Raw genomic sequence first — 144179 nt, 5'->3', positions numbered from 1 at the left:
TGCGGCCTATCATCAGATTCCACTTTCTGCCAGGTCAAAGAAGCTTACGGCCTTCATTACATCTTTTGGATGTTTCCAGTATAAGAGAATGCCATTTGGACTGGCGTCAGCTGCTGCTGTTTTTCAACGTTTGATGTATAAGTTATTTGGAAAGTTCAAGGGGGTGATGTGTTTTCAGGATGATATTTTGGTGTTTGGGGAGGATAGGAATGTGCATGATGGAAGGTTGCGGCATGTGTTGGAGGTGTTGGAAAGCAAGGGTTTAACAGTGAAATTGAGTAAGTGCAAGTTTGCTGAGAAGAGTGTGGAGTATTTAGGACATGAGATCAGTGAAGAGGGGGTGAAACCTAAATCATCGTTGGTTGATGCTATTGTTAATGCACCAACTCCTACAACCAAGGATGATGTAAAATCGTTCTTGGGGATGGTGGAGTTTTGCGCGAAATTTGTCTCTAATTTTGCAGAGAAGGTTAAGAACATGAGGCTTCTGCTTAAGAGAAATACACGGTTTGTGTGGAATGAACTTTGTGAACAAGAGTTTGTCAAGGTTAAGATGAGTTAAGCAAAGTAGCTGATTTAGGGAACTTTGACCCGGAATAAAATACTTTTGTGACTACGGATGCTAGTAACAAAGGACTTGGTGCAGTTTTATCTCAAAGAGACAGGAATGGGAAGGAAAGGATTATTATGTTTGATTCCAGATCTTTGTCACCATCTGAGGAGAAGTATTCAGTCATTGAAAAAGAGCCTTTGGCCTGTGCTTGTGCATTGGAACATTTCCGTGCGTTTGTGTGGGGTAAGAATGTGACAATCCAATGTGATCATAAACCCTTAATCAAGTTACTCACATGTGAAGGTAGTGTGTTGGCTTCGGCGAGAATGGTGAGGTTGTCCATGCGCATGAAGGATTTTACGTACCGCATGGTGTATGTAACTGGTAAGATTAATCTGGTGGCTGATTGTTTGTCTAGGTTGCCTAGTCCATTAGAAAAGTGTGTGGATGATCCATGGAATGAATTCAGTATTGCTCTAGTACATGACTCTGGTAAACCTGCCCTAAATAAAGAATTTTGGGGAAAAGAAATGGAAGTGGCTGCTGTGTTGCGGTCTGTTTTGAAGTATGTTTTGGAAGGGTGGCCTAGGAAGGAACAGCTGACAGAACCTTGTAAGTACTTTTGGGAAATTAGATCCGAGCTTTTGGTGGATAAGGATGTTATTTTGAGGGGAGATAAAATTGTTCCTCCATGTGGTGTGAGGGAGGCGATTATGGAACTGTGTCATGAAGGTCATTTTGGTATTGTCAGGACTAAATCTATTGTTAAGGATTTATTTTGGTGGCCGGGCGTGGACAAGGCTGTGGAAAGATTTGTCAGATCTTGTAGAGTGTGTTCTACAGCTGAGAAGAGTTTGCGTACTTTGAGACAATCTATGGAGCAAATGCTTTTACCCAAACAACCATGGGAGTGTGTTGTTGTGCATTTGTTTGGTCCGGTTGGCAAAGCACAGGAGTATGTGATTGTGCTAATGGATTTATATTCTAAATGGCCAGATGTTGGAATAGTGGGAAAGGCTAACAGTACTACAGTTTTGGAATTCCTTGATAAAAAGTTTTTGTCAGAAGATATTCCGGCAAGTTTGTTGGGCGACAATGGTGACCAATTTGATTCTGATGCAGCAAGGGAGTGTTTTGAGAGAGTAGGTATCACGCATAAAACTACATCTCTGTATAATCCCAGGGGTAATGGCACTGTGGAAAGGTTTAATAGAGTTATTAAGGGTGTTATTCAGAGAGCTGTGGAAAAATGTGTGTATTGGCATACTGCTGTTTTTAAGGCGGTTTGAGCATATAGATTACTGAGAATGGTGCAACAGGATTGAGTCCCTTTATGATTATGAGAGGAAAGAATCCAAGAAGTAAACATAATCCTGCTCGGGTGTCAGATACTGGAATTAGACATTGGTCCATGGATTTGGTGAAGGATTGTTTGGACAGATCACAAGCAAAAACAAAATCTTATTATGATAAGCTTCATAATGTAATGCCTTTCAAGATAAATGTGGGTGATTGGGTTTACGTGAAAAAACCTTATAAGATCAGGAAGGGTGAGAGTCAATATTTTGGGCCAGAGCAGGTGATGGAGGTGCTGCATAATGCTCTTAGGTTGAATGACGGTAGAGTTTGGAATCTCAAACGTGTTGCACTGCTTAATAATGGGCAGAACCTTATAGGTAGTGACAGAGGTATGGATGGAACGGTGGATGTGAGGGAAAATTTTGATTGGTTAGAGGATGAGGTGGGTGGACGTTGTGTGTCAGGTGAAGATTGTTCTTCTAATCTTGATCGGGCAAATGTTGTAGATGATTGTGAGGATGGTGTTAATGAGTGTGATGGCTGTACAGGACGTGAGGGGCAAGTATTGCATTCTGAGATGGGACCTTCAAATAGCGAGTTGCGTGAGGGAAAGAGGAAGGAGATACCTCCTTGTTGGTTGAAGGATTTTGTGTTGGGATATATAGCAAGTACCCGGGGTACTTAGAAGGTGGTTGGTTTGCACACGTGCTGTGTGTTGTTCTTATTAACATACTTTGGTTTTTTTTATAAGATAAAGGCGGGGATATGTTGTGTGTGCTTGTGCTTTTGTAGAGTGTTGAGGCATTATGACACTGGTGGGTTCTATTATGTCTGCGACGTGTGGAACCTACCCGAGTCAGTTGGGCCTCAGTGTGATTTCAGATGGACCTGTTTCCTGTTACTACATATCTAAAATAAAGAAGAACTTAACTTACCGCCTGAATTCCGTGTAGTGCATCACATTGTGGCCACTTCACCTCCTCCAGAAGCAGTGGGCAAGTTCCCCACTTTAATGACTGTGGCCTTGTACTCCCCAGCAAAGACAAATGGGCATGGAGCCCCCTCCAGAACCAGTGGGCAAGTCACCTACCTGAGAGACTGGCCTTGCACTCCCCAGCACAGAGTAATGGGCATGGAGCCCCATCCAGAATTAGTGAGCAAGTCACCCACCTGAGAGGCTATGAGCTTGCACTCCCCGGCACAGAGTAATGGGCATGGAGCCCCTCCAGAACTAGTAGGCAAGTCACCCACCTGAGAGACTGTGACCTTGCACTTCCCAGCAAAGAGTAATGGGAATGGAGCCCCCTCCAGAACCAGTGGGCAAGTTCTCCACTTCAGTGACTAAGGCCTTGCACTCCTCAGCACAGAGTAATGGGCCTGAAGGCCCCTTCAGAACCAGTTGGCAAGTTCCCCCACCCCCCATGCCCCTGAGGTGCCTGCCCACTTGCAAAATGATGCCCCTGCAGAGTGCTGTGCGGATGATGTCAGGAAACAAGTTGGGCCTTGGACTGTGCCCTGTGGCCATGTGGGCCCTTTGAACGTTGGACTGGGCATTGGCCCTTTTCTGGACATTTGTACATATCTCTTTTTTATCCAATTGGTTCATTTGGTGGCTCTTCCTATTCAATACATTCTCATTACTGCCTTCTTGTTGTCCTTGCATTATTATGACATGGGTCCTGTGCCATTAGTTTTCCTCTGCAGCTGGTTGTGCGTATGGTGTGTGTGCCTGGTGCGTTGTGCATATGTGTGTGTCACTCTCCTTTTCCTCCCTCCCTCCCTCCCTTGTTTGCTATGAGGCTGTACTCACCGTCGGCAGCGGCGTTGATGTTCCAGGTGGAGCATGGTGTAGAAGAGCATTGGGAAGACTTGCATTTCTGGTTCCATGGCTGTGTTGGTCTTTTTTGTGTCTCTGTAGGTGAGTCTTTTGTCTTCTGTGATGTGTTTCCACTAGGCTTTTGATGGCGTTGGTTCTTCCCCGGAAATCGTGGCGGTGCACTGTGTCGTGATATGGTGGGCTGTACTTTGTCTCCCACCTGGCTGTTTATGGCGACCGCCGGTGTGCATGGTATTAACGCCCTTGCAGATGGTGTGGTACATTGGCTGTCTATGGGAGTTCTCACCGCCATGGTCATAATTTGGCGGTAATTACTGCTGGCCTGCTGGCAGTATTTCTGCCACTTTATCACTCAATGCCTAGGTCATGATGGGGGCCTTAGTTGCTTAACCATTCTGTGCCTCTACCTGGCTGTGGAATAGACGTCTGCGTCAGGATGACGGTTGGGCTGTTTGTGAATTCACTCTAGACAGTCACACAAAGGAAGCAGAGGTGTGCCCTGAATATCCTGATGGGTTTTCCTGAGCTAGAGTGATGTGAGAAACTGACACTTGAACCCGAATAGGGCTGTGCACAAAACAGTCTTCAACCCCTGGAGTGTGAATAGGGCCAGGGCAGGAAAGGTGGGGTCTTGTGCACTACAAAGACTTTCCTTTGAAGCTTGTCTACTTCAAATTTAGAAATAGGTATAAGTATTGGACCTCCAACCTCACAAAGTTAGAAACCTCCTAGACTGACGACATTTTGACAGGAAGAAGAGTTGGATGCTATAAGAGGGACTGCCTGTTGAATTGCTATTCTGGCCTGGTTCTTGCTATTTCTATCTTGGGAGTGAAAGGACTGGACTTTACTTTCTACATCCTGTTTTTTGGCTACATCCTGTTTTCAAAGTGTCTCTGAGGGCTTGGACTGAGCTGGTCTCTATTAAGAAGTCTCAGGGACATCAAAGACTTCATCTGCCAGTACCTGGGTTATATTTCTGAAAGTCCTGACTTGCCAAGTTGTGCTAAATCCAGTTCCTGGGCCCTTGGGAGTGAGTTATGATGTAATCAGGAAGAAACAAGCACATTGACTCCAGAATGACTTTGGAACCGATGCAGCTGTCTGATTCCATGCCATTGCCTGTACCGGAGCTGTGGTCCCTGCTGAGTGCAATGACAGTGACTGATGCCGCAGGCCTGATGCCACCACACTGCCTCTACAGTCCCACCACAGCATAAATCCACCACAGCACTTGTGTCCCTGTGGTGTGATTGTGACACCAAAAAGTCTTCACCTCTCGTCTTGACCTGCTGGCTATATCAACCATGTCTTGTCATAAGGAACCAACGAATCACCACTGATGCCCAGTCACCTCCCCTGCAGCCTTAAGGAACCAATACCTCACCTCCCCTGCCTTGCAGTAAGGAACTAATGCCTCACCTACCTGGTTGCAATTAGGAAACGATTCTGCACCGACTCCAGCAATGCCTCACCTCCCCTACTCCGAGCAACCTCTTTGTTTCCTCGTTTTCCAAAGTGCTGTACCTGGGGTCCGTGCGACCCCATGACTGGCCGAGGTTCCCTCATGAGTAGCGTCCAACTGTTGGGAATGACTTTTTCAAAAGGTACTGAAAGCCCCAGTTGGAGCTATCATGTTTCTAACCGCTTTACTAAGATTTATTATTTTAAAATGTGTATCTTTGCTTGTGTATGCTGGATTTTTTTTGTTTTGGTCTTGTGTCACTCACATAAATATTGGCTATTTTACTAAACTGGTGTAGAGTTCTTTTGTGGTATTTTCACTGACAAGCCTGACTTCCCATGCCTAGCTACTAAGGGGATATGCAGGGGTTATCTTGCACTAGACTGAGAGTCCCTACTTGGATAGTGTGCAAACTATCAACAACTGAAGATCCCATTTCTAACAAGAATTCAGATGAATGAAAATGTGTTCTCTGTCACATCCACCCTTCCTGTGTTTGTGGCTGTCTAGAGGGAATGCACAAAGTGCGGCTGTCAGCCATCACAGATGTGTATTTGAGACAGGCTGCAAGGCACACAGAGCAGTATGAGCAGAGAAATGCTCACTTTGCATTTGGAATCACCTGCTCTGGGGCCAGCAGCTGACTCCTTACCACAATCATGAGCAGAGAAATGCCTGTAGGAGGCTGGCCTGGCTTATAGTGGGTGACTGATGGTACTTACAACTTGTGCCAGGTCCAGTTATCCCTTATTAGTAGTACTCTAGCAGCGTAGGCTTATAGAGGTAGCTATAGCAGAGCAGCTTAAGGTGAACTAGGAGACATGCAAACTCCTACTATACCACTTATATCATATAGGTACTATATGATAAGAAAGACAATACTCAGAGTTACTAAAAATAAGGGTACTTTATTTTAGTGACAATGTGCCAAATATATCTCAGAGGATATATTCCCTTAGGAGGTAAGTAAAATACACAAAATATACACACAAACCAAAATCAGGTAAGTAAAACAGTCAGAAAGTAGTGCAAACACTGTAGAATACGATAGGATGCAATAGGCCTAGGGGCAACAAAAACCATGTACTAAGAAAATGGAATGCGAACCCCACCCCAAGTCCCTGGAAAGTTGGAGTAAAGTACTACTACTTTCCCAGAAAAAAACACAAAAGTCGTGATAGAGGATTTTGCAAAGACCACAACAGACTACAAAGCACTGAAGATGGATTCCTGGACCTCAAGACCTGCAAAGGAAGGGGACAAAGTCCAAGAGTCACGAAAGTGTCCGGGGGGAAGGAGCCCACTAAACCCCGGATGAAGGTGCAAAATGGCTGCCTCTGGATGGAAGAGGCTGAAGAGTCTGCAACAATTAAAGGAGCTAGGAACTTCTCCTCTGTGCAGATGATGTCCCACAGAATGCTGGAGGATGCCGAGATGTTTCCTTGGCAAAAGACCACAAACAAGCCTTGCTAGCTGCAAGAGTCATGGTTGAAGAAAAAGAGCGCTGCCCAGGCTCAGGAAGGACCAGGAGGTCACCACTTGGGAGAGAAGACAGAGGGGTCCCTCAGCAATGTAGAGAGCCCACGCACAGGAAGGTAGCACCCACAGAAATCCTTGAACATGGGTTCAAGAAGTTTGAACTTGGCAGTCATCTCAACACTGCAAAAGAGGGTCCTACGAACCCGGAGATCAACTCAGGGAGTTGGGCAATGCAGGACAGAGTTCCGGGGACCCAGGCTTGGCTCTACATGAAGGATTTGTGGAAATGTGCACAGAAGCCCTAGCAGCTGCAGTTCGCATGGTGCACAGGATTACTGTCTGGAGAGGGGAGGCAAGATCTTACCTCCTCCAAATTTGAACAGTTGGACCACTGGACAGACTGGGTAACTTTGGTCCACCACCTGTGTTCCAGGGGCCACACTCATCAGGATGAGAGGGGTCCCAGAGTACCGGTGACACTGAAGTTTGGTGCCTGCTGAAGCAGTGGGAAGATTCTGTCGAACCACAGGAGAGTTCTTCGTGGCTTCCAGTGCAGGATGAAAGCAGGAAGCCCCCAAAGCATGCACCACCAGAAAAAAGTTGAGAGAGCTGGCATGATTAGGTGCTACAATGTTGCTGGTAGTCTTCTTGCTACTTTGTTGCAGTTTTGCAGGCGTCCTGGAGCAGTCAGCAGTCGATCCTTGGCAGAAGTCGAAAAGAGAGGTGCCGAGGAACTGTGGTGAATTCTTGCAAGTTGTTATCTGAGGAAAAGCCCACTGGAGAGACCCTAAATAGCCTTCAGAGGAGGATTGGCCACTTAGTCAGGTAAGCACCTATCAGGAGGGGTTTCTGACGTCACCTGCTGGCACTGGTGACTCAGAGGCCTCCAGAGTGCCCTCACACCTCTAGATCAAAGATGGCAGAGGTCTGGGACACACTGGAGGAGCTCTGGGCACCACCCCTGGGGTGGTGATGGACAGAGGAATGGTCACTCCCCTTTCCTTTGTCCAGTTTCGCACCAGAGCAGGGACTGGGGGTTACCTGAACCGGTGTAGATTGGCTTATGCAAGGAGGGCACCATCTGTGCCCTTCAAAGCATTTCCAGAGGCTGGGAGAGGCTACCTCTCCCCTGCCCTTAACACCTATTTCTAAAGGGAGAGGGTGTAACACCCGCTCTCAGAGGAAATTATTTGTTCTACCTTCCTGGGACTGGGCTGCCCAGACCCCAGGAGGGCAGAAGCCTGTCTGTGGGGTGGCAGAAGCGGTAGATGCAGAGAAAACCCCAGAGAGCTGGTTTGGCAGTACCAGCGGTCCATAGTGGAGCCCCGAGGATGCATGGGATTGGCACCCCAATACCAGATTTGGCATCAGGGGACAATTCCATGATCTTGGAAATGTTACATGGCCATATTCTGAGTTACCATTGTGAAGCTATATATAGGTATTGACCTATATGTAGTGCACGCGTGAAATGGCGTCTCCGCACTCACAAAGTCCAGGGAAATGGCCCTGAACTATGTGAGGGCACCTTTGCTAGTGCGAGGATGCCCTCACACTTAGTAACTTTGCACCTAACCTTCAGCAAGTGAAGGTTTAGATCTATAGGTAACTTATAAGTTACTTAAGTGCAGTGAAAATGGCTGTGAAATAATGTGTGCGTTATTTCACTCAGGCTGCAGTGGCAGTCCTGTGCAAAGGTTTGTCTGAGCTCCCTACGGGAGGCAAAAGAAATGCTTCAGCCTATAGGGATCTCCCGGAACCCCAATACCCTGGGTACCTAAGTACCATATACTAGAGAATTATAAGGGCGTTCCAGTGTGCCAATTAAAATTTGTAAAAGTGGTCACTAGCCTATAGTGACAAACTTAAAGGTGGAGAGAGCATAATCACTGAGGTTCTGATTAGCAAAGCCTCAGTTACACAGTTAGTCACTACACAGGTACACACATTCAGGCCACAAACTATGAGCACTGGGGTCCTGGCTAGCCGGATCCCACTGAGACAGGCAAAAACAAAGTAACATGTAAAAATGGGGGTAACATGCCAGGCAAGATGGTACTTTCCTACAATGCCCACTTCCTAAAAGTGGAATTTCTAAAATAGTAATGTTAAATCGAACTTTATCAGTAATGAGGATTTATCATTGCCATTCCTATGATATGAAACATGATGCAGTAGCTCCTTTCTGATCAGGAACTACAGCTTAAAAGTATATAAAGAATTCCCAATGCTGGGAAAAGTACATGCCTTACCATTTAGTTACATAGCCCCCTGGGCTACCTAGGACCTACTTTAGGGTTGACTTATATGTAATAAAATGGGAGTTTAGGGCTTATTGTTAGAAATGGGGTATCTGGTTGGCAGTCAGATTGCACTCCAAAAGCAGGGGCCTTTTTTCTAACATTGGTCATCAGTGATGAGGATAGAATTTGTACTTGATATACAGTGATTAAGTGTACACTACTATTTTCAGTGCAGCCCATTACCTGACCACATACTACTTGTTTTTGTTTTTTCTCTTTTTGGACTTTTCTACTTCAATTTTTTGTGATTTTTGAACATCTCTTGGGAACTCTCTGAACTACTTAGGAACTTTACATTTTTGAATGAATCTTACCAACATGTCTCAATCTGTGAATGCATCTTCTGTGATTACAAAGGCTTTTTTTGAGTTAGAGAAACTGGAAGTGTACACAGAGGCTTACCTGAAGCAGTTTTGTAGGGATCTTGCCTGCCCAATCAAGAGCTCCACCAGGAAGGAGGAACTGTAAAAGGCACAGAGGGCATGGGTGGCAGCCAAGGGAGCCTGGGGCACACAGAGGAGAAAGATGATGGTGAGGAGGTGCAGAGTAATCCAGGTACTGTAGTAGATGTGCCCATTCTGCCTGGGAGAGAGTCTCCAGGGTATGTAGCAGTATGTCATCCAAGGGTCTGACTCCTGACAGGCAGAGAGAGTGCACCTACTTGAATTGAGAAGATTAAAATGGAAGAAAGGAGGCTGGCCATTGAGGAGAGAAAGATGATCTTGGCTCATGAGTTCAGCGTAAGAGAGCTGGATCAGAGGAGCCAGTCTAGTAGAGATGGTGACAGCAGTACCTAAGTGCAGCCTGAGAGGAGAGTACACATTACAAAAGATCCGGTGAAGGATTACAAGAGGGAGGATGACATCTATATGTGGTTCAAGGGGTATGGGTCTGCTCTCCAAATGAACATGGGCCCTGAAGCACATTGAGGGGCTGGTCTGTGGAAGCAGTCTGAGGTAGAGGGGAGGGACACTCTGACAGCCTTAGGGGATCCTCAGGGATTCAGATACACTATCATGAATGACACCCTACTCACAAGATATGGTCTCACCCCTGAGCAGTACAAGGACAAGTTTAGGTCCTACAAAAAGAAAGAATCCCAAACAATGGTGGAATTTTGTTGACTCTTTTTGCAGGTCACTGGATGGTTGGGTGAAGGGCAGTAAGGAAAAACCTTTAGAGGGGCTGTACAAATTGATTGCTTCGGAACATTTGTATAGTCTTTGTAAGAGTAACCTGCACAGAGGCATGACATCTCTACTAGACAGGCCTCACTATTAAGGCACGCAAGTGCCAAAAAGGACACATTTCTGTGGTGTACTTGGGACACCACATCGGGAGTGGCCTGGTGGCATCCTTACAGCCAAAGATTGATACCATTCTGGCTTTGGAGCCTCCCAAGTCTCAGTCTGAGGTGAGAGCCTTCTTAGGTCTCACCGGCAACTATAGGAGGTTTGTTAAGGGGTACAGAACCACTGTTGCTCCCTTAACAGATCTAACTTCCAAGAAACAACCAAGGAAAGTGATCTGGACTGAGTCTTGCCAGATAGCTTTTGATGCCGTGAAAGCAGCAATGTGTACAGCTCCCGTGCTGAAGGCACCTGACGTCTCTCAAGAATTTGTAGTACAGATTGATGCTTCAGATCATGGTATAGGAGCAGAGTTGTCACAGCTAAATGAAGAGGGCCTGAACCAGCCTGTACCCTTCATAAGTCAGAGGTTACTTCCTTGGGAACATAGGTGGAATTCAATTGAGCGTGAAGATTTTACTGTGGTCTGGGCGCTGAAGAAGCGAAGACCCTACTTGTTTGGGACTCACTTCCAGGTTCAGACAGAGGCCCTCAGATGGTTAATGCAGATGAAGGGTGAGAACCCAAAACTGTTGAGGTGGTGTATCTCCCTACAGGGAATGGACTTTACCGTGGAACACTGCTCTGGAAGAGAACAAACCAATGCTGATGGTCTGCCCAGAATCTTCTGCCTTACGGATAAAAACTCCCATGAGGTTGGGTAGTTCTCCCCACTTTCAGCTGGGGGAAGACATGTGTTAGACTTAGCATCCTTGGCATAGTCTCCCCTGTCTTTTTTGCCTCTGCTTCCCATGTTTTGACTGAGTGCTGCACTCTGTTTTTTCTGTTTTTGATACTCTGAATACTTTACCCCCGCTGACCAGTGCTAAAGTGCAAGTGCTCCCTGTGGTAATTATGGGGGTCATTACGACTCTGGCGGTCATGGACCGCCAGGGCCGGGGACCGCGGATGCACCGCCAACAGGCTGGCGGTGCATCCAGGCCAATTCTGACCGCGGCGGTAAAGCCGCGGTCAGAAAAGGGAAACCGGCGGTTTCCCGCCGGTTTTCCCCTGGCCTGAGGAATCCTCCATGGCGGCGTTGCAGGCAGCGCCGCCATGGGGATTCCGACCCCCTTACCGCCAGCCTGGTTCTGGCGGCTTTGACCGCCAGAACCTGGTTGGCGGTAACGGGTGCATAGCAGACACTGAAAATCACGACGGGTGCAACTGCACCCGTCGCACCCTTTCCACTCCGCTGGCTCAATTCGGAGCCGGCATCCTCGTGGAAGGGGGTTTCCCGCTGGGCTGGCAGGCGGCCTTCTGGCGGTCGCCCGCCAGCCCAGCGGGAAACTCAGAATTACCGCGGCGGTCTTTTGACCGCACATCGGTATTCTGATGGCGGTACTTTGGCGGGCGGCAGATATGTGTAATTGACTTTTCCATGATTGCAATATCTGATTTACCAGTAAGTCCCTAGTAAAGTGTACCCAGGGCATGTAAATCAAATGCTGCTGTTAGGCCTGCAGCACTGGTTGCGCCACCTACATTAGTAGCCCTGTGAACATGACTCAGACCTGCCACTGCAGTTTCTGTGTGTCCAGTTTTAACATGCCAATTCTACCTGAAAGTGCACTCACTTCCTAGGCCCAAACCTCCCTTTTTATACATGTAAGGTACCCCTAAGCTAGGCCCCAGGTAGCCCCATGGGCAGGGAGCAGTGTATGTTAAAAGTGGGACATGTACTGATGTGTTTTACATTTCTGAATAGTGAAATACTGCCTGTTATAAATGGAATCTCTAGTTTGCAGAGGTATACACCTCTGTCCAAGTAGGGACCACAATCCTAGTAAGGGTAAGTCACACACAATACAAAGTATCTTGTGTCGACCATCTGGTAGCTTGCCACTGAGCAGTCAGGCTTTAATTAGAAGGCAATGTGTAAAGTAGTTGTGCAATAAATCATTCAATAGGACAGTGAAGGCACCACAAAATAGACCACATAGGTTTAGAAAATTATAAGATATTTATCAGATTAAATTAAGGTAAAAAACGATCAAGATTTGATAAGCACAAGTTGAAATATCACTCTTGCAAGGATAAGAAGAGTCTTAAGTTCCTAAAATCAGCAGTTGTCTCTTGTGTGCACAAAGAACCTGGTTTGCATCAAAAATTACATGCACGAAGACCGCAGAGTAGGAGAATCGTGGAAAAAGGAATGTGTATGTAGGATTTCATGATGCGACAGAGACAATGATTAAATTCTTCCCACGCTGCAATGTCTTTGCAGCGATTTCTGTCATGCAGTCTTGGATCCTCATCGCGAGGCAGCGTCGTTTGACACTCAGGGATGATGAGTGGAAATCATGGGCATGCGGAGCGAAGTCACTGGTGCTGCGTCAATCCAGTATGGCAATGCATTAGAGTTTCTGTCACACGGCAGGCGCTGCATCGATTCCTCACCCACGAAGTCGGGCTGCGTCATTCCAACTCGGCGATGCAGCGATCCGGTATGGCTGTGTGTCGAAGTTCCAGTCGCAACGCAGGCGCTGCTTCGATCTCCACTCGGGGATCCCGGCTGTGTCATTCCGGTTCGGCGATGCGCCGATCCTTTCACCGCTGGGCAGGCTCTGCATCATTTCCAGCAGGCTGTGCATCGATTTTTCCCACACAAGGAGTTTACTTGAAGAAGAGAAGCAGGATTTTCTATTCCCATTCTGGCCATACTAAACATGATCTGTTTATCCCTTTCAGAATCTACCACTCAAACAGTATATGAGGTTAGCCCTAATGTTAGCCTATGAAAGGAGCAGGCCTCACAGTTGCGGAAAATAAATTTAGGAGTTTTCCACTACAAGGACATCACAACTTACAGGTATATGTCCTGGCTTTTACCTACACAGCACCCTGCCCTATGGGTTACCTAGGGCCTACCTTAAGGGTGACTTATATATAGAAAAAGGGGAGTTTAAGGCTTGGCAAGTCGAAGCGGAAGTGAAACTGCACACACAAGCCTTGCAATGGCATGCCTGAGCCATGGTTAAGGGGCTACTTATGTGGGTGGCACACACAGTGCTGCAGGCCCACTAGTAGCATTCAATCTACAGGCCCTGGGCATAAGTAGTACAGTTTACTAGAGACTTACAAATATGTCAATTGTGTATGAACCAATGTTTCCATGTTTAAGGGAGAGAGCATATGCACTTTAGCACTGATTAGCAGTGGTAAACTGTGCAGAGTCTTAAAACCAGCAAAAACAGTGTCAGAAACGTGGAGGGAGGCAGGCAAAAAGTTGGGGGATGACCACCCAATGGCTGTCAGATCTAATGCTGCTTTGAAAACACTACTTTTAGAAAGTGGGCATTTTCTTGATTAAACCAATCTGCGACTCTGCCTGCTTGTGTATTCCCTGCCTGGGTCTGACTGACAGTTGGGCTATTTTTGAATCCCCTCTATACAGTGACACAAAGGAAGCTGGGGTGTAGCATGCATATCCTGATGAGCCCTCTAGGCTAGAGTGCAGGGAGGAGTGGTCACTTACACCTGAATGGGCCCTTGCCTGCCCTCACACAATGCAGTCTCCAACCCCCTAGGCAGGATCTTTTAAACATACAACAAAGTTTGCCTACTTCAAAGGCAGAAAGGGGTATAAGTAGTGGACCCCAAACCCCAGATTGTTTGATTTTCTTCTAGAACCAAGAGGAACCTCTGATAAGGAGAAGAGCTGAAGAACTGGGGAGAAGTGCCACCCCTGACTGGTACTGTGCTTTGTTGGGGTATCATGTGGTTGCTGCTTCTGCCTGAGGAACCGAACAAAGACTGAACTTTGTGGTATATTCCTGATTGTGAAGATGCTCCAAGGGTTGGACTGAGCTTGCCTCCTATTTTGAAGTCTCAGGGCCATCAAAGACTTTCTCTGCCAGCACCTGGATTCTCTGCTGAGACTCCTGTCCAGCCAAGTGGTGCTCTATCCAGTCCCTGAGCCCTTAAAAGGTGAAGCTGGTAGAACAGGGACGGGAGCTGTGCAGAGAAAAAGTTTAGGCACCACCTGCAACATGGCTGAACTAAATGACACGTCACCTGCCTCACAGCTGATTTCAAGGCATTATTTACATCTTGGTTGGTTGAAAATGACGCAAACCCCACACAGTGCGGTTTTCCATCACTGTGTGGCCGGATTTCTCACACGTCATCGCTGGACAGTGAACATTCGAGGATCCGGGGTGCCATGTCTGGAAATCGACACATTGCCTACCTGACCGCAGACGCATGCCTCACTTCCGAATAAGTAATAGACGCATTACTTGCTTTTTTGATGCGCGCTCGCCCGTGCAGCTTCATTTTTGATGCAAACCAGGTACTTTGTGTAACAACAATGTTTCCATTGTTTTCTATGGAATAAGAATCTATTTTCTATTAAATTTATAACTTTACTTGTGTATGTTGGATTTTTGTTGTTTTGATCTTGCTTGATTTAGATAGACATTGCCTATCTTTTTAAACTGGTGAGGTGTCCATTTTGTAGTGTTTTCACTGTAGTACTGTGTGTGTTGGTACAAATACTTTACACATTGCCTATGAGATAAGCCTAACTAACTCTGCCAATCTACCATGGGGGTAAGCAGGGGTTGTCTTAGGAGTGTAAGACCCTTACCCTGACTCAAGTGAGGGTCCCTGCTTGGACAGAGTGCATACTGACCCCATTTCTAACACTTGGCAAAGGGTTTTCAGTCAGTCAGTCAGTCAAAATAACTTTATTCGGCATATTGCCATAAAAGTACACATACGTACATATAAATCATCATAATATACAGTACTTATTGTATAATTCAAAAACAAGTCTCTTTGATCTGCAAATCTATCAAATCTAAGTTTGCCACTTAAGCCTACTAATCAATATAAAATAATAAATACTTATAAAATCATATACAACTGTAAAACAATATCTAAATTCCCTTAATAAGTAGTCACGTTACTGATTCATATCGGTTCCTAATGGTGATAGCGGATTTGACAAAACTTAAAATAGAGCTGCACATTTGTTTGGATGAAAGGCTTTGAATGCCAATCAATCCTTCTTTATAAGAAAGGGTGTGCAAATTACGCAAAATAGGTAATAAAAAAGTTTCCCTGGGAGCTGAGTAGAGTGTACAGAATAAAATAAAGTGACAAGTACTTTGTTTTGAAAAATTAGCACAAGGGCATGGCGGTAATGTTTTTTCCCACACGCATTTTGTCGGAAACGCCACTCTAAAATGGATCAAGTTAAATCTAAAAAGTGCAAGTAAAGAATATAAAGAAGGGATTGGGAACCAAACAAAATAAGGTTCTAACGAATCTGAAGATGAAATTTGCACATATGAATTAAAAGAACTCAATTTCTCTGCCACTTGATGTCTAAGGTTCATAACCTGCTCTTTATATCGGAGTTTAACAATTTATTTCGCATTGGCGGGCAAAAGCTCTGGTTTGAAATACATAAACTCCAAATCCAAGTTTCGAAAACCATTGTGAACAGAATTTAACCATGGGATTTTGTTAAAGTTTGCTAACAAGATACAGTCTTTTATACAATCATGTGTTAGAATGGGCGCCGGATTTAACCATACGTTTATCCATAACAGAAGTGGGTCAATATCTCTTAAGTCTGTAATGTAACGGATTCCCAACTCCTCATGGTATATAATATTTGCTACGTTCTTGGGCACCATAAGTACCTGATGGAGAAATTTATTCTCTGCCAGTTGTAATATACTTGAACTAGTATATCCCCAGAGGCCACTCCCATAAGTCGCCGCCGAAACACATTTGGATTTATAGAGCGTGATGATCTGGTGAACCGGTCTATGCCCTAACCTACGGGCAAAGCGGAAGATTGCTTCAACATTTCTTTCCAGTTGATGGAGCTTAAAATTCAAATGAAATTTCCATGACAGAGTGGTACTTAGGTACAGACCTGGATAACAAAAGTCTTTTACCTTTGTTAGAGCGTTTCCCCCCATTATAAAATGTTTGGTACGTGTGTTTTTAGGGCCGCAAATCATAACATGTGACTTTTTAAAATTAACTTTCAAATCAAGCTCTTGTGTATGCGTAAAAAAAGATCCAAAAGGATCTGTAGGCCATTGGCCGTGAGAGCAATTAAAATGGCGTTGTCAGCATATAATAAAATCGGCAATTGTCTAAAACTCATCCTTGGGAAATCCTTACCATTTTGGCCTAAATAACTATACAAGCCATTTATGTACAACAGAAATAAAAGAGGTGCCAAAGGGCAGCCCTGTCTCACCCCCCCGATTGGATGCAAGGGGATGGGATCTTTCGCCATGTTGTCCAAACTGAATTATAATAGTAAGGTCAGAATATAGGCGTTTAATCAAATCCAACAGATCTTGCTCGATCCCCATTGTGTCCATTATTTCTCACAATTTTGCTCTGTTCACCATATCAAATGCACTGGACAGATCTATAAAGGCTAAGTGGATAGATTCCCTTTTTGCAATAACATATTTGCTAAGAATAAGATGTAAGTTTAGGGCCTGATCCACTGTGCCTAATCGAGGCCTATACCCATATTGAATTGGTGATAGAATGTTTGTCCTTGCAACCCACTCCTCAAGCCGGGTCAAAATGATGCTCCCCAGAATCTTTGCCGTGGAGTCAATGAGAGAGATGGGTCTATAGCAAAAGGGGTCAAGCCTATTACCCTTTTTAAATATCGGGACAAGTATTGCCGTTAACCAAGAGGAAGGAATAGCACTTTGAATAGCACTATTCAAAACATTTGTGATTAGTGGAACCCACAAATCAGGTAAAGATTTAAATAAGTCCACTGGAACCCCATCAGGGCCGGGGGCTTTCCTTATTTTCATTTTATTTATTGCTGCACTGATCTCATATGCCTCAAGTAAGATACCACTCTTGATTGGAATGGGAGTGGCCGAACGTGGGAGGGCACATGCCTCCACACCATAAATAGAATTATTTACAGACTGAAATACAGTTGAGAAATGTTCTACCCAGACCCCCTCTGGTATCAGAAAGTCATCCTCCCTATTTGCCTGCCCTAAAAAATATGGATAATTAACCACCTTCCAAAATTGAGAGGGGTCCCGCAGTTCCGTGGCTGCCATGAGATCTTCCCAAGTGCTAGTGCGTATTTCATTCTTTCTTTCCTCAAGAACTGACTTATATCGGCCCCTAGCCTGTTTAACTAAATCGCGGCTGAATGGAATAGTTTTAATAGCTGTCTTTAGATCTCTATGGGCAGCCGTACAGGCCGAATTGAACCACCGTTGAGGTTGTACGCCTTTAGGATGTTGGGCACACTTCAGTGCCTCAGAAGTAGCACAGCTTAAAGACTCAAAAGCAGTTACAAGATGGTCAAAAGTGGATTGCAGGGACAAACAGGTATTAATGTGGACCTTATTTTGAATTATGAGTACCTCATGAAAAGTATTTGGGTTTACTCTCTCCCATCTCATACAGGGGCCAGAATTTCTTTTAGAAACCCCTTTACCTTTATGTACTATTCTAGGTAAAATTTCCCTGGTTTTAAGAGCTAATTTTATGCTCAAGGGATTATGGTCCCTGGCACAATGAGATTTAATTTTAAAATCCACCATTGAACGTGAAAGTGAACGATTTCTCACACGTCATCGCTGGACAGTGAACATGCGCGGATCCGGGGTGCCATGTCTGGAAATCGACATATTGCCTACCTGACCGCAGACGCATGCCTCACTTCCGAGTAAGAAATAGACGCATCACTTGCTTTTTTGATGCGCGCTCGCCCGTGCAGCTTCATTTTTGATGCAAACCAGGTACTTTGTGTAACAACAATGTTTCCATTGTTTTCTATGGAATAAGAATCTATTTTCTTTTAAATGTATAACTTTACTTGTGTATGTTGGATTTTTGTTGTTTTGATCTTGCTTGATTTAGATAGACATTGCCTATCTTTTTAAACTGGTGAGATGTCCATTTTGTAGTGTTTTCACTGTAGTACTGTGTGTGTTGGTACAAATACTTTACACATTGCCTATGAGATAAGCCTGACTGCTTCTGCCAATCTACCATGGGGGTGAGCAGGGGTTGTCTTAGGAGTGTAAGACCCTTACCCTGACTCGAGTGAGGGTCCCTGATTGGACAGAGTGCATACTGACCCCATTTCTAACACTTGGAAAAGGGTTTTAAATTTGAAGTGAAGCTGCACACACAGTGTGCAATGGCAGGCCTGTGACATGTTTAATGGGCTACCTAAGTGGGTGGCACAATCACTGCTGCAGGCTTACTCACAGCATTTACTTTGTGGGCCCTGGGTTAATGTATACCATTTTACAAGGGACCTACAAGTCACATTTAAGGGAGAAGCACATGTACTTTAGCACTGGTCAGGAGTGGTAAAGTGCTCAGAGTTCTAAGGCCAACAAAATGAATCAGCAAAATAATGAGGCAAGCAGGCAAAAAGTTTGGAGGAAGATCACCCTTAGGCTGACAGGTCTAAACACATGTCCCCCCCAGCTGAAAGTGGGGAGAGCTTCCCAACCTCTAGGGAGTTCTCATCACTATGGCAGAAAAACCTAGACAGACCTTCAGCATTGGTGTGGTCTACCCATGGTCTGTGTCCCACCCTGAAATCCATACCTTGTAGTGAGAAGGACCACCTCAGCTGTTTTGGATTTTATTTCCTAATTTGCATGATTCGCCTGAGGTGCCTGTGGTTAGTCTCAGTTCGGAAGTGAGTACCAAACAGGTATGGCCTCAACTTTGTTAGTGGCCAAACCATAGCAAAAGCTTCCCTTTCTTTAGTACTCTACCTCTGTTCCCTGGGAAGTAACCTCCTGAAGATAAAGGCTACAAGTTGGTCCTGGCCCTCTACATTTAGCTGTGATAAAGCTGCCCTCATGCCATGTTCTAGGGCATCTGTTTGAACAATAAATCCTTGGAGAAGTCAGGGGCCTTGAGCACAGAGGCTTTACACATGACTTGCTTCTGGGAATCAAATGCTTTTCGGCATGCCTCTGTCATATGCACATTTCTGGGCTGCTTTTTAGAAGTCGGCCCTTTCAAGGATGCAACAATTGTGCAACATATCTTGACAAACCTCATATAGTAACCAGTAAGGCCCAATAATGCTCTAACCTCAGTCTAGAACTTGGGGGTCCCTTGTTGTCCCCTGCAGAGCAGCCTCACGCTCACAATAGTGAGGTTGTCCTGCCAGTAAATGTAATTGCTCCAAGAGACATCACCTGGTACTTGGGCTTCAACCTGTTGCCTCATGCCCTCAAGGATTGGACACTCCCTTTGTGCCCAACATAACTCTGTGATGGGTCTCCTTCTACATTAAGTCCATCAAGTGTAGGCACATCACCAAGGGAAGCATTGTCCTCCTCACTTGGCTCTAGGGCAGCCACGGCACTCACTAGGAGTACATTCAGGGTCTGGTTTCCAATGCCCTTACATTTCACCTTCTAAGCAGCTGGCTGGGCCATTGTTCCAGGCTCCAGACCATTCTGACTCCCCTCCTGGACAGCCATTGACCTTGTCATAGTACAGATCCAATCAAGTAATCCCACATCTCCACATGAGCATTGAGCTGCACTTCCTTTCAGATAGTCTGCTCAGGATCATTACCACGCACCAAGCGAACAGTCCACAGGCATGGCAGGGCTCACATAAACCTTTAGAGGTTCTGCACTCTCCAGCCCCCACTCAAATGGAACAAGGGACATGGAGCAGTGACCTTCTCTGCTGTCAGCCACAACAAACTGGTGGAATACATTTGGAATCACCTGCTCTAGGAACAACAGCTGACTCCTTTCAATAGTCATGAGCAGATAAATGCCCACTTCCTAAAAGTTGCATTCCTAAAATAGTAATGTTAACTCCAACTTTACCAGTAGAGAAGATTTATCATTACCATTCCGATGATGAAACATGATGCAGTAGCTCCTTTCTGATCAAGAACTACAGCTTACAGATTCCCAGTGCTGGCCTATGAGAGAAGTATGCCTCACTATAGTGAAAAATGACTCTTGGAGTTTTCCAGTACCAGGACATATAAAACTGAAATGTACATTTCCTACCTATTAGTTGGTAGATTTTAAATGCCAAGTTAAAGTGGCAGTGAAACTGTACACATAGGAACCTCTTTAGATAGGCCTGAGGCATATTTAAAAGCGTACTTAAGTCATTGGCACAATCAGTGCTACAGGCCCACTAGTAGCATTTAATTTATAGGCTCTGGGTATATGGGATAACACTTAACAAGGGGCTTACAAGTAGATTAAATATGGCAATTGTGGATATACCAATCTTACTATGTCCAGGGAAGACGCACGTACTTTAGCACTGGTCAGAAGCGGTAACATGCTCAGAGACCTAAGGCCAACAAAAAGAATCAGCAAAAATATGAGGCAAGCAGGCAAAAATTGGGGAGGAAGACCACCCTAAGGCTGACAGCTCTAACATAAACAATACACTCAACCCCGCAGAGTCTGGCTTTCACCCTAAGCACAGCACTGAAACCGCCCCAGTGGCAGTAGTAAAAGAGTGAAAAATGCTGCTTCATTGAGGAGGCATAATGGCCATCATGACCTTAGTGCAGCATTGGACACTTTAAACCATGACTTCCTCATCACAGTGCAGGTGTTAAAGGCCAGGCACCAAATGGCTTACCTCCTTCTTGAAGGACAGGACTTTTCAAGTTTTTGACAGATTCTGTTCATCAAACATCTTCCCATTGAGGGTTCGTTCCTGAGTGCAACGCTTTTGAATATATACATGCGTCCATTAGCAGATATGATACTGTCATTCGGGATATCCCTCATTTTGTATGCTAATGACAACCAACTGGTGTTCTCCCTAACCCAAAGACAAGACCCCCAATCCCCTGCACTAGGACCCTGCATGAACAAAATAGCAGGCTTAAATTCAGTTTCCTGCCGCAGACTCAACGGGGAGAAAATAGAACTCATGCTACTGGGCAACAATGTCAATCTCTACATCAACCTGGGTTGGACTGATAGCTGAGGTGCAGCTTCAGCCCCCAAGGTGGTTCATAAAAGCCTAGGGATATGGTTGGACAAAGTTTTAGACATGGAAGCACAGGCCACAAATATCTCTGCATGCTCATATGTCATTCTGTGAATGCTCCGTAAACTATTACACTTGCTTCCTTCCCATTCAGAAGGCTTGTGGTACGGACACATTCTCTCCCACCTGGACTACGGGAATTCACTTTACCTAGGAGCTCCAAAATCAGTCTTCAATACGCTACAGGTAGTGCAGAAAGCATAAGCCTGACCTCTGCTGTATATTCTCAGACACCATGCTGCAAAGCAGGCCAAAGCCACCCTCCACTTGCTACTAATCAAGAAAAGGGTGCCCATAGGGCACTTCAAATGAAAGGTCCTGTATTCCTCCGACCTCTGATCTCCCACTACACAACTAACAGACCTCTCTGCTCCACCAATGTTCATCTGGAACACCTCCCCTACTCACTCAGTCTCACCAACAATGAAAGTAAATTCCGAAAACTCCTAAAAACAAAGAAAGTAAATTCCGAAAACTCCTAAAAACATGCGGGCATATTTACACTTTTTGATGCAAAACTGCACTAACGCAGTTTTGCATCAATAAGTTTAGCACTGGCATGCGCCATTCCTGAGCGCCAGCTGGGCGCCATATTTATGGAATGGTGCTAGCCAGTGCAAAGGGTCGGCTAGCCTAAAAGAAAATGACGTTAGCCGTGTGGGGTGGCAGTATAGGAGAACGGGGTTTCGCACCAACAAATTATGTTAGGCTGGTTAGAGGCAAAAAAAAAATAATCCCTCTAACAAGCCTAGCATCATTTTCTAATGCAAAATCATCCATACCTCATGACTCCTGTCTTACAAAAACAGGAGTCATGCCCACCATCCCAATGGCCAGCACAGGGGACCATTGTCCCCTGTTCATGGCCATTGCACCCTATGAAATGCAGGAGGCCCCAATTTGGACCCCCAATGGCACTTTAATAAAAAAAACAATACTTTCCACTACTTACCCTACTTACCTGGGATGGGGTCCCCCATCCTCCGGTGCCCCTCTGGTGTGGGTGGGGTTGAGGAGGGCACCTGTAGTCCCATTCCATGGGGTTTGACCCACACGTTAAATAACGGGGCAAAGCAAACTTTGCACCATTATTTAGCCCCTCTTCCCACCCTTGCATCATTTTAGCACAGGGGATAAATATGGGGCTATGGGGTTAGCACCTTTTTTTAGATGGGTACGCCTACCTTGCATCTCATCTAAAAAATGGTACAAAATCCAATATTTTGATGTTAGACAGGTCTAACATCAAAATATAAACATGAAGTTAGGTTTGCACTGAATTTGAGTATCAAAATTACTCAAATTCGGCATAAAGCAGGTATAAATATGGGCCTTGGTTGTTACCTATGGTATACATATGGTTCTACCCTTGGTAGAATGAAATTAACCAAATTTACACATTGTTGGACTCCAGGGTGTCTAGCCAACCTTGTGTCTTGACAAAGATGTGATGCTTGTGTTTGTAATGGTTTACTAGAAATGTACAAGTGGTCTTCATATTCCAAAAACCCATCCTTCTCAAGCCTAGACTCTTCTTGTAACCATGGGTCAAATGTTTTAGCACATACATATATGTGCCTGTAACCTCTACAAAGGTTGAAGTTAATACAGAAGCCTGAGAATGCTCTAAAGGGATGATTGGCTTAGGCTCTCCCACCCTGCTTTCGCGTTCTCTTCTCCTGGGCAATATATAGTATTGAAGTCATGTTCATTAAAAAACAAAGTCCAATGAAGTCCTCGAGCAGTAAGGGCATATGCAGAACAAAAAAATTGCAGGTTTCAGTACTCTGCATAAATAGTAGCAGGATGTCTTGGCCCTAATGGGTACTGCCACCATTCTCCAAAAGCTGCCTTTGTTGGACGCAATTCATGATCTGAGGTGGGATAATTTTATTCTGCATTCAGTAGTTTTTGCCAGGTGCAATTGACCTATAATCTTATTGCACTGAGTAAGAGTTCCTTCAATTATAGTTAGGGAAGCATCTGCTTCAACAAAAAGGGTGAGTGGGATCTGGATGAGCAAAAATAGGTGCCATGGTGAATTGTCTCCTCAGTGTCTGGAAAACGTCTTCTGTTTCTGAGTCCCAAAGGAACTTAACTTTGTGCAATAGTTGTGTTATCCGTGCTATGGTTTAGGAAAAATTGTCAATGAAATGGCGATAAAAATTGTTGAGGCCTACAAAACTTTGGATTTGTTTTATACCTGTAGGGGATGGCCATAGTACAATAGTCTCCACCATTATTAGATGCATCTTAATTCCAGTTGGTCCAACTAAGTACCCCCAAAAAACCACATCTGTGGCATAAAATACACTCTTTTCTACCTTGGTGTATAAATTGTACTTATGCAGTTGTTGCAGAATGGCACATGCCTATTTTACCTGTTCGGGCATTGATTGGTAATAGGATATTGCCTATGTACAACACAAAGCATGCATCTATGAATTCTCTTAATACTTTGTAAATGAAGAATTGAAAGGCGGTTGGGCATTGCAAAGCCCAAAGGGCATAACTTGGTATTCAAATAATCTGAACTTGGTTCGGAAGGTTTTTTTCTACTCATCCTTTTTCCTGACTCTTACCAAATAGTACACCCCACACATCTAGTTTGGTGTATATCACTGCATCTTTGACTTGATCTAAAAAACTGGGGATAATGGGTAGGGGATACATGTTTAATCATGATGTCAGTGCATGCACAGTAATCTATACAGGTGAGCATTTCACACTCTTTCTGGGGTACAAAAATAGGGTGAAGAAACTGGAGATTTAGAATGTCGAATGAAACCCTTAATTAAGTACACATCAAGGTACATGATGTTCATTTTACTACTCAGTAAGAGCATAGATGCTGCTCCATGGCAACTTGGCCCCAGGACCAAATCAAATCTGCAATTAAATTTCCAATGTGGGGGCAAGGTGCTGGCTTTCTTTTTATTGAAAATGTTTGCTAAATCAGCATAGACATCAGGGAGGTCATCTATGATTGATATGCTTTTGCAAGCCAATGTAGTGGATCCTATTTAGTTTTAATTTTTATGTTTAATGGGAATCAGGAGTTTAGCTTAGCCCTCTGGCTTGCAGGCATGTGCCCCCATCACCTAGTGGCTTTTAACCCACTTAGCTTGGTCTGTCTGAGCCGATTTATTTAATTATTTCTTTCAAAATGGCTGCTATGTTTATAGTTAGTAAAATGTTTTGATTTTACGTTATCAATGCCGTTCTCTGACGGCGCCACTATCCGCGTCAAACTTAAGTGAGATACGTAGGTATTCATATCATGTCCCTTTCCCATTTACATGTGACAGGAGCATAGTGTACTTTTTGAGGGAATTGTTTATATAAATTGCCACCCCAAGCATGCCCACTTATCTATTGTTTGGGAGTATACCTGCGTCAGGGGTCCTACAAGATCTGTATTAGTACATCCCACACAGACAAGGTTATCAGAGGGATTCCTACCTGATGCTATTGACACCATCTATGATACATGCCGCCTTGATGCAGACCCAGTCTTCGTATCACCGTGGAGTCTGATCTAGAGACCTCATTACAAAATAACAAGGGTTGAGTGGGCTTCTCATGGACCTGGTACTGGCAGATTAGGTTTAACACACCTAGCTCTCGTTAGGTTCGAGCTTAGGTTTTCCAGGCTAGGGTTTTAGGTATTTTACATTTCATGTTTATTGCAAGATGGTTGGAGTCGTTGTATTCACGACTCTCATCTTTACAATTCTGCTTCTTGCATTGTTCACTATCCTAATCCTTGCAGCTCATGCATTTTACATTAGATTGAAGTATTTTTAATAAACCAATTGAAAACTTTCCTGCATCTCTTTTGTTGCCTGTGTGTGATTGAGACTTATTAATAATGTGAGAAAAGGGTGATCTCCGTTCTACCACGACTCCCCTGAGATGGTGCATTCTACAGTCCATGCATAAAGGCTGCCAGAAATCACCTTTTACTGTTTGGGTTTTGGTGGGGTACTGCTTCTGAGCTGGGAGGGCTGTGCCAAAAGTTGTGACTGGTTGTAGGATTGGCCTAGTCACCTACAAACAAAAGTGCTGTCATCCATCAACTAGCAGTCTTGCATGGGAGCGTGAGTCCAACTACGACACCGGGGACATTCTTGGGTTTGAATAGTTTGTTCTTGTGTGCTGTTAGAAAAACAATGCTGTTCATAAAACTCGCACACTAATGTTATGACTCTCGTGTGCCAGTTTATGTGAGGATTATGCTTGACCACTCAATTTAATCCCGATATCATTTAAAAGTAAGGGACTTCTATGATATCGAAACAAATATGCTCCTTGTGGGTATTATTACAGGTAATAAGTAATTGTTCAATATTAGACAGTATGGGACCCAAGGTTAACTCCTTGCCATCCACCATCCTGATGTTTTCTGGTTTGTCCTTGTGTAGCACCAAGATATTGAGTTTTGCTGTAAATAGAGTAGCTGCAAAGTTTCCTGTGGCCCCTGAATCTACAAGGGAATCTACTTTCCAAGAACTCCCTGAAACAGACTGTAGGAGGACGGAAATGGATAAATGGTGAAAAGTTAGACAGGGGTGACTCAAAGAGGTCAAATTAACAGCTGAACCCGAAGGACTGACCTTCTCACCAATTGAGTTAATTTGTGTTCTGCCGGTAGGGTAATGGACAGGGAAGCAGCCATGGTTGTTATGACAGGATTTCTTGTCTTTTGTGGCCTGGTTAGGCACACTTTAATGAAATGCCCAGCTTTCCCACAGTAAAGACACTAGTTCAACTTCCTACACTTCTCTAATCGAGCTTATTTGCATAGGTTCTGTGGACTCAGTAGACTTCCACTCTGGTTTTATTCTGCAATACAATTACCTTGGATCCTGGTATCTCCCTTGTTCTACCTACCTTCTAATTGGACAACCTGTATTTTAATTTCACTACTAGAATGATAAATTTGGCACAATCTTTTAGAGTCTCTAGAATTTGAGAGAGTAAGGGTCTGATTTAGATCTGGGCAGATGGAATATTCAGTCACAAATGTGACAGATATTTCATCAACTCTATTATGATCCCGATAGATAATGGCTGAGCGATGCATGAAAAAACTTTACATATGAGCAACCATGTCACAGTGCCTCGGGCTGAAAACATTACATTTCGCTTCGTCAAGGTAAGTAATTTGAACCCTCATCAAGGGAAGTAAGCGATGAATAAATACAAATACCTATGTACAGCAACAGAGCATTGCATTGCATGGGTGCAGTAAACACAGTGCTGGAGGGCTGAGACCTAAAGATTGATAAATGACATATGTGCAGCCAACACAATGCTGGGGGGATGAGGACATTGCAGAAAACACAGTGCTGGGGGCTGAGAACTTGTTCCCTTACAGAAACAGTGTCAACATTAGCAATAAGTTTAATCCCTAAGTCTAGGGCAGGGGAAGCCCTTTATTCGTTTTGAACCTGTTGTTGCAGGTCCAGTATAGTTAGAACACCCACAAGCCAACTGTTGTGGTGTCCAATGTCATTGTAAAGGCAGACCTGCCTTGTTAGCTGCTTTTAAGTTAAAGTTAACCCCAAATTCGACTTTGGAATTAAAAGAACTTCCAATGTCTCCAACTACCTTATGTTTACACATTAGTCAACCAACCCTGAGGTCTGCCCTAGGTGCCTCCAGGGATGGGTGCAGTGTGAATATAAGCAGGGACATTATAAAAGATGTTTTATAAGCCCTGGTGAGGGAAAATCAGTCAAATTTGTTCTTCCCCATTGCAGGCAATTGCCCCCATTGGAGTAAAAAGAAAGTTTTATTTTCAATTGAGATGAGCTAACTGGCTTGGTAACAAATGTTATAATAAATTCAACAATTTGCCAATGTTGAATTTAATATAACTAGCAGAGGAAAATAGTTTTAGAACTCTTTCCGAAAGTTACCAAATTTAACCCTGTAGTGCCCTTTTCTGATCAGTCAGCCTCTGGCTGCCTGAGCCAGGATGCCTTATTGAGGTGTGAAGTGGCCTGGGCTGACACAAAGGAAGCATCTGGGGATGGAAAACTGCTACTGTAGATGGCAGAGCAGGATGGAGGAAGAGTAGCCAAACTGGTCTTCAGAGGAGGGAAAGCCACTTGGGACAGAAACTTGACCTACCCCATTTCCTGCACCCCCAGACAGTCAGAAGCCCCACTGATTTGATTAAGAGAGGGGCTGGTGGGTGTTGCAGGGGAACTTGATCACACCAGTGAGAGGGCTCAGCCAGATGTAACTTTCCAGGAGAGATGTCCATGTTGGATTTTTAAAGAATGTTGCTTTTTGGGGTTGATTTTTGCCATGCTTCACAAGAAGTGGTCACCCCAGTGGGTGTTGGCCTGCACCCTATTGGAAAAGAGCACCCCCTGCTCCTGACCCCAGGAGCAAGGATAAATATGGCAGAGCTGCCTCACAATTAAGTTCCCTGCTGGAAGAAGATACTGGAGAAGAAAGACTGCCCTGCTGGATCCCTGGCCTGCACCTAGACACTGCACTCACAAGGACTGCACCATCTTCACTCTTTGGGCTTCAACAAGAAAATGACTTTGCCTTGCTTCTGCAACTCCAGGAGTGGACTTCCTGTAAGATAAAGGTACAAAGGAGCTGCCCAGACTCACCTGCATCAAGTCCTATAAGAATAGCCCCGTTGATCATCATCCAGTGGCCATTTCAGTATTCTGATCAGGAGCATTGTGGGAACTATAACTCAAATTTCCAAGAAGAAACTTAGAGCTTCTAGAACCTTTGATCAAGTTTGTGCTCACTTCAATGACCCAAAAAGGACCTCTGGAAGAAGATTCAGAAGTTTGGAGATGTTTGAAGCCACTGTTTTAAACAGTTCCATAAGTTGAAGAGGTGCATTGTGGGCAAACCAGAGCCTCTGAACTATTGACTGGTGCTGTGGACCACTTTCCTGTATAAAGAAACACTTCTGAAAGTAAGTGTAACAGTGTTACATCGTAGGTGGCCTGAACTCTGGAGTTTGAATGCTATTTGCTTCTAATCGTTAGATTTACTTTTATACTTTGAAAAAATCAAATCTCTGGTTCCCTACATTGGATTTGTGTAGTTTTGGTGTCATTTTAAAGATAAAATATTTCCTATTTGCATACATTGGTGTTGGGTTATTATTGTGTATTGTGTTTTACTTGTTTATTGTTTTGTTGGTATTAAAGCTTTTCATACGGGTCTCCTAAGTTAAGCCAAACTGCTTGTGGGCCAAGCTATCAAGGTTTGGCCAAGGATTAATTTACTGACACCTTGACTCGACCTACTGGAGGTTTGTGGCCTATTGCTAAGTGTAGGTACTTTACCAATAGCCCACTTTCCAGCAGCAGTCCATCCTGCTATATTAGGATATGGTGTGTAACCGGCTAGGACTGGCCAGGTTGCCCCATCATTACTGTGGGGACCCAGGCGTGAATATTGTAATGCACATAGAAGGGCACCTTGGAACCTATGGTGGTATTCCTCAAATGTTAATGGTACCTCTAAATCAAGATATGTTCGGTATTGATTAGGTGCTGCCACCCCAGTGTATGCATGAAATATTTGTGTGTTTGTGTCAACTGCAGGAAAGAAAGGTGATCCATTAATAAAATACTTCACATTTATATGCTTCATGGGATTCTACTACAAAGGTAACTTATCTCCCATGTTAAGATGACCCTGTTGTGTCAAATATGGTGTGAAGGCTTGTTTACAGTAAACCGGAATGCTAACTAGATTCACAATATTTTAGAACTGGATTCAGAGATGGAACTCAATAGTGGGGTTAACCCTTTAAATGTTGAAGTTTGAAAAACCTAAATACTAAAATAGGGCTTCTCTATTAAACTAAGGAGGACTAATCCCTAACACCATGAACGTCTCCTTATAAGGTGAGAGGGGAATACTTGGGTATGTATTAACTACTCAGAAAACTCATTAAAAAAGTACCTGACATTCTAAATTCATAGTGTACAGTTATACAGGTCCTACAAATAAAGCAAAATTGTGTATTTGGTCAACATGAATGTGAGGGTATAGGGACTAAGGGACTGATGTAGGTAGGTTTCATTTTGCGAGTTGCAAATTGCGAGTACTAGTGACTCGCAATTTGCAACTCGCAAAATGAAATGCAGAAAGGTGTCTCAGACACCTTCTGCGACTCGCTATGGGGTCGCAAAGACCCACCTCATGAATATTAATGAGGTGGGTCGCAGTTTGCGACCCCAGAGCGAGTCTAGGCACTCACAGGGTTGGTGGCCTGCTGGAGACAGCAGATCACCATGTCTGTGACTGCTTTTAAATAAAGCAGTTATTTCTTTTTTCTTTTTGCAGCCCGTTTTCCTTAAAGGAAAACGAGCTGCAAAAAGAAAAAATACCGAAACCAGTTAGTTTAGTTTTTTTCAGAGTAGGCAGTGGTCCGTAGGACCACTGCCTGCTATGAAAAATACTTTTTTGTGGCATTCACAAAGGGGAAGGGGTCCCATGGGGACCCCTTCCCTTTTGCAAATGAGTTACCATCCACTTCAAGTGGATGGTAACTGCGAGTTGGTTTGCGACCGCTTTCGCGTCACAAAGCAACTCAACATCGCGATGTGGTCGCAAATAGGAAGGGAACACCCCTTCCTATTTGCGAGTCGGAATCACATTTTGCGAGTCGGTACCGACTCGCAAAATGTGACTCTGCATGGCGTAAGGCCTTTTGCGCCTTTCAAACTGCATTTTTCGACGTTTGCGAGGCGCAAAAGGCTTCCTACATCTGACCCCAAGTCTGTGTATATCATTAGAAAATGTTGACAAGATTCCTAATTAGCGTACATTGCCACGTCTGAATCCTTGAACACAATAGGGTACTAGAACCTGGAACATGACTACTCATATTCTCAAGAAAATCATGGAAACAGATCTGCCCTTTTGTTGTCACTTGGAGTACTCAAGATTAGACAAAAGAAAAGATGTGAAAATGTTATTTAGAGCATTTATTGCAATAGTCTTACTCTTGTATATAAAACTTAGGCTGCAATTACTAAGCAAATGAGCAAACAAGACAGAGCATGCTAACCAGCAGTACAAAGATGGTGAAAAAGATAAACATTTCAACCATGGTTTTGCGATTGTGTTGGCTCACTCCTATCTGTAACTACCTATACTGCTGAGAGCATAGTGGGAACACCTTCTGACTGATCTATTGGGAAAACCTGAACCCTTCTACCTGGGTAAAATGAACCAGGACAGCAGAAAGCCAGTTCGGTAGAGTGGAAACTATTGGTCCTGTGACGGGTAGAGGTCGAAATAAAAATTTGCATAAGGGTCAGCCAATCTGGATCTCGGGCACTGCGACCCATGCCCCAGGATAAGACCAGTGGAAGTGCTCCTCTAAAACATATGGGGCAGAGTCACTTTTTATAATACAAGCACCCATTTGTGTCACAGGTGCAAGTTGTGATATGCCTACAAAAACGGAGATGTCTCCAGAGACATTCAGAATGTTTAGCCATTGTGTTCTGTATTCTCTGACTTAAACTGATTGTACAGACTAGATGGCATCGGTGTTTACCAGAAACAAGCAACATACATTATCACATAAACTAAAAGCCATGTAAAAAGTCACACAGAGAAAAAAATACTACAAATGTGCATTAAAAAAAGATGCTTTGAGCAAGCCCTAGTGTGCTTTACTATAAGGTTCTCATTTCACTTCCTACAGTAGGGAATACATTATTCACCAAATGCCAAGAACCTAGACAAATTGGGCAAACTGCAATGCAATTTGTATGTGATTTAAGTGCAAAAAAGTCCCAAACCTGGGAGAAGAAATGTTTTCTACTGCAAAAACCTGAAGAACGTTTTCTGGTGGAACTAGTGTAGGAGTACTTATACCTTATACCAGTTCCAGTTATCCCTTATTAGTGAATAGTAGTGTTCTAGCAGCTTAGGCTGATAGAGGTAGCTATAGCAGAGCAGCTTAGGCTGAAGCAGGAGACATGCAAAGCTCATGCAATACCACTTATAGTTACACAGTACTTATACACAAGTAAAGACAATACTCAGTGTTACCAAAATAAAGGTAGTTTACTTGGGTGACACAGTACCAAAAATATCTTAGAGGCAATACTCCTTCTGGAGGTAAGTATTATACACAACATATACACTGGACACCAAAATATGGTAAGTAATTAGACATAGGATAGTGCAAACAATAGGAAATGCTATAGAATGCAAAGGGAGAAAATAGGTCTATGGGCAACACAACCCATATACTAAGAAAGTGTCCTGAAGTTGGATGCAGGTGAGATTCCTCCAACAAGCCTTGGTTCCGGCAAGTTGTGTTTTGTGTCAACTAGGCGCTATCTGGACTCTGTGTGAGAAGCGAGAGGGGGCATTCAGCACTTCAGAGAGCCCTCAAAGCACCAGATAGCACCCACAGGAGTCCCAAGACATGGGGACAAAGGAGGTACAAAACACAGTTGGTGCAGCACTGCAAAGGAAGGTCCCATGCTGCCGGAGATCAACTCAGTGAGTTGAGCATCACAGGATGGAGTGCTGGGGACCTCGGCCAGGCTGTGCAGAAACAAATTTGGAAAATAGTGCACAGAGTCCTCTGGAGGTGAAGAAGATGCAGTGCACAGGGGTACTGTCGTTCTGGGGGAAGGCAAGGTCTTAATGCCTCCAAATTGCGACAGCAGGACCTCTGGGCAGTCTGTGTCGATGGGGTCCACCCTCTGTGTTCCAAGGAGCATGCTCATCGCCAGGAGAGGAGTCCAAGAGAACCGGTAATCGACTTAGAAGATGCCTGCGTGAGCAGGGGATTGACTTTGTCACCCCACAGGAGATTTCTTCTGACAGGTAGCCCTCAGAGCGTGCACACTGTGGAAACTGTTGCAGTTGGTGGCTGGAGCTGAAGTTGCAGAAGAAAAGAATCCCTTGTGGATACTTCTTTGCTGTTACAGCAGTTCCTGGAGCAGACTGCGGTTGATCTGAGGTCAGAGGATGAAGTAGCAGTTGCAGAGGATTCCTGCTGGAAAGTTGCAAGTAGAATCTAAAGAGAACCAACAGGAGAGACCCTAAATAGCCCTGAGAAGGGGATTGGCTACCTTATCAGGTAAGGACCTATCAGGAGGGGTCTCTGACGTCACCTACTGGCACTGGCCATTCAGAGCCCTCCAGAGTGCCCCCAAAAAGCAAGATGGCTGAAGTCTGGGAAACACTACAGGAGCTCTGGGTACCACCCCTAGGGTGGTGATGGAAAGGAGTGTGGTCACTCCCCTTTCCTTTGTCCAGTTTCGCACCAGAGCAGGGGACAAGGGGTCCCTGTGAGAAAACAGGGCTGATTGCAGAGGCCCCATAACTTTTTGCCCCCGTTTTCCACTTTTTGCTGGTGTTTTCCTGACTTTAAAGGTGCCCTGGGTACTGCTAACCAGTCCCTGGGCCTGGCTCTGTGTAAAATGGATATGCAAATTAGGCTAATTAAAAGTGGCTAAGTTAACCTACCTATAAGTCCCTAGTATATGGTAGGGCATGTAGGTTTAGGGACCACAGCATAGGTGGTGCACACCTAGGTGCATTGCTGAGGTGCCCAGTGTCATTTTAAAAGCAAGCCTGCCTTGCTGGCTGCTTTTAAATTAAAGTTATATGCAAATTCGACTTTGGAATTAAAGGTACTTCCAAAGTCTTAAACTACCTTATTTTTACATATAAGTCACCCCTAAGGTGTGCCCTATGTGCCCCTAGGGCTGGGTGCCATGTAACTATAAGCAGGGACTTTATAAAAATAGATTTATAAGCCCTGGTGAGGTAAAAACAGCCAAATTCGTTTTTCCCTCATTGAAGTAAATGGCCTTCATAGGCTAGAATGGGCAGACTTTATTTTAAATTTTAAAGTCTCCTTAAATGTTGCATACCAAGAATTTGGTATCAAATTAATTGTTGTAATAAATCCTACAACTTCCAGTTGTTGGATTTAATATAACTAGTTCAGGTAAAAAGTTTAGACTTTACCTAAAAAGTTGCCAATTTCAGCTCTGCATTGTTTTTGCTGCTGTGCTCTGATTGGCCAGCCTGCAGCAGCTTCTGCCAGGCTGCCTTGATGAGGTGTGAAGTGGCCAGGCTTCACACAAAGGAATGTGCTTGGGGGAGAGAATCTCCCCTCAGCAGATGGTGAGGCAGGAAGGGGGAGGGCTGCCAAACTGGTCTTCAAAGGCAGAGAAGGACATTTGCAGCACCCAGCAACCCCCCCACATCCTGCAACCCCAGACAGCTAGGTGCCCCCTTGATTAGATTAGGAGAGGGCAGGAGAGGGGTGTGTTTATGATTTTTAGCCACACCAGTGGGTGGGCTCAGCCAGATGTAACCTCCAAAAATCAGATTCATCCATGTTGGATTTTTAGAGACTGTTGCCTTCTGGGATGGATTTTTGCCACACTTCCCAGGAAGTGGTCATCACAGGGGGACGACCCTGTCCCTGATTGGGAGAACCAGGGCCCCCCTGCTTTTCACCCAGGAGCAAGGATAAAACTGGCAGACCTGCACCCACACCTCAGATCCCCTCCAGAATTCAACAAGAAAGGAACTAAAGAAGAAGAAGGACTGCCCTGCTGGACCCCTGGCCTGCACCTGGACCCTGCACTCAGAAGGACTGCACCAGCTGCACACTTGGGCTTCACCACAAGAAGGACTTTGCCTGGCTTCAACTGGTTCAAGGAGGGACTCCCTGTTTGCTACAGGTGAAAAATTGCTAAACCAGAGTCCCCTGCACCAACTCCTGAAGAAAGCGACCAGCTGACCACTGTCCAGTGGCCAAAAAGGAGTTTGCGCCAGGTGCATTCTGGGAGTTGAAGTCCACACCCCCCAAGGACCATCACAGAACTTCTGGACCCTTGGGGTGAGCTGTGGACCCCAAAAGAACCTTAAAAGAACATCTGGGTGAAGCCCCAGAAGTTTGGAAAAGATTTGAGAATTTTTGGAAAAAAGCTCCAGAGAGGGACCGACCCGCCGCGGAAATTCTAGCCGGCTTGCCTCAACCGCGACCCGGCCTGACTTCGTGGTTCGTCCCGGTAAAGAAAAACATCCAAAAAAGAGACTAAGTCCGAACGTAAAAAGTTGACCGGGACCTCCCAGCCATCGTATCCGAGAAGGGCTCTATGGACGTCAGATCAAGATCCAGGTTTACCCCGGTCGAAGGATTTTCATCTCGAAAAAACGACTAAGTCCGACGGTAAAAGTCACCACCGAGGAAACCCACATCGCGTATCCGGACAAGGGCTCCAGGAGGTCGGATTCAACTGGCAGGTTCGTCCCGGTGAAGAAAAACTTCAAAATAAAGACTAAGGCCCTCATTCTGACCTTGGCGGGCGGCGGAGGCCGCCCGCCAAAGTCCCGCCGTCAGGTTACCGTTCCGCGGTCGAAAGACCGCGGCGGTAATTCTGACTTTCCCGCTGGGCTGGCGGGCGGTCGCCTTCAGACCGCCAGCCAGCCCAGCGGGAAAGAGGCTTCCACGATGAAGCCAGCTCGGAATCGAGCCGGCGGAGTGGAAGCTGTGCGACGGGTGCAGTTGCACCCGTCGCGTATTTCACTGTCTGCGCAGCAGACAGTGAAATACATGTAGGGGCCCTCTTACGGGGGCCCCGCGACCCCCCCTACCGCCATCCGGATCTCGGCGGTCCGACCGCCGGGATCTGGATGGCGGTAGGGGGGGTCGGAATCCCCGCAGCGGTGCAGCAAGCTGCGCCGCCGCGGAGGATTCAATGGGGCCGCGGTACACTGGCGGGACCCCGCCAGTGGTGCCGGTCCGACCGCGGCTTTACCGCCGCGGTCGGATCCCCCATTGGAGCACCGCCGGCCTGTCGGCGGTGCTCCCGCGGTCCTCCGCCCTGGCGGTCAAAGACCGCCAGGGTCAGAATGACCACCTAAGTCAGAAGGTACATTTTTAACCGAGGCCTCCCGCGACCTGTAGCCGAGCAGGGCTCCATCGCGGTCGGCCTGAAAGTTTGACTTTGCCCCTGTCCTGGTGCAACCAGATGACCCGATTGGCGCTTTTTGTTTCTAAGCGCTAGAAAAATAATAATTCTTTAAAAATTCATATCTCCGGTTCCCCTGAACCGATTTTTATCGTTTTTGTGTCATTTTAAAGATAAAAATATAAACTATTTTTATAAATTGGTTTTGGATTTTTAAACTGTTTCCTGTGTTTTATTTAATTACTGTTTTGTGATATTTGAATGCTTTACACTTTGTCTCCTAAGTTAAGCCTTGACGCTCGTTGCCAAGCTACCAAGGGTTGAGCTGGGATTAATTTACTGAGACCTAACTGTACCTATGTGGAGGTTAGTGGCTTGTTGCTAGGTGTAGGTACCTACCTGCCCTACCAATAACCCATTTTCCAACATAATTGGAAGCAGCGACAGGATCCTGTACTTGTGTTCAATATCACGTTACAGTTTTAGGTAAAACAAATTAAAAATCCTTTAAATTGTCCTAGTGCAAAAATTGTTTTAAATTTTTAATTTGGATTAATTTCAATTATTGAATTTTTGTAATTTTTCTAAATTCTTGTTTCCAATTTTTGCAAAAAGTTTTTGTTGACACAAAACTAGGGAACCATGGAGCTTGATCTGGCTAGCCTACCCACACTGACAGTAGTCCAGCTTAGGGGGTTGTGTATTGAAAGAGGGTTGCCTGCAACCACTGATCTCAGGAAGCAAATCCTTATCACATCCCTGACAGCATGGGCTGAGGCCCAAGAGGTAGAATCAGAAGAAGCTCCAGAGGAGGGAGAAAGAAGGGAGGATGCAAGCTCTAACCACTCAGGGGAGGGAAGGCATCTGAGCCCAAGTGAGGATGAGGAAGAACGGTCCTCAGTAAATACAGTCACTAGGGGCAGATCCAAAGCTAGTGGTGGGAAGGGGGTCCTTTCAGGAGGAGAGAACCCATCCATCAGAGAAAGAGAGCTGGAGGCCCAGCTAGCATACATAGCTTTGGAAGCAGAGAAGCTGGCCCTAGAAAAGAAAAAGTGGGCATACAAAGAGAAAAGAGATGGAAGCAGCGATAAAGAAGCTGAGGTGTCCATGGGTGGGGGAGTTTGCCCCAGATTACCCAAGGGGGTGGTTCCTGCTTATGTAGAGGGGGATGACATAGATAAGTGGCTGGGGGCCTTTGAGAGGGCACTCCAAATGAGAAGGGTTAGGCCTCAATACTGGGGTTCCCTTTTGTGGGAGTTGGTCCCCAACTCAGGGAGGGATAGGCTTCTGACCTTAAGGGGGGAGGAGGCAGATTCATACCCTAGTATGAAGAGGTGCTTAGCCTAGAAGTTTGGTCTGACCCCAGAGCAATATAGAATTAAGTTCAGGGACACCCAGAAGGTCAGTACCCAGTCTTGGGTTGACTTTGTGGACATTTCACTAAAGGCACTAGAGGGCTGGATTATTGGTAACAAAGTAGATACTTATGAGGGGTTATACAATCTGATCATGAGAGAGCACATCTTGACCAATTGTACCCAAGAAAGTTTACGCCAGCATCTAGTGGACTCTAAGCAGACCAACCCTAGAGAGCTAGGGGAGGCAGCTGATGAGTGGTTGAGAACCAGGGTGGTTGTCAAGTCCCAGGGGGGAGACTCCAAGAAGGGGGGGACAGGTCCCCAAAAACCTAAGGAGGGAGGTGGTAAACCCACCACAGAGACTCCCTCTGTACCCCAGAACCCTAAGAAGGAGGAGAGAAAATCCCACTCCCACTCTGACAAGCAGAGACAGGGAGACCCAGGGTTAAAAAAACTCTTGGACAGTAGGGCTTGCTTTGACTGTCAGCAGACAGGTCACTTCAGAGGAGATGCAGCCTGTCCAAGGAAGGTGGTTAGCACTGGGCTGTCCAGTGTAGCCATAGAGGAGGATTTCTCAGATGATGAAGTCCTCCTAGCATTGTGCTGGGAGACAGGACCAGATGGTAAGCTGGTGATCCCTGAGGGTGGGAGTAGGCACTTCCACCACATTCAAGTGAATGGGATCCCTACCACTGGCCTGAGGGACACCTGTGCCAGTCACACTATAGTGAGTGACCGGTTAGTGACGCCAGACATGTATGTCCCAGGAAAGACAAGGAAAGTCAAGATAGCCACAGGGGAGGTCACCTCCAAACCTGTAGCCATAGTGCCCATAGAGAGGGAGGGTATCCTTGACTGGATTAGGGTGGTAGTCAGTGCTGACCTCCCCCTAGATTGTATCCTGGGCAATCACCTCCCAGAGGTGAGTCTGGTCACAGATGGGGTGGTCGCCCAGGGTGCCCCCCCAACCCAAAGTCCTGGGGAGTCAGTCCCTACAGTTAGGAGACAGGGGTCCCCAAGAAAAGGAAAGAAGAAAAGGAAGGGTAGGCCACTCTTAAAGAGAGTTCCAGGGAGCCAAGGGCCTTCTGCCCCAGTAAGGGGGGAGCCCAGAGTTGGCACTGGTGAGGCCTCACCTGACCCCAAGGAAGTCATGAATAGTCAGGCAGCTGTCCAGATGCAAGGTGTTGCCCCTGCACTGACAGAAGGGAGGGTGGAAGGAGGGTGTCTGCCACAGGAGGTGGTAGCCCCCCACTCTAGACAGCAAGAGGGGTGCCAGGACCCCAAAGATGCCCCTAAAGCAGCTCAGCCACCTGTCAGTGGAGAGCTTAGGGTGTGGTTCTGGGTACTGACAGCTGTCAGTAGCCTCTGCTGGGTGCTAGCCTTCCTGGCAGCAATGTACTTGGCCTGGGAGGCAGACCCCAGAGCCAATAGCAAAGTAGGCCCCCTGACCCTATTGGTCATGGTGGGGTTGCTCAAGTGTTGGGTGACCTCTTTGGGTAAGCTAGGTGTTGCCCTAGCAAAGTTTGGAGTAGGGGAGGTGGGCACCTCACTACCCAAGTTGGCAGAGAGAAAGGAGGAAGACCCCCCTAGAGGAAAGTTTCAGTTTGTGTTGGGTCCTTTTACTGTTGGGATGGCTTCACTACCCATAGGGAGTGACCCTGACAGGAGGATATAAGGCAGAGTAGGCCCTGCAAAGGGACAGCCAGTTTTCTTCACTGTCTTCCTCGCCTAACAAGCCAGGAAGACTCTCCCAGGGTTGGGCTGAGTCTCCTGGGCGTGTGGGCTGGGGGGGGTTGTGTGAGAAAACAGGGCTGATTGCAGAGGCCCCATAACTTTTTGCCCCCATTTTCCACTTTTTGCTGGTGTTTTCCTGACTTTAAATGTGCCCTGGGTACTGCTAACCAGTCCCAGGGCCTGTGCTCTGTGTAAAATGGATATGCAAATTAGGCTAATTAAAAGTGGCTAAGTTAACCTACCTATAAGTCCCTAGTATATGGTAGGGCATGTAGGTTTAGGGACCACAGCATAGGTGGTGCACACCTAGGTGCATTGCTGATGTGCCCAGTGTCATTTTAAAAGCAAGCCTGCATTGCTGGCTGCTTTTAAATTAAAGTTATATGCAAATTCGACTTTGGAATTAAAGGTACTTCCAAAGTCTTAAACTACCTTATTTTTACATATAAGTCACCCCTAAGGTGTGCCCTATGTGCCCCTAGGGCTGGGTGCCATGTAACTATAAGCAGGGACTTTATAAAAATAGATTTATAAGCCCTGGTGAGGTAAAAACAGCCAAATTCGTTTTTCCCTCATTGAAGTAAATGGCCTTCATAGGCTAGAATGGGCAGACTTTATTTTAAATTTTAAAGTCTCCTTAAATGTTGCATACCAAAAATTTGGTATCAAGTTAATTGTTGTAATAAATCCTACAACTTCCAGTTGTTGGATTTAATATAACTAGTTCAGGTAAAAAGTTTAGACTTTACCTAAATAGTTGCCAATTTCAGCTCTGCATTGTTTTTGCTGCTGTGCTCTGATTGGCCAGCCTGCAGTAGCTTCTGCCAGGCTGCCTTGATGAGGTGTGAAGTGGCCAGGCTTCACACAAAGGAATGTGCTTGGGGGAGAGAATCTCCCCTCAGCAGATGGTGAGGCAGGAAGGGGGAGGGCTGCCAAACTGGTCTTCAAAGGCAGAGAAGGACATTTGCAGCACCCAGCAACCCCCCCACATCCTGCAACCCCAGACAGCTATGTGCCCCCTTGATTAGATTAGGAGAGGGCAGGAGAGGGGTGTGTTTATGATTTTTAGCCACACCAGTGGGTGGGCTCAGCCAGATGTAACCTCCAAAAATCAGATTCATCCATGTTGGATTTTTAGAGACTGTTGCCTTCTGGGATGGATTTTTGCCACACTTCCCAGGAAGTGGTCATCACAGGGGGACGACCCTGTCCCTGATTGGAGAACCAGGGCCCCCCTGCTTTTCACCCAGGAGCAAGGATAAAACTGGCAGACCTGCACCCACACCTCAGATCCCCTCCAGAATTCAACAAGATAGGAACTAAAGAAGAAGAAGGACTGCCCTGCTGGACCCCTGGCCTGCACCTGGACCCTGCACTCAGAAGGACTGCACCAGCTGCACACTTGGGCTTCACCACAAGAAGGACTTTGCCTGGCTTCAACTGGTTCAAGGAGGGACTCCCTGTTTGCTACAGGTGAAAAATTGCTAAACCAGAGTCCCCTGCACCAACTCCTGAAGAAAGCGACCAGCTGACCACTGTCCAGTGGCCAAAAAGGAGTTTGCGCCAGGTGCATTCTGGGAGTTGAAGTCCACACCCCCCAAGGACCATCACAGAACTTCTGGACCCTTGGGGTGAGCTGTGGACCCCAAAAGAACCTTAAAAGAACATCTGGGTGAAGCCCCAGAAGTTTGGAAAAGATTTGAGAATTTTTGGAAAAAAGCTCCACAGAGGGACCGACCCGCCGCGGAAATTCTAGCCGGCTTGCCTCAACCACGACCCGGCCTGACTTCGTGGTTCGTCCCGGTAAAGAAAAACATCCAAAAAAGAGACTAAGTCCGAACGTAAAAAGTTGACCGGGACCTCCCAGCCATCGTATCCGAGAAGGGCTCCATGGACGTCAGATCAAGATCCAGGTTTACCCCGGTCGAAGGATTTTCATCTCGAAAAAACGACTAAGTCCGAAGGTAAAAGTCTCCACCGAGGAAACCCACATCGCGTATCCGGACAAGGGCTCCAGGAGGTCGGATTCATCTGGCAGGTTCGTCCCGGTGAAGAAAAACTTCAAAATAAAGACTAAGTCAGAAGGTAAATTTTTAACCGAGGCCTCCCGCGACCTGTAGCCGAGCAGGGCTCCATCGCGGTCGGCCTGAAAGTTTTACTTTGCCCCGGTCCTGGTGCAACCAGATGACCCGATTGGCGCTTTTTGTTTCTAAGCGCTAGAAAAATAATAATTCTTTAAAAATTCATATCTCCGGTTCCCCTGAACCGATTTTAATCGTTTTTGTGTCATTTTAAAGATAAAAATATAAACTATTTTTATAAATTGGTTTTGGATTTTTAAACTGTTTCCTGTGTTTTATTTAATTACTGTTTTGTGATATTTGAATGCTTTACACTTTGTCTCCTAAGTTAAGCCTTGACGCTCGTTGCCAAGCTACCAAGGGTTGAGCTGGGATTAATTTACTGAGACCTAACTGTACCTATGTGGAGGTTAGTGGCTTGTTGCTAGGTGTAGGTACCTACCTGCCCTACCAATAACCCATTTTCCAACAGTCCCTGAACCGGTGTAGACTGGCTTATGCAAGGAGGGCACCATCTGTGCCCTTCAAAGCATTTCCAGAGGCTGGGGGGCTACCCATTCCCAGCCTGTAACACCTATTTCCAAAGGAAGAGGGTGTAACACCCTGCTCCCAAAGGAAATGCTTTGTTCTGCGTTCCTGGGACTGAGCTGCTCAGACCCCAGGAGAGCAGAACCCTGTCTATGAGGTGGCAGCAGCTGAAGCTGCAGTGCAAGCCTCAGAGAGCTGGTTTGGCAGTACTGGGGGTCCATAGTGGAGCCCCCAGGATACATGTAATTGGCCTTCCATTACCAGATTTGGAATGGAGGGACAATTCCATGACCTTAGACACCTTACATGGCCATATTCGGAGTTACCATTGCACATGTATAATGGCATCCCCACACTCACAAAGTCCGGGAAATGGCCCTGAACTATGTGGGGGCACCCTTGCTAATGCAAGGGTGCCCTCACACTAAGGGCCATATTTATACTTTTTGACGCAAAACTGCGCTAACGCAGTTTTGCGTCAAAAAAATTAGCGCCGGCTAATGTCATTCTGAAGCGCCATGCGGGCGCCGTATTTAATCAATGACGTTAGCCGGCGTTAGCCGCCGGCACTGCCTGGTGTGCGTGGAAAAAAACAACGTACACCAGGCAGCGCCGGCGTAGGGGGATATGGAGCTTGGGCGCCAAAAAATGGGGCAAGTCAGGCTGAGGCAAATTTTTCGCCTCAACCCGATTTGCGCCATTTTTTTCAACTCCCAACCCCCATAGAAATGACTCCTGTCTTAGCAAAGACAGGAGTCATGCCCCCTTGCCCAATGGCCATGCCCAGGGGACTTCTGTCCCCTGGGCATGGTCATTGGGCATAGTGGCATGTAGGGGGGCACAAATCAGGCCCCCCTATGCCACAATTTTTTTTTTTTTTAAAACACTTACCGGAACTTACCTTAATGTCCCTGGGATGGGTCCCTCCAGCCTTGGGTGTCCTCCTGGGGTGGGCAAGGGTGACAGGGGGTGTCCCTGGGGGCATGGGAGGGCACCTCTGGGCTCCTTCCGAGCCCACAGGTCCCTTAACGCCTGCCTTGTCCAGGCGCTAAAAAACGGCGCAAAAGCGGGCGTACGTCATTTTTTTTAACCCGCCCACTCCCGGGCGTATATTTTGCCCGGGAGTGTAAATACGGCGCACATGCCTCGGAGTCAATTATTTAGACAGGAACGCCTACCTTGCATCTCATTAACGCAAAGTAGGTGCCCACGCTAAAAAATGACGCAAACTCCATGGACTTTGGCGCTAGACGCGTCTAACGCCAAAGTATAATTATGGAGTTAGTTTTGCGTCGGAATTGCGTCAAAAAAAACGATGCAATTCCGGCGCAAACAGAGTATAAATATGCCCCTAAGTAACTTTGCACCTAACCTTCAGCAAGTGAAGGTTAGACATTTAGGCGGCTTATAATTTATTTAAGTGCAGTGAAAACGGCTGAGAAATAATGTGTGCGTTATTTCACACAGGCTGCAGTAGCAGACCTGTGAAACATCAATCAATAAAAAAAAATGTATAGAAATGTATAGAGTGCGCTACTCAGCCGTGAGGGTCTCAAGGCAATTGAAGGGTCAAGGGGGGGGCAAGGAGGGTCACTGGTCGAACAACCATGTCTTGAGGTGCTTTCTGAAGAGCAGGAGGTCTTTGGTTTTGCGAAGGTTGGTGGGGAGGGAGTTCCAGGTTTTGGGGACACTGAGGTTGAGTGTGGGAGTGTAGAAGTTCACTCTTTTGTTGAGGTAGGTTGGGCCGGTGTTGTGGAGGGATTTGTGTGCATGGATGAGGATCTTAAATGTGATTCTCTTGTCTATGGAGAGCCAGTGAAGGGATTTGAGGTGTGGTGAGATTCGTTTGTGGCGGGGGAGGCCAAGGACGAGGCGTGCGGCTGTGTTTTGGATTTTCTCTGGAGTTTGCATTTGAGTTTGAGTGTGGTGCCGGCGTAGAGGGCGTTACCGTTGTCTAGTCTGCTGATGATGAGTGCATGGGTGACTATACTCCTGGTCTCTGTGGGAATCCATTTGAAGGATTTTTTAGAGTGTGGAGTGTGTGGAAGCAGGAGGAGGTTAGAGCATTGATTTGCTGTGTCATGGAGAGGGAGGGGTCCAGGATGATGCTGAGGTTGTGTTCGTGGCTTGCAGGGGTGGGTGCGGGGCCTAGGGCGGTGGACCACCAGGAGTCGTCCCATGTGGTTTTGTTGGGGCCGAAGATGATGATCTTGGAGTTAAGCTTGAGGTGGTTAGATGTGATCCAGTTGGTGGTGTAGAGGAGAGCAGCGTGTAGGTTGGTTTTGGAGGTGGTGGGGTTGCGGTGAGTGAGAGGATGAGTTGGGTGTCATCTGCGTAGGAGAGGATAGTGATTCCGTGTGATCGGAGGATGTTGGCTAGGGGGATCATGTAAATGTTGAGGAGTGTGCGGCTGAGGGAGGACCCTTGGGGGACTCCGCAGATGATCTTGGTAGCGGTGGATTGGAAAGGTGGAAGGAGAACTCTCTGGGTCCGGTCGGTGAGGAAGGAGGTGAGCCAGTGTAAGGCTTTGTGGTGAATTTCTATGTTGTGGAGGTGTGTGCGGAGTGTGTGGTGGCAGACAGTGTCAAAGGCTGAGGAGAGGTCTAGGAGGATGAGTGCAACGGTGTCGCCTTTGTCGTCTTTGGCCCTGATGTCGTCAGTGCATGCGATGAGGGTGGTTTCCGTGCTGTGGTTCTTGCGAAATCTGGATTGTGAGGGGTCAAGAGTGTTGTTTTCTTCGAGGAAGTGGGATAGGCGTGCATTGACTAGTGTCTCAGCAACCTTGGCGGGGAAAGGGAGGAGGGAGATGGGGCGATAGTTGGATCTCCGGGTGGGCTTTGTGTTTTTTAGGAGAGTGGTGATTTCTGCGTGCTTCGAGGGGTCTGGGTAGGTGGCGGAGTTGAAAGAGGAGTTGATTATGTCACGGAGTATGGGGCGGTGGTTGGGCTGGCTTTGTTGTAGATGTGATGTGGACAGGGGTCGGAGGGGGATCCGGAGTGGATGGAGTTCATGGTTTTTTCGGTTTCTTCTTGTGTGGTGGGGGCCCAGGTGGTGAGTGTGGTGGTTGGGTCATGAGTGGGGGTTGAGTTGGGTGAGTGAGGGGTGTGTATGGTGAGTGTGTGTAGTATGAAGCTGTTGTGGATGTCCAGGATTTTGTGGTGGAAGTGGTTGGAGAGGGCGTCACATAGGGGCTGTGTGTGTGAGGGGTCTATGTTGCTGGCTTTGGGTTTGGCTAGTTCATTAATGATGGTGAAGAGTTATTTGCTGTTTTGAGAGTTGTTGTTAAGGCGTGTCTTGTAATGATGTCTTTTGGCGGTGCGTATGAGTTGATGATGGGTGCGAATGGTGGTTTTGAGGGTGGAGAAGTTGGTTGTAGAGGGTTCTTGTTGCCATATTTTCTCCGCTTGGTGGCATTTGCGCTCGGAGTCTTGGAGGGTGAACCATGGGGTGTTCTTGATGTTGCGGATGGCAATGTGTTTTCTGAGGGGGGCTAGTGTGTCTGCGCAGGTAGTGATCCATTTAGAGAGGTTGTGTGCTTCTGTGTTGGGGTCGTTGGTTGGGGGATGAGAGCCAGTTGGGAGTTCAGGAGTTCTGTGGGGATCTTGTCCCACATGCAGTAGGGTGTGGTGTGTTGGTGGTGGTGTGTGCGGGGTTTGGTGAAGGAGAAGTGGACTCAGTGGTGGTCAGTCCAGAGGAGTTCGGTGGTGTGGGTGTAGGCTATGTGTTGGCTTGAGGTGAAAATTGCGTTGAGCGTGTGTCCTGCTGAGTGGGTGGGTGCGGTGACCAGTTGTTTGAGTCCGAGGTTGGTTAGGTTGTCTATGAGGGAGGTAGAGTTGTGGTCTTGTTGGTTCTCCAAGTGAAAGTTGAAGTCACCGAGGAGGATGTAGTCTGTGGAGGTGAGGGCATGTGAGCTGATGGTGTCGGCGATGGTGTTGCAGAAGGCGGGCGTGGTCCTGGTGGTCTGTAGATTAGTGTACTTCTAAGGGTGGAGTTGTTGTTAATGTGGATCAGGAAGTGCATGTGTTCTGTGTTGTCGATAGTGTCTTGGGAGCTGGTGGTGACTTTGATGGTGTCCCTGTGTAGGATGGTGATGCCACCACCTGGCCTGTTGAGGCGGTCTTTGCGTTGGAGTTTGTATCCCTTGGGGCTGGCGATGGCTATGTCGGGTTCCGAGGAGGGGTTGGTCCAGGTTTCCGTGAGGAAGCCGATGTTAGGTGAGTGTGATGTGATAAGGTCCCAGAGTTCTATGGCATGTTTGTGAAGAGAGCGGGTGTTGAGGAGCAGGCAGTTGAGGTGGTTGTGGTGGGTGGTGTTGGTGTGGTGCATGAGGGTGTTGTTGCTGGGTGTGTTCTGGTTGTGGGGTGGTGTGCTGTGGGGCTGGATGGTGGGGGTGGGGGCAGAGCAGGTGTGTATTGCTTTGGGGGTGATGTGTTTGTTGTCAGGGTCGCTATGGTTGGTGTGCGGTGTGAGAGATGAGGAGCAGGAGAAGTGACAGGTGTGGCAGGTGAAGGGGCCATGAGTGTTTGTGGGGCTGGAAGGGCTGCAGGTGGGGTGAGGCCCTGGGTTGAGTGAGTGGAGGGTGTGGGGGAGTAGATTTATCTGAGGGGGCCAGGAGGACTGGCGCTGGGGGTGGTCTTGGCGCGGACGGACGCAGACAGGCTTGCCTTTGGCGTGCCTTCGCGCCCCAGCGGCGCGTCCGCGCCGTGGCTGCCATAAATGGGGAGGAGGGAGGGAGTGGCAGCTGGGAGGTAGGAGGTCTGGGCAAATGGGAAGGCTGGGGCGGTGGGGCCGGGGGGATTAGCAGAGGCAAGGGAATACAGAGGAGAAATGCAAAAGGACGGTGAGGAGGTGGGGGGAGGCGGGAGGGGCCGCGGGGATTAGCAGCGGCAAGGGAAAACAGAGGAGAAAGGCGAAAGGACGGTGAGGAGGTGGGGCGAGGCGGGAGGGGCTGCGGGGATTAACAGCGGCAAGGGAAAACAGAGGAGACGGGCAAAAGGATGGTGAGGAGGTGGGGGGGTGGGAGGGGCCGCGGGCATTAGCAGCATCAAGGGAAAACAGAGGAGAAAGGCAAAAGGACGGTGAGGAGGTGGGGGGAGGAGGGAAGGGGCCGCAGGGATTAGCAGCGGCAAGGGAAAACAGAGGAGAAAGGCAAAAGGATGGTGAGGAGGTGATGGAGGTGGGAGGGGCCATGGGGATTAGCAGTGGCAGGGGAAAACAGAGGAGAAGGGCAAAAGGACAGTGAGGAGGTTGGGGGAGGCGGGAGGGGCTGCGGGGACGCAGCCGCAGGTGATTTGCGAGAGAGGAAAATGGATGGAGAAGGTGGCGGTGCGGGGGGCGGCGCGAGGAGCGACTTGCCTGCTGGAAAGGGTTTGTCTGAGCTCCTTGTGGGTGGCAAAAGAAATGCTGCAGCCCATAAGGATCTCCTGGAACCCCAATGCCCTGGGTGCCTAGGTACCATATACTAGGGACTTATAAGCGGGGTCCATTATGCCAATTGAAATTGGTAAATTAATTCACTAACCTTCAGTGACCAATTTAAAACTAGAGAGAGCATAAGCACTGAGGTTCTGATTAGCAGAGCCTCAGTGACAAAGTCAAGCACTATACAGACACAAAGATAAGGCCATAAACTATTCGTACTGATGTCCTGACCAGCAGGACCCCAGTGAGACAGGCAAACAAATTCTGACATACAGGTAAAAATTCGGGGTAACATTCCAAGGAACATGGTACTTTCCTACAACTATCCAGCTGAGTTTGCCTTTCCCTATGGTGGGTTGAGGTTGCAGTAGGGATGGGGTTTGGTGCAGGTTTTTTTGATTCTTAAAAAAGAAGGAAGTACATGGCGATGGTGGCACTACATGACTCAAAGCAGGTTGAATAGAATAGATCTGCACTTTATCTCTGCCACTCACCAGGAGTACAATCACTGGTTCATCTTCCTGACTTCCAAGACTTTTAGCAAACATAATATTCCCGTTTGTCTTGTGGCAGGCCTTTGTCGTTCAATATATGTCACAGTCATCTGATGGGTTTCTTGAAAAACATGGTGAAGTGTTTTTTCCTAGACAAGACAATTCGCCCAAAGGAAAAATAGCCACAGCATCTACTCTACAGTAATTTAAACTTCCTGCTCTGCTCCTACCGTTGGAAGACCAGGTGTAGGAGAGCATGGTTAATATTGAGTTTCCTGGGAAGATGTGGTTTACTGGTGGAATAGTTCAATTTTAGACTCACAGCTGTCAGCTATAATTGCAGTCACTGCAATTATGGCCGTGGGTAGTGAGCTTGAAGTTAACTGCATTGATTTGAGACATTTGCTTTGGTGGTGGTGCTGGTGTCGCGTGGGCTCTCATTATCCTAAATGAGAGTACTGGATTTCTAGGTAGCAGGGTTGTTTCTGGTGTGGGGGATTAAGTCTTACCCACTCAGAAGGACCACTGTCACCCCAAATCCGGTTTTGCTCCGGCTAACTAGCAGTGCCTCATCTCTCCCAAGGGGAAGAGATGATTGGGCAGCCGAGCGCATGACATCTTTGGAACTTCTCAGGGAAGTCGTGGTCACTCAGATCCAAACCAGCTCTCTCATTTACAGTATGATCTCATATACAAATGACAAAGGCAGTTTGAGTTTTATAGATTGTTTTAATAAAACGACTGCATTTTAGATATTAAGGCGTGAGCCGCAATAACCAGAACCATCCAAAACACTAGGAGGATTGAAATAGTCACGAGGAGAGTGAAACATAAGAATAACGCTATCTTGGTGTTAATAAATTCTACTCTCTCTCATTTAGTTCTATTTCGAGCACAGCTTGTTAAGCTTCTAACTTGCCTTTCAGATTCCCTGGGAAGCCATTAACCCTCATTCCTGAGCAAAGGCCTGTGATCTGGTTCAGCATCTGCAACGGGGCAGTCAGCGTCTAGTTGTGGTTCCCTGGTCGGAATCTCCCTCTTACGTGTATTAGGACAAGGAAGTGTTTTTATAACTAACATGTCAGTGTGATCACAAAATGTCCCTACGCAAGAATGCCAAGGACTAAACTCCTACCACGTCTATCTGCAATGTACCAGACTGTATCCTTGACTGAAGCACAGAGTGAACAAGAATGTGTTATTGAGAACTCCAGTGCTGAAGTAGGCTAAACAGTGTGACATAAAAAAATAAAAAAAGACAGTAGAACTGGCTATTTGAAAAACAACAGTACGAAGCTGAATAAAAAGCATTTAGAGCAAAGTGCACAGAGGCTCTAAGCTGCGAACAAAGGAATAAAATACATCCAGGGCAAAGTGCACAAAGGCCTAACGCCTGAAGCTAACGCACAAAGGATACATAAAACTGAACACACTACAGTGGAACCAATGTTGATTCAAGGGTGATCCTTCTTTACTGCCCAGGACAGAGTAAAGCAGGTAGGCTGTGCTTCCGGGAAAAAGGTGAGGGCTTGATGGCAGTGGCAGCAATAGACCTCTCCTTAATGGCTGCTTTCTTGGCAGGAACCTGCATCCTTGGGACCATCTTCTTTACATATTTTATTGTGGGTCGCCAACACAGCTCATGTGACACCTATGGGAGGCAAGCAAACAAAGAGAACCAACAGAAAAAAGACAATGCCTGGTGTCCTTTCAGTGCCCCTGGGACCCATATCGTAGCCAGGAGGAGGGCATCAAGAAATGATTAAATTAAATAAATATATTGTCTGTCCCTCCAGGGCCCAGAGGAACCTTATGGAAGTCAGGCAAAATTGATTACATTTATTCAAATCAACAGACTTGTACTACAGATTATTATAATCAACCACATGTGCACATAATTATAACAGGAAAGTAACAGGAAAATATATATAAACCAAAATGAAAAGTTGTCATAGGCTCCAGGCTCCTACATGGTGATAACAATCAGTGGTCCTGTCAAAAGACTTTGAAGATTGCCATATATTGAGCAATATTCACACACCCACAGTAGTTCCACAAATTGGTGGCTGATCAGATGGCAAGCAAGGGAGGTGTGGCAAAATGGCCACTTTACACTGCACAAAATCCTAGATGTCCACAAACAAAGGTGGAGGCATGGAGAACAATGACAAATCATTGCTGTGACACATTAAAACACACTGGTTCAACAAAAGGTTGGTGACTCTCATGAGAGGCTAGGGGGGAGGCATGGAGAAGAAAGAGAACATGGCTGCCCTATCCTGGTTGGAACCCCATCCTCTCCCAACAAAAAATGTACAGGATTGCATGGAAAAGAGTGCACAAATATATACATATATAATCAAAATATCTGTGGACACGTGTGGGACATTGCACACCATTAATAAAGCAGCAACGATAATTTAAACAAACCATATTCATATGAGATAAAATGTCAAACATATTATAACAGCAGAAGAACACAAACATAGAAAATATTAAAATAGTATTTTAGAAATGCACCCAACATAAACAGTTCAGTTTAACAATTACCCCAAAGACTGTTAGAATTACCGAAAATTCACATTAATCAACCACTTATGGCATGGCATGTGCAGATAAAAAATGAATATAACCTTTCCTTGGTCTCGAATCCATCCATAAATCCCTAAAATACCCCCATAGTCTTCAAAATGTACATTGTGTGGTTTCACCTATGTGTATCTGCCCCCAGCAGCGTGTACAAGTAATTACTGAGCCATTTGCTGGGCTAAATAATGAACTGTAAAACAGTTTAGAGTTCATTTTATCTGTTCTTGGGTTAAAGAACTGCTACATGTTTTTGTTTCAATCATGTTTGCCATTGCACCTGTGATAGAATCGTACCCAAATTGCACTCTCCTTTACATGACATGGCCGAATGGCCTAATCTTTGGCATTACACACCATTTCTGAAATGCAAATGCCAAAGAATACACAACAATATTCTGCTATAATGGAAATTACATCCAGTCCTATGCAGATCTCCGGCTACTTTTCAAAAGCTAATCACCCAATTTTTAAGCATATATCACAGAAAACTTAGATGACATTGTCATACTTAGTGCTACCTGAAAAACACAGCTGCACTATTTTCAGAAGATATTGGATTTGAGTTACATGATTTTGACCCAAGCTACGGCAATCAAATATCTAGGTTATTATGTTCAAAATGGACAACGTAAACCACAGGTTGACAAAATCCAAACAGTAAAGGAAATTCCACTGCCTACAACAAATACAATTTACAGGAACTTACAGGTCTTAGTATTTATTATTGGAAGTTCACTGTCCATTTTGCAGAAAGACACTTCCATGACAGATCTACTAAAATAAGATGTACCTAAAAAAGATGTTGGTATGACAGGAGAGCAGTCAACATAACTCATTTAAAAATATCCTCTATGACAATTCAGTACTTACCTGCTGAGACTTTGAGAAAACGTTGTAGTTCAGACTGAGGCAATAGGGATTGTACTAGGGGTCTTGTCTCAAACTGATGATTTGTGTTTATCAATAGCAAGCTACTACCTTTAAAAATACATTATTCAACATACGGCACAGGCACCAGTGGGAGTTAGTACCTAGGAGGCAAGCTGAGTAAGGCTAGCCAAGGGAGCACTACTGACAGGACTAGTCAGTGAAGGGCATCAGCTACAGCAGGAGATCAGAACAGCAATGCAAGTGGGTCACAGAAAGTGGGAGAGGAACGAGTGGGTGGACCAGTATGTCAAAAGCCCAATCATAAACCACAAAAATGGCCACAACTGCCCTAGTGAGAGAGGAGCCTGAAAGAGAAGCCCTACTGCCACAGTCCAGAGAAAGCACCCTGACCACACGCAAGTAAGGCAAACCTTCAGTTTTAGATTTGTTGTAATTGATGTCACTGAATGGGCATAGCAGAGCAATCAGCCATAAACTCCAAGGGCAATGACTGGACAACTGAGGCCAGATGAGAGGCAATGCCAGAGTCGCACTTTTTCCTTAGGTGTTGGTGTGAAATAAATTGAGACCTATTGCTGATATAGAGATAATGCAGAGGTCTCTTTTTGTTTTGAAGGGAATCCAATTAACCTCGCAAAAGCTGGATCTGAAGGAGATGGGAGGAAGAACTTGCCCACGGAGTAGTGCTAGGAAAGAAATGTGTAATTTTGTGACTTTGTTCAATAATTTAGGCAGAAGAACTGTTCAACTAATTTAGGATATATCTGTTGGAAGACCTGAAAAACCTCTCATACCTACATGATGACTGGTCTTGCGACCTAATATACCGTTATAAATCCATTTGTCCCGTGCTATACAAACACCCCTTTGCTTTCACTAGGGCTGACCATCATAAATCATAAAATCCTATTTTTCAAAGGCTTCTGCAAAGGTGGGCTATTTTATGTTCCCTCCTGTGGTTTAGCTGCTTTCCTTGAATGCCGCTCCAGGATTGCCTCTGTATCCCTGTTGAGAATAGGCTGAAACATTTAATGGAATCCCTCTTACTGTTAAGCCTTTTTGTTGCCTTTGAACTATGATAGTCTCCTTCCCTCTCCTCAATTATATTACAAGATAATGTAAACAATTTCAGAAAAAAGTAGTCTTAGGATAATTATCACTATCGAACACATCTGGGCACTTCTAGTAATAATCTATATTCGATTATATATATAAGATGAATTACCTTTTATTGTTTCTCTTGGTGAAATTCAGTTCACAACATTAAAATAAAAGTAAAAAGGGGGAATGTGTGCCTATACTGCATCACCCCAAGTTGTAAGCCCTCCACACTATGTAAAAGTTAAACTAAAAATGAGAAAATATAAGAAAACACCTCACAGACCTACGGGGCAAGGCTGTTTAACCAGCCTCCCGGACTTCTCCTTGTTGTTAACTCATGAAAAAGGTTATAACTGAAAACTAAAATGGTATGATTCTTAAGTAATCTATTCATGTAGCTATCTTTACACTTAATCTGTCTCAACAAGTATTAGAAAAAAACACTCCTTATTAGTTAAAATGCTCAGTAATGTATATTCAAATCCGAGTATGTATTTAACCAGCTGCTGAGATATGTGTATACAATAGTACTTCTCCTGAGAGAACATGTAACTGAAACGTAGATCTCATTTCGGAAACTAATGGCAGCGAAAAAGTGAGTATCCAGAAGAAGGTGAAACATCGAGGATAATTATATAGTAAAGGCGAATAGTTGACAGTTCTAATATGCTTTCCTGGTACACAATTTCAGATGAAGACACTTTCAATTGTTTAAGACACAGAATGTCGGTGGGCACTGAATTGTTTTGTCATCAATAAATACTACAAGCCTTTAACTAAAGCAGGTAACAGAAATAATTAAGGCACAGAGCCAACACACACTGGATAATGACAGATGCCACCAATCTGTTATGAGATAATGAATTCCGCAAACATTAACATTTATTGGCAATACATAGACATGGAAACTTATTACAAGTGACTATTGACACAAAGCAACAAATTTTTCATAAATGGTAAAATATTTTGACTCTAAATGTGAAAAAGGCGGAACACTAGAAATGCTCGACTGATGTAGAGAGCCGCTCGGGCTCTCCTATACTTTGCCCATCAAGGAAGCGAGGGCGGGCCACCGCCCAAAGTTATAAATAAAGTTGGGTGTGTGTCATTGCGCAGCGTGGGGAGCGGGCCCCGCACCACATTACACTGGCGATGAGGCCAGAGACCCCGCAGTGCTTCACCTCCTCAGCGGCACACCGTGTGAGGGTTCATCAGCGGCCCTATGGCGCTCAGACAGCGTCCCCACCCACTGGTGCCCTGCCATCCCGGGAGCTGGCACGCCGTAGCATAGGCAGCATGGTAAGCGACTGCAGGTGCCAACCTGTTTTATTCTCCACCCTCTACTCCAGGAAAGCTGCGCTCGCTGTGTCCGGCGAAGCACGTGTGCGGAGCGGTGCTGGGCATGGTCAAGCAGGCAGCGGCTGAGGCGTGTGGCAGGGCTACACCACGAGAGATGCTGGGCCACATGGTAGCGAGGACCCAAGAAGGTGTCCACCACTGTGCCTGCCCTTAACATGAAGTAAGTGAGGGGCTGCCCTCCTTGGCCTCCTGAGTTGTCAACCACAGGATCAAGTGCACGTGACCCACAAAAGCAACACTGGCTGTATCCCCACGAGTAAGGAAGGGAGAGGAGAACAAAAGAATAAAGCACAATATAAATTAAAACACCTGTAGCACGTATCAGTGGACTAAACTACTCATCAAAGAGAAAAAATATATATATAATAAAGAGTGACAACAAAAGACTCTCAACTCTCAAACACGGCAAAAAAGAAAGTCATAGAGACTTGGCAACCAGAGCAACAAACAAAAAAAGAATGAGCACACTGCAGCAAAGTCGGGAGCAGCAACCCACACATGCATGTAGGGGCCCATTCGTCAGTTGCTGTGCTGCCCCTGTTTAGTGAGCTAGTGGACCCTGCCACAGCAGCGCCACGGTGGCGCCTCTGGCTCGGCCACCTAGAGAACTATTTCTGCGCAACCAGGGAATAGGATGGTGCAGTGTGCAGGTCGCTAATGCTGCACATGGGAGGTGACAAATTTCACAAGCTTTTTGATTCACTCCCCAATATAGGTGACGCAGGGTTTTCGACGCTGCGGTGGCGGCGCTAAATAGACATTTTAATCTCCATCTTAAACCAGATTATAAACAGTTTAAATTGTGCCAAACCCAGCAGATGGATGTAGAATCCATTGACATGTTTTATGCCAGGCTGAGGAAGCTCGCAAGCACATGTGTAGTCCTCAGCCAGCACGAAGAAATCCGTGCGCAAATCATCCAGAGATGCTGTTCGAACATGCTACGAAAAATCATCATGTGGTAGCCTGGCATCTCCTGGGACGAAATCTTGATTCTGGCTCGATCCCATGAACTCTCAGCTGTCCGTGCTGATGCCATGGCCGCTGGGGGGTAATCAATGTCAGCAGCTACTGTACCTCGACAACCAATCGTGAAAGAGGAGCAGGTTGACACCATTCAACCTCGCCAGATCCCCCTGTGGCAACCCAACACCTCGAAACAAGGGGAAGGTATGTGCAGCAGCTGTGGATACAAACATAAGACACCAGGCGGATGCCCAGTAAATGGGAAATTCTGTAACAAATGTGGAAAAGGGAACCACTTTGCCAAGATGTGCCAGATGGGAAGAGTCAGACAGAGAGAGTTCAAAGGAAAGGCTGCCACTGTAAAGAACTTAAGTCCTGGGGACAGTATGCCTCAAGGGCGCCTGGACACAAAGATGTTGATGTACGAGGAGGACGACGAAGAGGACATCTTTGTCATCCCATTCACTGGATAGAGACAGCATAAATGGCGATCGCCCCTCATGAGCACAGTCATGATAAATGACACTCGTGCAACGGTGCTGATCGACACAGGCGCCTTGGTCAAAGTAATGGACAATACAATGTACCAACGACTTTCTCCAAAACGAGTTTGTCACCAAGCAACATACAAAATCTACACTTATCGAGGGCGTGACCAACTTCCCCTGCAAGGCACCATAGAAGTGTTCACCAACAAAGAACACACAACCAAACCCAAGTTCTAAGTGGTCAAAGGAATCCGAGGCACTCTGTTGGGGTGTCATACTGCGGAAGATCTTGAACTTGTTTTCTTTGCACGCCAGATATACAAATCAAACACAGAGTCCCTCCTCGACGATTTCCCACAACTCTTTGTGAGACTGGCAAAGCTCAAAGGTAAGCGAGTGAAACTACATATTGACCCGAATGTGACACGAGTGACGCTGCTGCACCGGAGGGTGCCTTTTCATCTTCGGCCAGCAGATGCGAAAGAACTGTAGATGCTGGAGGACCAAGGGGTGATTGAAAAGGTTAAGGGACCTACCCCCTGGGTTTTGCCGCTGGTAATCTCGCCCAAGCCATAACAGCCAGGAGCCATTGACTCTGTGATTGACCCTTACGTGAAGTTTCCCATTGTGGAAGTGGTGACTTCCACAGCCTTTGAGAATGTGAGACCGGTCCTAGAGAGAATATTTGCGTTGTTTGGTCTACCCAATGAAATCCGAACAGGCAATGGTCCACCATTTCAGGGGCAAGAATTTAAGAACTATCTAGCAGGGTTTGCGATACATCACCGCAAGGTCATGCTGTACTGGCCGCAGGCCAATGGTGATGTCGAAAGAATCATGCAGACACTTAACAGAGACATGAGGATCAGTGTGGAAAGAGGTGAAGATGTAGAAAGGTGTCTGCATCAGTTCCACTGGTTGTGCGCCAGCTGCTCTGATGTTCAAGGTAGCTCCGTGGGATTGTATTCTGGCTGATACTCAGTGGGAGCCCCCTGAGTTGGATGTAGAAGCTACACAACAGCAATGAATGCAGACCAATCAGAAGGTGACTGCCAGAAAAAGAACCAGATTCCCTGATTTCCAGGTGGGCGACCGAGTAGTCCTGAAAAACCAGCATCCTGGAGGAAAGTTTTAGACCACATTCAAACCTGAGGTGTTGAAGGTCTTGGTGGTCAGGGGGACCATGGTGACTGCCCTTAGGGGAGAGAGACAAGTGACGAGAAACATGTTGTGTTTCAAACGAGTGGCTGCATCTGAGGAGACTGCAGGGGGCATATTTATACTTTTTGATGCAAAACTGCACTAACACAGTTTTGCATCAAAAAGTTTAGCACTGGCTTCCGCCATTCCTGAGCGCCAGCCTGGCGGCATATTTTTGGAAAGGGTGGGCTAGCGGAAAACAAAATGACGTTAGCCGGGTGGGGTGGCGGTATGGGAGAAGGGGGCTTTGCACCAACAAATTATGTTAGGCTGGTTAGAGGCAAAAAAAATGCCTCTAACAAGCCTAGCATAATTTTCTAATGCAAAATCGTCCATACCATATGACTTCTGTCTTACAAAAACAGGAGTCATGCCGACTACCCCAATGACCAGCACACGGGACCAATGTCCCCTGGGCATGGCCGTTGTACCCTGTGTCATGCAGGAAGCGCCAAGTTGGGCCCCCAATAGCACCTTAATAAAAAAATATACTTTCCACTACTTACCCTACTTACCTGGGATGGGGTCCCCCATCCTCCGGTGCCCCTTTGTTGTGGGTGGGGTTGAGGAGGGCACCTGTGGACCCATACCATGGTGTTTAACCATAGAAATGGGTCCACAGGTCCCCTAATGCCTGGTGTGACCCACGGGTTAAATAACGGGGCAAAGCAAGCTTTGCACCATTATTTAGCCCCTCCTTCTACCCTTGCATTATTTTAGCACAGGGGATAAATATGGGGCTATGGGGTTAGCACCATTTTTTAGATGGGAACGCCTACCTTGCATCTCATTGACACAAGGTAGTTTCACACATCTAAAAAATGGTGCAAACTCCAATATTTTGATGTTAGATGGGTCTAACGTCAAAATATAAACATGAAGTTAGTTTTGCACTGAATTTGCGTAACATTATTACTCAAATTCGACGCAAAGCAGGTATAAATATGGGCCATGGTTGTTATCTATGGTATACCTATGGTTCTACCTTTGGTAGAATAGAATTAACCACATTTACACATTGTTGGACCCCAGGGTGTCCAGCCAACACTGTGTCCTGACAAAGATGTGAGGGTTGTGTTTGTAATGGTTTACTAGAAAAGTACAAATGGTCTTCATATTCCAAAAACCCATCCTTCTCAAGCCTAGGCTCTTCTTGTAACCATGGGTCTAATGTTTTAGCACATACAAATATGTGCCTGTAACATCTACAAAGGTTGATGCTAATACACAAGCCTGAGAGTGCTCTAAAGGGATGATTAGCTTAGGCTCTCCCTCTTTTGGAAGATTGTCAGATTCCCTGATGTGGGAAAGTGTGTCTGCTTTCGCGTTCTCTTTTCCTGGGCAATATATATTATTGAAGTCATGTTCATTAAAAAACAAAGTCCAATGAAGTTGTCGAGCAGTAAGGGCAGATGCAGAACAAAACAATTGCAGGTTTCAGTGCTCTGCATAAATGGTAGCAGGATGTCTTGGCCCTAATGGGTACTGCCACCATTCTCCAAAAGCTGTCTTGGTTGGAAGCAATTCATGATCTGAGGTGGGGTAATTTTATTCTGCATTCAGTAGTTTTTGCCAGGTGCAACTGACCTGTAATCTTATTGCACTGAGAAAGAGTCCCTTCAATTATATTTAGGGAAGCATTTGTTTCAACAAAAAGGGTGAGTGGGATCTGGTTCAGCAAAAGTAGGTGCCATGGTGAATTGTCTCCTCAGTGTCTGGAAAACGTCTTCTGCTTCTGAGTCCCAAAGAAACTTAACTTTGTGCAATAGTTGTGTTATCCGTGCTATGGTTTAGGAAAAATTGTTAATGAAATGCCGATAAAAATTGGTGAGGCCTACAAAACATTGACTTTGTTTTATAATTGTAGGGGATGGCCATTGTACAATAGTCTCCACCATTTTTGGACGCATCTTAATTCCAGTTGGTCCAACTACATACCCCCAAAAATGCACGTCTGTGGCATAAAATTCACTCTTTTCTACCTTGGTTTATAAATTGTACTGATGCAGTTGTTGCAGAATGGCACATTACTATTTTACCTGTTTGGACATTGATTGATAACAGGATATTGTCTATGAGTGTACTTTTTGAGGGAATTGTTTATATAAATTGCCACCCCAAGCATGCCCACTTATCTATTGTTTGGGAGCATACCTGCGTCTGGGGTCCTACAAGATCTGTATCAATACATCCCACACAGACAAGGTTATCAGAGGGATTCCTACCTGATGCTATTGACACGATCTATGCTGCATGTTGCCTTGATGCAGGCCCAGTCTTCGTGTCACCATGGAGTCTGATCTAGAGACCTCATTCCAACATAACAAGGGTTGGGTGGGCTTCTCATGGACCTGGTACTAGCTCTCGTTAGGTTAGAGCTTAGGTTTTCCAAGCTAGGATTTTAGGTATTTTACATTTCATGTGTATTGCAAGATGGTGGGAGTCTTTGTATTCACAACTCTCACCGTTACAATTCTGCTTCTTGCATTGTTCACTATCCTAATCATTGCAGCTCATGCATTTTACATTATATTGAAGTCTTTTTAATAAACCAATTGAAAACTTTCCTGCATCTCTTTTGTTGCCTGTGTGTGATTGAGACTTATTAATAATGTGAAAAAAGGGTGATCTCCGTTCTACCACGACACCCCGGAGATGGCGCATTTTAGAGGCTATGTATAAAGGCTGCTAGAAATCACCTTGTACTGTTTGGATTTTGGTGGGGTACTGCTTCTGAGCTGGGAGGGCTGGGCCAACAGTTGTGAGTTGTTGTAGGATTGGCCTAGTCACCTACAAGCAAAAGTGCTGTCACCCATAAACCAGCAGTCTTGCATGGGAGCGTGAGTCCAACTACGACAACGGGGACATTCTTGGGTTTGAATAGTTTGTTCTTGTGTGCTTAGGAAAAACAATGCTGTTCATAAAACTCGCACACTAAGGTTATGCCTCTCGTGTGCCAGTTTAAGTGAGGATTATGCTTGACCAGTCAAATTAATCCTGATATCATTTAGAAGTGAGGGACTTCTATGATATCTAAACAAATATGTTCCTTGTGGGTATTATTACAGGTAATAAGTAATTGTTCAATATTAAACAGTATGGGACCCAAGGTTTACACCTTGCCATCTACCACCCTGACTTTTTCTGGTTTGTCCTTGTGTAGTACCAAGATATTGAGTTTTGCTATAAATTGAGTAGCTGCAAAGTTTCCTGTGGCCCCTGAATCTACAAGGGATTTGACTTTCCAAGAACTCCCTAAAACAGACTATAGGAGGACGGAAATGGATAAATGGTGAAAGGTTAGACAGGGGTGACTCAAAGAGGCCAAATCAACAGCTGAACCCAAAGGGCTGACTTCCTCACCAATTGAGGAAATTTGTGTTCCGCCGGTAGGGTACTGGACAGGGAAGCAGCTATGGATGTTATGACAGGATTTTTTGTCTTTTATGGCCTGGTTAGGCACACTTTAACGATATGCCCAGCTTTACAGCAGTAAAGACACTAGTTCAACTTCCTACACTTCTCTAATCAAGCCTATTTGCTTAGGTTCTGTGGACTCAGTAGACTTCCACTCTGGTTTTATTCTGGAATGCAATTACCTTGGATCCTGATATCTCCCTTGTTCTACCTACCTTCTACTCAGACAACCTGTATTTTAATTTCACTACTAGAATGATAAATTTGGCACAATCTTCTAGAGTCTCTAGAATTTGAGAGAGTAAGGGCCTGATTTAGATCTGGGCAGATGGAATATTCAGTCACAAATGTGAAGGATATTTCATCTGCTGTATTATGATCCCGATTGATAATGGCTGAGCGATGCATGAAAAAACTTTACATAAGAGCAACCATGTCACAGTGCCTGGGGCTGAAAACATTACATTACGCTTCGTCAAGGTAAGTAATTTGAACCCTCTTCAGGGGATGTAAGCGATAAATAAATACAAATACCTATGTACAGCAACAGAGCATTGCATTGCATGTGTGCTGCAAATACAGTGTTGGAGGGCTGAGACCTAAAGATTGTTAAATGACATATGTGCAGCAAGCACAATGCAAGGGGGAAGAGAAAGTTGCAGAAAACACAGTGCTGAGGGCTGAGAACTTGATCCTTTACAGAAACAGTGTCAACATTGGCATTAAATTTAATCCCGAAGTCTAGGGCAGGGGAAGCCCTTTATTCATTTTGAACCTGTTGTAGCAGGTTAGGCAAAACAGTTATTGCTGGTGTACCATGAGTTGTGGTATATACGGCAGCATATACGGTGCCCCGGGTGGCACAGTCTTCAACAGGGGGAACAATACCAAGTGTAGGCACATATAATCGTGTGTTTATTTAGGGGTCCCATATGGTGAAACACTGCTTCAAGCTGATTTGTTTTTTGACCATTACACAACAAAATCTCTTCACGTTTGGTGGAAACCTTGCCCATTATTGCATTAATAGTAACGGACTAATCGCAGGACTAGCTAACTGTGGCTCTACAGTTTAAACAGCCCTATCTGGGACTGCTGTTATTGTTCACATAACAAATTGAGTCAGACATCTATATAATCTTACAAGGTTATTGTACAAAGGATGGAATTAGTTAGCAGTTGTGGGGAAACTGAGTTGATTGCAGAAGCCCCCTCACGTTTTGCCCCAATTGTTTGCTGATACTAGTGTTTTCTGACTTTGACTGTGCCCTGGGCACTTCTAACCAGTCCTAATCCAATGCTCTGTTTAACATAGCATATGCAAATTAGGCCTGATTATAATTGACTCTGACAACCTATCTATAAGTCCCCAGTAAATGGTGGGCACATAGGTTTAGGTACCCCAGTATAGTTAGAGCCCCCACAAGTCCACTGTTGTGGTGTCCAATGTCATTGTAAAGGCAGACCTGCCTTGTTGGCTGTTTTTAAGTTAGATTTAACCCCAAATTCGACTTTGGAATTAAAAGAACTTCCAATGTCTCAAACTACCTTATTTTTGCATATAAGTCAACCAACCCTAAGGTCTGCCCTAGGTGCCCCCAGGGATGGGTGCAGTGTGAATATAAGCAGGGACATTACAAAAGATGTTTTATAAGCCCTAGTGAGGGAAAATCAGTCAAATTTGTTCTTCTCCATTGCAGGCAATTGGCCCCATTGGAGAAAAAATAAAGTCCTATTTTCAATTGAGATGAGCTAACTGTAACAGGCTTGGTAAAACATGTTATAATAAATCCAGCAGTTTGCCAATGTTGAATTTAATATAACTAGCATAGGAAACTAGTTTTAGAACTCTTTCTGAAAGTTACCAAATTCAACCCTGTAGTGCCCTTTTCTGAATGGTCAGCCTCTGGCAGCCTGAGCCAGGATACCTTAATAACGTGTGAAGTGGCCTGGGCTAACACAAAGGAAGCATCTGGGGGTGGAAACCTGCTACTGCAGATGGCAGAGCAGGATGGAGGAAAAGTAGCCAAACTGGTCTTCAAAGGAGGGAAAGCCACTTGGGAAAGAAACTGGACCTACCCTATTTCCTGCACCCCCAGACAGTCAGGATCCCCACTGATTCGATTAGGAGAGGGGCTGGTGGTTGTTGTAGGGGAACTTGACCACACCAGTGAGAGGGCTCAGCCAGATGTAACTTTCCAGGAGAGATTTCCTCAATGTTGGATTTTTAAAGAATGTTGCTTTTTGGGGTTGATTTTTGCCATGCTTCACAAGAAGTGGTCACCCCAGTGGGTGTTGGCAGGCACCCTATTGGAAAAGAGCACGCCCCTGCTCCCGACACCAGGAGCCAGGATAAATAAGGCAGAGCTGCCTCATAATTAAGTTCCCTGTTGGAAAAAGATACTGGAGAAGAAGGACTGCCCTGCTGGATCCCTAGCCTGCACCTGGGCACTGCACTCACAAGGACTGCACCATCTGCACACTTTGGGCCTCAACAAGAAAATGACTTTGCCTTGCTTCTGCAACTCCAGGAGTGGACTTCCTCTAAGCTACAGGTACAAAGAAGCGGACCAGAGGTACCTGCATCAAGTCCTACAAGAATAGCCCAGCTGATCAGCATCCAGTGGCCATTTCAGGATTCTGACCAGGCGCATTGTGGGAACTATAATTCAAATTTTCAAGAAGAAACTCATGGCTTCTAGAACTTTGAATCAGGTTTGTGCTCGCTTCAATGACCCAAAAAGGACCTCTGGAAGAAGATCCAGAAGTTTGGAGATGTTTGGAGCCACTGTTGTAAACAGTTCCATGAGTTGACGAGGTGCAAACCAGAGCCTCTGAACCCTTGACTGGTGCTGTATAAAGAAACACTTCTGAAAGTAAGTGTAACAGCGTTACATTGTAGGTGGCCTGAACTCTGGACTTTGAATGCTATTTGCTTCTAATCATTAGATTTACTTTTATACTTTGAAAAAATCAAATTTCTGGTTCCCTACATTGGATTTTTGTTGTTTAGGTGTCATTTTAAAGATAAAAATATTTGCATACATTGCTGTTGGATTTTTATTGTGTATTGTGTTTTACTTGTTTACTGTTTTGTTCCTATTAAATGCTTTACACACCTGTATCCTAAGTTAGCCAAACTGCTTGTGGGATAAGCTATCAAAGTTTGACCAAGGGTTAATTTACTGACTCCTTGACTCGACCTACTTGAGGTTTGTGGCCTATTTCTAAGTGTAGGTACCTTACCAATAACCCACTTTCCAGCAGCAGTCAATCCTGCTATATTAGTATATGGTGTGTAACCGGATAGGACTGGCCAGGTCGCCCCATCATTACTGTGGGGACCCAGGCATGAATATTGTAATGCATGTGGAAGGGCACCTTGGTACCTCTAAATCGTGATATGCTCGGTATTGATTAGGTGCTGCCACACCAATGCATGCATGAAATATTTGTTGTTTGTGTCAACTGCTGGAAAGAAAGGTGACCCATTAATAAAATACTTCACATTTACATGCTTCATGGGATTCTACCACAAAGGTAACTTATCTCCCATATTAGGATGACCCTGTTGTGTCAAATATGTTGTGACGGCTTGTCTCCAGTAAACCGAAATGCTAACTGGATTCACCATATTTTAGAAGTGGGATCAGAGATGGAACTCAGTAGTGGGGTTAACCTTTTAAATGTTGAAGCTTGAAAAACCTACAGACTAAAATAGGGATTCCCTATTAAACTAAGGAGGACTAATCCCTTACACCATGAACATCTCCTTATAAGGTGAGAAGGGAATACTTGGGTATGTATCAACTACTCAGAAAACCCATTAAAAAGTACCTGACCTTCTACATTCATAGTGCCCTGTTATACGGGTCCTACAAATAAAGCAGAACAGTGTATTTGGTCAACATGAATGTGAGGGTATAGGGACTAAGTTTGTGTATATCATTGGAAAATGTTGACAAGATTCCTAGCTAGCATACATTGCCACGTCTGAATCCGTGAACACACCAGGGTACCAGAATCAGTAACATGACTACTCATATTCTCAAGAAAATCATGGAAACAGATCTGCCCTTTTGTTGTCACTTGGAGTACTCAAGATTAGACAAAAGAAAAGATGTGAAAATGTTATTTAGAGCATTTATTGCAATAGCCTTACTCTTGTATATAAAACATAAGCTGCAATTACTAAGCAAACAAGCAAAAATGAGCAAACAAGACAGAGCAATCTAACCAGCATTACAAAGATGGTGAAAAAGATAAACAGTTCAACCATGGTTTTGTGATTTTGTTGGCACACTCCTGTCTGTAACTACCTATACTGCTGAGTGCATAGTGGGAACACCTTCTGACTGATCTATTGGGAAAACCTGAACCCTTATTCCTGGGTAAAATGAACCAGGACATCAGAAAGCCAGCTCGTTAGAGTGGAAGCTATTTGTCCTGTGGAGGTCGAACTGAAAATTTGCATAAGGGTCAGCCAATCTGCATCTCGGGCACTGCGGCCCATGCTCCAGGATAAGACCAGTGGAAGTGCTCCTCTAAAACATATGGGGCAGAGTCAGTTTTTATAATACAAGCACCCATTTGTGTCACAGGTGCAAGTTGTGATATGCCTATAAAAACGGAGATGTCTCCAGAGACATTCAGGATGTTTAGCCATTGTGTTCTGTGTTCTCTGACTTAAACTAGTTGTACAGACTAGATTGCATCTGTTTTTACTAGAAACAAGCAACATACATTATCACATAAACGAAAAGCCATGTAAAAGTTCACAGAGAGAAAGGAATACCACAAATGTGCATTAAAAAAAGATGCTTTGACCAAGCCCTAGGGTGCTTTACTCCAAGGTTCTCATTTCATTTCCTACAGTAGGAAATAAACTATTCACCAAATGGCAAGAACCTAAACAAATTGGGCAATCTGCATGTGATTTAAGTGCAGGAAAGTCCCAAACCTGGGAGAAGAAATGTCTTGTAGTGCAAAAACTTTAGGAACTTTTTGTGGTGAAACTAGTGTAGGAGTACTTACACCTTATACCAGGCCCAGTTATCCCTTATTAGTGAAGTAGTAGTATTCTAGCACTTAGGCTAATAGAGGTAGCTATGGCAGAGCAGCTTAGGCTGAAGAAGGAGACATGCAAAGCTTATGCAATACCACTTATAGTTACACAGTACTTATACACAAGTAAAGACAATACTCAGTATTACCAAAATAAAGGTAGTTTACTTGGGTAACACAGTACCAAACATATCTTAGAGGCAATACTCCATCTGGAGGTAAGTATTATACACAATATATACACTAGACACCAAAATAAGGTAAGTAATTAGACATAGGATAGTGCAAACAATAGGAAATGCTATAAAATGCGAAGGGAGATTATAGGTCTAGGGGCAACACAACCCCTATACTAAGAAAGTGGAATGCAAATCACAAATTCCCCTCAAGACAGGTGTAGTGTGTGCAGAATCACTGGGAAATAAAGAATACAGTAAAGGTAAGCAAATTACCCCACCCCAGAGCCCAGAAAAGCAGGAGTAAAGCACTGTAAGTTTCCTTAGGACACACTACACCTCATAATTGGAATTATTGCAAGAACCAACCAAGTCTGCAAACAACAAACAGTGGATTCCTGGACCTGAAGACCTGCAAAGGAAGGAGACCAAGTCCAGAAGTCGAAAGAAGTTCCAGGAAGGACAGGAGCCCCTGCCAATCCAGAAGAGGGTGCAAAAGAAGAGTCCCCGGTTTGATGAAGACTGCAGAAATACACCCTAGGAAGTTACCAGCGGGTTCCCACATGAAGCAAAGGACCATGTTGTGAAGTTGGATGCAGGCAAGTTTTGGCACTGGATTCCTCCAACAAGCCTTGGTTCCGGCAAAGTTGCGTTTTGCGTCAAATAGGCGCCATATGGACCCAGGAGGGACCTGGGGGACTCAACTCTGTGTGAGGAGGAAGAGGGGGCTCACAGCACTTTAGAGAGACCTCAGAGCACCAGATAGCACCCATGGGAGTCCCAGGACACGATGACAAAAGAGGTGCAAAATACTGTTGTTGCAGCAAAGGAAGGTCCCATGCTGCTGGAGATCAACTCAGTGAGTTGAGCATCACAGGATGGAATGCTGGAGACCTGGGCCAGGCTGTGCACAAACAACTGTTGCAAATAGTGCACAGAGGCCCTCAGGAGGTGAAGAAGATGCAGTGCACAGGGGTACTGTCGTTCTGGGGGTAGGCAAGGTCTTAATGCCTCCAAATTGCGACAGCAGGGCCTTTGGACAGTCTGTGTCGATGAGGTCCACCCTCTGTGTTCCAAGGAGCATGCTTGTCGCCAGGAGAGGAGTCCAAGAGAAGTGGTCGTCGACTTAGAAGGTGCCTGCATGAGCAGGGGAGTGACTCCGTCACCCCACATGGGATTTCTTCGGTCTTTCTGGTGCAGGGTGAAGACAGGGAGTTCTCAGAGCATGCACACTGTGGAAATTGTTGCAGTTGCTGGCTGGAGCTGAAGTTGCAGAAGAAAAGTATCCCTTGTGGATACTTCTTTGCTGTTACAGAGATTCCTGGAGTAGGTTGAGGTTGATCTGAGGTCAGAGGATGAAGTAGTAGTTGCAGAGGATTTCTGCTGGAAAGTTGCAAATAGAATCTAAAGAGAACCCACAGGAGAGACCATAAATAGCCCTGAGAGGGGGATTGGCTACCTTATCAGGTAAGGACCTATCAGGAGGGGTCTCTGACGTCACCTGCTGGCACTGGCCACTCAGCACCCTCCAGAGTGCCCCCATACCTTGCAAAGCAGGATGGCTGAAGACTGGGACACACTATAGGAGCTCTGGGCACCACCCCAAGGGTAGTGATGGACAGCGGAGTGGTCACTCCCCTTTCCTTTGTCAGTTTCATGCCAGAGCAGGGGATAAGGGGTCCCTGAACCAGTGTAGACTGGCTTATGCAAGGAGGGCACCATCTGTGCCCTTCAAAGCATTTTCAGAGGCTGGAGGGCTACCCCTCCGCAGCCTGTAACACTTATTTCGAAAGGGAGAGGGTGTGTAACACCCTGCTCCCAAAGGAAATGTTTTGTTCTGCCTTCCTGGGACTGAGCTGCTCAGAGCCCAGGAGAGCAGAACCTTGTCTGTGAGGTGGCAGCAGCTGTGGCTGCAGTGCAAGCCTCAGAGAGCTGGTTTGGCAGTACTGGGGTTCCATAGTGGAACCCCTAGAATACATGGAATTGCCCCACCAATACCAGATTTGGGATGGGGGGCCAATTTCATGATTTTAGACACCTTACATGGCCCTAGTAGGTGTTACCATGGTGAAGCTACATATAGGTATTGACTCACAGTGTCCAGGGAAATGGCCCTGAACTATGTGGGGGCAGATTTGCTAGTGCAAGGGTGCCCTCACAATAAGTAACTTTGCACCTAACCTTCAGCAAGTGAAAGTTAGACATATAGGTGGCTTATAATTTACTTAAGTGCAGTGAAAACGGCTGTGAAATAATGTGTGCGTTATTTCACGCAGGCTGCAGTGGCAGTCCTGTGAAAGGGTTTGTCCAAGCTCCTTATGGGTGGCAAAAGAAATGCTGCAGCCCATAAGGAGCTCCAGGAACCCCAATGCCCTGGGTGCCTAGGTACCATATGCTTTGGACTTATAGGGGGGGAGAGCCTCAGTGACACAGTCAAGCACTATACAGACACACACATTAGGGCATAAACTATGAGCACTGGGGTCCTGACCAGCAGGATCCAAGTGAGACAGGCAAAAACATTATGACATACAATTAAAAATGGGGGTAACATGCCAAGAAACATGGTACTTTCCTATAACTATCCAGCTGAGTTTGCCTTTTCCTATGGTGGACTGAGGTTTCAGCAGGGATGGGGTTTGGTGCAGGTTTTTTTTATTCTTAAAAAAGAAGGAAGTACGATGCGATGGTGGCACTACATGACTCAAAGCCAGTTGAATAAAATAGATCTGCACTTCGTGTCTTTGTCTCTTTGTCTTTTTCTCACCAGGAGTAAAATCACTGGTTCATCTTCCTGACTTCCAAGACTTTTAGCAAACATAATTTTCCCTTTTGACTTGTGGCAGGCCTTCGTTGTTCAATAAATGTCACAGTCATCTGATGGATTTCTTGAAAAACATGGTGAAGTGTTTTTTCCTAGACAAGACAATGCGCCCAAAGGAAAAATAGTATCAACATCTTGCTCTACAGTAATTTAAACTTCCTGCTCTGCTCCTACCACTGGAAGATCAGGTGTAGGAGAGCATAGTTAATATTGAATTTCCTGGGAAGATGTGGTTTACTGGTGGAATAGTTCAATTTTAGACTCACAGCTGTCAGCTAGAATTGCAGTCACTGCGGGTAATGAGCCTGAAGTTAACTGCATTGATTAGAGACATTTACTTTGGTTTTTGTGGTGGTGGAACCAGTGTTGATTAAAGGGTGATCCTTCTTTACTGCCCAGGACAGGGTAAAGCAGGTAGGCTGTGCTTCCGGGAAAAAGATGAGGGCTTGATGGCTGCGGCAGCAATAGACCTCTCCTTAATGGCTGCTTTCTTGGCAGGGTCTGCTTCCTTGAGACCATCTTCTTTACATATTTTGTTGTGGGTCGCCAACACAGCTCATGTGACACCTATGGGAGGCAAGCAAACAAAGAGTAGCAACAGAATAAAGACAATGCCTGATGTCCTTTCTGTGCCCATAGGACCTATATCGCAGCCAGGAGGAGGGCATCAAGAAATTATTAAAGTAAATAAATCTATACTTTCTGTCCCTCCACGGCCCATAGGAACCTTATAGAAGTCAGGCAAAATTGATTACATTTATTCAAATCAACAGACTTGTACTACAGATTATTATAATCAACCACAAGTGCACATAATTATAACAGGAAAGTAACAGGAAAATACTTATAAATCAAAATGAAAAGTTGTCATAGGCTCCAGGCTCCTACATGGTGATAACAATCAATGGTCCTGTCAAAAGACTTTGAAGATTGCCATAAATTGAACAATAATCACACATCCACACTGGCTCCACAAGTTGGTGGCTGTTCAGATGGCAAGCAAGGGAGGTATGGCAAAATGGCCACCTTACACTGCACAAAATTGTAGATGTCCACAAACAAAGGTGGAGGCATGGAGAACAATGACAAATCATTGCTGTGACACATTAAAATACACTGGTTCAACAAAAAGCTGGTGACTCTCTTGAGAAGCTAGGGAGGAGGCATAGAGAAAAAAGAGAACGTGGCCACCCTATCATGGTTGGAACCCCATCCCCTCCCAACAAAAACATAGAGGATTGCATGGAAAAGAGCGCACAAATAAATACATATATGACCAAAATGTCTGTGGACACGTGTGGGACCTTGCACACTATTAATAAAGCAGCACCGATAATTTAAACAAACAATATTCATATGAGATAAAATATAAAACATATTATAACAGCAGAACAACATGAACATATTTTTAAAAATGAACCCAACATAAACAGTTCAGTTTAACAATTACCCCAAAGACTGTTAGAAGTTGCAGACAATTTACTTTAATCAACCACTTATCTACCGTCAGGCATGTGCAGATAAAAAATGAATATAACCTTTCCTTGGTCCCAAATCCATCCATAAATCCCTAAAATAATAAAAAGTGTCCCTGGCACAGCAGCACTGAGAATGTGAAAAATGTATTAGAAAGTACATCCCGGGTCTACACCAGACTAGGCCACAAACAGTAATAAACCACTGTGTCAATGATCACTACAAGTGTGGTGGAGATGGGAAGAAAGTAGATGAGACGTGATTGCCTCTTTGATATTTTTTATCTAATTCCGATTTTCAGTAAGGATGTTGAGCACTTGGTTTTAAATTCGGAGGAAGATCCCTCTTTATGAAAGTGTTGGCCTCACACACGTAGGGTCTCATTAAGACATTGGCGGGAGGCCAACCTCGCCGGCCCAAATATGGTTTCCCTGCTGGCCCGGCGGGAGGAAACAGTGTTTCCGCCCACCGGCCCAGTGGGGAACAGGGCCTTAACATTGCAGCCAGCTCCTAATGGAGCCATCTGCAATGTGACAGTGCAGGGGGTGCAGCAGCACCCATCTCGCATTCCACTGCCTATAATTCAGGCAGTGGAATGCGCGATAGGGCTGTGCATGGCGGCTCCTTCACTGCCCATGCCCCCGACTCCCCCATTCGGCCAGCCTTTCCATGGTGGTGTTTAAAGCCATGGCCAGGCTGGCCTGTGGGGCCTCGTAATCCTCAGGACAGGGCTGCTTGTAGCGCTGGACTGGCGGATTACAACCTCCGGGACTGGCAGGCTGCAGCCTGGCGGAAGCATGGCACCAGCCTGGCAGTATCATCAGTTGGACCGTGGCGGTCGGAGTGCCACGACCACGTCAGTCTGACCACCACCGTGAACCTGGCAGTCTAGTGACCGCCAGGGTCATAATGACCCCCTTATTCATGCCATCATTCATCACCTCTTCCCACCATGGTAGGACAGTGCCACCAGGGTGTACTCAACCTCCTGGTAAACCTGCACCATAGGGATATCTTATATAAATGCTACTGGACAAAGGGTGGGATCTAGATCAGTTAAAATACCTCCAGGAGTACCAGGTATATTTTACATTTAATAGTAGTGTCCTTGGGTATGATTAAATAATGTGGGAATGGCACAATGGGAGTGATTACTCAAGCCATTTCACAAGGCCACCGTGTTTCTGCCCTCACTATCAGCCTAACCTGGTCTGGGCATTTCAGCAGGGCTGTGGATCCTAAATTGGAGGGGTATATTAACACCCTACAATACTTGTAGAAAAAGGAAAGACACTCAAGTCCCACCTGTGTGAGAAAACCTTTAAGGTACCTTAAACTTTAGGGGTACAGGCTTTTTGGTCTGGGATTAGGATGATGTCCTTTGTAGTCACACAGCCTTCAAAATGTACATTGGGTGGTTTGACCTATGTGTATCTGCCCCCAGCAGCTTGTACAAGTAATTACTGAGCCATTTGCTGGGCTAAATAATGAACTTTAAAACAGTTTAGAGTTCATTTGATCTGTGCTTGAGTTAAAGAACTGCCACATGTTTTTCTTTCAATCATGTTTGCCATTGCAACTGTGTTGGAATCTTACGCAAATTGTACTCTCCTTTACATGACATGGCCGAATGGCTTAATCTTTGATATTACACACCATTTTTGAAATGCAAATATCAAAGATTACACAAGAATATTCTGCTGTAATGGAAATTACATCCAGTCCTCTGCAGAGCTCCAGCTACTTTTCCAAAGTTAATCACCCAATTTTTTAAGCATATATCACAGAAAACTTAGATGACGTTGTCATATTTAGTGTTACCTGAAAAACACAGCAGCAATATTTTCAGAAGATATTGGATTTGGTTTGGATGATTTTGACTCAAGTGTAGGAGTGACCCCGACTGTCCAGAGGTCCAACTGTCCAAATTTGGAGGAGGTAAGCCCTTGCTTCCCCTCTCCAGACAGTAATCCTGTGGACCGCTTGAACTGCAGCTGCTAGGGCTTCTGTGCACTTTTGCAAGGAATGCTTCATGCAAAGCCTAGCCCAGGTCCCCAGCACTGTGTCCTGCATTGCTCAACTCGCTGAGTTGACCACCGGCTTCGTGGGACCCTCTTTTGTAGTGTTGAGATGATTGCTGTGCTCAGTGTTCTTGAACCCATGTTCAAGGACTTCTGCAGTTGCTGTCTTCTTGTGTATGTGCTCTCTGTGTTGCTGAGGCCCCCCTCTGTCTTCTCTCCCAAGTGGCGATCTCCTGGTCCTTTCTGGGCCTGGGCAGCACCCTTTTGCTTCAACCGCAACCTTTGCAGCTAGCAAGGCTTGTTTGTGATCTTTCTCCAAAGAAACAACGCTGCATCCTCCAGCACGCCGTGGGACATCCTCTGCCCAAAGGAGAAGTTTCTAGCACCTTTAGTTGTTGCAGAATCTTCAGCTTCTTCCATCCAGAGGGAGCCATTTTACACCTTCTTCCGAGGATTAGTGGGCTTCTGTCCCCCCTGGACACTTTCATGACTCTTGGACTTGGTCCCTTTCCTTTGCACGTCATCAGGTCCAGGAATCCGTCTTCAGTGCTTTGCAGTCTGTTGTGGTCTTTGCAGAATCTTCTATCACGAGTTTAGTGTGTTTCTGGGGAAGTAGTATCACTTCACTCCTACTTTGCAGGGTCTTGGGGTGGGGTATCTTGGACACCCTTAGTGTTTTCCTACACTTCCAGTGACCCTTTACACACTACACTAGCCTAGGGGTCCATTTGTGGTTCCATTCCATATTCAGAGTATATGGTTTTGTTGCCCCTAGACCTATTGCATCCTATTGTATTCTACAGTGTTTGCACTACTTCTCTAACAGTTTACTTACCTGATTTTAGTTTATGTGTATATTCTGTGTATTGTACTTACCTCCTAAGGGAGTATATCCTCTGAGATATTTTTGGCACATTGTCACTAAAATAAAGTACCTTTATTTTCAGTAACCCTGAGTATTGTGGTTTCTTATGAGATAGTGCTATATGATATAAGTGGTATAGTAAGAGCATTGCATGTCTCCTAGTTCAGCCTAAGCTGCTCTGCTATAGCTACATCTATCAGCCTACCTGCCAGAACACTACTAATCTACTAATAAGGGATAACTGGACCTGGCACAAGGTATAAGTACCATCAGGTACCCACTATAAGCCAGGCCAGCCTCCTACATTGGTGGTGCAGCAGTGGGATAAGTACTTGTAACTGCTTTACCACTTTGTCATTGGTGCTTTTCATAAGAAAAACATATTCCACATACTTAAAAATATACAGTTATACTAAACAGTTTAACTCTCTTTCTAAAAACTTTCTTAAAAGTTTCTAAACGTTTTGAAAATTTTTAAAAAGTTTTCTCTTTTTCTTTAAAAAGTCCTAACTTTTTTTCCCTAAGTCCTAAACTCTTTCTTGCAGCTATGTCAGTAGTAGAGGCCACTCCCAAAGTTGTCCAGGCAACCTATGGGAGTTTAAACTTTACAAGTTTGAGGGCTTTCTGCATAGAAGTTTAAGCATTGGTAAGAACCCTACCAAAGATCTTCTCCTTAGCCTTCTCTTAGAAAATGATCAGAACCAGTCTGACCCATCCCAGGAACAGGAGGTAGGGGAGGAGGGTACCCAGGAAGAATCAGCGGATGGCCCTGAGGACTCTGGGGAGGGTTCCTACAAAGACCTGTCAGCTAACAGGCCATTTAGTGAAACTGGTAGTTGGAGGGGGTCACACACTAGTAGGGCACCTTTCACTCCAAAAGGCCAGGTAACTAGGAATCAGCCAGTTAAAGACAGCTCCACTTCTGCCAATTCGGACATCACCTCTGTGTCCTAGAATTCTCAAGCCTCCCACCCTGAGGATAACACCCTAGACAGGGAACTCAGAAAGCTGAGGGTGGAAGAGGCCAGACTGAAGCTGAGACAGCAGCAGTTGGCCTGAGACAGGGAATCTCTGGATGTAGAGAGAGAAAGCCAGAAGTTGGGGTTAGTTCCCCATGGTGGCAGCAGCAGTGTTCTTGATAGTAATCCTGTAAGAGAACACGATTCAAGAAACCTGCACAAGATTGTCCCCCCTTACAAGGAGGGGAATGACATAAACAAGTGGTTTGCTGCACTTGAGAGGGCCTGTATGGTACAGATGGTCCCTCAAAGGCAGTGGGCTGCTATCTTGTGGCTATCTTTCACTGGTAAGGGTAGGGATAGGCTCATTACTGTCAGGGAAAGTGAGGCCAACAACTACAAAGTTTTGAAAGATGCACTCTTAGATGGATTTGGCTTAACAATTGAACAATACAGGATAAAGTTCAGAGATACCAGAAAAGAGTCCTCTCAAAACTGGACAGACTTTGTAGACTCTTCAGTGAAGGCCTTTGAGGGATGGTTACATGGCAGTAAGGTGGCTGACTATGAAAGCCTATATAATCTTATTTTGAGAGAGCATATTTTGAATAATAGTGTGTCTGACTTGTTGCGTCAGTACTTTGTAGACTCAGATCTGACCTCTCCTCAAGAATTGGGAAAGAAGGCAGACAAATTGGTCAAAACAAGAGTGAGCAGAAAAGCTCATACAGGGGTTGACAAGGATAGCAAGAAGAAAGATGGTGAAAAATCTCAGGATAGGGATGGGGATAAAGGTAAAACCAAAGATCTTTCTTCACATCCTAAACACTCTTCAGGGGGTGGGGATAAATCATCTTCTCACTCTTCTTCACAATCCATACACAATAAAAAGCCTTGGTGCTTTGTGTGTAAAAATAAAGGCCATTGGCCAGGTGATAAGTCCTGCCCAGGTAAAGCCCCTGAGCCTACCACCACTAATATATCAAACTCTAGTGCTCCAAGCAGTAGTGGTAATAGTGGTGGGACTGCTGGCAACAGTCAAAATAAGGGTGTAGTTGGGTTCACTTTTGGGTCCATCATAGAAACTGGGGTATAAGTCCCAAGACAGTTTCTGTCACACCTGGTGGCATTGGCCTTGCCACACCAGCTGCTTGTCCCCTTACAATGGATAAGTACAGGCAGTCAGATTCAATAAATGGTGTTGAGGCCCAGACCTACAGGGACACAGGTGCCAGTATCACTTTGGTGACTGAACACCTGGTGTCTCCTCCACAACACCTCATTGGACAACAGTACAAGATTATTGATGTCCATAACTCCATTCAGTTCCTCCCCTTAGCGATAGTTCAGTTTAGTTGGGGTAGAGTTACTGGCCCAAAGCAGGTGATGGTATCACCTAGCTTACCTGTAGATTGTCTCTTGGGCAATGACCTAGAAAGCTCAGCTTGGGCTGAGGTTGATTTTAATACCCATGCATCCATGCTGGGGATCCCTGAGGAATTGCTTCCTCTCATTTAAGCTGAAATGAAAAGGCAAAGGAGAGAAAAAGGCCTGAAAACTCAGGCTCCTTCTCCAACAACAGGTAAAACAGGCATAAAAGTATCCCCTACCCACCCTGCCATTAAGGATACCATTCCTGTGGTGGGAGAAACCTCTCCTGGGGTGGAACCTGTACCAAGGGAACCATCAGCTAGCACAGCTGTATTCCCTGAGGTAAAAGTACCTCTCTGTGGGATAACTAATCCTGATGTGAAAAATTGCACCATTTTAGTTAACATGGAGCATCCCTCCAATCCTCCCAGAGAAACTTTAGTGCAGCAGCCCTGCACTGCCTCACAACACTTAGGACAGCAACCCTGCCCTAGTGTGGAGCGTATAGGACAGCAGACCTGCCCTGCTCCAATTCAAGAGAAACAGCAAACCTGTTCTCTCTTAAAGCCATATGGACAAACATTTTGCCCAGTTATGGCTTTATTGAGACAGAATCCCTGTCTGGCTTTCTCATCACTTGATCTAGGCCCAGTGGACCAATCCCACTGCTCTAAACTAAAGCATACTAATAGGAACTCTGAGAATATATCCTCACATTGTTGGCTAGCTAAAAAACTCCAAACAGGGTGGTTCACATCCCCATAGGGAAGTAACCATACAGTGGATGATAAAGGGAGTAACCAATCTATTGCAGAGCTACTCTCCACTTCTCACCACTTAGACAATAAAGACTCAACTGGCCAAGGTTAGCCTTATTGTCCTTCCTTTGGGGGGGCTGTGTAGGAAGGTAGCCTCTTTCTAGCATTGTTACCCCCACTTTTGGCCTGTTTGTGAGTATATGTCAGTTTTTTTTTTGCTGTCGGACTGGGATCCTGCTAGCCTACACCAAGCAAAAGCAATTAAATATCTAGGATATTGTGTTACAAACGGACAACGTAAACCACAGGTTGATAAAATCCAAACAGTAAAGGAAATTCCACTGCCTACAACAAATACAATTTATACGAATTTACAGGTCTTAGGGGGTTATTCTAACTTTGGAGGAGGTGTTAATCCGTCCCAAAAGTGACGGAAAAGGGACGGATTTACCACCAGCCGTATTACGAGTCCATTATATCCTATGGAACTCGTAATACGGCTGGTGGTATATCCGTCACTTTACCGTCACTTTTGGGACGGATTAACACTCCTCCAAAGTTAGAATAACCCCCTTTGTCTTTATTATTGGAAGTTCACTCTCCATTTTGCAGAAAAAGGCACTTCCATGACAGATCTACTAAAAAAGGAAGTACCTAAAAGTAATGTTGGAATGACAAGAGAGCAGACAACATAACTCAGTTAAAAATATCCTCTATGACAATTCAGTACTTACCTGCTGAGACTTTGAGAAAACTTTGCAAGCTACTATCTTTAAAAATACATTATTCAACATACGGCACATGCACCAGTGGGAGTTAGGAGGCAAGCTGAGGAAGGCTAGCCAAGGGAGCACTACTGACAGGACTAGTCAGTGAAGGGCATCAGCTACAGTAGGAGATCAGAACAGCAATGTCAGCGGGTCACAGAAAGTGGGAGAGGAACGAGTGGGTGGACCAGTATGTCAAAAGCCCAATCAAAAAACACAAAAATGGACACAACTGCCCTAGTGAGAGAGGAGCCTGAGAGAAAAGCCCTACTGCAACAGACCAGAAAAAGCACCCTGACCACATGTAAGTAAGGTAAAACTTCAGTTTTAGAATTTTTGTAATTGATGTCATTGAGTGCGCATAGCAGAGCAATTAGCCATAAACTCCAAGAGCAATGACTGGACAACTGAGGCGAGATGAGAGGCAATGCCAGCTTCGCACTTTTTCCTTAGGTGTTGGTGCGAAATAGATTGAGGCCTGTTGCTGATATAAAGATAATGCAGAGGTCTCTTTTTGTTTTGTAGGGAATCAGATTAACCTCTCAAAAGAAGGAGACGGGAGGAAAAACTTGCCCACGGAGTCGTGCTAGGAAAGAAACCTGTAATTTTGTGAATTTGTTCAATAATTTAGGCAGAAGAAGTGTTCAACTAATTTAGGAAATATCTGGTGGAAGACCTGAAAAACCTCTCATACCTATAGAATGACTGGTCTTGCGACCTAATATACCGTTACATATCCATTTGTCTTGTGCTATACAAACACACCTTTGCTTTCACTAGGGCCGACCATCATAAATCATAAAATTCTATTTTTCAAAGGCTTCTGCATCGGGTGGGCTATTTTATGTTCCCTCCCGTGGTTCAGCTGCTTCCCTTGAAGGCCGCTCCAGGATTGCCTCTGTGTCCCTGTTGAGAATAGGCTGAAACATTTAGGGCCTTATTCAGAACTTGGCGGGCGGCCGAGGCCGCCCGCCAAGGTCCCGCCGACAAAAGACCGCAGCGGCCATTCATACATTTCCACTGGGCCGGCGGGCGCTCTCCAAAAGAGCGCCCGCCGGCCCAGCGGAAATGCCCCTGCAACGAGGATGCCGGCTCCGAATGGAGCCGGCGGAGTTGCAGGGGTGCGACGGGTGCAGTGGCACCCGTCGCGTATTTCAGTGTCTGCATAGCAGACACTGAAATACTTTGTGGGGCCCTCTTACGGGGGCCCCGCGGCACCCCCTACCGCCATCCTGTTCCTGGCGGTAGGGGGTGTCAGAATCCCCATGGCGGCGGAGCGTGCTCTGCCGCCATGGAGGATTCTGCAGGGCAGCGGGAAACCGGCGGGAAACCGGCGGGAGACCGCTGGGAGACCGCCGGTTTCCCGCATCTGACCGCGGCCGAACCGCCGTGGTCAGAAAGCCCTGCGGGGCACCGCCGGTCTGTCGGCGGTGCTCCCGCCGACCCTGACCGCCGGGGTCAGAATGACCCCCTTAATGGAATCCCTTTTACTGTTAAGCGTTTTTGTTGCCTTTGGACTATGATAGTCTCCTTCGCTCTCCTCAATTATATTACAAGATAATGTAAACAATTTCAGAAGAAAGTAGTCTTAGGATAATTATCACTATCAAACACATCTGAGCACTTCTAGTAGTAATCTAGATTCGGTTTTAAATAAGATGAAGTACCTTTTATTGTTTTTCTTGGTGAAATTCAGTTCACAATAATAAAATAAAAGTAAAAAGGGAGAATGTGTGCCTATACTGCATCACCCCAAGTTGTAAGCCCTCCAGACTATGTAAAAGATGAACTAAAAATGAGAAAATATAAGAAAACACCTCACAGACCTATGGGTCAAGGCTGTTTAACCAGCCTCCCGGACTTCTCCTTGTTGTTAACTCATGAAAAAAGCTATCAACTGAAAGGTAAATTGTATGATTCTTAAGTAATATATTTATGTAGCTATCTTTACACTAAATCTGTCTCAACAAGTATTAGAAAAAAAACTCCTTATTAGTTAAAATGCTCAGTAATTTATATTCAAATCTGGGTATCTATTTAACCAGCTGCTGAGATATGTGTATACAATTGTACTTCTCCTGACCTGAGAAAACATTTAACTGTAACATAGATCTCATTTCGGAAACTAATGGCAGCGAAAAAATGAGTGTCCAGAAGAAGGTGAAAAATCAAGGATGATCATGTAGAAAAGGGGAATATTCTATAGTTCTAATATGCTTTCCTGCTACACAATTTCAAATGAAGACACTTACAATTGTTTAAGACACAGAATGTCAGTGTGCACTGAATTGTTTTGTCATCAGTAAATACTATCAGCCCTTAACTAATGCTGGTAACAGAAATAATTAAGGCACAGAGCCAACACACACTGGATAATGACAGATGCCACCAATCTGTTATGAGATAATGAATTCCGCAAAAATTAAAATTTATTGGCAATACATAGACATGGGAACTCATTACAAGTGACTATTGGCACAAAGCAACTAACTTTTTATGAATGGTAAAATATTTTGACTCTAAATGTGAAAAAGGTGGAGCACTAGAAATACTTGACCGATGTAGAGAGCCACTCGGGCTCTCCTATACTTTGTTGGCCACCAAGGGCGTAAGTGCGGGCCACCGCCCGAAGTTATAAATAAAGTTGGGGTTGCTGACCCACCAGTTCCGGACTAATCCTCTATGAGTGTGTGTGTGTCATTGCGCAGCGTGGAGAGCGGGCCCCGCACCATATTACACTGGCAACGAGGCAAGAGACCCCGCAGTGCTTCACCTCCTCGGTGGCACACTGTGCGAGGGTTCATCAGCGGCCTTATGGCACTCAGATAGCGTCCCCACCCACTGGTACCCTGCCCTCCCGGGAGCTGGCTCGCCATAGCACAGGCTGCACAGTAAGCGAACGACTGCAGGTGCCTACCTGTTATTGTCCACCCTCTGCTCCAGGAAAGTTGCGCTTGCTGTGTCCGGCGAAGCAGGTGTGCGGAGCGGTGCTGGGCGTAGTCAGGCAGCGGCTGAGGCGTGCAGCAGGGCTACACGATGAGAGGTGCGGGCCACGTGGTAGCGAGGACCCAAGAAGGTGTCCACCACGGTGTCTGCCCTGAACACCGCGTAGGTGAGTGGCTGCCCTCCTTGACCTCCTGAGTTGTCACCTACAGGACCAGGTGCACATGACCCATGAAGGCAACACCAGCTGTATCCCCACGAGTAAGAAAGGGAGCGGAGAACAAAAGAATAAAGCCCAACACAACTTAAAACACCTGCAGCACGTACCAGTGGACTAAACTACTCACCAAAGAGAAAAAATATATATATAATAAAGAGTGACAACAAAAGAATCTCAACTCACAAAACACAGCAAAAAAGAAAAACATAGAGACTTGGCCACCTGAGCCACACAAAAAAAAAAATGAGCACACTGCAGCAAAGTCGGGAGCAGCAACCCACACATGCACATGCAGGGGCCTATTCGTTAGTTGCTGCCCTGCCCCTGTTTAGTCAGCTAGTGGACCCTGCCACAGCAGCACCATGGTGGCACCTCTGGCTTCGCCAACTGGAGAACTATTTCTGCACAACCAGGGAAAAGGATGGTGCAGTGGGCAGGTCGCTGATGCTGCACATAGGAGGTGACAAATTTCACAAGCTTTTCGACTCACTCCGCAATATAGGTGACGCAGGGTTTTTGACGCTGCGGTGGCGGCGCTAAATAGACATTTCAATCCCCAGCTTAATCCAGATTGTGAACGGTTTAAGTTGTGCCAAGCCCAGCAGACAGATGTAGAATCCATAGACATGTTTTATGCCAGGCTGAGGAAGCTCGCAAGCACATGCGTAGGCCTCAACCAACATGAAGAAATCCGTGCGCAAATTATCCAGAGATGCTGTTCGAACATGCTATGAAAAGTCATCATGTGGCAGCCTGGCATCTCCCTGGATGAAATCTTCTTGATTCTGGCTCGATCCCATGAACTCTCAGCTGTCCGTGCTGATGCCATGGCTGCCGTGAGGGGGCAATCAATGTCAGCAGCCACTGTACCTCGACATTCAATGGTGAAAGAGGAGCAGGTTGACACCATTGAACCTCACCAGATCCCTTGGTGGCAGCCCAACACCTCGAAACAAGGGGAAGGTATGTGCAGCAGCTGTGGATACAAACATAAGACACCGGGCGGATGCCTGGCGGAGGGGAAATTCTGTAACAAATGTGGAAAAGAGAACCACTTTGCCAAGATGTGCTTGGATGGAAGAGTCAGGCAGTGAGAGTTCAAATGAAAGGTGGCCTCTGTAAAGAACATAAGTCCTGGGGACTGTATACCTCAAGGGCGCATGGACACAAAGATGTCGATGTACAATGAGGATGATGAAGAGGATATCTTTGTCATCTCAATCACTGGATAGAGACAGCATAAACGGCGACCACCCCTCATGAGGAGAGTCATGATTAATGACACTGTGCAATGGTGCTGAACGACACAGGCGCCTCATTCAGCGTCGTAGACAATTCAATGTACCAACTACTTTCTCCAAAACCGAGTTTGTCACTAAGCAACAAGAAAATCTACACCTATCGAGGACGTGACCCACTTCCTCTGCAAGGCACCATAGAAGTGTCCATCACCAACCAAGAACACACAACCAAAGCCAAGTTCCACATGGTCAAAGGAAACTGAGGCACTCTGTTGGGGTGTCATACTGCGGAAGATCTTTAACTTGTTTTCTTTGCATGCCAGGTATACTAATCACACACAGAGTCCCTCCTTGATGATTTCCCACAACTGTTCGTGAGACTGGGAAAGCTCAAAGGTAAGCGAGTGAAACTGCATATTGACCCAAATGTGACACCAGTGGCGCTGCAGCACTGGAGAGTGCCTTTTCATCTTCGTCCAGCAGATGAGAAAGAACTGTAGATGCTGGAGGACCCAGGGGTGATTGAAAAGGTTGAGGGACCTACCCCCTAGGTTTCGCTGCTGGTAATCTCGCCCAAGCCGAAACAGCCAGGGGCCATCAGCCTCTGTGTGGACATGTGGTTACAGAATCATGCCATAAAGAGAGAGCATCACATTACACCCACAATGGGTGACATAATTGCAGATCCGAATGGAGCCCAATGATTCTGGAAGTTGGACTAACATTCTGGCTACCACCAGCTGGATTTGGACCCTGACAGCCAGAATGTCACCACGTTCTCTTCTCACGTTGGGTTGAGATGTTACAAAAGGCTGAGTTTCGAGTATCTTCAGCGGCAGAAGTATTCCAAAACACCATCAGATAGACACTATCAGGCCTGGCAGGGGTGGTCAACCTGAGTGACAATATCCTGATTTTCTCAGGGATACGTGAGGAGCTTCATCCCTGCTTAAGAGCCACGCTGCAGAGGCTTTCCGATGCGGGCCTCACTCTTCCCGGAAAAAAGTGTGCATTCTTTCAGACCTTGATCAATTTCTTTGGATACATCTTCTCGAGAGATGGCCTGCAGTAGACTCAAGGAAGTTAGAGGCCATTCCCCAGGCTCCAATTCCTCAAAATACGACAGAAGTCCAGAGCTTCCTTGGAATGGTGACGTTACGATGGCGGAGCCACTGAAACAACTCACAAAGGTGACTCACAACTGGGAATGAGCCCCAAAGTGGACAAAGCCTTCCAAGATGAGAAAGGGGCACTATTAGACAAGGTGACCATGGCATATTTCCACTATGACAACAGAACGGAAGTGGTGGTGGATGCCAGCCCTGTGGGGCTGGGAGCTGTTCTATTGCAGGAGCAGCATCACCAGGAATGGGCCCCTGTAGCCTATGCCAGTAGTGCTCTGTCCACTGTGGAGGCCCGGTACGCACAGGTAGAGTGAGAGGCATTGCCAATTCGGTGGGCATGCCAGCACTTCCACTTATACCTGTATGGCCATGAGTTTCAAGTGGTCATGGACCACAATCCTCTTGTGTCATTGTTTGCCGGATCCATGTGGTTGGCTCTTCCGAGAATTGAGCGCTGGGCTGTCCCGCTCCAAAAGTACCAGTTTAAGGCCATCTACCGACTGGGAGTGAACAATCCGGCAGATTACATGTGAAGGCATCCCCGACAACACCACCGGATGCATCGCAGGAAGACGAAGAAGAAAGAATGAAGAGTTTCGTAAACATAGTGGTGCAGGCTGCTTGCCTGTGGCTTTGACAGTGGCTGACATAGCGGACGCTGCGGAAAGTGACCTTGTCCTCAACCGTGCGAAGGAGGCCCTGAGTAGACGAACCTGGAAACATTTAATGGATGGTGTGAGAGCCTGCAACCCGTAGGAGAGGGCAGCCATGCAAGGAATGTGGAGAGTGAAGGACGAGCTGTCAGTGGGAGGCGATGGACTCCTTCTGTGAGGTCAGAAAGCAGTACTTCCACAGTGCCTATGGAACAGGGTGGTGGAGCTAGCCCATCAGGGGCACCAGGGAACGGCCAAGACGAAAGTGCACCTCAGAGCCAAGGTTTAGTTTCCTGGCATGGACTCCAAGGTAGATACCCTTGAAGGAAGCTGTCACTCCTGTGTAATCACCTCTATTGAGCAGCCCACCAATGCAGTAGTCACTGAACCTCCCAATTGTAAGCCGTGCTCAAAACTGAGAATCGACTTTGGAAGTTTTCCCGATGGGCGGCTAAGGGCGGTCTTGATTGACTCTTACACGAAGTTTCCCATGGTGGAAGTGGTGACTTCCACCACCTTTAAGAATGTGAGACCGGTCCTAGAGAGAATATTTGCGTTGTTTGGTCTCCCCAATGAAATCTGAACAGACAATGGTCCACCATTTTAGGTGCAAGAATTTAAGAACTATCTAGCAGGGTTTGAGATACATCACTGCAAGGTCATGCCATACTGGCCACAGGCCAACGAAGATGTCGAAAGATTAATGCAGACTCTTAACAGAGCCATGAGGATCGGTGTCGAAAGAGGTGAAGATGTAGAAAGGTGTCTGCATCAGTTCCTAAGAGCATATCGACAGACACCCCACAGCACCACTGGTTGTGCGCCAGCTGAACTGATGTTCAAGGTAGCTCCTTGGGATTGCATCCCGGCTGACTTTCAGTAGAAGCCCCCTGATTTAGATGTAGAGGCTACACAACAATGACGAATGCAGACCAATCAGAAGGTGACTGCCAGAAAAAGAACCAGATGCCCTGACATCCAGGTGGGCGACCGAGTAGTCGTGAAAAACCGGCGTCCTGGAGGAAAGTTTTAGACCACATTCGAACCTCAGGTGTGGAAGGTCATGGTGGTCAGAGGGACCATGATGACTGCCCATAGAGGAGAGAGACAAGTGACGAGAAACATGTTGTGTTTCAATCGAGCGGGTGCATCTGAGGAGACTGCAGAAACAGAAGGACAGAGAAGACGAGGGTGTCGTTGGAGGAGGAGAGCATTGGACGGAGGAGAGATCAGGTGTCCAAGAGGCGCCATGTCCTGCATCGGCGCAGCTAGCAGACGAAGTTAGCGGTTTGCTGTCGGGTAGTCAGAGTGAGAGGTATCATCTCCGGCCCAACCCTGCGCCCAGCCAGAGACTCAGGGACTTTGCCTGCTAATAGAGATCATATGACATTGAGTGTGGCAGGCTCTGGGTAACTGGATAGTGGTTTGGTATTTTTCCCCTTTCGTGACTCCGCTACCCTGGAGGATCTTTCTGTGAGATGTTTACCTCGGGTGGGGTCCACCGACGGGTCCCCCCCTTGTTCTTCTTTCTTTTTCTTTCCTTTCGATTAAAGCCTTGGAGGGATGTAGAGAGCCACTCGGGCTCTACTATACTTTTTTGCCCATCAAGGCCGTGAGGGCAGGCCACCGCCCGAAGTTATAAATAAGGTTAGGGCTGCTGACCCGGCAGCTCCGGACTAATCCTATAAGAGTGTGTGTGTATGTCATTGCGCAGTGTGGAAAGCGGGCCCCGCACCACATTACAACGAGCACTAGGTTAAATTATTTAACAGCAAAAGTGACCTCAACCATCCAGTGCTAATGCCATTAATCAATTAAACAAGACTTGAACTGTCATTTGTGCAACTCCCTTCAAAACACTAATGTTTGAAAAATCTCCAACCTCTCAATTGCGTAATACCCTATTGGAGGGTACATGCTTTGCCATTAAAACATTTTGTAACTTCTTCTCATAAATCTTTATTTGTTCACCTGCCTTCCCTTAAAACAGTAAAGGTACGATCACACAAATAAACGAGCGGACTCACATATAAGCGTTTTAAATCGTACCTCTTACAGGATGTCACCAAAGTGCTTTTCTGTTTTTCAGTTCTATGGCAGAATATCGCCATTACTTTGAATGTACTGCAATTCCGTCAGATGGGACATTGCCCTAAGTGAGATATTTCACGGACAAATCTCGAGTGGATATAAATAATCTGTTTCATTCCTGGACCTAGAACTGTCTATTCACTTAATGGGTTTATGAAACATACTCTCAGCTCAAAGAAAGGTCAGACAAGCATGCCTATCCTGAGCACACGGTAAACGTGAAATAAATCTCTACATTGCTTAAAATATATACGGATTTATTGAAACATTGTATTCCTCCACCCACAAGTACAGCATTGCAAATCAATAAGCACCACCGCCAGAAAGTAATCCTTGACTCGCGTGTCAAACACATCATGCAGGCAATAGCAGAAAGCTTTACTCTGACACAATCGTCACATTAGCTTCCTCACAGGGACTTCTCAAATTGCCCAGCATTTTATGAATGTACTGTACATTTCTACCTTTAATCCAAGATAGCAACCACACTAACTGCTCCTCGACCTTCATACCGGCTTTGCACAATATAAGTTTAAGTGTAGAAAAAAGTTATTAATGCAAACATATAAAGTCTTCTCTGAAACATCTAGTCCCGTATTTATACTTTTTGACGCTAAACTGCGCTAACGCAGTTTAGCGTCAAAAAATTTTGCGCCCGCTAACGTCATTCTGAAGCGCCATGCGGGCGCCGTATTTATTGAATGGCGTTAGCCGGCGCAAGCAGACCGGCGCTGCCTGGTGTGCGTGGAAAAAAACCACGTACACCAGGCAGCGCCGGCGTTGGGAAAAGTGACGCTAGGGCGTCTTAAAAATGGTGCAAGTCAGGTTGACGCAAAAAATCACCTCCACCCGATTTGCGCCATTTTTAACGACGCCCAGACGCCATTTACATGACTCCTGTCTTAGTAAAGACAGGAGTCATGCCCCCTTGCCCAATGGCCATGCCCAGGGGACTTATGTCCCCTGGGCATGGTCATTGGGCATAGTGGCATGTAGGGGGGCACAAATAAGGCCCCCCTATGCCACCCAAAAAAAATAAAAAAAAAAATATTATACTTACCTGAACTTACCTGAATGTCCCTGGGATGGGTCCCTCCATCCTTGGGTGTCCTCCTGGGGTGGGCAAGGGTGGCAGGGGGGGTCCCTGGGGGCAGGGGAGGGCACCTGTGGGCTCATTTTGAGCCCACAGGCCCCTTAACGCCTACCCTGACCCAGGCGTTAAAAAGTGGCACAAATGCGGGGTTTTTTGACCCGACCACTCCCGGGCGTGATTTTTGCCCGGGAGTATAAATACGACGCATTTGCGTCGCCGTCATTTTTTTAGACGGGAACGCCTTCCTTGCATCTCATTAACGCAAGGAAGGCGTTCACGCAAAAAAATTACGCTATTTGCCCATACTTTGGCGCTAGACGCGTCTAACGCCAAAGTATAAATATGGCGTTAGTTTTGCGCCGAATTTGCGTCGAAAAAAACGACGCTAATTCGGCGCAAACGGAGTATAAATATGCCCCCTAATGTTACTTTATTCTTGCGAAAAATGACCCAAATTGCCACTTGTTCAGCTAGACATGTACGCAATCATAAATGTATACCATATGGTATGTATATGCTTGCTGGGAATTTGGAAAAAACAAATTCAAAATAATTTGGTATGCAAGTTCCTTCCTTAAATAATGAATGTGTGCACAAAATGACACATTACAAAGTGATTAGAACCAAATGAGGATATTAATTTTGTCATAAAGTATGGTTAGTGTTCTACAAAGCGAAAATGAGGACACACTTTTTATGAGTTCTCAAATAGCTTCCTCATTCCTTTCAGAACAACATTCTGGCATGCAGACTGAAACGTACTTACAACACCAGCAGCTCTCTGTCAATTATCAAAGCAGTATCCCACAGTCATCTAGTGGACAACTAAAGTATTAACATTTTGCATTTATGAAAGAAGTGTAGCACAGCAGAAGCCATCTTGATGAAATACCTGCTGTAAAACCTAAAACTCTTCCTTTAAAAATTAACAAGATTAAGGTGGTCATTACAACCCTGGCGGACGGTGTTAAAGCTGCGGTAATACCGCAAACAGGGCGGCAGATAAAAAAAGGGAATTATGACCCAGGCGGAAACCGCCAACAAAGACAGCCACTTTAACACACCGCCCGCCACGGCGGAAGAGACAAGCAGCGCTGCGGTCACCGCCAACAGACAGGCGGAAGACAATGTACCACCCATAGTATCACAACCCGCCAATCCGCCACCTTTTCCGGGGCGGATTCACCGTGGATAAAAACACGGCGGAAACAGCTTTTGCAATGGGAAAACGCTCACCTGAACACATCCCACGAGGAACGAGGACTCCATGGACCCTGAACTCCAAATACTCCCTGCCCTTGTCTTTCTGCTCCTCTACGACCACCATCTACGTAGGCGCCGAAGACAACGGTGAGTACGGCACCTATGACATGGGGGAGGGAGGAGGCAAAAGTTAGGGGGACACCCACCAAACACCCCCACCCCCAACCTCGCATAATACAACATACACACCAATGCTTCCACAAAAATCACAGTAACAACCCGCAATCCTCCCGGAAGAATGAAAAGACAAAGCGAAATCCGTTCAAACATTGTAATGTTGCAATATACATGTCTTTCAGAAATATACAGATATATACGAAATTCATTCAGAAATATATACATTATGAGAAGTAGTGCAGATATGTACATAACAATATCCGTGCACCAACAGTCCAAAAATGCATGGACGAGGCCCACAAAAGATACCTGACCACAATCGGAGAGAACACTGCCGGGGCATCAGATAGAAATACTACAGGCACCTCAGGGGGAATGGAAGGGGGGGCACCTCAGCCAGATTACTGCAAAGCCAGATCCACGACGGGGCTCCGTGCCCATTGATGTATCCTGGGGAGTGCAAAGCCACAGTCTCTCAAGTCTCTACAGTGGGTTGGGTGCCCACCGTGCCATCCTGGGGAGTGCAAAGCCACAGTCTCTCAAGTCTCTACAGTGGGTGGGGTGCCCACTGTGCCATCCTGGGGAGTGTAAAGCCACAGTCTCTCAAGTCTACAGTGGTGGGGTGCCCACTGTTCCATCCTGGGGAGTGCAAAGCCACAGTCTCTCAAGTCTCTACAGTGGTGGGGTGCCCTGTTCAGCGGTCTTCACCATGGCAGTCTTTGCCCTGTTCAGCGGAGCTTTGCCATGGCGGTCTCTGGACTGTTCAGCGGTGCTTTGCCATGGCGGTCTTTGCCCTGTTCAGCTGTCTTCACCATGGTGGTCTTTGCCCTGTTAAGCAGTGCTTTGCCATGGTGGTCTCTGGACTGTTCAGCGGTGCTTTGCCATGGCGGTCTTTGCCCTGTTCAGCGGTCTTCACCATGGCGGTCTTTGCCCTGTTCAGCGGTGCTTTGCCATGGCGGTCTCTAGACTGTTCAGTGGTGCTTTGCCATGGCGGTCTTTGCCCTGTTCAGCGGTGCTATGCCATTGCAGTCTCTGGACTGTTCAGCGGTGCTTTGCCATGGCGGTCTTTGCCCTGTTCAGCGGTCTTCACCATGGCGGTCTTTGCCCCGGTGCTTTGCCATGGCGGTCTCTGGACTGTTCAGCTGTGCTTTGCCATGGCGGTTTATGCCCTGTTCAGCGGTCTTCACCATGGTGGTCTTTGCCCTGTTCAACGGTGCTTTGCCATGGCGGTCTCTGGACTGTTCAGCGGTCTTCACCATGGCGGTCTTTGCCCTGTTCAGTGGTGCTTTGCCATGGCGGTCTCTGGACTGTTCAGCGGTGCTTTGCCATGGCGGTCTTTACCCTGTTCAGCTGTCTTCACCATGGTGGTCTTTGCCCTGTTAAGCGGTGCTTTGCCATGGCGGTCTCTGGACTGTTCAGCGGTCTTCACCATGGCGGTCTTTGCCCTGTTCAGCGGTGCTTTGCCATGGCGGTCTCTGGACTGTTCAGCGGTGCTTTGCCATGGCGGTCTCTGGACTGTTCAGCCGTGCTTTGCCATGGCGGTTCTGGTAGGGACATTGGTGTGTGGCATGACGCTCCCTACACTGGGCATTGGTGTGTGGCATGACATTCCCTACACTGGGCATTGGTGTGTGGCATGACGTTCCATCATAGCCCACCTGGGCTGTGGCAGCCGGGGCCCTCCTGGGCACTGACTCCGGCGGTGGCGGTGGTCTCCTGACAAGTGACGATACTTGGGCCCTCCTGGGCTGTGACTCTGGCGGTGGTGTTCTGACCAGTGATGATACTTGGGCCCTCCTGGGCTGTGACTCTGGCAGTGGTCTCCTGACTAGTGACGATACTTGGGCCCTCCTGGGCTGTGACTCCAGCGGTGGTCTCCTGACCAGTGACAATACGTGGGCCCTCCTGGGCTGTGACTCCGGCGGTGGTCTCCTGACCAGTGACGATACTTGGGTCCTCCTGGGCACTGACTCCAGCGGTGGTCTCCTGCCAGTGACGATACTTGGGCCCTCCTGGGCTATGACTCCGGCGGTGGTTTCCTGACCAGTGACGATACTTGGGCCCTCCTGGGCACTGACTCCGGCGGTGGTCTCCTGACCAGTGACAATACTTGGGCCCTCCTGGGCTGTGACTCCGGCGGTGGTCTCCTGACCAGTGACGATACTTGGGCCCTCCTGGGCTGTGACTCCGGCGGTGGTCTTCTGACCAGTGACAATACTTGGGCCCTCTTGGGCACTGACTCCGGCGGTGGTCTCATGACCAGTGACGATACTTGGGCCCTCCTGGGCTGTGACTATGGCAGTGGCGGGGGTCTCCTGACCAGTAACGACGGTGCTGGCGGTTGTGTCTCGACCGCCGGGAATGATGCCACTCTTCTCTGCCGTGACACTCACAACAGGCTGGGCAGACTTCCTCTGGCCCTTCCCCACCTTTGGTGGACTCACAGCTGACTCTCCAATTCCCTTGGAACCCATGTGAGTTGTTTTCCCACCAGGAGTCTTCACACGGTTCCGTCGTCCACTGCCAGTGCCTTGGCTCCGGGTCACACTGCCTGCCCTGGTGGCCGGTGCACTCCACAAACCTTGAACAGGCACCACTGGTATTGGAGGCTTTTTGGCTGAGGCGCTACGACGGGACTGATGAATTGAAGGGGGGGGTGGGAGCAAAAAGGTCAACTTTACAGAGGGACAGTTTCTGACGTACACTGGGATGGGTAGTTGGAGGGGGTCTGGGAGTGGAGGAAGAGGAGGTGGTTGTCGGAGGTTTCACTTTAGGTGTTTTGGATGCAGGTGCAGGTACTGGAGGCTGTCGTGAGGTGGATGGATGTTGGGTGTGTGGGTGCCTGCGTTTGTGTACTTTGGAAGGGGGCATCAGAGACACACTGGGAGAGGACACAGGGGACGTGTAAATGGCAGTGGAGGTGGTGAGTGCAGGTGAGCGGCTTGTGGTGCTGGGTCTCCTTGTGCGATTCATGGTGCCTGTAGATGTGGTGCATGCAGGTGTGTGTGTAGACGAGACTGGGAGGGAGGAGGGAGAAGAGGAGGAGTGGGACACAGTGGAGGCAGTGGATGTTGCTGTGTCTGTACGTGGGTGAGGCTTGCGTGAGTGCCTGTGGGTTGTGTGGTGCCTATGTTTGCTTGAGCTACTTCTGTGTGCTGACTTGTGTGCATGCTGGTCTGTAGGTGTGCTTGGGATGGGCTGGGGTACAGGAGATTGGGTCTGGGTGGAGGAGGTTGGAGGGGGGAGGCTGGACACTGGGACAATGGCTGCCATCAGTGCTGAGGCCAGAGATTGCAGGGTTCGCTGAAGGACAGCCTGACCAGAATGAATGCCCTCCAGGGATGCATTACCGTGTTGCAACTCTCGTTCTACACCCTGGATGGCATTCACAATGGTAGACTGCCCAACAGTGAGTGACCTGAGGAGGTCAATGGCCTCCTCACTGAGGGCAGCAGGGGTGACTGGGGCAGGGCCTGAGGTGCCTGGGGCGAAGGTGATGCCCACCCTCCTGGGTGAGCGGGCACGGGGTGAATGCTGAGGGGCTGCTGGGAGGGCGGTGCTGGTAGGGGAGGTGGCGGATGTACCTGTAGAAGTGGGGTGCACAGATGGTGCAGCCACCACAAGGGAGCCCCCATCGGCGAACGAGTCCATGTCGCTGCTTGGTGATCCGTTGGCCGACGTGAAGCTCCCCTCGCCCTCCGTCCCACTGGTGCATTCAGAGTCCGTGGTGTGGCCCTCCATGGCCATGTGGGATGCAGCTCCCTCGTGCTCCGGTGCCACTGTACCTCTGCCTGATGATGCTGATGTACAAAAGGACAGAGAGAGCAGAAAAAGGGGGGGGAGACAGAAGAAAGAGAGTTTTAGTGCATGGCATGCCGCTACCGTTGGCGGACAAGACAGACACAGCAGCCCCCTGCATTACGCCGTGCTCCTGCCCTCTGCCATATGCAATTTCTGGGATATGGACTACATGGCAATGGTGGACATCTGCACACATGGATGCCACAGGGGCAACTATACCTGTACTTGGCACTCTGCTGAGGTGGGGTAGAGTGCCACATGGCCTGCATTACTGAGGAGCCTTGCCTACCGAACTCGCCCTGGCCTAGGGAGACCCACAGCCCACCTCCCCCACCCAGACACCTCCACTGCACGCAAAGTCAGCAGAATGAGAGTGTACTCACCCCCTTGTGTCTGCTGTGATGCCCTCAAGTGCCCATCCAACTCCGGGTAGGCCACCGCCAGGATCCGGAACATCAGGGGGGTCATGGTGCGACAGGCACCCCTTCCACGTTGGGAGGCCATCCCCAGCTGAGCCTCCGCCGTCTTCTTGCTGCAGCGGCGAATGTCCTCCCATCTTTTCCGGCAGTGGGTGCCCTGTCTCTGGTGGGCCCCCATGGTCCGGACGTCCTTGGCGATGGCACGCCAAATGTCCCTCTTCTGGTGGGCGCTGACCTACATAACATGCACAAGGAAAGAGGAACAGTCATTACCAACTGCACCGTCGATGTGAGTGGCCCCCTCACTACTCTGGCCATGTGGCCCATTCATTCCCATGCATTAATGTTCTATGAACTCGGCCCCCTTCCCTCTTCCAACCAGCCCTCTTTACCCAGGCCTAGCCCATACAACGTGCTCCCTGTGTACTAACCTGTTGGTCTGGAGGACCGTAGAGTAGCGTGTACTGGTGTTGTAGTTTAGCAGCGATTAGATTAAGCATTAGCAGAAGACATCTGTATTTTGTAACTATTGTGAACATTTCGCGGAATCCATTTTGTATTCATGGCAGCCATTTTCTCTGCCATGTGCTCACCATGTGCTCTGTCCTACCTTTCTGTTAACTACTCTTGAAATCTGCCTAGTGACAAGTTATATTTAGCATCTCCCACTTTCGCACATGCTCAGTAAGGTCTGCAGCTGTTAGTCCTTGAAAACTGTTAGCTCCTCCTACCTGTCGACTGTGCATTTTCCACATGACCTTACATGTATACAAGTCTTGCTTCTATAATTGTACCACCTCCTTTTAGCCCCTGCGTGGGTATAAAAGGACCATGCTCTCTCAGTTCAGTGTGCTACTTCAGACATTACCTAAGGGTGCTGTTTGAACTGTAGTACCACCTCATGAGGTTAATAAACTTTGTCTTTTATTTCAGTTCCTGTGCCAACTTCTTCCTACATGGTCTGAGGACTTTGTGCAGAGAAAGGTGAACCCCTTGCACTAGTAGGCCTTGCTGAGGCTTACTTCAACACTGGGGGAGGACCCCGTCTACCAGTTTCTCCAATTCCTGTGCAGTGAAGGCAGGGGCCCTTTCCACAGATGCAGCAGCCATCGTCGCTTCCAGACCGAGGTCACAGCAGCACTTGCAGTGTAGGTCCTCTCCTGTCGAAGGTCAGGTATCTAGTGATTGAACAGATAGAAAATGGCGGTGACGTCCGCGGCGGTGACGTCTGCGGCGCGCCTGTTCATTGGCTCCTCGGACCCATAGGGTCGTATGTCAACCAATGCAGCATTGCGCCGCGGTCTACGACCGCCTACCGCGACGGTGTGCAACGCCAGCGCAGTTACCCCACACTCCCATTGTCCCAGTTTAGAGGTCAGGCAGCCGCCATTTCAGGGGCCCACATGGCTTAATTTACCTCTGCGTCACACATAGCTAGGCCTACACTCAACACACAAACATGTAGGGTTTTGTGAGTGGTGTAGTCTTGTGTGTAACTGTGGGTACATTCCTGGAGGAATAATGACTGATTCGTCGCTGTTGTCCTTCGTAGGCACCGTCAGCTGGGACATGTGAGAAGATGGCGGAATCCTCCGGTGTACCGACCGCTGGTGGACCTGTTGACAATGGAAGAGCGACATGTCATCGTCACCTACCGGTTTGACCGTACCACAATCCAGGAACTATGTACCCAGTTGGAGCCAGACCTGATGTCACCAATCCGCCATCCGACTGGAATCCCCCCTGACGTGCAGGTGCTGTCAGTGCTCCATTTCCTTGCTAGTAGGTCTTTTCAGACAACAGTGGCCATGGCATCAGGGATGTCCCAGCCTATGTTTTCCAACGTGCTGTCCAGAGTGTTGTCTGCCTTGCTGAAACACGTAAGGAGATACATAATTTTCCCTGAGGTGGCAGATTTGCCTACAGTGAAAGGTGACTTCTATGCCCTTGGACATATCCCCAACGTCATAGGTGCCATTGATGGGACCCATGTAGCTCTGGTCCCCCCCCCACAGGAGTGAACAGGTGTACAGGAACCGGAAGAGTTAGCATTCGATGAATGTTCAGATGGTCTGTTTGGCAGAATAGTACATCTCCCAGGTAAATGCTATGTTCCCTGGCTCAGTGAATGACGCCTACATCCTGCGGAATAGCAGCATCCCTGATATGATGGGTCAACTCCAGAGGCACCATGTATGGCTATTGGGGACTCTGGTTACCCCAACCTTTCCTGGCTATTGACCCCAGTGAGTAATCCCAGGACCAGGGCAGAGAAACGGTACAATGAGGCCCATGGGTGGACTAGGAAGGTGATTGAACGCACCTTCGGTGGATCCCTATTCTACTCACCGAAGAAGGTGTGCCAGATCATCATCGCCTGCTCCATGCTTCATAATTTGGCTTTGCGACGCCAGGTGCCTTTTCTGCAGGAGGATGATCCAGATGACGGTGTTGTAGCAGCTGTGGAGCCTGTGGACAGTGATGAGGAGGAAGCAGAGGAAGAAGACAACGACAACAGGGAGTCAGTCATACAGCAATATTTCCAGTGACACACAGGTGAGAACATTTTCATTTTAAAGATTACATTAACTTTCACACGTCTACCTCTATCCTGTCTGTCGATTTCAACCACTATTTGGTAACTGAGTTGTACCTTTCCATTACGGTTTCACAGGTGTGGTTACCAACATGTCATCTGCTTGCATCCTTTAAGGACTTGTGATGTGTGACATAGGTATGTTAGCCTTACAATAGGAAACACATTATGACACTGTCATTGATAATACATATTTACTAAATCACAGACTGACTTGTGTTTCAAGGGTGTTTATTGAAGTGCTCAGAAATGGGAGGGGGTTGTAAAATGAGGATGGGTGATGGTGGAGGAATGTCCATGGCAGAGTCCAGTCTATTAATCTCACAGGTGCACTGCCCATCTGGGCATAGGAAGTGGAGATGGGGCAGTTTAAGTATGGACAGGGTAACAAGGTGGGACAGTGGGAGGACAAACAGGTTGGTCTCATTTCCTGGCGGGGGTCTTGCCATCTTGCTCTGTCCTGTTCCTGGCTCTCAGGGACCGCTTGCATGGTGGTTGTCCGACTGCAGAGGGTGGGGTGCTGGCGTGGTGGTCCTGTGGCGGGGCGTCCTGTCCACTAGCGCCGGCGGAGGTGGTGGGCAGTTCATCATCCTTGCTAGTGTCAGGTGCCGCTTGGAGTGCCACGGTGTCCCTCAAGGTCTGCCTTATGTCCTTCAGCACCCCTACGATGGTGCCGAGGGCGGAGCTGATGGTCCTGAGCTCCTCCCTGAACCCCAAATACTGTTCCTCCTGCAGGCGCAGGGTCTCCTGCAACTTGTCCAGGACCGTCGCCATCGTCTCCTGGGAGTGGTGGTATGCTCCCATGATGGAGGATAGGGCCTCGTGGAGAGTGGGTTCCCTTGGCCTGTCCGCCCCCTGTCGCACAGCAACCCTCCCAGTTCCCCTGTGTTCCTGTGCCTTCTTCCCCTGGACCGTGTGCCCACTACCACTGCCCCCTAGTCCCTGTTGTTGTTGGGATGGTGGGTTACCCTGGGTTCCCTGTAGTGGTGGACACACCGCTGATTGACCTGTCCTGGGTACGGAGGTATGGGCCCGCTGGGTGGGTGGTCTGCTGGTGTTACCAGAGGGTGGAAGGTCGGTGTTGGGCTGTGCCTGTGCAAGGGGAACCGACTGTCCCGAGGCCCACGATGGTCCGGGCTGGTCATCAGGATCCAGTAGGGCAGAGCTGCTATCGTCACTGTGGGCCTCTTCTGGGGATGGAGTGGTGTTGTCTGGACCCTCTGGTGTGGTTACGGTCCTTCGGGTTCCTGCAGGGGCATAAGAGCATGATTATTGCATGTGTGTGTGTAATGGTGTGCAATGGGTGGGTGAGCGTGTACCCCAGTGCAAGCATTCCTGTGTGGGAGCTTGTGTGATGGTGGTTTAGGGGGTTGTATGTTTATGTGCAGTGGGCATGCTTTAGTGCTGGGTGTCCATGCTTAGTTGTGTCATGCAGGGCTTGGTGTTGGGATGGGTGGTTTGTGTTATGAGGACATTAGTGAGGAGTTGTAGTGATAGGGGGGGTGAGGGTGGGGGTGTGTGAGAGCATGTAGGTAGGGTGGGGGATATGATAGTTAAGATTTGACTTACCATTGTCCCATCCTCCACCGACTCCTGCTAGGCCCTCTGGATGCATGATGGTCAAGACTTCCTCCTCCCATGTTGTTAGTTGTGGGGGAGGAGGTGGGGGTCCGCCACCAGTCCGCTGAACCGCGATGTTGTGCCTGGAGACCGTTGAACGCTCCTTCCCCCGTAGGTCGTTCCACCTCTTCCTGATGTCCTCCCTATTTCTTGGGTGCTGTCCCAAGGCGTTGACCCTGTCCACGATTCTTCGCCATAGCTCCATCTTCCTGGCTATGGAGGTGTGCTGTACCTGTGAGCCAAATAGCTGTGGCTCTACCCGGATGATTTCCTCCTCCATGAACCTGAGCTCCTCCTCGGAGAAGCGGGGGTGTCTTTGGCGTGACATGGGGTGGTATGTGTGATGTGTGGGGCGGTGTGAGTGTTGATGTGTGTGGTGATGTGTAGTGGTGTGTGGTGTTTTGTGCGTGGATGTGGTGTGGGTGATGGTGTTGTGTGCCTCTGTATGGTGGTGTTGTCTTGGCTGTGCAGTCTCTCTGGCCTTCGTCTCGAAATTGTTGTCGTAGGGGTTTGTGGGTGATGTGAGTGTGTGTTTTATATTGTGTTGGGTGTGTGGGAGTGGTGTGTGTATGTGTATCAGGTGTGTGTATTTGTAATTGTCCAATGTGGCGGTGTTTTGTATATGTGTGTGTATTTTGAGCGCGGCGGTGTGTACCGCCAATGGAATACCGCGGTTGAAAGACCGCTGCGTGGATTCGTGGGTCGTAATAGCATGGGCGTGTTTCTGTTGGCGTGAAGGTGGAGGTTTTTTTTTGCCAGTTTAACACTGACCTTTGGTGTGGCGGAGTTGTGTGGGTGTCTGAATTTCAGCGGATTCCGAGATGTGTGTCATAATAGCTGTGGCGGACTACCGCCGCCGCCGCCGCGGTGTATTGGCGGTCTTCTGCACAGCGGTAAGCGCCTTTTACCGCCAATGTTGTAATGACCCCCTAAATGTTTTTTTAAAAATTGTTTTGGCTTTAAAACCCTAAAAAGAAAACACAATTTTCTATTCCATTTCAGTGCTAAAACTCTGTATTTATGACAAACGTGTGACACACTTTAAACCAATTAGGCTATGTATATCTCATAATTATAGTTAACTAACTGGTGTGTATTGGTAAAGTAATAGATGTAGCATCATTGGCATGGTTTCCCCCTAACTTTTTGCCTTCAGACATCCTGGTTTTGCTGGCCTTAGGTGTTTGAGCACTTTACCACAGATAACCAGTTCTAACGTGCTTGTGCTCCTGCCTTAAAACATGGTACAATTAGCATATACCTAATTTGAATACTTAATCCACTTTTCAGTTCCCAGTAAGGGGCTCTACATGTGGCCAGGGCCTGTAAATTAAATGCTACTAGTTTCCCTGTAGCACTGATTGTGCCATCCATTTAAACAGCCTTTTAAGCCTGTCTCAAGCCTGACATTGAAGAGCCTGTGGGTGCAGTCTAATACTGTCAACTTGGCAAAATAAGCCTTTTATGATGCCCAAACCTTCCTTTTTAATACATATGCCACCTCTAAGGTAGACCCTGGACAGGCCAGAGGGCAAGATGCACTGTATTTGAAAAGTAGATCATGTATGTTTTAGTTTCACATGGTGATATGTTCTGGTGGTGAAAAACTATTAGAGTATTTTTTCCCTACTGCAAGGTCTGTCTTTCCGAAAGGTTAACATTAGAGTTGCCTTATTACCTTTTGTTAGTGTAACTTACAAATATGGAGAGATAACTCCTTCATGTTTGCTGTTTCTGGAATCACATTTTAAAATCCTAACATGGTGAAGTCGGATTTTAAATTACATTTCTGAAAATGCCACTTTTTGAAAGATGGCATTTTCTTGCTTTAGCTATTTGGTGCCTGCAGCCTGTCACTGTTCACATGACTGGGTGTAGTTGGCAGTGTGGCTTTGTGTATTTCTCCTCGACAGTCACAAACAATGGGAGTGATTTAATGGGCCAACCTGGTCAGGATGGAAGGGAGGAGCTGGAGAGAGCTTTACTTACACCTGAAAAGGTTTTTTCCTGTCCACAAACAAAGGGGTTAACAGCCCTGTATAGTCAATTTCAGACAGCTTGTAGCCAGGGCAGGGAAGGCAGGTATCCTCTTGCACCTCAAAGCCACTGTCTAGAAGTTAATCTCACCTTCCAGAGTCAGGACACCAAGGTATAAATACTGGACCTCAGACACCACAACTTCAGCAAACGTATGGACCTTTGGATACTCTATAGGAAAGAAGGACGGCTGAAGGCCTGCCACTATGCTAGACTGCTGTTTTATTGGACTCCTGCTTCTCTTTGCTGACCTGCTGCCTGCTGCCCTCTTCTTAGGAGTAAGAAGGGCTGAACCTGCAGCCAGCTCTACAACACAAACTCAGTGTGACTCTAAGAGCTAGTTGGCTGTTCTTCCGATCTGAAGTCTCAGGGACATAAAAGACTGCCAACCATCCTGCTTCTGCACCTGTTCTCTGCCATCTCTGAGTCTACTCTACCAAGTGGTGCCACCCCAGCTCCAGACCCTTAGAAGTGGGCCTATGGTGCTATCCAGTGGAACTGATGCATCCTCTCTGCTGAGCAGCACATCCACAAGCAAAACCAGTGCCTTGAGCAGAACCGACATATCATCACTGCTGCATGGATTGGACCCAGCTCAGAAGACACACATCGCTGCTTCATCCCGCATCTTGGGTTTGACGCGTTGCCTTTGGAACTGTCACTGCATGATGTATTCCTGGAGCAAGTCCTCGCATCCCTTGTGGATGGAAGACCCAGGGATGATGCCAAAGCTCTGCATCACAGCTTCACTGCTCATCGGAACTGACATATGCCTCAGCTGTGCAATCCAGTCCCCACACCAGCCTTCATGTCACAAGACTTGTCAACAACATCTTTTGCGGCGAAACAACAGGACCTTGCACTGCAGCCTCTCCTCATCTCAGAACCAACATATTGCATTGGTTGTGAGATGCATCTTCACCTCAGATCCATGCAGTGTTTGCAACCAGGAGTCTAGGTATTTTGTTCAGCTGGCCTAATTATTGTGCCTTTTATTGTGCCATCTTAGTTTGCTTTTCATTGTGCCTGTTAGTTTGCCTTTCCCTGTGCCTTTCGTGGGCTTCCCTGCCTGTTTCTGGTCCTGCCCGGTTCCCGCCGCTGCGTCCCCTGTGGCCCCACCCCCCTAGCCCCCTATTCATCACACCCTCCCACCTCTCAGCTGCTCCTTCCTCCCACCTCCCCTTCTTAATGGTGGCCACTGTGCGGCCACACTGCTGGTGTGCCAGAGGCGAGCATGTCTGCTCCCGTCCACGCCTTGCCCGCACCCAGCACCTGTCCCCCTGGCCCGCACACCCCCATGCCCCTAAATGCCTCTACTCCACCGCAGAGCTCCATGCTCTCAACCCCGGCCGGCGCACCGCCTGTGTCCAGGCTGACCCCACGGACACTTTGCTTGTCACTCATGCCACTTCTCCTGCAATCAAGCCGACAAATACCACAACAACACCAGACACCCCAACCACCTCAGCTGTATCCTCCTCAACACCCGCTCCATCCACAAGCACACCATTGAGCTCTGGGACCTACTCACGACAGACTCTCCCGACATCACCTTCCTCACAGAAACATGGATGAACCCCCTCATCTGAGCCCAACATCGCCATAGCCATCCCGGAGGGATACAAAATCACCAGAAGAGACTGTATCAACAAATCAGGAGGAGGAATCGCCATAGTACACAGAAGTTCCATCAGGATTTCCACCAACACCAACGACACCCTGGATGCCTCAGAACACCTACACTTTCAGATACACATCAACGCCAACACCACCTTGAGAGGAACCCTCATCTACAGACCACCAGGGCCCCACCCCCTATTCTGTGACGCCCTCGCCTCCCCGGACTACCTGCTCCTCAGTGACCTAAATTTCCACCTAGAGAACACCAGCGACTGCAACTCCATTGCCCTGCTGGACAACCTTGCAAACCTTGGCCTCAAGCAACTGGTCACCTCGCCCACCCACTCAGCCGGACACATGCTTGACTCCATATTCTCCTCCAGCAGCCACATCATCTTCACTCACACCACCGAACTCCATTGGACTGACCACCACTGCGTTCACTTCTCCTTCCTGAAGCCCACCATCAACAACATCCTATCCCTCACCGTAAGTGGAACAAGATCTCCAAGGAACAGCTGATCTCCAACCTCGCCCAATCTACTCCACCCATTTCCAACTACCCCAACACCGCCGCCCTCAACCTCAAACGATGGCTCAAGGACTGCGCAATCACCCTAACTCCACTAAAAAAAAAAAAAAACACCCACTTCAACAAGACAGCTCACTGGTTCACCGCAGAACTTCAGACCTCCAAACGAGAATGCCGGAAAACTGAGAAGGCCTGGCGCCAAGAACAATCAGTGAGCAACTTCTCCACCCACAAATCAGCCATGCGCAAACACCACCAGCTCATCCGGACCACCAAAAGATCCTTCTACAAAGAGCGTATAGACAACAACGGACACAACAGCAGGAACTATTCACCATCATCAAGGAACTCACTAAACCCAAATCCTGCGCCATCGACCCTCCGCACTCACAAGACCTCTGCAACTCCCTCTTCAGCTACTTCCACCGCAAGATTGCAGACATACATGAAAGTTTCATCACGCCGTCACCCACCATCACCACCACTGACACAGCCAACCCCACAGCACCCTGCCGCACCAACGTACTGAGCACCTGGATCCCCACCAACAATGAAGAAACCACCAAAACCATCAGCGCCATCCACTCAGTCTCTCCAACAGACCTCTGCCCCCACCATGTCTTCAACAAGACCAGCCAAATCAAAAAAGAACGCTACACGCGAACACCACCACCTGATCCGCACTGCCAAAAGGAACTTTTTCACCGACAGACTAGACAAAAACAGCCACAACAGCAGAGAACTCTTCAGCATCGTCAAAGAGTTCTCCAACCCCAGCGCCAGCGCCAACGCCGTCACGCCCTCACAGGATTTGTGCGAATCCCTCGCCACTTTCTTCCATCGCAAGATCAGCGACCTCCACGACAGCTTCGGACACCAGACCCAACCCTACACCACTGAACCCGCTTCCCCGGACATCACCCTCAACAACTGGACCCACATCAACACGGAAGAAACCAAATCCATCATGAACTCTATCCACTCCGGCGCCCCTTCGGACCCCTGCCCGCACTTCATCTTTAACAAAGCCGACGACATCATCGCCCCGCACCTCCAGACCGTCATCAACTCTTCTTTTTCTTCTGCTACCTTCCCCGAATGCTGGAAGCACGCTGAAGTCAACGCCCTACTAAAGAAACCTACGGCTGACCCAAGCGACCTGAAAAACTTCCGCCCCATCTCTCTTCTACCTTTCCCAGCCAAGGTAATAGAAAAGACCGTCAACAAACAGCTGACCACCTTCCTGGAAGACAACAACCTGCTCGACCCTTCACAAACCGGATTCCGAACCAACCACAGCACGGAAACCGCCCTCATCTCAGTCACAGACGACATCAGAACCCTGATGGACAACGGTGAAACAGTCGCCCTCATTCTCCTCGACCTCTCGGCTGCCTTTGACACCGTCTGTCACCGCACCCTAATCACCCGCCTACGCTCCACCGGGATCCAAGGCCAGGCCCTGGACTGGATCGCCTCCTTCCTCGCTAACCGCTCCCAAAGAGTTTACCTCCCTCCGTTTCGCTCAGAACCCACCAAGATCATCTGCGGCGTACCTCAAGGCTCATCGCTCAGCCCGACACTCTTCAGTGTCTACATGAGCCCCCTCGCCGACATCGTACGCAAGCATGACATCATCATCACCTCCTACGCCGACGACACCCAACTTGTACTCTCCCTCACCAAGGACCCCGCCAGCGCCAAGACCAACCTACAAGAGGGTATGAAGGACGTCGCAGATTGGATGAGGCTCAGCCGCCTAAAGCTGAACTCTGAAAAAACGGAAGTCCTCATCCTCGGCAACACCCCGTCCGCCTGGGACGACTCCTGGTGGCCCACGGCCCTCGGCACCGCACCGACCCCCGCAGACCACGCCCGCAACCTCGGCTTCATCTTGGACCCTCTTCTCACCATGACCAAGCAAGTCAACGCCGTGTCCTCCGCCTGCTTCCTCACTCTCCGCATGCTCCGTAAGATCTTCCGCTGGATCCCCGCCGACACCAGAAAAACCGTGACCCACGCCCTCGTCACGAGCCGCCTGGACTACGGCAACACCCTCTACGCCGGGACCACAGCCAAACTCCAAAACCGCCTGCAACGCATCCAAAATGCCTCGGCCCGCCTCATCCTCGACGTACCCCGCAACAGCCACATCTCCGCACACCTGAGACACCTGCATTGGCTCCCAGTCAGCAAAAGGATCACCTTCCGTCTTCTCACCCACGCACACAAAGCCCTCCACAACAAGGGACCGGAATACCTCAACAGACGCCTCAGCTTCTACGTCCCCACCCGCCCCCTCCGCTCCGCTGGCCTCGCACTTGCTGCCGTCCCTCGCACCCGCCGCTCCACGGCGGGTGGGAGATCTTTCTCCTTCCTGGCGGCCAAGACCTGGAACTCCCTCCCCACCAGCCTCAGGACCACCCAGGACCACTCCGCTTTCCGGAGACTCCTAAAGACTTGGCTGTTCGAGCAGCGATAACCCCCCCTTTCCCCCCTAGTGCCTTGAGACCCGCACGGGTGAGTAGCGCGCTTTATAAATGTTAATGATTTGATTTGATCATCGCTCCCCAGCTGTGGTCCATCATCAACAGCTCCTTCGAGACCGCCCCCTTTCCAGATATTTGGAAACACGCCGAAGTCAACACCTTGCTCAAAGATCCCAAAGCAGACCCCGAAGGACTCACAAACTACCGACCTATCTCTCTACTCCCCTTTCCCACGAAGGTCATAGAGAAGATAGTCAACAAACAGCTATCCCACTTCCTGGAAGACAACAACATACTCAACATCTCCCAATCTGGATTCTGCAAAAACCACACCACCGAGACTGCCCTCATCGCCTGCTCCAATGACATCAGGACCAGACTTGACAAGGGTGAAACCGTTGCCCTCATCCTTCCTGACCTTTCCGCAGCCTTCGACACCATATGCCACAAAACCCTTCACACACACCTCTTCGATGCCAGAATTCGCCACAAAGTCCTGGACTGGCTCACAAGATCATTATCTTTGGACCCAACAAATCAGCATGGAGCGACTCATGGAGGCTGGCCACCCTAGGACCACTCCCTTCCCACCAACCTACGCAAGACCCAGGACCTCCTAACCTTCAGAAAGCACCTCAAAATATGGCTCTTCGAGCAGTAGCACCTCCACACCCCAGCGCCTTGAGGCCCTACCGGGTGAGTAGCATGCTTAACAAATTATTGATTGATTGATTGATTGAACTGGCTCCCTGTACCTGGCCTGCAATTTATCGGGTTGAGCCCGAATATTTGACTTTGTCCCAGCCCAGCCCAGTGTGAACAGATATCCCTGGTTGGCGCTTTTTGCTTCCAAGCATGAATCTACAATTTATTCTTTAAACATTCATAACTTGAGTTCTACTGGTTTGATATTTGTAGTTGTGTCTTGTTTTATATATATTTTTTTTTATTTTATTATGGTGTGGGGTCATTTTTGTGTGGTTCTCCCTCTGTTTTACTGTTTGAAGTGTTGCAAAAATACTCAACACAATGCCTTCAAGAAAAGCCTCACTGCTCTGTGCCAGGCTACCAGAGGATGGGCACAGATATACTTGAGGTTGACTTGTGCCATACCCTGAAAATAACTGTGGTTGCTGCTATACAAGGTTTCACACCCCAGTCAACCAACAACCCAATTTCTCACATTAGTAATCAGTGGTAAGGTTAGGACTTGTTTTTGTTGAGTGCAATACTGTGATTTGGTGTACACTACCATCCCGTATCTAAGACCAATTTCAGTTTAAATTCTGCCTAATTGTCATTTATGCTTTTTCCAAATTCATTCTTCCTCCACCTGGCTGTGTATATCTGAGTCTTGATATGTAGAGATGGAATATGAGCTTGCCAACCCGGAGAGCTGTACAGTGTCTCAGCTCAAGCAGTTTTGAAAAAAGAAGGGACTCTCTGTCAAGTAGAGCTCTAGAAGCCTTGAAAGCATGGGCAGAGGTCCATCAAGTGCCATGCTCAACAGTTGATGAGCAAGATGGGGAGAGTGAAGAAGGATCAGAGCAGGACCCATAGGAGGGTCTTGGATTGCGGCCCGATGAGTAGGGGGGCAACATACTCCCAGGATTGGAGGTCACTTCACATGCAAGGAGCAGTGTGTCTTTCCACAACCTGTCCCTAGAGGAGCTGGTGGAGAGGAAGATGGAGAGGGAGTACAGGCAGGCTAAGCTCAAAATTGAGGAAAAGGGGCTGGCCATGTAGGAAAAGAAACTGGCCAGGGAGGAGAAATTTACCTTGGAGCGTTTGGCTCACTGGAGGAGCCAAAAGGATCTGGACATCAAGAGGAGACAGGCAGAGTCCAACAGTGATGGTGGCAGCAATTCCAAAGTGCCCTTTGGAGATTAGAAGGAACACATTCCTAATGATCTGGTGCCTGTCTTTGATGTGTGAGATAACATTGACAGGTTGTTTGAGGCTTATGACATTGCCTTATAGATACACAAGATCAATGAGCAGGATTCAGGGGCTATTCTGTGGAGGCATATCCCTAGTAAGGCGAGGGATACGTCACTGGCCCTAGAGAAGGAGGACAGAATGAGGTACGTCCCATGAAGGAAGCCCTTGTCAAAAAGTATGATCTTACCCCAGAAATGTATAGGCAGAAGTTTGGAGACAGTCAGAAGCTGGTGTAATAGACCTGGGTGGATTGTGTTGATTCCTTTTGCAAGCAATGGGTACTTAGATGAAAGGCAGTGAATTAAAATATTATAAAGAGCTGTACAATATTATTACAAATGAGTACATTTTCATTCTTCATTCAGCAGATCTGCACCAGCACTTGATCGATAGTAAGCTCACTGGCCCCAGGGAGCCTGCTAACAAGGAGGGCTGCTGGGTCAGCACAAGTCTCCATAAGAAGATATTAAGGGGAAAGAGAAGTATAAAACAAGGAGTTCTCCAAAGGGCAACAAACTAGTTCCTCGGTTCAGGACTCCCAAGTGTTGTGAGTGTCAACAGGAAGGGCACTTCAAGGGGAATGCCAAGTGTCCCAAATGTTCAACCTCTGAAAGGTGGCAGGGGCATTTTTCATCCCAAAGGGCTTAACCCTGAACTTGTGCCAATATGGGGTGGAAAATGCTGACTTCTCCTTTGCCCCAACGGTTAGGGCAATCTGCCAGTATCCAGACATTAAGTCAAACGTGCTGAGAAACTTGGCAGCTCCCAACCGATTGATGAGCTCATCAGTCAGTCTTTGTGATGGTGTTGAGTCCACCGTAGTCCACACAGAACCTGAGTTCTGGGGTGGCACCAGCGAAGCAGTTTTTTTAGAACCAAGACATCTGGGCTGGTCCAGGGACTGCTAGAGAACTCAATGGCCCTCATTCTGACCTTGGCGGGCGGCGGAGGCCGCCCGCCAAAGTCCCGCCGTCAGGTTACCGTTCCGCGGTCGAAAGACCGCGGCGGTAATTCGGACTTTCCCGCTGGGCTGGCGGGCAGTCGCCTTCAGACCGCCAGCCAGCCCAGCGGGAAAGAGGCTTCCACGATGAAGCCGGCTCGGAATCGAGCCAGCGGAGTGGAAGCTGTGCGACGGATGCAGTTGCACCCGTCGCGTATTTCACTGTCTGCACAGCAGACAGTGAAATACATGTAGGGGCCCTCTTACGGGGGCCCCTGCAATGCCCATGCCAGTGGCATGGGCACTGCAGGGGCCCCCAGGGGCCCCGCGACCCCCCCTACCGCCATCCGGATCTCGGCGGTCCGACCGCCGGGATCTGGATGGCGGTAGGGGGGGTCGGAATCCCCGCGGCGGTGCAGCAAGCTGCGCCGCCGCGGAGGATTCAATGGGGCCGCGGTACACTGGCGGGACCCCGCCAGTGGTGCCGGTCCGACCGCGGCTTTACCGCCGCGGTCGGAATCCCCATTGGAGCACCGCCGGCCTGTCGGCGGTGCTCCCGCGGTCCTCCGCCCTGGCGGTCAAAGACCGCCAGGGTCAGAATGACCACCAATAACCCCTAACACCAACATCTTAGAAAGCTCATCCTTGATGCTAGCCCTGACCTTTTCCGTCTCCCTGTAAATCTTGTGTTTCACAGGTGGGGTTCCCCAGTGTCTACATCATGTGTACACAGATGAGTGACCCCTGGGATCAATGAAAACAAGTAGCTAAACTGTCCCAACAAATAGCGACCATCACTCTGTTGCTCTGGGGTCACTGTGGGAGAGAAGATCACACTCTCTACAGACACATCTTTCTCCTGGGCAGACCAGAAGTCGGGAAGAAGCTTACTGTCCTCTTGCATCCCATCATCTATTCCCAAGATCATTGTTAACCCAGACCTCTCAAAGTGAGTTTTGAAGCAGTTCAGATGCAGGACCCTTAAAGGATTCATAGGAGTCTGCAAGTTCCTCAGATAGGTGACATAACTCTTGCACTCCACAGCCTCAAAAGGTCCAATCCACTTATCCTGGAGCGCAATAGGCTCTACTGGGGCCAGGCTGAAATAAGACCAGAGTGGCATTCTGATCATACCAGCCTTTCAAGTCTACATGGCTTGGTTCCAGGACCTCCTGAGTGAGTCTCCTGAAGCGGGCTGTCTTGTTTCTGAAGGCCAGCATCTAACTAAACACATCCTGGAATGCTTACTGAAAGCCTTCTCCAAGCCCTCCTTTATCAGACTCAGAGGTCCCCTTACAAAGTGGCCATACAACAGATCCAAGAGGCTAAAACCAAGTTCTTTCTGTGGTACTTCCCTGTTAGCAAACAGAAGGCATGGCAAGAGGACATCCCACATATACCACATAGGTTCTGACAGACCCATAATCATGCCTTTCAGGGTTTGGTTGAAACGTTCAACCAAACCCAATTCTTGAGGGTATTAAGGTGTGGTGAACTTGGTGGTCACCCTTCCACAGAAACAGTAGATATGAAGTTGGTACCCCTGTCAGATACCACTTCCTTGGGGAACCTCATGCGGGTAAAGATCCCCATCAATGCCCGGTCCACCACAGGGGATCTCAGAGGGATAGCTTCAGGGTGCCGGGTGGCATGGTCCACCAAGACCAGGATAAACCTGTTGCCCATGGCTGTCTTGGGATCAAGAGGTCCCACAATGTCAATGCTCACCCGCTGAAAGGGTGTGTTGACCACAGGAAAAGGTTGGAGGGGAGACCTACATTTCCCCCAACTCTTGCCACTTGCTTGACAAGTTTTGCAAGACCTGCAATATGTATCTGAGTGCCTGCACATTTGGGGCCAGTAAAGGTGGGTGACAATCCTTTCAAAGTCTGGTCCTGTCCCACATGTCCTGCCAACGGCACACCATGAACCAAATCCAGTAGGAATGCTCTGAAGCACTGGGGTACCACCAGCACAAGTGCTGCCCAAGGCTCAGCTACCTTAAGCTCACTATACAAAAGGCCACCCTCCCACTAGATGCAGCTTGCCTCCACAGACCCTCCAGTGTAGGGCATGACTTCTGTGCCTCACAGAACTCCTCCCCGGTGAGAACACCTTCAGCTCAGGCACCTCCCCCAGTTCAGCCACTTCTTCCCATTTAGGCTTTGGGCTATCCCCCTCAGGTCCAGTCTCCTCCCAGACTGTGGAAAATTCTGGGGTGGGTTTCCTGGAACCCTTGCCCTTCCTCTGTCTGGCAGGACTTTGGGCCTCAGATTCCTTGAGGATAGATGTGAGTCTGTCCATCATTTTGGACTGTCTGCCTCGCACTGCCATTGAGCACTCCATCTGGAAAGAGTTGGAACTCACGTCCCTCTTGAATGTTAGGGTTGCCTGACTGTGTGTGCCTGACCACACAGTCCATGACAGCCCAAGAGGGTAGTCAGGAGGACCAGAAGTCTGGAATAATGGCTCAGGTACCTGCCAAGAAGAGGAAGAGCAAAGGGCATGGAAAACATGCTTCTGAAGCATCCACTGTCTGAGATGAGACTGACCCTGAAGGGACGCCCCAGAGCCTATATGAAAAAATGCTGCTGACCTGGAAAACCTACCTGAACCCACAAATTGCCATAAGGAAGGGGGGGTTCTGCAGAGTGAAAAAGGAGTGCCCTACTCTTGTGGGCCTACCGTAGCAGGCTGATGCCCAGAAAACTGTGACACCTCTATTGATCATCTTATTTACAGGTAGAATGGTCTCCTGTAAAGCAAGCCAAAGTTTTCTGTGCCTTATTCAACCTGTGTGTTGGTGGTCCCCCAGTGCTAAAGCAACTTTCTACTGGAGCTGGCTCTCTATGTACCCCTGGTGTGATGATGTACCCCTGGTAGGTCATTGCAGCAGAACAAGACCTTTGACAGGCTTGTTACCAACTTTCCTGGGCCCAAATAAGGAAGCCCTCCGATGCATTCTGTAGGTCCTGCCCTACCTTCAGGACAGTAGCAAGTCAGGAGGTAAGCACAAGTCTTCCCTGCAACCTTTTCCTTTCATTGGCATCCTCTTTGAAAAGGTGGGCATGTACATCATTGGACCTCTGGACCCCAGGACAGCCATGGGCAATAGATTTATCCTGGTCATGGAGGACTATGCCACCTGGTACCTGGAGGCTACCCTATGAGAAAGGTGAGTACAGCCCCTTTTTTTTACTTTTGTACAGATACACTGAGAGAAGATTTCTCAGTCTGGTGAAGGAGGGCTTGTAGCTCCTAAGAAAAACCCCCAGGATGCGGTCAGCTACTTGCTGGGACTCTGTAACCAGGCACAGTGATTCTAGGAACTAGTGCAGGAGAATCTAGAACAATGGGTGATGAAGTCCACGGAGCCCTGTGCCCTCCAAGACCATTGGTCTGGGCCTTATGAGGTGACAGAGCCCAAGATTGATGTCAACTACCTTATAGACCTCAACACTCCCAAGAATCCTTTTGTGTCCTGCATGTCAATCACCTCAAACGCACTTTGAGAGGTCTGAGTTGACCGTACATCTAGTCACAAATGATGGGATGGTAGAGGAGTGTGAACCCCACCCCAACCACTTCTTCGAAGGAGCAAGTTGGACAGTGGAAGATGTCAGTCTCTCCCCTACACTGACCCTAGATCATCAGAGAGGCTGCCACCGATAGCTGGGTCAGTTTTCCTCTTTGTTCCCCTTTATCCCAGTACTTGCTGTTGGCCTGTGAAGAAATATAATTCCTCTTGGAGAGATGGCAGAATTCAGTTAAATCAGTGTTATCCATCTAATGCAGACTACCTGGCAAAATTCTGCCATCTGGCATGTGACAGAATTATATTCCCATTGAGACATATGAGGTTCGGTAAGCATGCACTTGTGAATGTGAATTAGATTTTTCACCCACTAGCGCGACTTCTGTTCGTCATGCCACCTATTAGCGCCATTTTGTGACTCACTTGATCACAAGTCGAGTCTCTGCTTCTTGAGTAGATGTTCACGTTCAGAAGGAGGTAAATCACCTCAAAAATACGTTTTCAAGTGAATATTCAACTAGAACGGATGCTTCAGGTTGGTTTTTAGTGCAAAAAGCATTTTTTTTATTTTACTTTTTCAAAAGGAAGAAGTGCCACATAGACTCCAACATTCTCTTCCTGTCCAAGCTCCTCCAAATGCTTTTCCATCTACTGGTCACATTTAATTGGGATTTCAAGGTGAAAGGATCACTCTGTTTGTCTGCAATTCCTGCTGCATATATACTGTTGGATTTTAAGGACTTTGTTATATCACAGCAGGTACGTTCAAAAACAGGTGCGTTCAAAAGCTTTTGTATAAGACTGTTGTTTGATATAAGGCACGCACCAGTCTTTATTTGTATTCTTATTCAAACTTTAAATTAATTCTGGTTGTGATGGGTGGCCTGGAGTTGCAGTAGAGGCCTAGTGATTTTTCTGTATTTCATATTTTATCTTTTATGATGGAAAAATGTTGCATACTTAAGTACATTTACTCCATGTTAAATGTGCACTAGTCATTTATTTTACCATGTGGCCTAGTCTGCCCACGGGCCATCCAGCCAGTACAAGCCACTGGGTGTATGAAACAACTATTTTGATTCTGCGGTGTAAGTTGTTTTAAAAATCTATGATTTAGAGCAGGGATGGTATTGAATTAGGGGAAAATCTTGTTTTTTTGGATTCCACATTTTTGAAAGCAAAAAGTGTATTTTGGTGGGGGAATATATTTGGATGCCTTGGGAGGATCTGTGTAGTAAAAATGTCCATAGCCAACTTAAATTAAAAGTAATGGTAGTGTTTCCTTCATTGCTTACATGCCTCCTTTGTCTGGTTTGTGTATGTGTGTCTGTGTGTTTGTTTACCATAGGCCACCATCTTGTCTTAGTTCTCCATTCCATTTGGCCAGTAGCCATTTTGTGCAGACACTCAGTTTGTTTTTGTCGTAGGCCTGCATGTGCTCTTTCTTGTCCATGTCTTATTAATTGCTATTGTTGTTTGACGATGTGGCCGGTGGCCATTTTGCATATTCAGCCAGTGTGACTTTGCAAGTGTAACCGGATCTACATGATCAGTTGCCCGTGTGGCTTACGGTATATAGGTATGACATCCAGACCAGTTGAGATCAGAATTAACGAACATCGGAGCAACATTAGATGTGGACGGATGAGAACACATTTGAGATGATTTCCATTGCACCTTTCCTTATGGTGGGTCTTTCAGGCATCTATCCTTCAAAACATTGGTGTGACTATACATTGAGTTACTCCAATACAATTACAAATTTGTATTACTAGATGGGTATTTGAGTGAACATTTTCCTATTTTGCTGAAGATTCAATTTTGTTTCATTACACTTCTTTGTTGCTTTTTTTCTTTTTCTCCTTTTAAAAAAAAACAAATCTCCCATTTTTCACAAATTATTTTGTATCATGGACTAGTGGTGAGTTTAACCATAGTCCTTAAATCCCTATTATTATCTTTATTTCTTTGTTCTCCCCTCATTTTCGATTTGTGTGCTTCTTTTGGTCCATTTCATTGAGAATGTACTTCGTGTACATAATCCAATAGTAGCCTGTATTTTTAATTCTTGACGACTTGGATTACTAAGAAAACGAGTTCAGTTTTAGTATCCCTTTATAATAGCCAGCAATTTTCATATCTCTGGGTTATACTAGTGCACTTCATTTTGAAACCCCTATTATTCATATTAGCATTTCTTTCAGTAGTGAACCCCCTATTATTCATATTAGCATTTCTTTAATTATTTTCTATAAAAACAAGCACTTATTATCGTGTCCGGTTCTTTCCCTTTTTCTTGTGGTATAGAGGCTGTCCCTTCTTTATTTTTACCATTGAGGGAGGCCTACCCACAATGCTCTGTTTCACTACCGGTCAGCTCCGTTGTCCTATTTCTAGTTGGGAAAACGAACACGTATTACTGTGTCCGTCTTCTCTTTTCTTTCCTTTTTGATGCAGCATCAGAGGGAGCAACCAGGAAGTCCTGGCCGGCCTTTCTGATTGGCTGATTGTCTACACAGCCTTCCCCTTTTGTACCGCGCTGGGTCCGCGTTCATTTCTTGAAGTTTAAGAACGCGGTCAGGAAGTACATCGTGCTGTTGATTGTTACAGTGCTCCAGTAAGCTTTGTTATATTCATTCTCTTTCTCTGATTTTTAAAGTGTGTTCAAATTTGTATGGTTGCATTCTCACTGTCAATTTCTTCGCGTAGTGGCGATGGCGTTTCTGCCTATTTCTGGCTGTTCATTAAGCTTTGCTTGTTTTGGTGGTCCGTTTGAATGTGTTGCTAGTTTTCTAAACCCCTTACCATTTATGCAGACCGAAAATTGAAACAGTTTTGCATGAGAATTAGATGTAGTGCCGCTACACTAATTGTTTTTGTTCTCTCTTTCCCCTCTTACAATGTAAATGTACTATTTTGGATGGAACTAATTGGTGCATCTATATCATTCTTGTAAAAGATAACAAGAGCATTTACACCTGCAAAAGTACATCACTCCGATATATCTTTACAAAGTTTTTTTGTTTCATGAATAATTTACTAGGATAAGTTTTTTTTTGATACACCATCATAGATACCCTGAATGATTTTTGACTTATGTCCTCTTTGGAAGTAGTTCTTATTCTGACCATGGCCGGTAAGCATTTATTTTATTGTGCCATTAATATTGAGCTGAGTGTTGAAGTAGTATTGCACTTCCAGTTATGTTCATGTCATCTTTTATTTTCCTTTTTATTATGTGTCCGAGGTGCTCAACAATTATTTTGGCATACATGTTTTTTTTTTGTTTTTACAGGTTGCCAGTAGTTTTGTGCTAATAGACACAAACCTGTAGTGAGTAACACATTTTTTACCTTCTTTTTCTTTTTATATATTTATTGAATGAACAGATTGCATTCATTTACTTGATGTTCTGGAGAAAGATTATTGTTCTAGTCCTGAGGAAGCACCAGTAGATCCTTTTTGGACAATTTTTAGGCACAAAACATGTTGACTTTTTGTTGTAGTTGAAGTCACTGTGCTTTACCCTTTGAGTATGTAAAGTGTGGGATCATTATTTCCCCTTCACTTTTCCTGTGTTTTTAACCTTGACCGGGTCCTCGATCATTTATTAAACATTCTCTTACATTTAGGAGGCACCCGAGCCAATTTTATTTTGTATCTCTCCAGTTGTTTCTTAGTAACCTAAGATTTTTGGTACTGATATATATACAATTTTTAATGGCTAGATGGTCACATGTAGGACCCCGTCAGACATTGCAGTGCCAGTCTGACATAGAGCAGAGCCCGATGATGATGCATGAGGGCTACTGTTTCTGAGTGAGTGTGCGCCTGTGAGAGGTATTTGAATACCCTCCACTTTCTGGAACAGTGTACTCATTTTTCATACCTTACATTGGGAAAACGTGCACTGGACAAGTCAATCTCCCAGTCCCCCTCTCTTTTTTCATGCCTTTGCCATAGGCCTGCATGTTCTTTGTTGTCCATGACTTCTCGTTTGTTGCTATTATTTGACCATTTGGCTGGCAGCCATTTTCTAGAGGTAGTCAATGTGCCTAAGTCATGGGCCTGATGTGTGTTTCTTGCCATGCCTCATTGCTTGTTTTTGTTATTTGACCATGTATTTGGCAGCTATGTTGTGTTTTAAGCCAGTGTGCATATGCCATAGGCCTGCATGTGTTCTTTGTTGCACATGCCTCCTTGGTTATTGTTGTTTGACTATGTGGCCGGCAGCCATTTTGTAAAACCATTCACTTTGTTATACTCTTTTATTCCAATATTCAAAGCCATTTTCTAGGGACATTGATAGAAAAGGGCTATGCGTTTTTGGTTTTGGTTCACTTTTTTTAACTTTTTTCACCATATCAGTTTAATGTGCTTGAGTAACATTGTAGTATGTTTAGGAACAGTATGAATGTAATATTATATGCATTTTTTCCATTTCATCCTGCACTTCCATGCCTCCCAATGGATTTCCCATAATCCCTAGCGATACACCAGCAATTCGTTTTTTTTTTTTTTTTACATTCTTCCCCTACTCCTTGCCTGCCAAAGGTCTCCTAGGCCATAGGCACACATCATCATTCATTTTTTAAGCATTATATAATTTTCCCCTCCACCCCCTGTCTGTCATAGGTGCACACCAGCATTAATTTTTGAAGGATTATTTCATCATTTTCCTAACACTTCCTGCCTGCCTTAGCACAACCATCATTAATTTTTTTATGACTATGGCCCTCATAAGAACCCTGGCGGTCGGTGATAAAGTGGCGGTAATACCACCAACAGACTGGTGGTAAATACCAACAAATTATGATGATGGCAGAAAGAGCTCAGATAGACAGCCACATTACCACCCTAACCGCCAGGGCGGCATCAACAGGCACCACGGTGGTAGCTGCCTACAGCCAAGTGGAAGACAATGTTCCTACCACTGTATTATGACAATCCAATCCACCACCTTTTCCGGGGCGGTACCAACGACATCAAAAGCTTGGCAGAAACACTGCATCATTGGAGACTCAGGGAAGAACCAAGCTGCCACGGAGCCTGAACTGCAGATCTTCCCCATGATCTTCTACGTCCTGCTCGACCATGAACACCAAAGACAGCGAAGACGACCACGGTGAGTACAGGTGACTTGCACACAGGGAAGGGGGGGAGGAAAAAGAGAGTGACACACACACGCAACACGCAACACCCCCACCCCTTCACCATACACACAAGCAGATGCAGTAACATAACATATTTACCCAGTACCCCTCAGGAATAATGCAAGGACATCACGAATAGATGAAAGTGAGTGTATTAATATAAATACAGGAGAAATATGTACATCCAATCTAAAAGTATATACAAATCAAGGGACACTGTCCAGTCTTCAAAGTGTGTGGGCTGCAGGGCCACATGACAAAGTCCAAGGCCCCACTTCACTTCTGCAACAACATGGAGAGAACACTGCAGGGGCATCAGTTCGAAAGTAGGCAGGCACCTCAGGGGGACGGGGAATGGGGGGCACCTCAGCCGGCAGATGGAACAACACCACTGGTCCTGGAGGGGGCAACATGCCCTGTGCTTGGTCCTGGGGAGTGCAAGGCCACAGTCTTTCAAGTGGGTGACTTGCCCACATGCTTTTGAGGGGGCAACATGCCCTGTGCTGGTTCCTGGGGAGTGCAAGGCCACAGTCTCTCAAGTGGGTGACTTGCCCAGTGGCTTTGGAGAGGGCATCATGCCCTGTGATCTTCATCCTGGGGAGAATGGGGTGAGTGGATGGCTTCTCCACTGGTTCTGGAGGGGGCATGGTACCCTGTGATCTTCATCCTGGGGAGGATGGGGTGAGTGGATGGCTTCTCCACTGGTTCTGGAGGGGGCATCGAGCCCCATGATGCAGATCCTGGGGAGTTCAAGGCCACAGTCTCTCAGCTGGGTGTCATACCCACAGGAATTGCAGGGGGCAGGCACCACAGCAGCTGAAGGATGCTGAACTAACCACTGTCCACCGACGGTGATGGCTGCTCAGTCATGGTGCTGCTGATGCCTCCGCTGGTTGTGGTTGGAGAGGTGCAAACAGACCAACTGTCAAACTGACCCAGACAAGGAATCCACCAACAAGCAGAGTCACAAAACAGTTTAAGCAAGAAAATGCCTACTTTCTAAAAGTGGCATTTTCAAACACACAATCTAAAAACCAACTTTACTAAAAGATGTATTTTTATATTGTGAGTTCAGAGACCCTAAACTCTACATGTCTATCTGTTCCTAAAGGGAATCTACGTTTTAATAATATTCAAAGGCAGCCCCCAGTTATTCTGTGATAGAGATAGAACGTGCCACAGTGAAAAACGAATTTGGCAGTATTTCACTGTCAGGACATGTAAAACACATAAGTACATGTCCCGCCTCTAACATACACTGCACCCTGCCCATGGGGCTACCTGGGGCCTACTTTAGGGGCACCTTACATGTATAAAAAGGGTACACTTGCCAAGTAGAATTGGCAGTTCAGAACTGCACTCAGACACTCAGAGACACAGCAGTGGCAGGTCTGAGCCACGGTTACAGGGCTAATAATGTGGGTGGCACAACCAGTACGGCAGACCCACTATTAGCATTTGATTTACAGGCCATGGGCACCTCTAGTGCGCTTTACTAGGGAGTTACTAGTAAATCAAATATGACAATCATGGAAAGCTAATTGTACATATATTTTACATAGGAGCACTTGCACTTTACCTATAGATAGCTGTGGTAAAGTGCCCAGATTATCAAAACAGCAAAAACAGAGTCCAGCACACATCAACAGCCTGTGAAGCAGAGGCAAACAAGTTAAGGGAGACCACACCAAGGATGCCAAGTCTAACCAAATATACATATATATATATATATGATCCCACATGAGTCATCATGATATTGACATTTACTGTTTTACAATCCACATGCCTTCTCTTCTTATGCACAAATGGTCCATAACACTCCTGCTTATCGTACCAGACTGGTTAAGCCAGACACCCAAGACGGGCATTCATTCGGACAAGAATGCAAATGCAGCCCAATTTGGCATTCATATACTGTATCGTTTTTCTTTCAACAATCATAATTTTTAGAACACTGTGGGTTTACTCCTCAATAATTTGTGGTTTTTCAAACCTAAATGACAGAACATGTAGCTAATAATAATTTGAGTCCCTGGGGCTCAAAGACTGCTTGCAATGCATTTAACTGAACTATGACATTCCTTCATTTCCTTCCACAACAGTTTTGCTAATAATGATGCACTGCTCATCAACCTGATGAATGTTGTTTTATAGTATTTGTCTTTGCCACACATTTTGCCAACTCTCCATTCTCATCTATTCATCAAACCCCTAACACCCTTCCCCCAGGCAGTATTATATACTGTGGTGTAACTTATGAATTTACACCAAAAATGAATCACACTCTTGGTGGGGTGGATGTGGTGTAAGTGACAGCAACTCACTGCAGGTTCTTTGTACATGAGCAAGAGTCCATGCCAGCTGCATTTACACATCCAGGCATGAAAGGGATATGCCATCAGTCAATGCATCATCATTGTGCAGAGTGAGAACAAAGGGACTCATTACAGGTTTTGCAGAGAGGATTACTCCTTCCCAAAAGTGACAGAAATCCCGTCCCCTGTATTACAAGTTCCATTATATCCTATGGAACTTGTAAAATGGCAAACAGGATATCCGTCCCTTTTGAGATAGATTAATCCCTTCTGCCAAACTTATAATGAGGCCCAAAGTCTATTCCAATGTTCCACTATAGATAGTAGTACTACTGTACCTAATTGGCCTGATTCACAAAGGTAAAGTTGCACTTTTTGCTGTAAGTTCAGTCTTGTACTGTAACTAAACTACCTGAAGTTTACCATTACAAGTAGTAACCTTATGAGTAGTAGCTAACCAGTAGTAGTAACTCCTTTTAAAGTAAGTATGTTAAAGGAATTATGTACTACTCACAAAGTTACTGCTCATAACGTTACTGATGGGAAAGTTACTAGCCAAAAACTTACACTGCAAGAGTCAGTAAACTATAGCCAAAAGTGTAACATATTTTCCATTTGTAAATCAGGCCTTATGTTTCAACCCTTAATCCTCTCCTGGGTCCACTCCTGACTCAAGGATTTCCTAAATTAAACTGCACTTTTTTAATGAATGTAATACTAGCTCTGCATTGCTCAGAAATTACTACTGTTATTTTTTGTAACCACTGGGTCTTTGTGTCATAGTGGTGGTCTGGTCACAGTCTTTGATACGTTATGACGATAAATAATCCATTAACTCTGTGTGTTCTGTCAGTCTTATTGCCTGTGATTGATAATCCTTCTGAATAATCTCACTTGTGATGTCTTCTCTGTTAGCGCTAGCCCCGTACAGCTACCATCTACAATAAGAAGGCCCCTTGAGAAACCCTTCAATACATTTTTGGAAGATTGGGAGAGGTATCAGCTATCACTTCATCTGTTCAGGTAAGAGAACTAAGAAATTAAATGAGCTATTTTAATTAGTAACTTCTACTGAAATTGTTTTTTTTTGGCAAGCAGCGATCAGTTTTACTGCGATTTTTAATATATGATGTAGGTAATAGGCATAACCCAATAGTAGTCAATATAGTTACAGAGGGTACAATGGTTTTTACAGCATAACTATGGCTCCCAGTTTTACATGTTTACTGATTTTGACACATACAGACAGAAAACAATATTTTTTCTGTCTGTATTTATTTTTTGAAGCGGGAAATACAGAAAATTGTGATTCTTGTGAATAACTCTCCATGCTGTCCTGAATTCCAGGCCAACAGCTGAGCAGATACAAGCACAAGGAGTAAAAAAAACAGGATGGGATTTCCATAAATACAGGCATATGTTTGCATATAATTGCCTATAATGCTCATATTTATCTGTGGGATTAGTGTTTCATTAAATTTGGCTGCTTAGTTTGCTAAAACATGACTAGCAACAAATCAGACGACTCACCCTCTCCACACATAAAAGAGCCACCCCTCTCCCAAATAACCCCAATGTCCCATCAATGTCCAAACCTTTCCCCAACTTCCGTTCCCAATTCCAACCCTCTCCACTGACAGCAAAACAGTCTCCTTCACCAAAAAAAAACATTAAAAAGGAATTCTTAAAGGGAATCCAGGTGGGCATGAAGGACTGTCACCTATTGATTCAGGATCTGCTGGCCCAAACAAATCAGTGCTAGCTCATGTAGGGTGTGGCAGAACAGGAAATCTGTTTTTACTGATGACGACAATGATGAGGAGGGGGTGGTGTTTCATTGGGTTGCAGCAGTGGTGGTTCCCGGCTGCTAGCAGAGCTGGCAATAGTGTGGCTGTGATAGAGGCAGGTCAGGCTGGCTGGACCGAGTGGAGGGACATGCCTCCTCCTTCAAAGGCACCAGCCAGTGATATTCTGCAACAATAGCCTTCATTCTGTGGGGCTGCAAGTGGGCAGCTATCTGCTGCCAGGATGATGGAGCTTTAGCAGCAGCAGTACTGTTAGAAATGGGGTCCTTGGTTGGCAGTCAGGCTACTCCCTGTCCAAGCAAGGGCCCTCACTCTAGTCAGGGTAAGTCACGCACAATCCAAATTATCCTGTTCCCACCCTCTGGTAGCTTGGCACTGAGCAGTCAGGTTTAACTTAGAAGGCAATGTGTAAAGTATTTTTGCAATACATCATGCAATAACACAGTAGAACACAACAAAAATACACCACACAGTGTTTAGAAAAATATGTAACATTTATCTGGTTAAATGATTAAAAATGTATATTTTGTAATATCACTGTAAAAATGATATGAAGTGTCTTTAGTCTCTTAAAAACAACAAAAGTCTCTAGCAAGCACGAAGTATCTGGTTTGCATTCAAAATCTCCTAAAAGAACCACAGAGGAGGAGATGTGTGGAAAACAGAGAGATGCATTGTTTATTTTTCACACAGGGAAGGCTTTGTGTTGATTTCCAGCGCTCGGTCTTGGATCCTCTTCTGGTTGTGGGGTTTTCGGATGCCCCGGGGACGATGCCTTGAATTACGGCACTAGCAGGACAAAGTCACAGGGGCTGCGTCGATCCGGTGGACGTTGCATTAAAATTTCTACCACATGGTGGGTGCTGCATCAATTCCTCTCTGGAAGTCAGGGTGTGTTTTTCAGTCTTGGATGTGCGTCAATCCAGTGGACTGTGCGTCAAATTGACGGTCGCCACGCTGACGCTGCGTCAATCTTCTCATTGCGAAGTCGGGCTGTGTCGTTCCAGTTCGGCGTGCAATTAATTTTTCACCACAATGCAGGCTCTTCATCATTTCTGGAAGGCTGTGCGTCGATTATCGCCGCACAAGGAGTTCTTCTTGTAGAGATGAAGTCCGTTTGGTCCTGAGACTTCATGGAACAGGAGGCAAGCTCTATTCAAGCCCTTGGAGAGTGTTTCTCAGCAAAGCCAGAGAGCAGCAAGGCGGCAGGGCAACAGCAAGGCAGCAGTCCTTCACAGAAAGCAGTCAGGTGAGTCCTTTGGGCAGCCAGGCAGTTCTTCTTGGCAGGTTGCAGGTTCTGGTTCAGGTTATCTTCTCCAGGAAGTGTCTGAGTTGGTAGGGGCAGAGGCCCTGTTTCAATACCCAAATGTGCCTTTGAAGTGGAGGAGGCTTAGAAGTGCACAAGGTCCCCTTTAAGTTCAATCCTGTCTGCCAGGGTCCCAGTAGGGGGTGTGGCAGTCCTTTGTGTGAGGGCAGGCTACTGTCCTTTGACATGTAAGTGTCAGGCTCTCCACCCTCCCAGCCTAGTAAGACCCATTCAAAATGCAGATGTATGCAAGTGAGGCTGAGCATCCTGTGTTTAGGGCTTCTATGAGTGAATGCACAAGGGAGCTGTGAACTGAACCTTAGCAAAGGTGGATTGTAAGGCACAGAAGGATTTAAGGATTTAAGTGCAGAGAAATGCTCACTTTCTGAAAGTGGCATTTCTAAGATAGTAATATTAAATCCAACTTCTCCAGTCAGCAGGATTTTGTATTACCATTCTGGCCATACTAAATAGACCTTCCTACTCCTTTCAGATCAGCAGCTACCACTCAAACATTATATGAGGGTAGCCCTAATGTTAGCCTGTGAAAGAAGCAGGCGACACAGCAGTGCAAAAATGAATTTAGGAGTTTTACACTACAAGGACATGTAAACCACACAGGTACATGTCCTGCCTTTTGTCTACACAGCACCCTGCCCTATAGGTTACCTAGGGCTTACCTTAGGGGTGACTTATATGTAGAAAAGGGAGAGTTTTAGGCTTAGCAAGTACTTTTAAATGCCAAGTCAAACTGGCAGTAAAACTGCACACAAAGGCCTTGCAATGGAACATGGTTCAGGGGCTACTTAAGTGGGTGGTACAGTGCTGCAGTCCCACTAGTAGCACTTAATCTACAGGCCCTGGGCACATATAGTGCACTTTACTAGGGACTTATAAGTAAATCAAATAATCCAATTGGGTATTATCCAATGTCATCATGTTTAAAGGGAGAGCATATGCACTTTAGCACTGGTTAGCAGTGGTAAAGTGTGCATACTCTAAAAACCAGCAAAAACAATACCCAAAAAACTGAAGGGAGGCAGGCAAGAAGTTAGGGATGACCACCATAGGAATGTCAGGTCTAACAAGTAGCTATATGAAGAAAGAAAAAACATGAAAAGAGCACATTGTAATGTTTAATATAAACTCTTGTTTATAGTGGTACAGTAGCAGAACCATGCTGGTACCCTAGGGCCAATGGAATTTTTTATGTGATTAGTCACAGGGCCACGTTTTCCTCACAAGTGCATCACATAGCAATAGCAGTGACTGCAAAGAATTAAAAGTGATTTGTTTAATTTAAAGGATTTCATAGTAAAACTAAACAGATACTAAGGGGAATATTTATGACCAGATAGAAACACGCTTGCACCATGCCACATGGTAAATGCCTGACATAAACCACTAAGTCATATTTTTGAAGCTACACAAAGCCACATTGCTTGGCTTTGAATGACTTAAAAAATAGGGAGTTAGACAACGCAGTGCATATCGCTGTGTTGTCTTACTCTGCCCAGGCAACATTCCATGGGCATTGAATGGGTGTTGCTAGGTAACTCATATGATGTTTGACACAATCCAATATTTACCAACCCTGGTAAACCTGGGACTGCACCATTAAAATATGCCTCCCCAGGAGAGGTGCAACAAGGTGATAGAGCTTAATTGTTCTCTTTTAATGGGTGCTTTAATCTGCAGCACCAATATAAAGAGGAAAAGGACTCTCAGGTTTTTGTGTAGGAAGGTGCCCCCTGCAATGGTGGCAACCTCCTCTGCCATTCTCCCTGCCACCTCGCTACTGGCACTGGTGGGCTGTGTGACTAGAAAAAACATAAATTACCCATTTTAGATATCAGATTCACCACCTAAGTAAATATTATTTTGAAGAAAGTACAAAAACTATACCGCGCTACAGTTTGGTTAGCAGTATCTTCAAACAGGACTATCACTTTGCGAGGTTTATTGACAACATGCTAGAAAAGCCAGTTAGTCAAATCAACAACAAATATGTTTTTCCTCCTAACTGAGGGATGGGGCTATTAAAGGATGAGAGTGAAGCACAATAAAGGGGAGGAATGGTCAATGAAGGACAGAAGGGTGGTCATTATGATATTGGCGGTTTTCACCGAAAAACGCCGTGCTGGCGGCCACCAAAAGACCACCACGGAGGTGGTAAATCTACCTCTGTATATTGAGTCACAGACATAAAGCCGCCAGAAAACAGCCACAAATCTGACACCGCCAGGCTGAACTACGGCGGGAGAGAGGCTCTAACACCACCCTAACTGCCATGCCAAGAAGAGACCGCCCTCCAAAATAGGACCCACAAAACAGCACAACGGTCATTCAACGGCGGTAAGACATTGGCTGTGTGACCGCTGTGGTCCCAATACTGACTTCACAACAAAACCACCTCACATAGGCCATTTGAAATACACCACACCTGATACACATACAAACACCACACACACCCACAAGTATAAAACACACCCACACACATCCCACAAACACAAACCATTTGCAACACTACTCGCATCAACTGCACATACACAACAGCCTTCTGTACACCTCAAACACACATCACACACCACACAACAGCATTGCACACAAACACACACCGCACTATTGCACAATAGACACTAGCACTCAATCCCACATAACCACACTTCCACCACCTCTGCCCAATCCATTCACCACACACATCAACATCACCATGTCCCTGCAAAAGCACCCCCGTTTTACAGATGGTGAGTTGCATGCCATGGAGGATGAAAAACGTGAGGGTAGAGCCAGAGCTGTTTGGTACACAGGTGCAGCAGGCATACATATCCAGAAAACTGGAGCTATGGCTGAGGATCATCCACAAGGTGAACTCAGTGGGAAACTATCCATGCACAAAGGAAGACATAAGGAAGAGGTAGAACAAGCTTTGGGGGAAGGTACGATCCATGGCATCACAACATCAGATGGCCATCCACAGGGCCGGCAGTGGACCTCCTCCCCCAGAGTTAACATCATGGGAAAAGAAGGTCTTGGCTATCCTGCATCCAGAGGGCCTGACTGGAATCACCAGAGGAATTGAAAGTGGTAAGTCACCTGTACTCCCCTATCACTATAAACACTTTCAATGCATGTGTCCACGTCACCCAAACCCACACTGAAACCCACCCCCCAACCAACACTACCTATTATCCCTACATGTCCACACCACTTAACTAACACCTTCCCAACGTCTGCACTCACAATGATTGGTAAAGCATGTTCAGCATGAAGCACTACCAATCTCTCAATGCATCACCCATCATTGACCTAATAATGCACAACACCCATCCCATAGGCACAACTACATAGGGAAAGGATGACATTTACTACTGAATAAACATGTCCCAAGAGCAAACCAGGAAATGGCAATGTCAGTAATGCAAAAATACTGATATGTCATCACATATCAGATGTAAAAAAATAAATGAAACTCCATTTGCCACAAAGCAAATAATAAACTGCCGACTGGCGATGCCATATCTGGGGATCAACCATCCAGCACCGTGTATCAGGTTAGGCAATGTGTAAATGTGAGGCACATGTGAATGTCTCTTGTTCCTGTCCATAGATACCACTGCTAATGTCAGCCAGCAGAAGGTGCCATGGACACACAGTCCTTCACCAAAAGAAGGCCACAATGATGACAGCAACTCTGGATGGTGTACTCAGGAAGATCTCCCTGGCCGATCTGGCACCTTTGGTCACACTCCACAAGCCTGACCCAGGCCACGCCAGATCCCCCACTACTGAAGCAGATACAACACCAATCACCTAAATCCCCCAGACCCATTTCCCCAGGACATGTCAATCAACAGTGTGCCTACCTGTGCAGGGACTGGAATCAACACCTACCAGGCAAGACAATGAAGGACCTGGTGCAAGTGGGAGTGGGCACACAGTTCCGGGGATACATGCACAGGGGTGAGGGCCAGTGGAAGGTCATCTGTGAGCCAAGCGGTGGGGCAACCCAGGGAACCGACTGCCATGGAGCCACTATCAGAGTCCTGGGAGCCTCTCAAAAATCCCAGGACAGGATGGGCCTGTTACTCATCACTTTCCAGGAGAACCAGTGGCTGCAGAGGGGACACCACCAGGAGGCCATGTAGCAACAGCAGGCCCACAATGCCACCATGGCCTCCATTGTAGGGGGACTTTGGGATATAGCCACCAGACTCCGTGTGTCCTCCACCCATCAGAGCCCCCTTTCACTGGCTAGAGTCATGGCCAGCCCAATACATCTGCTGTAGCCAGTGGAGTGGAGGCCCTGCCAGAGGACTCACAGGCCACCAACAGCCCTCCCTCTGAAGCTGAGTAACCCCACAAACATTCCCTGCAGGCCAGACATCTGACAGAGACTGTAGCCAAGACCAAAACCACTGCCAGTAAGTGACCATTTTCTAACGTGTCCCTTGTTTGCCACTGACACTTAATGTTGTCTTTGGACTGCCATTGCTCCATTTCCCTATGGCCCCATTGTATGAAAGTACAATCTTGCCAGGCATGTTACTCCCATATTTCACTGTATATGTGTTGTTTTAGTCTATGTGTCACTGGGACCCTGCCAGGCAGGTCCCCAGTGCTCATAAGTATGTGCCCTGTATGTGTTCCCTGTGTGATGCCTAACTGTCTCACTGAGGCTCTGCTAACCAGAACCTCAGTGGTTATGCTCTCTCTGCTTTCCAAATTTGTCACTAACAGGCTAGTGACTAAATTTACCAATTCACATTGGCATACTGGTACACCCATATAATTCCCTGGTAAATGGTACTGAAGTACCCAGGGTATTGGGGTTCCAGGAGATCCCTATGGGCTGCAGCATTTCTTTTGCCACCCATAGGGAGCTCTGACAATTCTTACACAGGCCTGCCAGTGCAGCCTGAGGGAAATGAGGTCCACGTTATTTCACAGCCATTTACCACTGCACCTAAGTAACTTATAAGTCACCTATATGTCTAATCTTCACCTGGTGAAGGTTGGGTGCAAAGTTACTTAGTGTGTGGCACCCTGGCATTAGCCAAGGTGCCCCCACATCGTTCAGGGCAAATTCCCCAGACTTTGTGAGTGCGGGGACACCATTACACGCGTGCACTGTACATCGTCACTACCTATGTACAGCGTCACAATGGTAACTCCGAACATGGCCATGTAACATGTCTAAGATCATGCCCAGAATGGCATTGGGGTGACAATTCCATGATCCCCCGTGTCTCTAGCACAGAACCCGGGTACTGCCAAACTGCCTTTCCGGGGTCTCCACTGCAGCTGCTGCTGCTGCCAACCCCTCAGACAGGTTTCTGCCCTCCTGGTGTCCAGGCAGCCCTAGCCCAGGAAGGCATAACAAAGGATTTCCTCAGAGAGAGGGTGTAACACCCTCTCCCTTTGGAAATAGGTGTGAAGGCTGGGGAGGAGTAGCCTCCCCCAGCCTCTGGAAAAGCTTTGATGGGCACAGATGGTGCCCATCTCTGCATAAGCCAGTCTACACCGGTTTAGGGATCCCCCAGCCCTGCTCTGGTGCAAAACTAGACAAAGGAAACGGGGAGTGACCACTCCCCTGACCTGCACCTCCCAGGGGAGGTGCCCAGAGCTCCTCCAGTGTGTCTCAGACCTCTGCCATCTTGGAAACAGAGGTGTCTGTGGCACACTGGACTGCTCTGAATGGCCAGTGCCAGCAGGTGATGTCAGAGGCTCCTTCTGATAGGCTCTTACCTCTCTTGACAGCCAATCCTCCTTCCTAGGTAGCCAAACCTCCTTTTTTGGCTATTTAGGGTCTCTGCTTTGGGGATCTCACCAGATAACAAATGCAAGAGCTCATCAGAGTTCCTCTGCATCTCCCTCTTTACCTTCTGCCAAAGGATCGACCGCTGACTGCTCAGGACGCCTGCAAAACCGCAACAAAGTAGCAAGACGACTACTAGCAACCTTGTATCGCTTCATCCTGCCGGCTTTCTCGACTGTTTCCAGGTGGTGCATGCTCTGGGGGTAGCCTGCCTCCTCTCTGCACCAGGAGCTCTGAAGAAATCTCCCGTGGGTCGACGTAATCTTCCCCCTGCAACCGCAGGCACCAAAAGACTGCATCACTGGTCCTCTGGGTCCCCTCTCAGCACGACGAGCGTGGTCCTTGGAACTCAGCAACTCTGTCCAAGTGACTCCCACAGTCCAGTGACTCTTCAGTCCAAGTTTGGTGGAGGTAAGTCCTTGCCTCCCCACGCTAGACTGCATTGCTGGGTACTGCGTTATTTGCAGCTGCTCCGGCTCCTGTGCACTCTTCCAGGATTTCCTTCATGCACAGCCAAGCCTGGGTCCCCGACACTCTAACCTGCCGTGCACAACCTTCTGAGTTGTCCTCCGGCGTCGTGGGACTCCCTTTTCTGATGTGGACTCCAGTTCACTCTTCTTCAAAGTGCCTGTTCAGGTACTTCTGTGGCTGCTGCCTGCTTCTGTGAGGGCTCCCTGACTTGCTGGGTGCCTTCTCTGTCTCCTCATCCAAGTGGCGACATCATGGTCCCTCCTGGGCCACACCCAAAAACCCTAACCGCTACCCTTGCAGCTAGCAAGGCTTGTTTGTGGTCTTTCTGCGTGGGAACACCTCTGCAAGCTTCATCGCAACGGGGGACATCCATCCTCCAAAGGGGAAGTTTCTAGTCCTCTACTTTCTTGCAGAACTCCAAGCTTCTTCCAACAGGTGGCAGCTTCCTTGCACCCTCAGCTGGCATTTCCTGGGCTCCTGCCCACTCTCGACACTGTTGCGACTATTGGACTTGGTCCCCTTGTCTTACAGGTACTCAGGTCCAGAAATCCACTGTTGTTGCATTGCTGGTGTTTGTTCTTCCTGCAGAATCCCCCTATCACAACATTTGTGCTCTCTGGGGGTAGTAGTTGCACTTTCCACCTACCTTTCAGGGTCTTGGGGTGGGCGATTTTTCTAATCCTCACTGTTTTCTTACAGTCCCAGTGACCCTCTACAAGCTCACATAGGTTTGGGGTCCATTTGTGGTTCGCATTCCACTTTTGGAGTATATGGTTTGTGTTGCCCCTATACCTATGTGCTCCTATTGCAATCTATTGTAACTTTACATTACTTGCATTACTTTTCTTGCTATTACCTGCATAATTTTGGTTTGTATACATATATCTTGTGTATATATCTTATCCTCATACTGAGGGTACTCACTGAGATACTTTTGGCATATTTTCATTAAAATAAAGTACCTTTATTTTTAGTACTTCTGTGTATTCTGTTTTCTTATGATATTGTGCATATGTCACCAGTGGTATAGTAGGAGCTTTACATGTCTCCTAGTTCAGCCTACGCTGCTTTGCCATAGCTACCTTCTATCAGCCTAAACTGCTAGAAACACCTCTTCTACACTAATAAGGGATAACTGGACCTGGCACAAGGTGTAAGTACCTCTGGTACCCACTACAGGCCAGGCCAGCCTCCTACAACATCTAACTGCACATTTATTAGCAAATGGCCTAACACAGCTGATGTATTTCTGCTTTCATTCTATCACTATGAAATGTCTGTACTACAATGTAACAGTCTAAATGTTACAGGACATCAGTTTCAATCCAAAGTTTTGTCAGCTTGTTGTAATGTTTCTCAGTGTAAGTGCATTTTACCATTCACCATCCACCAATCTCAGTGGTAGCAGTCAGCAGCTAGTCCATGGGTACCCAGTAGTGACCACTGCAAGATCTGTAAAAAGGGTAAAACATCCATAAAATACACATTGGAAATTGATGATTGTCAAGCAACATGATCCAGTGTCAAATACCATAATAGATTCACAGGCCTCTTGTCCTACAAATACAGCACTGTAATGAACCAACATTACTACACATATGGTACAACCTCACCAATGGCCTTAGAACACACACAAAGAATAGAACCATGCCATACAGCCTGTTTGGCACCCTCTCCAGCATGGCGTCCAGTGCTGGGGAAAGTGTCAAGGAAACCCAATCACAGAAGTGAAAAGTGAGGCCATCAGTACAGCCATTGCACTACCCACAGCGCTTCCCAACTACAGAGGTACTCTGATTAGAAAATGTGGGTTCGCCAAACCAATCTGAGCAAATATACAGTCAAAAATAGCAAGGGCAGGGTAACAGTAACCCCATATCTCCCTCCTGTACTAATACCCACACTGAGATGACTGAGGCACAGCAACCCACATACTACTGAAATGAATATGAGAGCTGCCAAACTGCACCTCACGAGATGACTGTAAGATGCTCAACCAAACCTACCTGACTGTCATTGGAAGTACTTCTGAATCAGCTGACTCCTGGTGTCCACATCATCCTCTTCCCCATCTTCATTACTGTCTTCTGTTCCCTGTGCTGCCATTGGTACATTAGAACCTCTCTCCTCTTCCAGTAATGGCACATGCCTTCTGAGTGCCGCATTATGCAGCAGGCCACGACTATCTGGCAGACCTTATCAGGGGAGTAGACCAGGGATCCACCGGATATGTGCAGACACCGAAATCTCGCTTTCAGAAGGCCAAAGGTCCTTTCTATCTCTCTTCTGGTCCTTCCATGTGCCCCATTGTAGCGATTGTCAGCCTCTGTCCTTGTATTCCTCATGGGTGTCAACATCCAGGATAGGTTAGGGTAGCCTGTGTCTCCTGGGAATAGTTGAATGACACATAACATATGTATAATACTATAGAGGAGAAGGTAAAGGATATATGCTGTGACAGACAGTGAATACAAATTTCATATCCACCTATGAGCCAGTCCCTCTCTGTCTATAGTTGTCTCATCAGGTGTGGGACAATTCTGTTCCTCATAATGTATGCGTCATGCACATAGTCACTTGTGAGATGTACTGATCAGCGAGGCAAACCATCTGCACATTAATGGAATGATAACTTTTTCAGTTTCTGAATACCTGCTTGTTTATCCTGGGAGGCACCAAAGCTATATGTGTACCATCAATGGCCCCAATCACATGTGGGATGTGTCCCATTGCATAAAAACCTGCCATAACTGTGGCCAAATCTGCACCATGTGAGAATCTGATAAAGCAATCAATGTGTTTTAGCAAGCCAGATAGAACATCCTTCAACACTAAACTGAAGATTGGTTGAGACATACCTGCTGCCAAGGCCACTGTCACCCGAAATGAGACAGTGGCCAAAATGTGGAACACTGAAAGCACCTGTGCAGTAGTAGGAATAGCATTTGGATGACAATTAGCAGGCATGAGATCTGGTGAAAATTGTGCACACAGTTCTCTGATTGTCATACTATTCAGATGAGAGGTGAGCAGTACATGTTGTTCTTTAATTGTAGCCAGGTCAAATAAGGGCCGGTACACGGATGCATTCCTCTGCATTGGTCGGTATCTACGCATAGCAGACAATACAAGTAGAACTAAAAAATACATATTGAGCACCCATGTAATCAATCATTGCTGAAATATCAACCCCACAGGCAACCTATTTGCCATCGCCACACTGGCTGATCCTACATACTGACAGCCATAAGAAACAACGCCCTTTTGGTATATTGCATGTCTAGAGCTCAAATGTACAATGAATGGAGGTATGTGAAGATATGAGTCACAAAACCATATGGTAGACCACAGTTCCTTAGGTCAGCGAGTTTTGAGCAGAGCATCGATTACGATACAAATGGTGTAAGGCATTATCATTTCAGATGATTAACTTCACAATGTGTAGGGCCTGACATGTAGTGTGCCAGATTGTACTATGATGCACATACTATTGGGTACAATAATAAATTACAGTGTAAAATGGCAGTCGCCTTTCCTGCATGCAGAGGACTCCGCCACCTTTATTCATCATAGCGGTGGACGGTCGGAACCGCTGTGCAACTCCTCATTGGATAACATTGATGTCTGTGGGAAATAGGGACAAAAAAAGATCACAGCTGGCGGTGACTGCCATTTTCTAGATACAAATTCACTTGACTCCTGACTGTCCAGCTATCAAGACATCCACTGAGTGTGCTGCTGTGTCCTGTATCTGGAAGCCACAAAGGCACATTCTACAGGGGAAAGGCCCCAGCCTTCACACTGGAAGAACTTGGGAAGCTTGTGGATGGGGTCTTACCCCTGTATGGGCAGTTGTATGGGGCTCCATATAAGCAGGTAAGCAACTTTTCTGTGTCGTAGATGCAACATGGTTGAATGTGGTTGCAGGTGTGTGCATGCAGTATGTCCTTTTGAGAGTATTGTATCGTGCAACCTTAATGTGTAGATAGGTACCTGTAAAGTGCAGCATGACTGTGATATGTATACAGTATGTTGTTGTAGGCTGGCCTGGCTTATAGTGGGTAACTGATGGAACTTACACCTTACACTTACACCTTGTGCCAGGTACAGTTATCCCTTATTAGTAGATTAGTAGTCTCCTAGCAGTTTAGGCTGATAGGGTTAACTATAGCAGAGCAGCTTAGGCTGAACTAGGAGACATGCAAAGCTCCTACTATACAACTTACATCATATAGGTACTATATCATAAGAATCACAATACCCAAAGTTACTAAAAATAAAGGTCCTTTATTTTAGTGACAATGTGCTAAAAATATCTCAGAGCATATACACCCTTAGGAGGTAAGTAAAATAAACAAAATATACACACAAACCAAAATCAGGTAATTAAACAGTTAGAAAAGTAGTGCAAACACTGTAGAATACATTAGGATGCAATAGGCCTAGGGGCAAGAAAACCATATATTAAGAAAGTGGAATGCAAACCACTTAGGGACCCCTGGCCTAGTGTAGTGTGTATAGAGTCACTAGGAGTGTACGAAAACACTAAGGATGGCTAGGATACCCCACCCCAAGACCCTGAAAAGTAGGAGTAAAGTGATGCTACTTCCCCAGAAACACAATAAAGTTGTGATAGGAGATTCTGCAAAGACCACAACAGACTGTAAAGCACTGAAGATGGACTCCTGGACCTGAGGGCCTGTAAAGGAAGGGGACCAAGTCCAAGAGTCACAAAAGTGTCCAGGGTGGGCAGGAGCTCACTAAACCCCGGATGAAGGTGCAAAATGGCTGCCTCTGGATGGAAGAAGCTGAAGATTCTGCAACAACTAAAGGTGCCAGGAACTTCTCCTTTGTGCAGAAGATGTCCCACTGACTGCTGGAGGATGCAGCATTGTTTCATTGGAGAAAGACCACAAACAAGCCTTGCTAGGTGCAAAGGTTGCGGTTGAAGAAAAAGTGGGCTGCCCAGACCCAGGAAGGACCAGGAGGTAGCCACTTGGAAGAGAAGATAGAGGGGGTCCTCAGCAATACAGAGAGCCCATGCACAAGAAGGTAGCACCCGCAGAGGTACTTGAACACAGGTTCAAGAAAACTGAGCACAGCGGTCGCACCACATTACAAAAGAGGGTTCCACGAAGCCGGTGGTCAACTCAGCGAGTTGAGCAATGCAGAACTGAGTGCTGGGGACCTGGGCTAGGCTGTGCATGAAGGATTCCTTGCAAAAGTGCACAGAAGACCTAGCAGCTACAGTTCATGCAGTACACAGGATTACTGTCTGCAGAGGGGAGGCAAGGACTTACCTCCTCCAAATTTGGACAGTTTGACCACTGGACAGTCGGGGTCACTTGGGTCTATCATCTGTGTTCCAGGGGCCACGCTCGTCAGGGTGAGAGGGGTCTCAGAGTACCAGTGACCCTGAAGTTTGGTGCCTTCTGGAGCAGGGGGAAGATTCCATCGACCCACAGGAGATTTCTTCTTGGCTTCCAGTGCAGGGTGAAGGCGGACAGCCCCCAGAGCATGCACCACCAGGAAACATTTGAGAAAGCCGCCAGGATTAGGTGCTACAATGTCGCTGGTAGTCTTCTTGCTACTTTGTTGCAGTTTTGCAGGCATCCTGGAGCAGTCAGCGGTCGATCCTTGGCAGAAGTCGAAGAGGGAGATGCAGAGGAACTCTGGTGAATTCTTGCACGTCGTTATCTGAGGAAAACCCCACTGGAGAGACCCTAAATAGCCCTCAGAGGAGGATTGGCCATCTAGTCAGGTAAGCACCTATCAGGAGGGGTCTCTGACGTCACCTGCTGGCACTGGCAACTCAGAGGCCTCCATTGTGCCCTCACACCTCTGGATTCTAGACGGCAGAGGTCTGGGACACACTGGAGAAGCTCTGGGCCCCACCCCTGGGGTGGTGATGGACAGGGGAGTGGTCACTCCCCTTTCCTTTGTCCAGTTTTGTGCCAAAGCAGGGACTGAGGGTTTCCTGAACTGGTGTAGACTGGCTTATGCAAGGAGGGCACCATCTGTGCCCTTCAAAGCATCTCCAGAGGCTGGGGGTGGCTACTGCTCCCCAGCCCTTACCACCTATTTCCAAAGGGAGAGGGTATAACACCCTCTCTCAGAGGAAATTCATTGTTCTGGCTTCCTGGAACTGGGCTGCCCAGTCCCCAGGAGGGCAGAACCCTGTCTGTGGGTTGGCAGCAGCGGTAGCTGCAGAGAAAACCCCACAGAGCTGGTTTGGCAGTGCCCGGGGTCCAAAGGGGTGCCCCGGGGATGCATGGGATTGGCAACCCAATACCAGGTTTGGCATGGGGGGACAAGTCCAGGATCTTAGACATGTTACCTGGTCCTATTCAAAGTTACCATTGTAAAGCTACATATAGGTATTGACCTATATGTAGTGCACATGTGTAATGGTGTCCCCGCACTCACAAAGTCCGGGGGAAAATGCCCTGAACTATGTGGGGGCACCTCGGCTGGTGCCAGGGTGCCCTCACACTAAGGCACTTTGCACCTAACCTGCACTAAGTGAAGGTTAGACATATGGGTGACTTATAAGTTACTTAAGTGCAGTGTAAAATGGCTGTGAAATAACATGCGTTATTTCACTCAGGCTGCAGTGCAGTCCTGTGTAAGATTTGTCTGAGCTCCCTATGGGTGGCAAAAGAAATGCAGCAGCCCATAGGGATCTCCTGAAACCCCAATACCCTGGGTACCTATGTACCATATACTAGGGAATTATAAGGGTGTTCCAGTGTGCCAATTAGAATTGGTGAAAATGGTCACTAGCCTATAGTGACAATTGTAAAGGCAAAGAGAGCATAAGCACTAAGGTTCTGGTTAGCAGAGCCTCGGAGACACAGTTAGTAACTACACCGATACACACAGTCAGGCCACAAACTATGAGCACTGGGGTCCTGGCTAGCAGGATCCAGTGAGACAGGCAAAAACAAACTTACATCCATGTGAAAAATGGGGGTAACATGCCAGGCAAGATGGTACTTTCCAACCCCCCCTCAAACGAGGGACAATAAGGCTAACCTTGCCCAGATGAGTCTTCATTGTCTAAGTGGAAATATCTGGAGAGTCCATCTGCATTGGAGTGGGTACTCCCAGGTCTATGTTGCACTGTATAATCCATTCCCTGTAGGGAGATGGACCACCTCAACAAATTAGGGTTTTCACCTTTCATTTGTTTAAGCCATATTAGAGGTTTGTGGTCTGTCTGAACAATAAAGTGAGTCCCAAACAGGTATGGTCTCAACTTTTTCAGTGCCCACACCACAGCAAAGGCCTCCCTCTCTATGGCAGACCATCGCTTTTCTCTAGGTGTAAACCTCCTGCTGATAAAATCAACAGGTTGATCCTGGCCCTCAGTATTAAGCTGTGATAGAACTGCCCATACCCGTAATTCAGAAGCATCAGTCTGGACTATGAATTTCTTGGAGTAACAAGGGTTTTTTAGGACAGGTGCAGAGCACATGGCCTGTTTAAGCTTATCAAAAGCCTTTTGGCAGCTGGCTGTCCACAATACCTTTTTAGGCATTTTCTTTCTGGTGAGGTCATTAAGAGGAGCTGAAATGGAGCCATAGTTCTTAATGAACCTCCTACAGTACCCTGTGTAGCCTAAGAAGGCTCTCACCTGTGTTTGAGTTGTAGGGGGAGCCCATTCCACAATGGTTTTTATCTTCCCCTGCAGTGGTGCAAACTGTTCCCCACCTATCAGTTGGCCCAGATAAACCACTTTTTCCTGCCCTATCTGGCACTTTGAAGTCTTGATAGTGAGGCCTGCCTTTTGCAGGGCCTCCAAAACTTTCCTATATTTGGACCAGGTGATCATCCCAGGTGGAGCTAAAGACAGCTATATCATCAGGATAGGCTGCACTAACTTCCAGGACTGTGTTCACCAACCTCTGAAAAGTGGCAGGTGCATTTTTCAAACCAAAGGGCATAACAGTGAACTGATAGTGCCCTCCAATGGTGAAAAATGCTGTTTCAGGTTTAGCATCTTCTGACAACTTAACCTGCCAATACCCTGCAGTTAAGTCAAAAGTGCTTAGATACTTGGCAGAAGCCAGTGTATCTATTAGCTCATCTGCCCTGTGTATAGGGTGAGAATCAGTTTTGGTTACTTGATTGAGACCCCTACAGTCAACATAAAACCTCATTTCCTTTTTACCATCTTTACTGTGAGGTTCTGGGAAAAGCACCACTGGGCTAGCCCATGGTCTCTCAGAAGGCTCAATCACTCCCAGATGCAGCATTTTCTGTACCTCTTGTTTTATGCAATTTCTGACATGTTCAGGCTGGCTATATATCTTACTTTTGGCAGGTAAACTATCTCCTGCGTTGATTGTGTGCTCACACCAGGTAGTTGTACCTGGGATCAGTGAGAAGAGGTCAGAGAATTGGCCTAGGAGATTTATACAGTTGTCCTTCTGCTCAGCAGTAAGGCAATTTGCAAGCACTACTCCCTCCACTAAGCCATCAGCTTCAGTGGTGGATAAGAGGTCAGGGAGAGGGTCACTCTCTTCCTCCTGCCCCTCATCAGTTGCCATGAGCATGGTTAAGTCAGCCGTGTCATAGTGAGGTTTTAGGCGATTTACATGGAGCACCATAAGGGGCCTCCTGGCAATGCCCATGTTTACCAAGTAGATGACCTCACCTTTCTTTTCAACAATGAGATGGGGTCCACTCCATTTGTCCTGGAGTGCTCTTGGGGCCACAGGCTCCAATTCCCATACCTTCTGTCCTGGGTGGTACTGGGTCAGGACAGCCTTCTGTTCATGCCATTGCTATTAGAGCTCTTGGCTGGCCTAAAGGTTTTTACTGACCTTCTTCATGTACTCTGCCATTCTGGATCTTAGGCAAAGTACATAGTCCACAATGTCTTGCTTGGGAGCAACCCTCCTTCACAAGAGCAAGGGCACCTCTTACAGGGTGCCCAAAGAGGAGTTTAAAGGGACTAAAGCCCACTCCTTTTTAGGGTACCTCCCTGTAAGCAAAAAGGAGGCATGGCAACAGGACATCCCATCTCCTCCTGAGTTTTTCAGGGAGTCCCATGATCATGCCTTTGAGAGTTTTGTTAAACCTCTCAACCAGACAATTTGTTTGTGAATGATAAGGAGTTGTGAACTTGTAAGTTACACCACACTCCTTCCACATAGCTTTGAGGTATGCAGACATGAAGGAGGCTATTGCCACTGCAGGAGTTGTAGTGGTCCTTAAGGGAATAGCTTCAGTATACCTAGTGGCATGGTCTACTACCACAAGGATAAACCTATTGCCTGAACCTCTTGGAGGGTCAAGGAGAGCAACTACGTCAACCCCTACCCTTTCAAAGGGCACCCCAACCACAGGAAGTGGAATTAAGGGGGCCTTAGGTGTGCCACCAGTCTTGCCACTGACTTGGCAGGTCACACAGGAGCAACACAACTCCTTAGTGTCCTCTAACATGTGAGGCCAGTGAAACAATGGAACAAATCTGTCCCAAGTTTTACTCTGGCCCAAATGCCCAGCCAAAGTAATATCATGTGCCAAGGTCAGAAGAAACTCCCTATACTGCAAAGGGATGACCAATCTCCTGGCAGCTCCAGGTTTAGGGTCCCTTGACTCAGTGTAGAGGAGGTTATCTTCCCAATAGACCTTATGGCTATCAGTGATATCCCCATTCTGCTGTTTGGCAGCTTGCTGTCTTAAACCCTCTAGTGTGGGACAGGTCTGCTGTGCCACATTCAGCTCTTCGCTAGCAGCCCCCCCTGCACCCAAAAGCTCAGCAGCGTCTGCTGCAAGCTCATCTGGTGTAGGTTCCGCACAGGGAGAGTATTCCTCTTCCTCAAAAGGGGAATCTTCTGGAGAGAGATGGATAGTGGGCAAGGATTTATCCTTTCTACCCCTAGTTTTTGGGAGCACTTGTTCAATTTTTCCAGGATCCAAGCTTCCTTGTCCTCTTTGCAGCCTCAGTGACACAGTTAGTCACTACACAGATGGACACATTCAGGCCACAAACTATGAGTACTGGGGTCCTGGCTAGGAGAATCCCAGTGAGAAAGGCAAAAACAAACTTACATCCATGTGAAAAATGGGGGTAACATGCCAGGCAAGATGGTACTTTCCTACAGTTGTCCTATGCTTTAACTGGTTTAGGAGTCTACACAAAATGTGTCTTTATATCTGTGTTTCCCCTACAGGTCAGAGCCCATTAAAAGAAGGAATTGTGACCAGCCATTGCCAAGGAAGTGCAGACCCTGGGGGTCCATAGCCGGCGGAGCACCCACTGCAGAAATTGGTGGGAGAACTTGAGATGCTGGGCACAGGAAGACCGCAGCGGTCCCTCTGGAGATGTCCTTCCAATGAGGGAAGGGTGCCCATCAGGACCTTGACCTCCCTGATGGCCCACATTCTGGCAGTGGCCTACCCACAGTTGGATGGGCGCTTGAGGGCAGCAGAGCACCCACAAGGGGTTGAGTACTCACAGTGTTCTTCATGTTGGTATTGAGTTGCATAGTGATTGTTTGGTTAGCTAATAGCTAGTGGATGCCCAAGTAACCTCAGGTTGGGTTTGTACCTGAGGTCCTCATTGCAATGCCAATTGGTCTGTTTGATAGGTAGTTGTAAGTAACATACATGTCTACATATGTTATGTTGACGGATACATCCTGGGTCTAATGTGAAAATTGGTGACTCTCATGTACTGCTCTTTGAGCTAGCTATGTGGTATATCCAGGCAAATGCAGGTTGTGCACACACTGTCATGGGGAACGTGTAGATGTCCCTCAGTTGACTCCCACACTTGGTATGTTGAGTAGTCACAGTCTGCTGCTGTATCACTGTAGTGTTGTCGATGGAGGAGTGTAGGGGCATCAAATTGCAAAGTCTTTCTTGTTGTCAGTAGCCATTCCTTTGGTCTGGTGTTTAGCACAGCATACTATTTATTGCGTGTGTATTGTTGTAAAGTGTGGCTCATATGTGGCCAAAGTATGGTTATTGACCCTATGCTCCCTTTCTTTCTACCCCACCCTCTCTCCTTTTGTTCCTCTGTCCTTCTGTGCATTAGCATCATCAGGCGAAGGAGTAGGGGCACCGGTGAGTGGGAAGGCTGCAACCCATGAGACCCAGGAGGCAGAGTCCACCAACGCCGAGGGGACCAGTGGAATGGAGGGTAAGGGGAGCACCACAGGAGATACAGGAACTGCTACACTGGACTCTTATTCCTCCTCCGATGGAAGCTCCCTGGTGGTGGCAGACCTCTCTGGAACTGCCCTAGCAACTACATTGCCCGCTAAGCCTATATCCAGTCCTGCACTCCCAGTAGCTCCCCAACGAATTGCCCGTGCCCACTCACCTAAGAGGGTGGGCATCTCCTTCGCCGCAGGCACCTCCGCCCCTGCCTGAGTCAGCTGTGTTGCCCTCAATGAGGAGGTTATTGCCCTCCTGAGATCCATCTTTGTGGGGCAGTCAACCATGGTGAATGTCATCCAGGGGCTGGCATCCTAGATGCAGCAAAGCAATGCCTAACTGGAAGGCATTCACTGTGTGTTGGCTGGCCTACAGAGATTGTTTTAGGCTCTGGCCTCCTCTTTGATGGCAGCCAGTGCCCCTACTTCATCTGTCCCCCCTTCAGCTACCTATGCCCAGTCCCAGAGCCCTCTACCCCAACCCAACCCATGCAAACCATCAGACCTGCATGAACCCCAGACAACAGAAAAAATGTGCAAAGATAAACACAAGCGCCACAGGTCACATCACAAGCATGCACACACCCAAAAAACACATGAGCAGACACAACAACAGCCACTGCCTTCACTGTCTGCCCCACCACCTCTTCCCTCACAGTCACATCATTGCTCACCATATCAGCACTGCATCCTCACTCCCATATCCCATTACATGTTCAGCCTTGCCAACAGTCACCACCACAGCGACATTGACATGCACTCCAATCACCACATCTGCACTGACCACCACCACCATCACACCCACATGCAGAACACCGACCTCACTTGCAGACACCACCTCAACATACATTCAAACAACTTGCCTGTCTCCTCCCAACCTCTCCCCCTCTTCCCAAAACACATAAGTGCACCCACTCACCCACCAAACCGCAATCCACCTCACACATGCATACTTTGCATGCACCTACATCCAAGACCAGCACACCTACAATTGCCTACAACTTCCTCTACCTTCACTCCCAAACCTGCTCCCACAATCCACCCCACTGTCCCCATGAAACTTTCCTTGCCTGCCTGGAAATGTCCCTCCTCCAGCCCAACCCCGTATTGTCCCTAAACATCACGCTCCCCTCCCCCAGCACAGTCCCTTCAGCTCCCCGTCCTCCCATGGCCTCCTAGTGTTTCTGATGTCCCCCCTGCCAAAAAGCCTCCCTCTAAGGCAATGGCTGTAGCCACTTCCCTGCTCCAAGACCACTCCCCTGCCATTTAAAGCTAAGGCCAAACCCTCACAGCCACCCCCTCCCAAACCAAAGCCAAAGACCCCCTTTCAAAACATAAACCCCCAACACCACACCCACCCCCTGACCCCTTAGGTGCCTGACTGCCCCATTGATTTCTATGCCCAGTGGAGGTCATGAGGCTTTCAGGAGTCAAGTTGGGCCGACATCATGCCCATGTGTGCATTTAGCACAAGTTGGACTGGCCAATGGCCCATTTCTGTACATAGTTTTAAAGATGAACATTTCTTAAGAATGCATCTGCCCAAATGATGAAGTTGGTGTCAATTTCAGTGATTTGACTAGCCTTTAATTTAGTGTGCTGTCATTTCTGTATATTTGGAGATGTTTTTTTATCCCTGTGATTGCTATGTGTGTGCTGTGTGTGTTGGGAGTGGTGTGTGTGTTTTTGTTGTGCCTATCTGTGATTTGTCTGTGCTTTTGTGTTTGTGGCTGTGTGTATATCGGGATGGCTCTTTGTATGCGTGTGGATATGTGCATGGCAGAACCTGGCAGGTGTATATGTTGCATGTGGGTGTGTAACTCTCCCATTCCCTCCCTTGTGTGCTAGATGGCTGTACTCACTGTTGTCATTTTCGTCGTCGCGATGTTCCTGTACTTCTGGTTCCATGTCGGCCGCCATAGGAAAATATCATCTTTCTTGGCATGTTAACCCCAATTTTTGCCTGTTTGTCAGTATGTTTTGCCTGTCTCACTGGGATCCTGCTGGTCAGGACCCCAGTGCTCATTGTTTGTGGCGTAATGTGTGTGTTGTCATTGGCGCTTAAGTGTGTCATTGAAGTTCTGCTAACCAGAACTTCAGTGCTTATGCTCTCTCTGCTTCCAAATTACTCAGTATAGGATAGTGACTTCATATTCCAATTCCAATAGGCACACTGGACCCCCCCATTATAAGTCTGTAGTATATGGTACCTAGGGACCCAGGGCATTGGGGTTCCAGGAGATCCTTGTGGGCTACAGCATTTCTTTGTCTACCCATAAGGAGCTCAAACAAACCCTTTTTCAGGACTGCCACTGCAGCCTGCGTGAAAAATAGTGCACACACTATACACAGCCCTTTTCACTGCTCTTAAGTAACTTATAAGTCACCTATATGTCTAACCTTCATTTACTGAAGGCTAGGTGCACAGTAACTAAGTGTGAGGGCACCCTTGCACTAGTAAGGTGCCTCCACGCTGTCCAGGGCCAGTTCCCCAGACTTCGTGAGTGCGGGGATACCATTACAGGTGTGCACTACATATAGGTCAATACCTATATGTAGCTTCACAATGGTAACTCCAAATACAGCCATATAAGGTGGTGGGTAAGATCATGGAATTCTCCGCCCATTCCAAATCTGGTATTGGGGGGTCAATCCCATGCATCCTGGGGGCTGCACAATGGACCCCCAGTACTGCCAAATGACCTCTCTGAGACTTGCAATTCAGCTACAGCTGCTGCCACCTCACAGTCAGGGTTTTGCCCTCATGGGGTCTGAGCATCTCAGTCCGAGGAAGGCAGAACAAAGCATTTCCTTTGGGAGGAGGGTGTTACACCCTCTTCCTTTGGAAATAGGTATTCAAGGCTTAGAAGGGGTAGCCTCTCCCAGCCTCTGTAAATGCTTTGAAGGACACAGATGGTGCCCTCCTTGCATAAGCCAGTCTCCACCAGTTCAGGGGACGCCCAGTCCCTGCTCTGGCATGAAAGTGGACAAAGGAAAGGGGAGTGAGCACTCCCCTGTCCATCATCACCCCAATGGCGGTGCCCAAAGCTCCTCTAGTGTGTCCCTGGTGTTAGCCATCTTGTTTTGCAAGGTGTGGGGACACTCTCGAGATCTCTGAGTGGCCAGTGCCAGCAGGTGAAATCAGAGACCCCTCCTGATAGTTGCATACCTGGGGGGGAAGCTAATCCCCGTCTCAGGGCTATTTAGTGTCTTTCCTGTGGGTGTCTCTTCAGATTCAGCTTGCAAGACTTCTCCAGGAATCATCTGCATCCTCTACTTCAGCTTCTGACAGTTGGATCAACCGCAGACTACTCCAGGAACCGCTGTAACTGCAACAAAGTATCCAGGATGACTCCTGCAACCTGCAACTTCAGCTCCAGCCAGCATTTGCAACAATTTCCGAGGTTTGCAAGCTCTCAGGACTCCCTGTCTTTACCCTGCACTAGAAGAACCGAAGGAGTCTCCCATGGAGTGACTGAGTCACTTCCCTGCTCCTGCAGGCTCTTTCCAAGATGACAACAGGTTCTCTGAGACTCCTCTCCTGACAACGAGCGTGCTCCCTCGTACACAGGTGGTGGACCCTTCTGACCCCAACTGTCCTCAAGTCCAGCTGTCCAAATTTGGAGAAGGTAAGAGCCTGCCTTCCCAGTTTGCGACAGTACCCCTGTGCTCCACGTCATCTCTATCTCCTTAGGCTTCTGTGCACTTCTTCCACGAATCCTTTGTGCACCGTGTAGCCCAGGTCCCCAGCACTCCATTCTGTGACGCACAACTCGCTGAGTTGTTCTCCAGTGGCGTAGGACCTTCTTTTGTTGTGCTGCACCAACCGCAAATTACACCTTCTTTCTCCCTGTGTCCTGGGACTCCCGTGGGTGCTGCCTGTTCATCTGTGGGCTCGCTCCAGTTATGGTAGCCCCCTCTGCCTCCTCAGTCTGAGTTGAGGCCCCCAGGTCCCTTCTGGGTCCAGGCAGCGCCATTTTGATGCACACTGTATCCTTGCTTGAACCAAGGCTTGTTGGACGATTCAAGCGCTGCAAACATCCTGCATCCAACATCTCAATGTGGGACATCTCCTGCACCATGCAGGAACCCGCAGCCATTTTCTTTGGTGCTCTTCTGCAGACTTCTTCTAACCGGAGAATCGTCTTTTGCACCATCTTCTAGGATGGCAGGGGCTCCTGTCCTTCCTGGAATCTTCTGCGACTTCCAGACTTGGTCTCCTCTCTTCACAGGTCTTCAGGTCCAAGAAACCACCATTTGTTCCTTGCAGTCTTGCTTGGTTCTTGCAAAAACTCTTATCACGACTTGTAGTGTGACCTGAGGAAACATGCAGTAGTTTATTCCTAATTTCCTGGGCTCTGGGGTGGGGTATCTTCCTTCCCTCTGGTGCTTTCTTACACTCCCAGCATCCTTCTACACACTACACTTGCCTAGGGGGCGTTCTTGATTTACATTCCACTTTCTTAGTATATGGTTTGTGTTGCCCCTCGGCCTATTGATTCTATTGTATTTTCTACTGTTTGCACTATTCTATTACTATTTACTTACCTGATTTTGGTTTCTAGTGTATATGTTGGGTATAATACTTACTGCCAGAAAGGGTATTGCCTCTAAGATATTTTTGGCCTTGTGTCACTAAAATAAAGTACCTTTATTTTTAGTAACACTGAGTATTGTCTTTTATTGTATGTATGTTCTGAGTAACTGTAGTGGTATTGCAGGAGCTTTGCATGTCTCCTAGTTCAGCCTAAGCTGCTCTTCTACAACTACCTCTAGACAGCCTAAGCTGCTAGAACACTGCCTACATTTCACTAATAAGGGATAACTGGACCTGGTATAAGGTGTAAGTACCCAAGGTACCCACTACAAACTAGGCCAGCCTCCTACAGCCGCGGACTCCTCTGTGTCCCTGGAGGTGTATGTCACATTACATAGTGGTCATTAGTAGCAGGCTTTTCGTGGCGGTCCATCTACCACAGAAAAACTGGTGATCTGCTGACTTGTAATATGGTAGGTTGGGATATGACTTTTGCCAGCCTGAGGATGGCAACGGCCTTCATCCGCAGTCGGACCGCACTGGCAGTACTGGCAGTGTTGTGGCTATGTTCGGGTCAGATTCCCGCTGCAGTCGTAATGTGGTGGCCATGCCTCTGCCATGGCGGTCAGATGGCCGCCAACATCATAATGACTACTATGGTCTTGGTTGGAAAATGCAATGGGATCATGTTCCTTTCCTGCTATACTGCACAGTCATGGAAACTTCTGGTATTCTGTATAAATATTAAGACATTAGGGATCAATGATCATGGCCACTCTCTTTTTGACTGTTAGAGCAAAAATGCCTTCTCAACAAACATGTGTGGTGAATAATAGAATACTTGGGCCTACAACCTTCTTCAATGTACCAAAAAGTGGTTCTCTTAGTTTCACAATACCACAAAACATATAACAGTGGTGAGAAAAACCTTACTAAAAAGAGAGCAGTAGAAAGCAACAGACAGGATAAAGTCAGACACAGGAATTATAGAAAAACAAGATAATGCAGTGATAGCAACCATTAGAGAAAGGAGTTGAAAAATGTAGACAGTATGAAGAAAATAAACAAGGCCAAATTATTTTAGTAGTGGGGAGAGTTGAAAGTACAAAATAATAATAAAGTCTTATTAGGGCCAGCAGAACCATCTGCCGCAGCCACAGCACTGATGATGGTGGTTCTACCCACTAGGGCACTGGTGGTGGCAGCCCTTTCCCTTTGCCCTCTGATGCCCTCTTGTCCTTGGGTGCTGATGTAAGAAATAAAGAAGATTTAAAAAGTGTAGTAGTAAAGTTGCTCTCTAAAATATTTTGACAGGCACACACAATTGCATTGTTCTTTCTAAATCAGATAGCCAATTGCCGTAGTCCTAATTTCCTAAACTATATTTTGAACAAATAATGCAGCACAACAAATGATCTTTGCTTCTCTGCCCTTTTGGATGGGCTACCTCATTCTTCCTTTGCAATGCATACTACACATTAGGGAGATTGGGAACGTATGAGCTACATAAAGGCACAGAGAGAACACCAGCTCCCTTACACTTGATAGTAAATAATGACAGGACAGAGCAGACACTTCCCAAATAAACAGCCCAAGTGAGTGCTGAGCACCTGGCTAGCTCAAGCTGAAGCTCAAGCGTTATCAGATTCAGAATCCAGAAATAATAATTCATTTGACTTCACTCCTGCAATGCAACAGCCTCCTCTCAGGCTGAGCCTGTCACCATGCACCACTACTTACTCCCAGCCTAGGTCAGGGCCCAGATTTATCAATGGTTTGTTGTTTGTGTTAGCCTTGCTTCTATGGATTTTTTTTGTGTAGGGAGGTGTCCGCTTCCTGCACAAACAATCCAAGCTTCCGTTTAATGTTTTTAGCACCACTGCACCATTGTGCAAGGGTGTCTGCAGTGGCATGGTAGGCAGCACCAGCAGAAATGCAACATATCTTGATAAATATGTTGCATTCTTGCCCTCTCCATTGACTCAGCACATCAAGTTGTCTTGATTCCCTGTGCTGTGTGAAATAAACTTTAATAACTCTGTGCTCCGATGTACTCAGTAAAGTGTACATTGAATAGATGACATATAAACCCACACCTCATTTTTTTACCTGCCTATATCTTTGGCGCTGCTTGGAGAATCTTCTCAAAACCTCCCAAAAATATTTGTCAGTCCCATCAGCTTCTGCCTTGTAAGTTTTGGGTTGATCCGTCTGGGAGTGCAAGAAAAAGGGGGGTCCCAAAACAAGTTTTCCCCATTGATTTTTCCATAAGTAATTTAAACAGTGACAGTACAAAAACTACTGGACAGAGTTACACCAAATTTTGTAGAAAGGTATGCCCTGGTCCAAAAAGAAATTTCTTTTGTTTTGGTGTATTTCAGTTCTGTTGTTTTAGAGAAATTAAAGGAAATCCAAGTTTGTATACAGTATATAGGGACGCAAATGATTTGCGACCCCTCCTGATGTTGTGCAGAGATCTGATTGGCTGATAACAGAAGCCGTTGAAGTGCTGTCAGCCATCTTGGGACTTGGCTGAAGCTGAGTCTGATTTTTTTTTTTAAATAATGAAACGGGGCCAGGGCACGAATACCCTGACCCTTTACCTCTGGTGGTGGGATCCCAAAGGGACCTCGACAGGCCTAAAAAGCATTTTCTTTTAATTTTGCGAATGGAGTCACAGTGGATCCATGGATCTGCCATAAAAATCTTTTTAAAAACAAAGTCCAATCTCCTGCACTTCGCTCCTATACAACCCCGACCCCTCCATCCCACCCCTAAAAATGACCCTAAAAACGAAAAATACCCCAACCCCTAATACCAACCCTCTAACTACCACTATTCCCAACCCCCCTGAAACCTAAACTACCCCGACTCCCCACCCCTGCCCCTAAAACTACTGGGACCCCCAACCCAACTAAAACCTAAACTGCCCTGAACCCCCACCCCGCCCCTAAAAACAAAAAATACACCAACTCCCCACCCTTGCCCCTAAAACTACAGTGACCCCCACCCCCTAAAAACTGAAACTACCGTGACCCACCACGCCTGCCCCTAAAAACTAAAATTACCCTGACCACCACACCCCCACCCTACTACGACTCCCACCCCCACCCCTAAAAATACCCCAACCCCCGACCCCTGCCCATAAAACTACTGCGACCCACCACCCCCTAAAACTGAAACTACTGTGACCCACCACGCCTGCCCCTAAAAACTAAAATTACCCTGACCACCACACCCCCACCCTAAAACTACTGCAACCCTCCACCTCCTAAAAATGAAACTACCCAACCCCCACCCATTAAAAAAAAATACCCCGACCCCCCCACCGCTGCCCCTAAAATTACTGCAACCTTCAAGCCCCCAAAACCTAAACTACCCAGACCCCCCCAACCTGCTACTAAAAACTAAAAATAACCCGACCCCTCACCCCGCCCCTAAAACAGCCCCAACCCCACTTACCTGACCGCATCCTCCTCAGAAGCTGACTCCCTTCTTCTGTGCCTTAACCACGCATGTGCATTCTTCAGCACAAGCATGGTTAAGGCACAGAAGAACAAAGTAGTGGGTAACAAAAGCATTGTTCTGCTCTCATTGCTCACGACTTAATTCTTCCAGAGTCATGGTTCGCAATGTTTTCCTCTGTGAGTAGGTGCGTGAGGGTTTCAGTGGGTCCATGAGTGGGTGTATGAGAGTCTGAGTGGGTCTGTGAGTGGGTGAGTGAGTGCCTGGGTAGGTCCGTGAGGGGGTGTGTGAGCATTTGAGTAGATCTGTGAGTAGGTGTACAAGGGTATGAATGAGTCTGTGAGTGGTTGCATAAGGGTCTGAGTGGGTGTGTGAGTGAGAAAAAGAGAATGGAGAAGAGAAATTGAGAGAGAGAGAAAGAGAGTGAAAGGGAGAGAAAGCTTTTTAGGCTTTTATGAATGATATAGTTAGAATGTCATATTTCTGGACAAATTGAACTAAAACATGTGTTTGTCAATTAAAAAGAGTGAGATCACCTTTCAGTGTGATCCTTAAACTTTTGAATTTTAAAAGAAATTAAAGAAGGAAAACAACCATGAGCACACCTGGAAGAGAACATTCAACCATTGTGAGGGTCTATGACAATAACCTTTAGGCTATAGGTAACTCCTCACT

Source organism: Pleurodeles waltl, chromosome 2_1 (genome assembly GCF_031143425.1).
Source record: "Pleurodeles waltl isolate 20211129_DDA chromosome 2_1, aPleWal1.hap1.20221129, whole genome shotgun sequence".
Lineage (NCBI taxonomy): Eukaryota > Metazoa > Chordata > Amphibia > Caudata > Salamandridae > Pleurodeles > Pleurodeles waltl.
Note: the sequence above shows the minus strand (reverse complement) of the source record.